Source organism: Amblyraja radiata, chromosome 11 (genome assembly GCF_010909765.2).
Source record: "Amblyraja radiata isolate CabotCenter1 chromosome 11, sAmbRad1.1.pri, whole genome shotgun sequence".
NCBI classification, from domain to species: domain Eukaryota; kingdom Metazoa; phylum Chordata; class Chondrichthyes; order Rajiformes; family Rajidae; genus Amblyraja; species Amblyraja radiata.
In genome coordinates this window covers 50,071,069-50,215,247 of record NC_045966.1, presented here as the reverse complement: position 1 = coordinate 50,215,247, position 144,179 = coordinate 50,071,069, and the positions used below count along the sequence as shown (strand labels likewise).

The window sequence follows — 144,179 nt, the reverse complement described above, 5'->3', positions numbered from 1 at the left end:
TCTAATAAAGGCCTTAAAAGATTCCCATGATAACGAAGCCGAAATACCTGGAGTATCATTTGTCTCAAAAAAGAATTCCATCTGCTGTTTTAAATATTTACAGCAAACTGGGCTAGTTAGTATTTGGGGATTAAACCTCCAGAACATTTTTTTATTGTACATTCCTTCTAGTTTTAGGGAGAAGGTTAGGGGGGTATGATCGGAAATAATACTATTATGATATTTGGGATTTGTTGTAAAAGGTATTAATTTTGTGTCCACCAGTAAATAGTCAACACGTGTATAAGTTTTATGTATGGATGAATAAAAGGAATTTTCTCTTCCGGATGGATTTCCAATCCTCCATACGTCTGTTATATTTGTATTTTTTATATATGTATTTATGAGTTCGCTGGATTTTGATTTTGTGTTATATCTTTTATGTTGTGAGGATTTATCCAAATATTGATCCAAGACACAGTTGAAATCTCCTCCAATTATCAGGTTTTGCTGGTTGGATTCTGAGATTATATTAAATATTTTACTAAAAAATTGTGGATTATCAAAGTTGGGAGAGTGGATTTCACCATAGTAAGTGGGGTAGAATATATCTCCCCGGATACTATGACGTACCTACCCTCTTTATCTGCTATGGTGGCTTTATGTTTAAATGGTATACCTTTACGAATTATAATTGCAGTACCTCTGGCTTTGGAGAGAAAGGTAGAGTGATATATTTGACCAATCTAGTAGGCCTTCAGCCTGTTATGAGCTTGATCTTTGAGGTGCGTCTCCTGTAAAAATATTATGTCAGCATTAATCGATTTTAATTGGGGTAGAACCTTACCCCTTTTAATTGGCTCACTAACGCCCCTAATATTCCAACTACAAAATGTGATTCCTCCAGTTTTCTTCAGAGGGTCGTCTTGCATTAGAGCTTACATGGTTTTTCTTGTTTCAGATGGGGCAACACAATATATAAAATCTACCTTCTGGTTACTGAGTGGGTGATCCATATCGGTGGGGGCGCTGCAATGGCGGCAGCCCTGTCAGCAGCGTGTTAGTTTTTTCAACCTTTTTTTATTTTTTTAGTATGTCTTAAAGTATGTTTTTAGTGTTTCTTTGTGTGTTTTGTGTGGGGGGTGGTGTGGGGGGGTGAGGGGGAAACCATTTTGGCCGCCTCCTCCATGGAGAGGCGACTTTTTTCCAGGTCGCCTCCCCCGTGGCCTAACAATCAGGATCGGCGCGGCCTTTCCCGGAGACGCGCCCGGGGCTTCAGCGGCGGGCGCAGCGTGGACTCTCGCCGTGGAGCGGGTGAGCCCTCGCTGGGGCTCGCCAGAGGGGAGCGTTCCGCTTTGCTGGCCCGCGGCAGCCGGCAGCCTGAAGCCGCTCCAGCTGGTGCGGCGTCTACAGCCCGGGATCTCACGTTGGGGACCCGGGGGGAAGAAGAAGCCATCACTGCCGGCCCGCGGACAACTTCTATCGTGGGTCCGGCATGGACTTACCATCACCCCTGGAGGGGAGCTTCGACCGCCGACCCTGAAGTCTGCGGTGCTACTGGCTGCGGCGCGGTGGGAACTTTAAATCTTTGACCGCCGGCCTGTGGCCTACACCATCCTGAAGCCGCGGTCTCCGGTGGGGAAGAGCCGATCCTGGACTTACCTTGACTTTACTTTGTTCTTTACCATCTGGACACCCGCAGCAATGGCTGCGGAGGTGGAAGTCCCGACCACGGGGGAAAATGGAGGACTGGCCAATTTCTGTGCCTTCCACCACAGTGATGGATGCTGTGGTGGATGTTTGTGTAAATTTTTTATTGTGGTTGTGTGTTCTTTATTATTGTACCGCTGCTGACAAAAAATCTGAATTTCCCTGAGAGGATCAATAAAGTATTTATTATTATTATTATTATTATTATTATTATCCCAATTTCAAAACCCTGCAGGTATATCACAAGAAAAAGTGCCTTGAGAAGAGTGAGTGAAAAAAGTGCTAAATATAGTAAATAATTAAAAAAAACAGCATTTGAAGACACTGTACGTGAAGCCCACCCCCTGGTGGGATATTTCGTGTGAGCTTCCATGGATGTTGATTACATTTAGCTCCGCCCCTTACAGAGTAATATTTTAAAAAAGGGACTAAACAAGATATTATGTAAAAAGAAAAAACGGAAAGTAAACCATAAATAATTTCATCTAAGAGAGTTAAATTCCATCTTATAACTTGCATCTAAGTGGGTATTTACTATTTAAATTGAAAAATAGAGATATAAAAATTCTTAACTTGCTTATTGATATTAGTATGTTAAATGCCCAGCCGGTTAAAAATCGTCAGGCTTGAAGGGGTTAATTAGAACCTCCAGCAGTCTCACATGCAGAACGAGAACTCTTTCTCTCTCTCTCTCTCCCTCCTCCCCTCTCAAACCGCCATCAGCCCCACTGCTTCTATCAGTCTAATACTCTTTCTAACCATCCTCACTTTTTGCTACAACTTGCCCAGTACCCATCTTCACTTGATTGACCCCTCTTCCTCTATTAGATCTACCTTCTAACTTACTCTCTTCTCTAACTGACTTGCTCCACCCAAGTTCCCTTAATAGTCCACACTGAATCCAGCTTCCAATAACCTACTGTGTCCCTGTCTCACATCTCCTTCCTCTACCCCCTGCCCCCCTAAATCTTGATTCCCTTACCCCTCCTCGACCAACTTTCTAACATATTCCCTCTCGCTCTGATCTGCCAACTGCTGGAAGTTCCAACCCCCCCAATCGGATAGTTATTAACCATATTTTAAATATATACTGATTCATTGACCGTTACCTAGATTTAGTAAATCTCATAACTATTAGGTATTAGGTTAAAATAAATGGCTTAGAATGTGATTATCATAGATGTAATTATATAATTTGTTAGTATATTATATAATTACCATATGTTTAAATTGTTTTCAAAGCTGAGTTGTTCAAAAGATCTTGAACAATCTCCTCGTAAACACGGGGACCTTGAACAGTCTCCCCGCAATCATTCCAACTATCTCTGATAAGTAAGTCTAGACTTAACTACCTGTGAACCTGTCGGCTGTCTTATATGCACATTTTTATATATATATTTTTTTAAACACATTATACCAGTCTACCCCTTTTAAATACATATAAAAGGGGTAAATTAAACATACAATATAACAAACAGGTTCAGTGAAGGTTCAGGAAGCCATAGCCCTGCTAGTACTCAGTTCGAATCAATTCATTGTCATACAGAGCTATGCCAAATATTACATAGAAACATAGAAACATAGAAATTAGGTGCAGGAGTAGGCCATTCGGCCCTTCGAGCCTGCACCGCCATTCAATATGATCATGGCTGATCATCCAACTCAGTATCCCGTACCTGCCTTCTCTCCATACCCTCTGATCCCCTTAGCCACAAGGGCCACATCTAACTCCCTCTTAAATATAGCCAATGAACTGGCCTCGACTACCCTCTGTGGCAGGGAGTTCCAGAGATTCACCACTCTCTGTGTGAACATTTTTTTTCTCATCTCGGTTTTAAAGGATTTCCCCCTTATCCTTAAGCTGTGACCCCTTGTCCTGGACTTCCCCAACATCGGGAGCAATCTTCCTGCATCTAGCCTGTCCAACCCCTTAAGAATTTTGTAAATTTCTATAAGATCCCCTCTCAATCTCCTAAATTCTAGAGAGTATAAACCAAGTCTATCCAGTCTTTCTTCATAAGACAGTCCTGACATCCCAGGAATCAGTCTGGTGAACCTTCTCTGCACTCCCTCTATGGCAATAATGTCCTTCCTCAGATTTGGAGACCAAAACTGTACGCAATACTCCAGGTGTGGTCTCACCAAGACCCTATACAACTGCAGTAGAACCTCCCTGCTCCTATACTCAAATCCTTTTGCTATGAAAGCTAACATACCATTCGCTTTCTTCACTGCCTGCTGCACCTGCATGCCCACTTTCAATGACTGGTGTACCATGACACCCAGGTCTCGCTGCATCTCCCCTTTTCCTAGTCGGCCACCATTTAGATAATAGTCTGCTTTCCTGTTTTTGCCACCAAAATGGATAACCTCACATTTATCCACATTATACTGCATCTGCCAAACATTTGCCCACTCACCCAGCCTATCCAAGTCACCTTGCAGTCTCCTAGCATCCTCCTCACAGCTAACACTGCCCCCCAGCTTAGTGTCATCCGCAAACTTGGAGATATTGCCTTCAATTCCCTCATCTAGATCATTAATATATATTGTAAATAGCTGGGGTCCCAGCACTGAGCCTTGCGGTACCCCACTAGTCACTGCCTACCATTGTGAAAAGGACCCGTTTACTCCTACTCTTTGCTTCCTGTTTGCCAGCCAGTTCTCTATCCACATCAATACTGAACCCCCAATGCCGTGTGCTTTAAGTTTGTAAACTAATCTCTTATGTGGGACCTTGTCGAAAGCCTTCTGGAAGTCCAGATACACCACATCCACTGGTTCTCCCCTATCCACGCTACTAGTTACATCCTCGAAAAATTCTATAAGATTCGTCAGACATGATTTACCTTTTGTAAATCCATGCTGACTTTGTCCAATGATTTCACCACTTTCCAAATGTGCTGCTATCCCATCTTTAATAACTGACTCTAGCAGTTTCCCCACTACCGATGTTAGACTAACTGGTCTGTAATTCCCCGTTTTCTCTCTCCCTCCCTTCTTAAAAAGTGGGGTTACGTTTGCTACCCGCCAATCCTCAGGAACTACTCCAGAATCTAAAGAGTTTTGAAAGATTATTACTAATGCATTTCTGGAGCTACTTCCTTAAGTACTCTGGGATGCAGCCTATCTGGCCCTGGGGATTTATCGGCCTTTAATCCATTTAATTTACCCAACACCACTTCCCGGCTAACCTGGATTTCACTCAATTCCTCCAACTCCTTTGACCCGCGGTCCCCTGCTATTTCCGGCAGATTATTTATGTCTTCCTTAGTGAAGACGGAACCAAAGTAGTTATTCAATTGGTCCGCCATATCCTTGTTCCCCATGATCAACTCACCGTTTCTGACTGCAAGGGACCTACATTTGTTTTAACTAATCTCTTTCTTTTCACATATCTATAAAAACTTTTGCAGTCAGTTTTTATGTTCCCTGCCAGTTTTCTTTCATAATCTATTTTTCCTTTCCTAATTAAGCCCTTTGTCCTCCTCTGCTGGTCTCTGAATTTCTCCCAGTCCTCCGGTATGCTGCTTTTTCTGGCTAATTTGTACGCATCATCCTTCGCTTTGATACTATCCCTGATTTCCCTTGTTATCCACGGATGCACTACCTTCCCTGATTTATTCTTTTGCCAAACTGGGATGAACAATTTTTGTAGTTCATCCATGCAGTCTTTAAATGTCTTCCATTGCATATCCACCTTCAACCCTTTTAGAATTAATTGCCAGTCAATCTTGGCCAATTCACGTCTCATACCCTCAAAGTTACCTTTCTTTAAGTTCAGAACCATTGTTTCTGAATTAACAATGTCACTCTCCATCCTAATGAAGAACTCAACCATATGGTCACTCTTGCCCAAGGGGGCACGTACAACAAGACTGCTAACTAACCTTTCCTCATTACTCAATACCCAGTCTAAAATCGCCTGCTCTCTCGTTGGTTCCTCTACATGTTGATTTAGATAACTATCCCGCATACATTCCAAAAAATCCTCTTCCTCAGCACCCCTGCCAATTTGATTCACCCAATCTATATGTAGATTGAAGTCACCCATTATAACGGTTTTGCCTTTGTCGCACGCATTTCTAATTTCCTGTTTGATACCATCTCCAACTTCACTACTACTGTTAGGTGGCCTGTACACAACACCCACCAGCGTTTTCTGCCCCTTAGTGTTTCGCAGCTCTACCCATACCGATTCCACATCCTGTCCTTCCTTTCCATTGCGTTAATCTCCTCTCTAATCAGCAACGCTACCCCACCTCCTTTTCCTTTCTCTCTATCCCTCCTGAATATTGAATATCCCTGGATGTTCAGCTCCCAGCCTTGGTCACCCTGGAGCCATGTCTCCGTGATCCCAACTATATCATAGTCATTAATAGCTATCTGCACATTCAACTCATCCACCTTATTACGAATGCTCCTTGCATTGAGGCACAAAGCCTTCAGGCTTGTTTTTACAACACTCTTACCCCTTATACAATTTTGTTGAAAAGTGGCCCTTTTTGATTTTTGCCCTGGATTTTCCGGCCTGCCACTTTTACTTTTCACCTTGCTACCTATTGCTTCTACCCTCATTTTACACCCCTCTGTCTCTACGCTCACACATTTAAGAAACCCTTTCCCTTTAACTCCATCCTCCACTAGCCCATTCGACACCCCACCCCCCTTATTCAGTTTAAAACCACCCGTGTAGCAGTGGCAAACCTGCCTGCCAGAATGCTGGTCCCACACCTGTTAAGATGCAATCCGTCCCTTTTGTACAGTTCCCCCTTACCCCAAAACAGATCCCAGTGATCTAAGAATCTAAATCCCTGCCCCGTGCACCAGTTCCTCAGCCACACGTTCAGGTCCCGTATCTCCCTGTTCCTGCTCTCGCCAGCACGAGGAACTGGAAGCAAACCGGAGATAACAACCCTGGAGGTCCTGCTTTTCAGCATTTTTCCGAGCTCTCTAAAGTCACGCTGCAGAATATTCATCCCCTTCTTTCCGACATCGTTTGTGCCGACATGCACTACCACTTCCGGATGTTCACCTTCGCCCTTGAGGATTTTCTGCACTCTGTCCGTGACATCCTGGATCCTGGCACCAGGAAGGCAGCACACCATCCTCGCATCCCGTCTGTTGCCGCAGAAACCCCTGTCCGTACCTCTCACAATGGAGTCTCCTACTACAATGGCGTTGCCTGCCTTAGGCCTTTTTGGTTTTGGCTCAACAGCCCTATTCACATCACAAGTCAGTCCGCCGCCCAGTGTAAACACCTCTTCTGTCCCGACAGCTTCTAAGTGGGTGAACCTGTTCACAAGAGGTACAACCCCCGGGGACGTTGGCATTCCATGCTTCCCTCCCGTTCTCACTGTCTCCCACCTTCTCTCTTCCAGTACCTTAGGTGTAACAATCGTACTGTAGGACTTGTCGAGGAACGACTCCGTTTCTCGGACGAACCGGAGGTCATCCACTTGCTTCTCCAGTTCCCCAACACGGTCCTTCAGGAGCTCTACCTGGATGCACTTTTCGCATTTGTAGCAGCCAGAGGCACCAGCGGTGTCCTTGACCTCCCACATACTGCAAGCATCACACTGAATCAGCTTGCCTGACATCTCCTTTCGTCTCTCCCTCTGCAGTGTTTTGCGTAGTCTCCTCTCCTCAGCCTCCTCTCCGAAGACTCTCGAGCCAAAGACTCACACTTTTCTCACAGGGCACTTCACTCACAAGGCCGCTCACTCACTGCCGCTCCCTAAGAGCAGTCTTACTTAAATTGACTGATAAATTGCCTGATTTACCAATTTACAAACCAAATTCCTCAGTTTTCAACTGTTTTCCCAGCACTGACTCACTTCTCTCCTCCCACTTGGGCTAGAGCCAATCAGTCGTATCTCTTGCTAAACTCCTCCTGCTGCTGTTGTTGTTGCTCCCAAAGCTACAGCAGTTCTGAGTCAAGTCTACCTGTCCTTGACCTGTACTTAAACTGTTTTCACTTCTCTCCTCCCACTTGGGCTAGAGCCAATCAGTCGTATCTCTTGCTAAACTCCTCCTGCTGCTGTTGTTGCTCCCAAAGCTACAGCAATTACTTATCTACTTGTCCTGTGTTATGTCCTTTTTTAAACCTTGCGCGTATTTAAATGCATCTTCTGCGTCAATAAAGAAACGCTCCGATTCTCTGTATGTGACCCTTAGTTTGGCAGGATACATTAGTCCATATCTTAAGTCTGGAATGTCTCTGAGGATAGCTCGCGACTTGGTGAAAAGTGCTCGCTTCTTGACAACCTCTGCTGGATAGTCTCTGAAGATTCTTATATTTTCTCCTTCAAACATCAGGTTTCTTGCGCCTGCAACTTTCTTCATGATATCTTCAAGAACTGATGGGTCGTGTAGTTTAAGAATAATTTGTCTTGGTGGAGCTCCAGCTCCTGATCGGGATCTCTGAACTCGATGTACCTGGTCAATTTTAGGTCTCTCAGGCTGTTTAAATAGCTGTTGAAGTAAGTCGGCAGTGAAGACCAGAGAATCTTTTCCCCCTGAACGGCGGGTCTGAGTGGGGGGGGGGGGGGGGGGGTGGTGGCGAGATTTATTTATTACTCTGGGGGGAAATAAGGGGGGTGCGTTCGCACCCTCCGCACCCCCCCTTCAGACGGCCATGCATTTCTCCTCCTACTTATTATCCGATGTATTTTGGTTAAAAATGATCTGATTCTGCCACTCTTTCAGGCAGGACATTCCAGATCACAAAAATTAAATCAAAATAAGCAAGCACATACTGCTGGAGCCAACAGGACTCCAGGGTGAATTATTGCCTCCCTGGGGCTGGGTTGAGATGCATTTGAAATGCTGCAGAACATTCTCAAGGGGAGGGTCTGCATATTGGCACAAATTACATAGGTAGAAAAAGGGATGAGGTCCCACAGAGTGAATATAGGGAGTGAGGCAAAAGGATAAAAAGTAGTGATCAGCGGCGTGTGTTAGTGAGGGTAGGAATAGGAGAATAAAGCAGGTGTGACCGCAGAGATGGTGTAGGAAGCAGGGGTACAGATTATTTCCCCTGACTCTCAGTCCAAAGAAGGGTCTCGACCCGAAACATCACCTGTTCCTTCTCTCGAGAGATTCTGCCTCAACCACTGAGTTACTCCAGATTTCTGCATCTATCTTCAGATATTTCAACCATTGGGATTTCTTCTAGGACCGTGATAACCTGCAGAAGAGGGATGAATGGGCTGCACCTGAACTGAAGGAGGGGAGTCAGGGAGGGGGTTGGATCCAAAGATAGTGAGGTAGTTGAGAGGCTGGATGTTGATACAGAAGTCATTGATAAAATAGGTTGGGGCAAGTGACTGGTGTCAACAGGGAAAGACTTTGGGATTAGTAATCATGCTTCTATTAGTTGTACAAATAGAAACATAGAAAAATAAACAGAAACATAGAAACATAGAAACATAGAAAATAGGTGCAGGAGGAGGCCATTCGGCCCTTCGAGCCAGCACCGCCATTCATTGTGATCATGTCTGATCGTCCCCAATCAATAACCCGTGCCTGCCTTCTCCCCATATCTCTTGATTCCACTAGCCCCTAGAGCTCTATCCAACTCTCTCTTAAGTCCATCCAGTGATTTGGCCTCCACTGCCCTCTGTGGCAGGGAATTCCACAAATTCACAACTCTCTAGGTGAAAACATTTTTTTCTCACCTCAGTCTTAAATGGCCTCCCTTTTATTCTAAGACTGTCGCCCCTGGTTCTGGACTCGCCCAACTTTGGGCACATTTTTCCTGCATCTAGCTTGTACAGTCCTTTTATAATTTTATATGTTTCTATAAGATACCCCCTCATCCTTCTAAACTCCAGTGAATACAAGCCTAGTCTTTTCAACCTTTCCTTATATGACAGTCTCGCCATCCCAGGGATCAATCTCGTGAACCCATACTGCACAGCTTCAGATTTTTCATGTTATGGAAAAGGACAGATCTGGTCCACAAGTTCAAGGTCTGCATGTTACTGTTAGATTGAAGGGCAAGGCTGGCTGCAATATGGAACCCTGGATGACAAGAGATACTGAGTTCTAATCGAAGGAAAGAAGGCCTGGACCAGGTACTAGCAGCTGCGATCAAGTAATTCACTGAAGAAGTATAAGGAAAGCAGAAGTATATCTAAGAAGGAAATCAGGAGGGATGAGTCAAAAAGGGGGCATGAGCTAAAAGGAATATTGCTCATGTGGGAAAATGTGGGAAAAATTTGTGAATTAATTTATATACACACACACACACACTTTCCCACTTTCACGACCTAATTCAAGACCTCTGCCGAGTTTGCCCTTGACTCATACTCGCAGCATGGTCGTCAAAAGGTCATAGGAGGTCATAGGAGGTCGTAGGCAGGTTGTAGCAGGTCGTGATGCTGGTCGTAGGTACTCATGGCATCAAGTAGGTCGGGGCGTTTTTTCCAGCATGATGAAAAATGTCCAGGAGTAAAAAAGGTTGTGATTTAGGTTGTTAAAGTGGGACAGGCCCTTTACTGGTTCCCCACCAAGAGGGTTTGTTGCAGCAAGTTGGGAGCATGGCAACACCCCGGTCCTCCTCTCTCTCTCCCCCCACCCACGGCAACTCCAACCAAACCCGATGGAGGAAGCAGTGACGCGCCCTAACAGACAGCGACTAATGGAAGCGGGAGAAGCAGCCTTACCCGGGTTACTCTAAATGTAAATGTTTAAAAGGCTTTGAAGACTACATCCAAACTAATGATTTCTATTAATAGAGTGCACAAGTCATTCTGTAGTTAGGTGACCGTCAAGTGAAGAAGAAAGTGAGCGTGAATGCGCATCAGCAATTAACACATCTATCCGGACGATTACATCGGTTGGCTGTGCGATCAGTTCAATGTAACAGTATAGATACAGCATTGTACGAGTTGATGCAAAATTGCTCAGGATGTGATTTGATTCCCATGCGTGTTATTTTCAATAGACTTTTGATTTTAGTTTCTCTGCACCCAAATTCCCACATTAATATTTAATATTAACTCCTGACAAACACCATCGACAAACACTGCCTTGACACATTCATCTGCAGCAATATCGCCACTTATACACCACCCTACAATAAACACATGGCCATATGATAGCTTTCAACAGGTTGCCCTGACATAATTTACCCTTTGGCCCAACAAATACAAAGAGGTAATTGGTCCGCGAATAATGGTTCTTTTTCCCCTTTTTCTCCTTCACCAGCACTCACAAGTCCCTTTGCACCTCCGATTTCTGGATTCTCTCCCCATTTAGAAAATAGTCTACACCTTAATTCCTACTACCAAAATGCACGACTCCACACTTTGATACACTATATTCCATCTGCCACTTTTCTGCCCACTCTCCCAACCTGTCCAAGTCATTCTGCAGAGTCCCTGCTTCCTCTGCACTGCCTGCCCCATCACCTATTTTCATATAATCTGCAAACTTGCCCACAAAGCCTTCAATCCCCTCATCCAAATCATTAATATACAACGTGAAGAGTAGCGGCCCCAGCACTGACCCCTGCGGAACTCTGCTAGTCTCTAACAGGCAACCTTTATTGCCACTCTTTGCCTTCTGCCATCTGCCCTTCGATATCGTGGGCTTTCATCTTCCCAAGCAGCCTCATGTGTAGCACCTTATCAAAGGCTTTCTGAAAATCTTAGCAAACAGCATCTACTGACTCTCCTTTGTCTGTCCTGCTACTTACTTCTTCAACCTGAACGAAGCACAAAATGCTGGAGGAACTCAGTGGGTCAGGCAGCATCTGTGGAGGGAATGGACAGATGACGCTTTGGCATAATTTGCCTCTAACCGCTACATTTACTTTGGTTCCACCACATCACATTTATTCCATTCTTCGACCAAGAATAAGCTAACTTATTTTCTCTTTTCGAGTTCCGACAAGGATCATGGACCTGATACGTTAACTCTGCTACCTTCTCCTAGCTAACAATGATCTATTCTACATTTTCTATCATCTCCATCCCCTTTGTCTTGTTTTCACACCTTGTAGTTCCTTATCTCTGTATTTCCCTCTCCCAGTCATCAGTCTGAAGAAGGGTCTCGACCCGAAACATCACCCATTCCTTCCATCCAAAGAAGTTGCCTGTCCCGCTGAGTTACCCCAGCATTTAGTGTCTATCTTCAGTTTAAACCAGCATCTGCATTTCCTTCCTACAACATTAACTCTGCTTCTCCTTCCACAGATGATGCTTGCCCTGCTGAGTGGAGTTAATTATCATGCACCAGGTCTAACATCATGCCCAATATGAGAACTGATTCCCCATTGTAAATGCCAGGGAACCTCAGTGGGATGGAATTCCACTGTTGTGATCCATTGGGAGTACAGTGGCCACTGACTGAACTACATGTGCATGGAAGTCCAAAACATGGTGGCATTTGTCAGCAAAATCCTAGTCATAGAATCACTTAAGTGCAGAAAGAGGACATTTGACCCATTGATTTTATTCCAGGCTTCCATGCAGCAATCCTAATTTTTTCCAAGGCCTTATCCAGGCCCACTTTAAAGCAGCTATTAATCAACTTTTAAACACAGGTAAATGTAGGGTTGCCAACTCTCCCGTATTCCGTATTGGCTTGTTCCGTATTTGACTGCTACTACTCGGGTCGAGGGGACTGTCGGGTCGGAGTGCAGCATCTGCTCCGGTGGCTGTGGCGGCCCGGCGTGGGGCTGGGACGGTGCTCCGGTAGCTGAGGCGGCGTTCTGGCGGCGGCGACCTGAATCCGGGGCTCGGCCGCGGGCCAGTGGACGACATCGTCGGGAGCTCGCAAGTCACAGGCTGGTGCCTGTTTTCCGGAGCTCCCGCAGCAACAGCTGCGTCCGCTGGACTGGAGGGCGGCAGCTTCGACCACCCCGGGCCGCGGAGCTTGAACCGGCCCGTTCGCGGAGCTCGGTGAGCCGCGGGACTGACTTACCATCGCCCGGTGGGGTATCGCCTCAGCGCAGAGGGAGAAGAGGAGGGAAGAGACAGTAACCCTAAGATTTTTGCCTCCATCACAGTGAGGAGGTGCCTGGTGAACTCACTGTGGTGGATGTTAATTTGTGTTTATTGTGTGTTTTGTTGTTTATTATTACATGTATGGCTGCAGGCAACGACATTTCGTTCAGACCAAAAGGTCTGAATGACAAATAAAGGATCTAAGTCTAAGTCTAAGTCTAAATCTAAGTCTAAGTCTGGCCCCGCCTCACCCATCCCGACGTAGTGCAGCCCATGGAGTGCAGCACAGGTCCTCGCCCGTGGCCCTGTTGGTTGGCAGCCCGACCAGTAGTCCGACCTTCAGACCTTCGTTTACGTCGTGCGGCCCGGGTCAAAACTCCTCAGCTGGCCCGCCGGTTGGGCTTTGTGTGCAGTCCAGCACCCGGGTTAACTTATCATTCACCCAGCCAAGGCCGAGTCGGTCAACGAATTGCCGTTGGGAATTTGTCCCTTATTTTGACCTTCTGTCCCTTATTGGGAGTGAGGAAGTTGGCAACCCTTGGTGATAATGTTGGCCATTTTAGTGTCTGACAAAATAGAGGATTTTTGTCTTTGCAAAACCTGATTGGCATCTTTTTGCAAAGGCTGCAAAGACCATGAATTTCATGGCTCCAGAATGTCTGGGTCTAAGGAGGAAGGAAGTACAGGGTGATGTCCAGATGTCCCTTCAATTGTCAATATGTATGAGGGTTTTGCAGAAAGAGCTGAGCCTTGCTGCAAATGCATGATCAGGATTGGTTGGGGAAGGATATGTTATAATACCACTGTTAACTATATTGCATGGTCTTTGCACTGTTGTCTTGTGATTGTTCAAGGCAAGGGGTCTTGCCCGAATTGTTTACATTACCTGGTAAGATGTTGCTTTACTTGGGGGAACTGTCTTCCATTAGAAACTTTATGTAGAAACAATGTAGTGGGGTATTTTGTGATTGAGTTAGGGAATTGTCAATTGGTGTATTGTATGATCTTTATTTATGATTGGTTTGTGGGCGTTGCCCTCCCTATGTATTTCACACCACAGGGCCGATACAGTATATATAAGAGGTGACAGCACATGAGTCTGTGTCAATCTCCTGGGGGAGCACTTGGGACCATGCTGACCTGCTGGAGGTGTCTATTCGCACAAGGCTGAAGGGCTTGGATGAGTAGAGACAAGGATCGAACCCACGGTGTTGGTTAGGTATCGTATGGGGTCGTGTTATTGTGATTGGAAATAAAGTTAGTTGAATCCAGTGCTTGACTCAGTGTTTTACTGAACCAGACTAACGGGGTGAGAATAGGAGCAGAATTACATTGGGGGCTCGTCCGGGATCTCAACGGAGTGCCAAGCATAAATTTGCGATCAGGGAGTTGAGTCGTTCCAGATTGTGAGAGGAAAAATCGGCGCCATGGTGCGGTTTTCGCATCGGTTTTTCCCACTTCATTGATCGGGACGAATTGATCATTCGCGTGCTTGTGTTTGGACTCCCGACGAGATTAGAGAATTAGTAGTCTGGCAAGCAATGAGGGTGAGAGTTCGAGGGTGAGAGTTGCCTAGGTTGTATGGTGGAGGTTAGGCTCACAAGGCTTTTCTCTAATGGGTTCGAGTCCCCACACCTTAGTTAGACACCAGCTGTTGCGGTCAGGTACCATTGAGTTGGCCTGATACCAGAGAAATTTTAGGGGTTGGAGTCCCCAGCTCAGACTGGGATACCAGAATTGGCTGGGGTATCTTAAGAGACAGGGCTGAGTAGGAGACGGTGCTAAGAGAGTAAGTACTGTGTCGGTGCTGAGGGTGTAATTGGAAGGAAACTTTTCATAATCGGCATCGAAAGCCAGCGCAAAGCGGAGACGTGCTGAAGCCCAGGTACTTAGCAGGTTGGAAAGAGGAAGCCTAGCGGTGTTGGAGTCCCCGCCTGCGTGAGTTGCATAAAAACTTTGGATAAGTTAGAAGACTTCGGAACAGTACTGGAAACTCAGTGTTGGAGTATAATTGGCTGAAAATACGTCCAAGTAACACTGAGAGGATTGGAAGACGCGTCTGTTACTTGTACCCAGATATGGGGGAAAGGAAATTGTGTAAAGGTATTTATGGTACTCTAAATTATTCGATCCAAATTTAACCAAATTCAAGGCTTCATATTGAAGGACTGGCTATTGTATAGAGATCCTTTATTGATCTATTCCGGGCTTTCGTATTGAGGGCACTAGCTACTGTATATTAATAAATGTGTATATATTAGATCGTTTGAATTTGAAATTGTGTAAATATTATAGTGTAGTATTTAATATTGCCGTTGCTTTATTGTGTATTGCCATTAATTTTGAGTTTTTTCAGTGTTAGATACCACAGTTGTAATCGTAGTTTGAATCGCGACTGTCTATATTACTGAAAGTCTGATCTTGACCAGTTCCTGTTGTTCTGTATATTGATTTTAGAAAAAACGCTGCCACTTACGGCTGTGATTTTTGGCCATCTTACTCAGAGTCCCCCTCCGCTGCGCAGGACAAGAGGATTTTCCCCATCGATTAAAAATAAAAGATTTATTAGTGTTTAAAAAATGTTGCGATTCTCTCTCCTGAAGGCCACGCCCCTTCCGGAGGGGCTATAAAACCTGGAAATGTTGAGTGCCTCAGTCAGTTTCTGCAAGATGGGGGAGCAAGAGGGTCACGTCTCTCAGTCTGAGCTGTGAATAACACTGAACACATGTCTACTTAACTGTGAGTGGTTATACTGACCTGTCAGTGCCCTTAATGTGGTTTGAAAATATAGTTTGGAAATGCTAAAGTTGTGTTGCCTTTGGTTTGGAAATGCTAAAGCTGTGTTGCCTTTGGTTTGGAAATGCTAAAGCTGTGTTGCCTTTGGTTTGGATATGCTAAAGCTGTGTTGCCTTTGGTTTGGACATGCTAAAGCTGTGTTGCCTTTGGTTTGGAAATGCTAAAGCTGTGTTGCCTAATTAAAGTTGCCTTGCCTAATTAAAGTTGCCTTGCCATCTATATAATTAAAAGTCTAATCTTGGCCACTTCCTGTTTGCGCTTTATGTTGATTTTAGAAGAAAAAAAAACGCTACCACGTATGGCTGTGATTTTTGGCCATCTTACTTAGAGTCCGCCTCCGCTCATCAGGTGCCAAGGATTTTTCCCATCGATGAAAAATAAAAGAGTTATTAGTGTTTTAAAAATGTTGAGATTCTCTCTCATGTCAATCACGCCATGAAGGCCACGCCCCTTCTGGTGGGAGGGGGGAGGGACTATAATAAACAGAAGTGTGGGCATGGCTCAGTCTCTGCAAGACGGAGGAGGGAGAGGTCATGACTCGCTGTCTTTAGTGGCCTTGCACCCTGCTTGATATGAAATTTGAAGGAATAGCCGTGAGTCAACTGCCAGCCCACCAGCCGTGAGTGAGTGAGCTGCCAGCACAACAGGCTTGAGTGACTGAGCTGCCAGCCCAAGAATCCATTCTGCCCACAATGTCCATATTTGCCCTCTGGAAACCAGTCCCTTCATCACACAACACCCATACTAGTGCTCCAGAAAGCAACTCCCCCCCCCCCCGCTGGCCACCAATATTGGAATTGGTGGAGAGGTGTAATATTGCATTGGGGGACCAGCCCTCCCATGTGATGCTGGGACCCAACGGATCCTACTTAGTCTAGTATATTAATATAGTGTGATTGACTATTATTGTAATTGGAGTCCGAATCATGGCTGCACAGTCAAGGGGGCATATCCTTTGGTTCCAGGGACAAGTAACCTGTTAGTGGAAAAGTAACTTGGAAGAGGAAAAAGTACCTGTAAGGGAAGTTTATCTTGGGAGAGGAATGAGTACCTGTTAGCGGAAAAGTACTTTGATAGGAAAAGTGCCAACAAGTGAAAAAGTACAAGTGAAATGAAAGTCCTTTGTACCCGTTGGAGGGGTTTCTTTGATTGACACCAGCACGATTCTGATAATTTAAAAATATTGTGATTTATTTCTGAACTGTGCAGTTAACGAATGTGTTATTAGAAGATTGTTTGTGTTCTATATCGCAATGTGTTTTTGCATGATAGTGATAAGTTGTATAATTTTGTGTTTGAGTACGATTTTGCTTGCGTGTTAGGAGCTCATTTGTCTTTATCTAGATTGAAATGTTTTGAGTGTAGGAGATTTGCTGCTGAATGTTTGATTGTATAGAAGTTATATAAGTTATATAGAATGTATATAGTACTTCTTAATTTTACCTATATGTTTAAAAACATTTAGTAAAGCTCGCAGATGTCAGCTATATTTATGTGATCAGAAGTCAAGGCCCAAAAACATGTTATTGCTTAGTTTATTTTTCTTCAGTTAGAACATCATGGTAACTCAGAGATTGGAGATAAAGGGCAAGGACAGTGAGAGGTTAAAGTTAGTAAAAACATGCATGCTAAGCAGCCAAAGATAAGAACTGAAATTATAATAAAATGCTGCTTGAAATTATGGATCAGAGAACATTTGGAGAGTGGCCGAGATGTACTATCTCTGAATGTTCCAGGCCCAGATTTGTGCAAATTAAAGGCTTCTCGTCTTCTTGAAGAATTCTCCGTGTCTGTGTCATCTTATCTTTAATTTGAGTCTGGTAAACCACGACAATTGTTCTATTGCACCTTAGATTGAAGCACCTTAGATCGGTTGCCGATTTAAGATTGTTTACAGACTTTGAAATTATTTACAGGATTGAAAGCTTGTGTGAATTTTTGTGCGTAAGATTGTGTGAGGAATTTTTGGGGTACCCTGGTTGGAAGGTGAGTTCGATTGTATTGAGAGGTTAGGTTGACTGTGTGCTGATTGTGTGAGAGACTTGCTGGTGAGCTGAAAAGCTTTTGGCCATTGTTTGGGAACGAACTTGTTAAGTCTCAGGAAGTTGCAAGTGAAGTGTGAATTGTTTGAGATATTGTGTGAATCGTTTTGAGATATTGTGTCCAATTAGTATGCAGCGAGTTCCCACAGAAAGCAGAGAGATTAAAGTATTTTTCAGGAGCATTAAATAAGAAATTAGGAGTTGATTTATGGCCCGAAGGAGGGGTTGGAACATTGAAGGGAGTGAAATACCAAGAGAATACACAGAGAAGATTATTCGGCAGTGCAGCAACAGTGATGCAGCAAAGGAACTGATAGGATTATGGAGAAAGTACGATGAAGAAATAAAAGCATGTTAGGAGGCTGCAACCATGGCTAATTGGAAGGATAATAATCCCCCTTGTGATGAGGATGATACATCAGAGGGTGAAGTAGCCTCTGGGGACATTGAGGGAGAAACCGATATAGATAATATTATGAAAGGAGAACAGGTATCCTGTCGTCAATTTCCAGTTAGGGAAATGCCTAATCCACCCTTTGATTCGGCTATTATAGTGGGTGCAAACAATCCCCGAACCATTGATGTATATACCCCATGTAAACCTAATGAGATGATGGCAGTACTGAGTAAAATACCTGACAGAAAGAAATCACCTGCTTCCTTTGTGGATTATCTCCGAACCACTATGCGTGTGTATCACGCTGACTCAAGAGACTTATGGGCTGTAATACAACAGATCATAACTCCTACAGAGCATATCAGATTCTTAGCCACCTTAGGACACCCAACACATGAAGCGAAGCACTGGTTAATGTGATCGCTGATAATAATGCAAGAGAAGATGCAGTTTTAACTGCCCTTGCTAATACTTTACAAAAAACGATATATATTGCTAGGATTCTGGATGTGAGACCAAAGAAAGGAGAGGGAGCAGATGAGTTTTTAGAAAGGTTCTCGGAGTTATATATGGACCAGACAGGAGATCTAAATTTTCGGAATGGGGCAAATTCTCCTAGGTACTGCGCAATATTATTTAACTGCCTACCAACTAATGTGGCCGAAGCAATTAAAACAAACAACATGGACTGGTCCGAAAACAGTTCTAGTCAGATGGCTCATGCCTGCAGTAAAGGCAAAAAAAGAGTACATGGTAAAGGAGGAGGTACCAATGTCGGACTTAGAATTATGGAGTTCTAAAACCAGAGCAAGGCATGGGATGACAGAATGAACAAGGGTACCAGAATATCCAAATCACTATTATGATGACATGCCTGCTTTAGAACCATATTCCCCAAGACCGAGCAGGAGAGGCACTAGAATACTGGGACCAGACCAATGTTACACTTGTGGAGGGTTAGGTCACTGAAGTAGGGCATGCCCAACCAGGGGACGAAATGAAGGAGGAAAAGAGGGCCAGTACAGATTGGTCCAAGATCTAAGATCAGTGAATGCAGTGGTGAAACCGCTCCATGCTCTAGTGCCAAACCCAGCTCACATCTTAGCTCTAATCCCAGCAGAAGCAAGAATCTTTTCAATTGTAGACCTGCAACATCCCTTCTCATTACCTTTACATAAGAACAGCCAATATTTGTTTGCTTTTACGTACAGGGGACAATAATACACTTGGACAAGATTGCCTCAGGGATTCATTAATTCGCCTACCTTGTTTTCCTGATGTCTCCAGGAACAATTAAGTACTTTGAGTTTCAAGAAAATATCTACTTTAATACAATACGTGGATGATTTGTTAGTAGCTAGTACAGATGAACAAAGTAATCGCGAGGACACTGCTCAATTATTTAATTATCTGGCAAATTTAGGATATGTGGTCTCTCAGTCCAAAGCATTGATGACTCAAGCAAGAGTGACATTTTTAGGAGTAATAATTTCAGCTACAGAAAGAAGTTTAGAAAAGAGCAGACTCGAACCAATTTGAGAATTTCCGATTCCTAAAGAAGCAAAACAAATGAGACAGTGGCTCGGTATGGTGAATTGCTGCACACCCTGGATCCCTAATATAGCTCTAGAAACCAAAGAATTAACATCCTATACAGGCCGAGAGGGCGAATTCCAATTGTCCAGAGAAGCTCAGGAGGCTTTTGAAACTCTAAAGAGATCCTTGATGTAAGCCCCAGAATTGGGAAGACCACTCTACGATAAACCCTTTCAACTTTATTGCATCATTTTCTCTGAATGCTCGACTGCAGTCCTCACCCAAAAACATGGGGATAAACATAGACCAGTGGCTTACTATTCATCCAAACTCGACCCAGTAGCAAGGGGACACCCACTATGCTCCCAAATCCTGACAGCGATTTATAATAGGTAGACAATAATGCTGGAGAAACTCAGCGGGTGAGGCAGCATCTATGGAGCGAAGGAAATAGGCAATGTTAGGCCTTCATCAGTCTGAAGAAGGGTTTCGACCCGAAATATTGCCTATTTCTTTAGCTCCATAGATGCTGCCTCACCCGCTGAGTTTCTCCAGCATTTTTGTCTACCTTTGATTTTCCAGCATCTGAAGTTCCTTCATAAACATAAGCGATTTATAATAGTTTACAGTCTGCTGCAAACCTGACCCGACAGCAGGAGATAGTAGTATATAGTTCCCCTTCAGTGGCAGCCTTGTTAGGACAGCTCTAAATTCAGCATCTAACAATGGCTCGTCAAAATAAATATGAAATTTACTTATTGAACAATCCAAAACTCCAATTTAAACATTGTACCACAATCAATCTGGCATATTTCCTTATTTCACCATCAGAGGAACAGCCAGAGGTAGGACATGACTGCTTGTTTATAATTGAGGAGGAAACATCCGTGAGGGAGGATTTGAAAGACGCTCCTATAGAGGACCCTGACATAGCATTGTACTTAGACGGGAGTGCCTCCATTGGGCCCCGGGGAGAGAAATTTCTGGGTATGCTATTATAGATCAAGATGGGATCTACCTTTGAGTCACCTTATTCAGTACAACAGGGTGAATTATTTGCTTTAATTAGGGCTAGTATCATCGGGAAAAATTTAAGGGTGAACAGATTCTAGATATGCATTTGGGGTAGTACATGATTTTGGACAACTATGGAGGAATAAAGAATTCCTAACCTCGGCAGGAACTCAAATATCTCATAAGCAATTGGTGACAGGTTTATTGAAGGCCCTGATGCTACCCAGACAAATATATGTGATGAAGTGTAGTGCACACACAAAAGGACAGACCCCGACAGACATTGGTAATCATTGTGCTGACCAGGCAGCAAAAGAAGTATCCCGGGAACGTACGATGGTGGTGCCAAAAATGATGAGGCAGACTAAAAGTTTAGGTAACAAGTCTTCCTCGGAAAAGCCAATGCCAACCATCCAGGAAATTATTCAGTTGCAGGAGGAAGCCTCTGAAGGGGATGTGAAACTGTGGAAAGAACTAGGATGCACAATGGATTGCATGACGGGGTTATAGACTACTTCAGCAGGGCAGACTTGTATGACAGATCCTTTTGCAGTTTGGGTTGTAGAGTGTGTGCATTTTGCGACTCAATGTGGCGCAAGAACAATTGGAGATGCTCTCTTAGCTATTGGGTGGCATCATGAATACAAACTTTGGCCCTGAAAGTGAGTAGCAGTTGCATTATTTGCCAGAAGTACATTCCTGGAAAGGGAGTAGGTTGTGGAAATGGGAAGACACCTTTGCCCATGGGTCCTTTTGAATCTTTGCAAATGGATTATATAGAGTTGGAGAAATGCCAGGGATACAGATATGTACTCATAATAGCAGATGTATTCAGCAGATGGATCGAGGCCTATCCGACACTTGATAACAAAGCGGCTACTGTTGTCAGGGTGTATATGAGAGAAATTGTCCCGAGATTTGGTATCCCTATTTGACTTAGTTCAGACAACGGTCCACATTTTATTGGGCAAATTAATAAAGAATTCTGCGAACAGCTGGGCATCCAGCAGCAATTACACTGTGCTTATCGACCACAGGCTGCTGGACTTGTAGAAAGGGCAAATCAGACCCTGAAAACTAAATTGGCCAAATTGAAGGCGGAGACAGGAAGTGGTTGGATCAAATTACTTCCCATAGCTTTGTTTCAAATGAGAGTCACGCCTGCAGGGAAATCAAGACTGAGCGTAGCTGAAATTGTTTATGGTAGACCCTTAAAGACACCTTGGAACCAAAGTGCAATGAAAGTTATAAATTTCCATCATATGACTGTGGAGATGACCGACTACATTCTGGATTTGACTCGGGCACTAAGAGATTTACATTATAGGGTGCGAGCAGCATATGGTGAGTTGCCTTTGTTGAACTCTTCTACTAAGCTGAAGCCTGGGGACTGCCTTATAAAGAATTGGGTAATGAAAGGGTTGGAGGTTTGTTGGGAAGGACCTTACAAGGTTCTTCTGACAACTCCAACAGCAGTGAAGGCAGAAAGGAGAAATGCATGGGTACATCCTCACTATGGCAAGAGTATCAGTGAGGCTGCTAACTCATTACATCCAGAAATCTCTTAGGTAACATCATACTCATCGAGAGTCAAGAGCAGATACAACTAACAAAATGAACAAAGAGAATTTACGCCAATGCAAACTCGGGAGCTGAAGATTCATCAGTCGGAAGTCATAGAGCTATGCCCATGCAAACTCGGAAAGTTCTTTGAAGTTCTGATCGGTTACATCATCATCGTGTTAGGTTATCTGGCTGGAACTGTGTCACCTTTGTATTTATGTATTATTAGTTTAGTATGATAAAAGAGGGGAATGATAATGTTGGCCATTTTAGTGTCTGAAAAAATGGAGGATTTCGGTCTTTGTAAAACCAGCTTGGCATCTTTTTGCAAAGGCTGCAAAGACCATGAGGATCATGGCTCCAGGAAGCTAAGTACAGGGTGATGTCCAGATGTCCATTCAATTGTTAATATGTATGAGGGTTTTGCAGAAAGAGCTGAGCATTGCTGCAAATGCATGATCAGGATTGGTTGGGGAAGGGTATGTTATAATACTGCTGTTAACTATGTTGCATGGTCTTTGTACTGTTGTCTTGTGATTGGTCAAGGCAAGGGTCTTGCCCAAATTGTTTATGTTACCTGGTATGATGTTTCTTTACTTGGGGGATCTGTCTTCCATTAGAAACTTTATGTAGAAACAATGTAGTGGGGTATTTTGTGATTGAGTTAGGGAACTGTCAACTTGTGTATTGTATGATCTTTATTTATGATTGGTTTGAGGGGGTTCCCCATCCCATGTATTTCGTGCCAATAGAGTATATAAGAGGGGAGAGCACATGAGTCTGTGTCGATCTTCTGGGGCAGCACTTGGGACCGTGCTGACCTGCTGGAGGTGTCTATTCGCACGAGGCTGATGGGCTTAGATAAGTAGAGACAATGATGTTGGTGTTGGTTAGGTATCGTATAGGGTAGTGTTATTGTGATTGGAAATAAAGTCATTTGAATCCTCAAACTGTGGAGCATCCTGGCCAAAACAGCTCACCCCCCTACATGACACACTGGTCAACCTGAGGTGTACCTTCAGCAACAGACTGGTTTCCCAGTATGTAGGGCAGAACACCACAGGAGATCGACACTATCTAACATTACTACTCCTCCCCTTTCTGTGGTGTGGTTGAGTGAACTTGACTCCCCGCTCTAACCCCCTCCCCAATCTTTGCACATCCCCCAAGCCTTTCCACATCACTTTAATTTCATGTTTTGTGAATTTTGTGTTTTTATGACTGTTGTCAGATCAATTTCCCTCCTGGGATATATAAAGTTCTATCATATCGTATATCCTTCAAGACAAAGGTGAACAATCACGTTACTCTACATTCATTTTGACAATCAACATTTGCTGCTCCACTGGCTCAGGCAGTCACTAAAGATTGCTTTATGTTGTAATGAAGCCATAAAAAATAAAATATGACAAGTAAATAATAAGTAGAAACAATGAACTGCAAATACTGGTTAATACACAAAAAGACACAAAGTCTGAGTAACTCAACATCTCTGAAGAACATGGATTGGTGATGTTTCGGGTTGAGACCTGCTTTCAGACTCATTCCACATACCAACTACTCTTTCCTTAAAAACTGCCTGAAGTCTGAAGAAGCCCAAAACGTCACCTATCCATGTTCTGCAGAGATGCTGCCTGACCTGCTGAGTTACTCCAACACCTTGAGGAAATAATTAGCTTCTACAATAGAATTCTTTCATTGATACATCTAAAGGTTGTTTCCCATTAAAGAATGGGAAGGGCAACTCAAACATGAAGGTATGGGTTGAATTGGGGATGGAGGAGGGTTAAAGGAGATCTAATGGGTATATTATTCATGGAGAGAGTAGTTGGTGTGTGGAATGAACTGCTAGAGGAGATGTTAGAGGCAGAACATTTGAGAGGCATCCTGACAGGAGCTAGAATTACCTGGTAGAACAAAGAATTAATGTCGGCAAGAGGGATTAATATACACAGGCATGATGCTTGACGTGGACATGATTGGCTGAAGAGCCTGTTTCTATCCAACACAACATTATGTCTCTAAGTCTGAGCTTCAAGCATATGAAGGTTTATTTTTAATTCATTCTGAGGATGTGGATGAGCTGATAAGGTCTACAATAATTGCCTGTATCTAATTGCCTTTGAATTATGAGGCTTGTCAATCACAGCAAGCAAGTACACCGAATGGGAAATAGTTTCATGCTCACCATTACCGAATGTAGACTTTATTCAAGGTTTATTTAATTTAATATCACAACTGCTTTGGTGGGATTTGAACTCATGCCTCCCATTCTGCATTCCTAGCTTCTGGATTATTACCCCGATTCTATAACCACTGCTTCCTGTAGATGTTAGCTGATAAACAGTGACTACAAAGAGCAAAGTGAGTGGATTTTATTCCATTGCGAGATAATACAATCAAACAGCAAAACAGGACATTTACCGAGTGTGCAAATAAGTGGCCAACTCTTTGACAGAAAACGTCTTGGAATAAAACCCAGTAGCTTTTTAGGTTCAGATGATTTATTTTATGAACCAGCATCTTCTGTGGTATTTATTGAAGCAAAAACTCGTACTGAATTCCTGTAATTAAAGTCAGCAAGTAGAATCAGATGATGAGAAGCAGGTAGAACATGAGAGAAAAAATAATGAGGATTAAAAAAGATGTTTTAATATTTTGCATTGTGTTATGAATTGCTGCAGCTTTGCACTATTAAGTTTCAAGTATTCAGAGAGCAATATGTGAGGAGTGTTCTATTATTCAAACAGGCAGTGAGGTTCCATACATTAGCTAAATTTAAATGTTTTCATTTCAGGAACTACAGCAGAAATACGAGTTACACGCTAATAATCTTTTTAGATATCTGCAACTCAGAGACTATGTAAAACTACATACGCAAGACTACAGATTTAGGGGTCCAGAAACCCTTGATGAATGTTTGAATAGACATCCCAATACAAATAAATTAATATCTTATATTTATAATATCCTCTTAGATACTGAGGTACCGTCTTCAGAATCATATAGACGAGCATGGGAAGACGAGTTGGCTCAATCCATAATAAAAGACACATGGGATGAAAGTTTACAATATATAAATCACTGTTCGCTAAATGCTAGACACTCCTTGATACAATTCAAAATATTATACAGCCTACATTATTCGAAGGCAAAATTAAAAAGGATTTTTCCAAATATTTTCCCTCTCTGTGTTAGATGTCAATTTCAAGAAGCCAACTTAACGCATACCTTTGTATAAAAATGTTTTTATACAAGTTTGTATAATTTTTTGTTGGAATATGGTCTCCATTTATTGAATATTTGAAAAGGTACATTGGTTCAACACAAAATCAGAGTTGAAACCTGAGTTTGGGGCTGGATGAATAGTTACACTCAACATTTCCTGGATCTATCTCCACAATCTTGTCATTGGTAGTTTCCTTCTGCGTCTCCCTTTTTTTTCCCTCTCTTCTCTCTCTATTACTTTCTCTCATCTTTTTCTCCCTTCATCTTTATTCTTTAAAAAAAAAATTGAAGCTATGTAAGAAATCTGTAATTAAATTGTCGCTTACTATTATTTGTATACATAACCATATAACAATTACAGCACGGAAACAGGCCATCTCGACCCTTCTAGTCCGTGCCGAACACGTATTCTCCCCTAGTCCCATACACCTGCGCTCAGACCATAAACCTCCATTCCTTTCCCGTCCATATAACTATCCAATTTATTTTTAAATGATAAAAACGAACCTGCCTCCACCACCTTCACTGGAAGCTCATTCCACACAGCCACCACTCTCTGAGTAAAGAAGTTCCCCCTCATGTTACCCCTAAACTTCTGTCCCTTAATTCTCAAGTCATGTCCCCTTGTTTGAATCTTCCCTACTCTCAGTGGGAAAAGCTTATCCACGTCAACTCTGTCTATCCCTCTCATCATTTTAAAGACCTCTATCAAGTCCCCCCTTAACCTTCTGCGCTCCAAAGAATAAAGCCCTAACTTGTTCAACCTTTCTCTGTAACTTAGTTGCTGAAACCCAGGCAACATTCTAGTAAATCTCCTCTGTACTCTCTCTATTTTGTTGACATCCTTCCTATAATTAGGCGACCAAAATTGTACACCATACTCCAAAATTGGCCTCACCAATGCCTTGTACAATTTTAACATTACATCCCAACTTCTATACTCATGCTTCTAATAAAAATATTTATAAACATTTAAAAAAAAAAATGTTTTCAACTTTGTGTTACATGCTCTGCTACTCGATAAAGCATGAGAATGATGTAAACATCTCCTAATTTTCACTTGTTAAAATGAATATAAGTTTCTCTTGGTTGAGTGGATATACTGTACATGAGACTATAAACAGTTTAGAACGAGGGAGCACATTCTGGGCACAAGAAACAAGAGACACATGAGGGGATTTTTTTTTGCACTGAGAGCAATTATGAAATCACAGCCTGAAGAGGTGGTATAAACAGAAGCAATCAGTGTTTTCAATGTGTCCTTAATGAGAAATATGTGATTGCTCCACTAGGAACATCGGAGACATCAAGAGCAAAATGATTACGGTACCTTCTGAGCTCATGATTGTATAATTAAATACCTCCAAACTAAATCAATGGAAGAGATCCTTTCCATTATGTGCAGAGATTTACCCGTGATTATGAAATATACTTGCTAGTCCTCAAAAGATCACCGGATAGTTTTTTCTAAATTGCTTCAGTACAACTTTCCTCTCCTCTGCATCCAGCTTGATGTGTTTAATCAGTTTTAACATAGAAACATAGCCTGCTTCAAAAAATCCATCATTGCACCGGTACCAAAAAATGCCTCCCCAGCCTGTCTGAATGACTACCGTCCGGTGGCCCTTACCTCGGTAGTCATGAAATGCTTTGAGAGGCTGGTGAAGAAACACATCTGCGCCTTCCTCCCTCGCAACATGGACCCGTTACAGTTCGCATACCGTCCGAACAGATCCACGGACGATGCGGTCTCCCAGGTTTTGCACACCGCTCTCTCTCATCTTGACAGCCAGAAGGGGGCTACGTGTGGATGCTGTTCATAGACTTCAGCTCAGCCTTCAACACGATAGTCCCCACCAGACTGGCCGAGAAGCTACTGGAATTAGGGCTCAACACCTCCCTATGTGCCTGGGTCCTGGACTTTCTCACCGCCAGGCCCCAGGTAGTCAAGATGGGAGGGAATACATCGAAGTCCCTCACCCTGAGCACAGGATCGCCCCAGGGTTGCGTCCTCAGCCCCCTATTGTACTCCCTGTACACACATGACTGTGTGGCTAGGTTCAGCTCCAACTCAATAATCAAGTTTGCTGATAACACTGTGGTGGTGGGCCTGGTCTCAGACAATGATGAGAAGACCTACCGGGAGGAGGTGGCTGGTCTAGCACTCTGGTGTCAGGACAACAGCCTCCTCTTGAACATCAAAAAAACTAAGGAGCTGATCGTGGACTTTAGGAGGGCACATCATCCAAGGACGTACACTCCATTGAGGATAAATGGGGATACTGTGGATAGGGTGAACTGTTTTAAATATCTGGGAGTCCACATCTCTGAGGATATGACATGGACATCACACGCCGCAGCACTCGTGAGTAAGGCAAGGCAGCGCCTTTACCACCTCAGGCAATTGAGGAAATTCAGAGTGTCTCCGAGGATCCTCCAGTGCTACTACTCAGCGGCTGTGGAAAGCATCTTGTCCGGAAATATTACAATCTGGTTTGGGAATTGCTCTGCCCAGGACAAGAAGGCTCTGTGGGAATTTCACTCGCCCCCCCTGCAGGAACTATACACCAGGAGGTGCAACTCCAGAGCCAATAAAATCATGGGGGACCCCTTCCACCCCTGCAAGGATTGTTCCAGCTGCTACGTTCAGGCAAACGATTCCGTTGCCATGCTGTGAGAACAGAGAGGTTGAGAAGGAGTTTCTTCCCAGAGGCCATTAGGACTGTAAACTCCTATCTCACCAGGGACTAACTTTTACTTTACCACTCTACTGCTTTTTTTAAAGTGCTGTTTTTTTTACCGTTTTTCCTTCCGCCCACAATATTTAATATGTAAAATAATATGTGATTCTGTTCCATTATGTTTGTAGTTTGTTTGGTGTTTGTTTGTTTGTCTTTTGGCACAAAGTCCGCGAGCATTGCCACTTTTCATTTCACTGCACATCTCGTATGTGTAAGTGACGAAACAACTTGACTTGACAGAAAATAGGTGCAGGAGGAGGCCATTCGGCCCTTCGAGCCAGCACCGCCATTCATTGTGATCATGGCTGGTCGTCCCCTATCAATAACCCGTGCCTGCCTTCTCCCCATATCCCTTGACTCCACTAGCCCCTAGAGCTCTATCTAACTCTCTCTTAAATCCATCCAGTGACTTGGCCTCCACTCCCCTCTGTGGCAGGAAATTCCATAAATTCACAACTCTCTGGGTGAAAAAGCTTTTTCTCACCTCAGTCTTAAATGACCTCTTTATTCTAAGACTGTGGCCCCTGGTTCTGGACTCGCCCAACATTGGGAACATTTTTCCTGCATCTAGCTTGTCCAGTCCTTTTATAATTTTATATGTTTCTATAAGATAACCCCTCATCCTTCTAAACTCCAGTGAATACAAGCCTAGTCTTTTCAATCTTTCCTCATAAGGCAGTCGGGCCATCCCAGGGATCAATCTCGAGAACCTAAGCTGCACTGCCTCAATCACAAGGATGTCCTTCCTCAAATTAGGAGACCAAAACTGCACACAATACTCCAGATGTGGTCTCACCAGAGCCCTATACAACTGCAGAAGAACCTCTTTACTCCTATACTGAAATCCTCTTGTTATGAAGGCCAACATTCCATTAGCTTTCTTCACTACGTGCTGTACCTGCATGCCAACTTTCAGTGACCGGTGTACAAGGACACCCAGGTCTCGCTGCACCTCCCCCTTACCTAACCTAACCCCATTGAGATAAAAATTTGCCCCCTTGTTTTTGCCACCAAAGTGGATAACTTCACATTTATCTATATTATACTGCATCTGCCACGCATCTGCCCACTCACTCAACCTGTCCAGGTCACCCTGCAACCTACTACATCCTCTTCACAGTTCACACTGCCACCCAGCTTTATGTCATCTGCAAACTTGCTTGTGTTGCTCCTAATTCCCTCTTCCAAATCATTAATATATATGGTAAACAGTTGCGGCCCCAACTGCCACTGCCTGCCATTCTGAAAAGGACCCGTTCACTCCTACTCTTTTTCCTGTCTGCCAACCAATTCTCTATCCATGTCAACACCCTACCCCCAATACCATGTGCTCTAATTTTAGTCACCAGTCTCCCGTGCAGGACATTATCAAAGGCTTTCTGAAAGTTTAGATACACTACATCCACTGGCACCCCTTCATCAATTTTACTTGTCACATCCTCAAAAAATTCCAGAAGATTAGTCAAGCATGATTTCCCTTTCATAAATCCATGTTGACTTGGACTAATCCTTTTACTGCTATCCAAATGGCTCATTATTACCTCTTTAATAATTAACTCCAGCATCTTTCCCACCACCGGTCAGGCTAACTGGTCTGTAATTCCCCGTTTTCTCTCTCGCTCCTTTCTTGAAAAGTTTTGTCTGATCATGGGCACTCACAAGAGAATCGCTGGTGTATACATTCAAAGAACAGCTTAAATCTAGGCAGACGTGAATCTGAAGATGATCTAAGACTCAGAAATAGCCCCAAATCCATATATCCAGATAGATTACAAATTAAACACAAAATACTTGTGCTATAACTTCAGGTTAAGTGCTCAACTAAGAAAGCCAAGCCCAAAGCCAAAGTATTATCTAACTATCTAACTTAAATACAACAACTTACAATGAATAACTCTGAATGCAAAAAACACTAACTTCTGCCACTGAGATATACTGGACAGAGTCAGTGTTAATGGAATGATGAGCTCAGGTGGACAAGCTACACTTTAGAAGATTTCTGAAATGCAAAGTTGCCACAACTGTATTCAAGCTTTCTGCATATTTAATTTCCAGCAGATAAAAGTTCATGTTGTTTGATCCTAATAAGTTCTTCCATTTCTCAAAGCTCACTAATGATCCTTAGTATGATTGCTAATACGTAACAACAACTTATTTGCCATCCATGTAGAAAAATAAACCAGTTCTCAGTAATAAATGTAGCAAATTAAAGTAACTGCTATCAAGAGATCTGGAATGAATCTGTTATTTGTTATCAACCAAACCTCATAGATTGAAGGATATTTTACAATCTAAAGTAAATCGAATTTTTAACACTCAGACACAACAGCAAAGGTCACATGAGACTTTTGAAATCAAGGGATCGCGCATGTTCTGTGATATACAGAACTTCTACACGAGACCTTTAGAGACCTTTTGGAAGCAGCGTAATTCTACTGTACATGATGGCAATCTAAAATATGAATATTATTAATGGATTGCTATTTTGAGCAAAGCATGGTATACTGAGGAATCTGGCCAATAGATCTTTCATTTACTGTTAGTTTAATTTAGAGGCACAACGTAGAAACAGGTCGTTTGGCCCACCTAGTCCACACTGGCTATCAATCATCCATACACAAGTTCTATGTCATCCCACTTTTGCTTCCTACACATTCGGGGCAATTTACAGAGGCCAATTAACCTCCAAACCTACATGTCTTTGGAATGTGGGAAGAAACTGGAGCACTGGGAGAAAACCCACGTGGTCGCAGGGAGGGAATATGTAAATTCCACACAAACAGCAATTGTAATCAGGATGGAATGCTGGGTCTCTGGCACTATCAGGCAGCAGCTCGACTATTGCACCACAGTGCTGCCAATCTGCACCAGTATAAACATATTGACTGGTCAAACAATTCAGCAATCACAGGGACTTAGAATGTTTTTGTTTACAAATTGACTGCCAAATGTATCTGCATAATGGTGGTGATTAATCCATTAGCTGTAAACAATTCTGGGAGGTTAAGAGGTTTTATGTAAATGCAAAATCAAGCACTTATGTTTTTTTCTTTTTCCATGTTATGTTTTACTTTCAGTGAAAATTACTCCCAGTCAGGTTGGATTAGATAGATTGGATGACAGAAGTTCATCCACAGGAGCAAGTGCAGGATTTTGTGCACTCTGAACTCCATTTCTGAAATCTGTTTTCATCAACTTCAACCACATTTTACTTCGGAGTCACGTGAGGGACTTCGTGAAGAACCCCGCCAGGACACATGCGTGCCATTATCGCCTCACGCTATGCAACGAGTCAGCACGGGAGAGGACGTCTCCCTCAAGCGGCAGTATTTTAAAAGCCGACAACAGCAGGTAAGGGACTCTGCGTTTTTCGACTTATTTTTAGGTGAAAGATGGACAGAGTAACGAGGAGACAGGCTGCGAAGAAGCTGGAGGGGGAGAACCGCGGAGTTGCGGACAGCCAGCAGGAACAGCAGCAGACGACGGCACGGGAATCTTCAGAATTGGAGTCAGCTGTGCCCGACTTCGCTCCCACTACGGCGAAATCCACTTCTCGGCCGGGCGGGAAAGCGAAGAGAAAGACCCCACGAATGCCGGACTCAGATGAGTCGAACTTTGAGGAGCCGCGAGCGGCCAGTGCCCGTGAGCACTGGAGCCAGTTAGAGCGATTGCTCCAGGAGATCCTCCAAAGTGGCAGACTCCGGGAGAGGGAGGCTAGCCACAGTGGGCACCCAATAAGCTCCACAGTGGTACCCCTTGCGGGGCTGCATAGTGTCTCCTCCTCGTCAGAGGAGAACACGGAGGATCTGTTCTGGGTAGACTCTGAACAGGTCACAGAACCACATACCCCCAGTAGCCCTGGGGTGAAAGAAGGCATGCTGGATTTGGTGAACCAATTCTTCCAGCTAGACCTAACCGGGGAAGACCTGGAGCCCAAAATTGCAGCCAGTGTGGACTATTTGTCTAGTAACAAACTACAGACACAGGCTTTGTCTGACGCCATTGCACGGCATTTACCCCCAGGTAACTGCAAGGCATTGCAAGTGCCTAGTGTTAACCAGTGTATCTGGAGACATATGGGGACAGGTATCCGCAATACTGTCATAAATATACTAACTTGTTAATTTGTAGAATCATAAAATAAAGATCAAACTTCAAACTGGTAAGTTCTCGTTTAATCTTACTATTTTAGAAGTGCAGTACAATGCGCAAATGCAAGTTAATAGTAAGATTAAACGAGAACTTACCAGTTTGAAGTTTGATCTGTATTTTATGAGGAGTTACGATGAGGGATTACGTGAAGAAGCCCGCCACGACGCATGCGTGTCATTCTTCAAAGCAGCGGTGTGAAATCACAGATAACTGTAATGACTAAACATAGTAAGATTAGAGAAGAGATACCAGTTAAGTATATGATCAAGGGTGGGAGCGGAGGGCACGTAATCCCTCATCGTAACTCCTCATAAACTACAGATCAAACTTCAAACTGGTAAGTTCTCGTTTAATCTTACTATTTTACTTCGGAGTCATGTGAGTGAATACGTGAAGATTTTAAAGCTCTGTGATTTCATGCCGTGGAAACGAGTCCATGCATCACGTCTGCCTTGATGACTGTAGGAGGAATTGTGTTAACATAATTTGGACATGAATTCGACATTGAAATCATAAAATTTATTAACACAAATTTATAACCCCTTTTTATGGGTTTAAATTAATTTACAGAACTTAAATTTGTTTCTGCAAACGTTCCAGGTTTCATTACTGGTTTATTGTAAAATAATTGGAATGTTTTTCCCCCCAGACCATCCTGCTGCCTTGAGGGTTTGGTCCATTGGTACATCCAACTGTATCGCTGCCGATGTAGCTGCAGCCCTGGTGGAATGAGATTTAAAAATATTAGTATCCACCCCAGCCTGTGTTAGCACCTGTTTCAGCCATCTTGAGATGGTCTGGACCGTCACTCTTTTGTGTGGTTGCTAGTGGCTGACCAAAAAGTGCCTTCTCATTGCCTCTTAGGATTTTCGTTTTCTCCATGTATAACGACAGATGTCTTACTATACACAGATGGTCATCTGTTGGGTATGACCTAAATTGTATATTGAGGCCTGCTGATCCCTGTCTGTTCTGCTTACTAACTCATAGATATGAAACGTAATATTTTCTGTTGAGGAAGTCATGTTGTCCAGTCTTAGTTTATGCAGTGACTGTACCCTCTGTGCCGTGACCAATGCCATTAGCATGACTGTTTTTAATGTCAGTCTGTGTAGGGACAGAGCTGTTGCTGGAGACCAATTCCTGAGCATCTTCAGGATAATACTTACATCCCATATTTGGGAGTACCTGGTTCTTGGGGGATTAGTATTAAAAATTCCCCTCATAAGTTTTGTTACCAGTGGGTGAGTCCCAACAGAGTAACGCTCTGTCCCCTGCCATAGGTAAGTCGATAGGGCACTTCTGGCGCAGTTGATGGCACTGTAACTGAGCCCCTCATCATAGTGGAGGCCTGCCAGATATTCCAGAACAGACGGGATGTTCATGTCTCTGTAGGTGGTGTTGTTTTTATGGCAGTGCATCGCCCACTTCCTGATATAGACCAGATACTGTTTTTTTTTTGTTTTTTTGTTTTTTTTGTTTTTTTTCTTTCTGGTTGACTGTCTTTGGGCCACCGAGATCATGTTCACTGTTCGGTCCGTCAGTCCCAGTTGTAGTAGAGGTGTTTTTAAAACTCTACAAATTAATAAGTTCAAATGTTTATGGCATGGGTGGCTATCTCTTGTGTAGTAATAAATCTGGTCTATGTGGGATGGTGATACATGGTTCTAATACCATGTTTAATACCACTGGGAACCATGGTTGAGTAGGTCAATCGGGTACTACCAATACCAGACGCAGAGTCTTGTTGTATTTTCCTTAATACCCGACTGATGAGGCAGGAAGGAGGGAATGCGTAAATAAACAATTCCCCCCCCCCCCCCCCCCCCCCCAATGCAGCGAAAATGCATCTGTCGCCGCTGCCCCAGGGTCTGGTTCCCATGAAACATAATTTGATAACTGGTGGTTAAGTCTGGATGCGAATAGATCGATATCTGGTGTTCCATATTTTGCTGTAATGTCAGCAAATACTTTTTTATTCAACATCCATCCATTAAATTAGCGTGACCTGGTGTCTGCCACTAAATTTAGTCTTCCTGGTAGGTAAGTGGCTGATATCCAAATATCTCTCTGGATACACCATTGCCAAATTGTATTAGCCAGATTGTCACATGATGTCGATTTGTTTCCACCCATGTGGTTAATGTATGCTACCACGGTGGTATTGTCTATCTGTAGTCTAACATGCTGGTGATATGATCCAGTACAATATGACTTTAGGCCATGGAATGCACCCAACATTTCCAGGTAGTTTATGCCCAGTGTGAGTAATAATGATGCCTCCTGAGCAGTCCATCTACCTCCACAGCTGGTGATGGTATTGGTGGCTCCCCACCCAAGTGCACTGGCATCAGTTTGTAGTACCATGGAAGGGTTACTGACAATGATTGGATTGGAACAAAGCCAGATGTTATCTATCCACCATTTTATTCAATTTTAGCTTGATTGGTAGTTTCATAGGTCTGTCAAAGTGACCTGCATTAATTTAGAGTGCTTGTATTTTTGCTCTCTGTAAGTTTTGGTAATGTAGAGGTCTAAATTGTGTGGCTGGAAAGGCAGCCACCATTTGCCAATTACTTTTGCTACCAATCTGATGGATGGTTTGCTGATGTCAATGAGGTTATGCAAGCCTCTATTGAATCTCTAGCCTTTCCCTTAGGCAGAGTCACCGACATGTGAACTGAAGTCAATGGTGAAACGCCCAAATAGTCCATAGTAGTGGAAGGCGTTAGTTTAGATTTAACTGGATGGATAATAAATCCCAGTTTTTCAAATAACTGTTTTGTGGCTGTTACAGTTTGTTTGGCCAATTCCAAAGTTTTGCCCACAATGAGTATGTCATCTAAATATGCCATGACCATGTGTTTTCGTTTCCGTAGAAACGCTAGGGCTGGTTTCAAAATTTTTGTGAACAGCCTGGGGGCTGATGTTAACCCATTTGGCAGCGCTCTATACTGCCAGTGCTGTCCCATCCAGTTGAATTTTAAGTAACATCTGTGGTCACCTCGTATAGGCACTGAATAGTAAGCATCTTTTAAATCGATGCTAGCCATGAAGTAACCTTTGGAAATCAATTGTTTTGCAGTAACAAAGGTTTCCATTTTAAAATGAATATATTGTACAAATGTATTCAATTTTGTCAGATCTATGGTGTGCGACAACCACCATCTTTTTTGTTTTTGATAAATATATTGGACACGAATTCTAATGGTTCGTGTTGAGTTTTCTCAATTACACCTTTTATGTTCAGCTTGCGCTTTTGATTTTTCTTTATCAGAAGGCACGAACATTCGGTTCGGTATATGTTGAACTGGAGGGCTGTACTTGTGTATAAACTCTATTGTATATCCCTGGATACTGCTTAAGATGTAAGTATCGGTTGTTAACATGCTCCATGCATTCAGAAAAGAGTGTAGTCTCCCCCCAACCTCCATGCTCCCTGTATTTTGTAGGGAACCAGACCCACCTACCTCCATAGTTACCAGTGGCAGGTTTACTTCTTTTTGTAGGTTCTTCGCTGCTGTTGTTGCGCTGGTGTCTGGATTTTCGGTTTGGTTGGCGTTGGAGGTCCCCGCATCTTCCAAGAAGGCCGGCCTGGGCCATGGCCTAAAAAAACTCATGTTTTGAATACCGGGCCTTCGAGCTTTCACCAGTTCTGCTGGTGGGTGCGTAGGGGTGTTGTCTTTGGCTGTAGTGTTTGTTGGAGTCCATTTTATTAGTCCAGTAGGTTCTCTTGTTCCTGCACCCCTTGCACACTTGTTTTTCCTTCTGCGGACCCCTCTTCCAGGTCAGCCCAGAACTGACCTGCAGTGCTCCCCTCTGATGAGGTAGAAGCACTGTGTAGCCCTTCAAGAGGTACTGCTGTGGGTTTATCATAGGGCCCACAGTGACCCGACTCCATCTCCCGGAGTCTGTCACATTGGAGCAAATGCTCCACACACCGCTCCATCCGGCTCCAGCGCTCTCGGTCGCTGGCCGCCCGCGGTTGTTCAAAGTCGGACTCCTCTGAGCCCACGACCTTGTTTGTTTTTGTGTCTAGCCTTTCCGCCCAGCTGCGTGGATCTGGCCGGTGCGGAGGCGACATCGGGCCCAGCTGATCCCACTATCGGTGATCCGAGTGCCGCTGGCTGCTGCTGGCTGCCCGCTGCTCCGCGGTCCTCCCTCACCAGCTTTGTCCTTACTGCCCTGCTGTGGAGTGGATCTGGCCGGTGCGGAGGCGACATCGGGCACAGCTGATCTCATCTAGCCCACCAGCTTTGTCGCAGCCCGTTGGTTTCTCCACCTGTAATTAGCATGGTAAAAACACAAAAAAGACCGCAGCTCTTACCTGCAGGTCCAGGTTAAAATTGTCGCTACGGGGGAACGTCGTTCCACCCCGTCTCCTGCCGTTTTCGACTTGTCCAAAAAGTCGACGGCCCCATTTGAATAGTCTCCCGCCCGGCCGTGGTGTTCTGGCCGGCGCGGGACCAAAAGTCGGCACAGCCGATCCCTTACGGGGCTTGTGCCTTCAGCTGCTGCTGGCTCCCGCAACTTTGCGGTCCTCCCCAGCCAGCTTTACTCGCAGCACTTGTGGACACTATTTTGTCCAGCTTCCCCCCGTGTAAAAACAGCGCGGGGACAAAAACTACTGCAGAGTAAATCACTTACCTGCAGGTCGCGGTTTCAAACTTACCGCTGCGGGGGACGTTCCACCCCGCCTGTCGTTTTGCAAGCGTGAAAGCGATATGACACGCATGCGTCGTGGCGGGGTTCTTCACGTAGTCACTCACGTGACTCCGAAGTAAAATGTCAGTTCAGTGTGTGTGATCCAGAGTGGGTTTCCATCTCTGAACTCTTTGTGGTGCACAGTTTAAAATTCTAACAAACCAAGATAAGATTCCTGACTGTTCTTGATGCTAAGCTAGCACATGCTCAATAAATCTCTATGTCCACACAAACCTGTTCACATTTGTTAATGACAGACAAAATAATCACATGCATGGGTATGCTTTATGTATTTAAACATTCCCTCAAATAATTACAGACATCACCATAAATCCTGCACACTCTTGCAGATATTTGAAACTCGAATACCTTAACTCACTGATGGAGACATATGAGATTGCTGATGCGGAAATCTATTGTAAAGCACAAATTGCTGAAGGAACTCAGCGGGGCAGACAGCATCTGTGGAGGAAAATGAACAGGTTTGTTCGCTCGTGTGTCAGACCATGTAGCTCGCTGTTGGCTTCTGTCGTCGTGCAACACGTTGACAGAATTGTCGCCCGACGCATCACAGAGTGCATCACGTTGTCACTTCCAGGGATTTCCACGAGGAGGCTTCTGTCATGATCCCAAGTGTGATGTTTCGTGTCGGGTCCATTTCTTCCACAGATGCTGCATGACCCATTTAGTTCCTCCAGCACTGTGTTTTGCCTCACTGATACTTTTTATTTAAAGATACAAACAGAAATTCATTCACAGATTTACAAAAGAGGCCTGATCATGGTAGCAACATAATTCTTGATAACAATTTCCCTGGTGTTGGAAATTTAATTATCTTACTCTTGAGATTTCCTAGAATCATGATTCTTCAATGAAGATTTTGGTTCATTGTAAAGAGAGTTGGAAGAAAAAAATGACTTAAGAATGACATACTTAAGGAAAAAAGACATGCTTTATCTGCTGCCTTTCATGAATTCAAGATGTCCCAAAATGCTTTAAACAATTAAGTACTTTTTGAACGGTAGTTGCTATATTATTTTAAAAAGCACCATGAGATAATGACCAAATATAATCAGAAATTTCTTCAGTGATGCTAACTGAGAGACTATACTGGAAATAACACTTCAACTTTTCTATGACATCCACTCAAGAGGCTGGGTCACTTCAAAGTTAACAGCCTGAACTGTACAGCGCTCCCTCAGATCCAGCCTAGGATGTTCTGAAGCATGAAGGCAGTCCTGCTTTCAATCTCCAAAAATAGCTTCTGGAGAATATGTTAATCAAATCTTGAACTGTTGTCTGCATTCTCATAGAATTCACCAGTACTGCCAGTTTACACATTATCCTGGATGACGTATTGATGATGGGGGACAATCAGAAACAGCCTGCCAACCATCACTGAGAGGAAATGTAATTAGATGGGCAATCTTTGCATTTAGTTTTGCAGAATACATTGTGCACTTCTGTAGGAAGTCAGTCTGGTCTGTGCAGAGACTGTGACACAGTGTAAAGTACGTCAGCAAATAGCACACCATGACACAGAGTGAATTTCCTGGCGTAACGTGTGCGTCACACAGCTACTCCAACACACTGCAACTTGTAAATGCGATGTAACTCAATCAGAACCTAATGGGCGTTTTTTTATTTTTTATAATATATTTTTTTATTAAAGGTAATCAATTACAATGCTTCAAACAACTTTATATCAAATTAATTCAATTTGCATTAAGTAAAACACTAGTAATACTTATCTACTGTTTTTTTAGAAATAATGATAGAGAAAGAATAGAGAAAGAATAAATCATTAAGAGAGTGATTAAATAATAATTTGATTATATATAAGAAAGAAAAGAGAAACGAAAAAAAAAAAAAAAAAAAAAAAAAAAACATTTTTAGTAACCACAATATGTATTATTAATAACACTACTACAAGTGATAGTATCAATAAAGACATATATGTAATTCCAATATAAAAATGAATTATTCTCACCAAATCCCGCAGGGTGCACGTCGAGCTGTGTTGCCAAGAACAGCTACTTCTCTAAATACTGTATATATGGAGACCATATCTGTTCAAAAGAATTATACTTGTCCAATAGGACAAATCTAATTCTTTCCAGATGTAACGTCTCCATCATCTCTGTTGCCCACATTTTGGTTGTGGGGGATAATGTTCCCTTCCAAAATTTCAATATGATTTTTTTTCCAATTATTAAACAGTAATCAAAGAAATTTCTTTGATTTACTGTAAGTGATAGATGTAAATCCGGAATTCCAAATATTATTAGCTTTGGGTTAGGGTCCAATTTAACTTTGATGACTTCAGAAATAACTTTAAAGATTTCTGTCCAGTAATAATTCAATTTAGGACATGTAACGAAACTATGTATTAAATTTGCCTCTGCTTTCTTGCACTTATCACAAATAGCGGAGAGATTCGGAAAAATACTATTTAATTTAGTTTTCGAATAATGTAACCTATATAATACTTTAAATTGTATCAGTATATGTCTGGCGTAAAAAATAAAAAAATAAAAAAAGAACCTAATGGCCGTAATTGAAACTGATTATTATTCATTGATTTTGACTCCAACCTTTATTCTCCAAAGGCAGCAAAACGGAAAATTATTCTTCACAAACTTTTCAGCTTTGCGACAGAATTTAAAAATCCCAGAGCAATCTGACATAGCCACCATTCTGTGCATCCACCACACAGAGTCATAGAGATAAAGGACAAACACAGGCCACTTCAGCTCACCGAGTCAGTGGCGAACCTTATGCCCATCGACACTGATGCCATTTACCTACACTAGGCTTGTATCCTGCTAAGTGTGTAGGAAGGAACTGCAGATGCTGGTTTAAATCGAAGATAGACACAAAATACTGGATTAACTTAGCAGGACAGGCAGCATCTCTGGTGAGAAGGAATGGGTGACGTTTCGGGTCAAGACCCTTTTTCAGAATGGGGGTCTCGACCCGAAACGTCACCCATTTCTTCTCTCAAGAGATGCTGCCTGTCCCACTGAGTTACTCCAGCAATTTGTGTCCATCTTCAGTTTAAAACAGCAACTATAGTTCCTTCCTACAAAGTTATCTCTGCTTCTCCTTCCACAGATGATGCTTGACCTGTTGAGTGTTTCCATTTATTTCTTACTTTTCCTGCTAAGCCTTGCCCATTTCAGTGCTTGTCTCAAAGCCTCTTAAACATAATGATTGTAGCTGATTCTATCACCCCCTTCGACAGTGCTTTCCAAATATATCAACCACTCTCTGCGTGAAATAAAATCCCTTTAAATCCCCTTTTAAACCCCTTTCTTCCATCTTAAACCTAACACCTATTTTTTTTGATGCCCCCACCAGAACAAAAAAGACTCTGATGATTATACCTCTATCAGTTTATCACTCAGTCTACTTTGCTCCAGGGAATATAAATGCAGCCTATCCACTCTCTCCCCACAATTATTGTCCGTCAGCACCAGTATTATCCTGATGAATCTCCTCTGCATCCTCTCCAGTACAAGCAAATCCTTTCTAAAGTGTGGTGATCAGAACTGCACACAATACTCCGAGCGCAGTCTAACCAATTCTTGGTAAAGTTGCAACATAACATCTCAATATTTATATTCAGTTCAGTTCAGTTTAGTTTATTGTACCGATATACAATGAAAAGCTTTTTGATGCGTGCTAACCAATCAACAGCAAGACAAGAAGATAGACACAAAAATCTCGAATAACTCAGCGGGACAGGCAGCATCTCTGAAGAGAAGGAATGGGTGCTTTTCGGGGTCTCGACCCAACTGAGTTACTCCAGCTTTTTGTACTCCAACTTTCTTCAGTTTAAACCGGCATCTGCAGTTCCTTCCTACAGCAGAAAAACAATACATGATTACACTCAATCCATGAATAGTGTATAGATACATGATAAGGGAATAACGTTTAGTGCAAGGTAAAGCCAGCAAAGTCCAGTCAAGGATAGTGTGAGGGATTTCCAAGTTCAGCACTGCTCTCTGGTGGTTATTCAAAATGCAGTCTACAAAGTCAACCTGCCATATGTCTCTTTCACCACCTTGTCTGCTTGTGTTGCCACTTTCAGAAAACTATGGACTTGAACCTCAAGGTCTCGTTGTTCATCAACATCCCACATATTTTCTAGTTCCAAGAATATGGACTTTTACCGAGAGATAAAGAGTTGATCCGACAGCGATATTTCTAATAGTGAAAATTGATAGAGAGTGAATAATTGCCTCTCCTGTAAAAGATTTCAGAACAATCGGACCTTATTATAAAATGAGGACTAAGTTAGTTAAAACAGAAAAGTGAGAAAGGATGCATCACATATAACAATACTGTAATGTGAAGCACCCTGTACCAGAAGGTCTTAGATTCAAGATCAACGAAACTATTTAAAGATGAATTGCTTATTGGGGAATGAAAGGTATTTTGGGATTTGATAGCACACCAGAGGAATGGTATTACAATGATACAATAATACAATTATACCATTTATTTGTTGTCATTTGAACCTCATCGAGGTTCAAACAAAATTTGGTTTCTGCAGTCATACAACCAAGTAGATGAACCAAGATTTATTAGAAGATAAAAGCTTTATCAATCAAAATGATGGAATAAATACAATGGTATGAATACCATGTTTCTGTTACTTAAATGCAAAGAAGCATTTTTTCACGTTTATATTTCTGAAGGTCATGTTATTGATTAATATTTATAGTTTAGCCTTGCTTTTGATGGTGGCTCTGCCGAGTTTTAAGCCAATTTTATTGCATTGGCCACATTAATGTCACACGTTTCATATACTTCACAACTGAAGAAGGGTCCCAATGTAAAATGTCACCCATCCATATTGAATTGAAGGAGAGTCCCGACCTAAAACATCGCCCATCCATGTCCTCCAGAGATGCAGCATGATGCTCGCTGAGTGACTCTAACACCTTGTGTTCTTCACATACTGAAATATAACCTTCCCACCCAAACCACCCCCTCTCCAGGCACTTTGCCTTGCAACCACAAAAAATGCTACACTTGTTGGTTTACCTGCCCCCTTGACCATTCAAGGACCCAAGCAGTCTTTCCAGGTGTGGCTGAGGTTCACCTGCACCTCCTCCAACTTCATCTATTGCATCCGCTGCTCTAGATGTCAGCTGCTCTACATCGGTGACACCAAGCATAGGCTTGGCGATTGCTTCGCAGAACACCTCCGCTCAGTTCGCATTAACCAACATGATCTCCCAGTGGCTCAGCAATTCAACTCCCCCTCCCATTCCGAATCTGACCTTTCTGTCCTGGGCCTCCTCCATGACCAGAGTGAGGACCACCGTAAATTGGAGGAGCAGCACATCATATTTCGCTTGGGCAGTTTGTGCCCCAGTGGTATGAACATTGACTTCTCCAATTTCAGATACAATGGCTTGCAAAAGTATTCATACCCCTTGAACTTTTCCACATTTTGTCACGTTACAACCACAAACGTAAATGTATTTTATTGAGATTTTATGTGATAGACCAACACAAAGTGGTGCATATTTGTGAAGTGGAAGGAAAATGATACATGGTTTTCAAATTTTTTTACAAATAAAAAACTGAAAAGTGTGGCGTGCAAAAGTATTCAGCCCCCTTTACTCTGATACCTCCAAATAAAATCCAGTGCAACCAATTGCCTTCAGAAGTCACCTAATTAGTAAATAGAGTCCACTTGTGTGTAATCTAATCTCAGTATAAATACAGCTGTTCTGTGAAGGCCTCAGAGGTTTGTAACGAGAACATTAGTGAACAAACAGCATCATGAAGCCCAAGGAACACACCAGACAGGTCAGGGATAAAGTTGTGGAGAAGTTTAAAGCAGGGTTAGGTTATAAAAAAATATCCCAAGCTTTGAACATCTCACGGAGCACTGTTCAATCCATCATCCAAAAATGGAAAGAGTATGGCACAACTGCAAACCTACCAAGACATGGCCGTCCACCTAAACTGGGCAAGGAGAGCATTGATCAGAGAAGCAGCCAAGAGGCCCATGGTAACTCTGGAGGAGCTGCAGAGATCCACAGCTCAGGTGGGAGAATCTGTCCACAGGACAATTATTAGTCGTGCACTCCACAAATCGGGCCTTTATGGAAGAGTGGCAAGAAGAAAGCCATTGTTGAAAAAAAGCCATAAGAAGTCCCGTTTGCAGTTTGCCACAAGCCATGTGGGGGACACAGCAAACATGTGGAGGAAGGTGCTCTGGTCAGATGAGACCAAAATTGAAGTTTTTGGCCTAAATGCAAAACGCTATGTGTGGCGGAAAACTAACACTGCACTTCACCCTGAACACACCATTCCCACTGTGAAACATGGTGGTTGCAGCATCATGCTGTGGGGATGTTTTTCTTCAGCAGGGACAGGGAAGCTGGTCAGAATTGATGGGAAGATGGATGGAGCCAAATACAGGGCAATCTTAGAAGAAAACCTGTTAGAGTCTGCAAAAGACTTGAGACTGGGGCGGAGGTTCACCTTCCAGCAGGATAACGACCCTAAACATACAGCCAGAGCTACAATGGAATGGTTTAGATCAAAGCATATTCATGTGTTAGAATGGCCCAGTCAAAGTCCAGACCTAAATTCAATTGAGAATCTCTGGCAAGACATGAAAATTGCTGTTCACAGACGCTCTCCATCCAATCAGACTGAGCTTGAGCTATTTTGCAAAGAAGAATGGGCAAAAATTTCAGTCTCTAGATGTGCAAAGCTGGTAGACATACCCCAAAAGACTTGCAGCTGTAATTGCAGCGAAAGGTGGTTCTACAAAGTATTGACTCAGGGGGGCTGAATACTTTTGCACGCCACACTTTTCAGTTTTTTATTTGTAAAAAAATTTGAAAATCATGTATCATTTTCCTTCCACTTCACAATTATGCACCACTTTGTGTTGGTCTATCACATAAAATCCCAATAAAATACATTTACATTTGTGGTTGTAACGTGACAAAGTTCAAGGGGCATGAATACTTTTGCAAGCCACTGTAGTCCCTACTTTCTCCTCCTCTTCGCAACTCTCCCTGAGCCCACAAAGGAACCAAATATGCTGGAATCCTGCACAAAATACAAAGTGCTGGAATATGACAACAGATCAGACAGCATCTCATGACACTTTGTATAACACATCTACAAAGGTTGGAGAGAATCTTTGTGGACATGGAGAATCTTCTCATATGCCTGTTGTGCATACTTGATGACTACATATGTGTGAAGGGATGAGGCTAGGTTGCTGGTGATATGGATGCCTATGAACTTGAAGCTGTCAAACATCTCTTGCAGCTGATGAGGGCAGGGTTGTGCTTACACCCCGCTTCCTTAGATCAACGATCAACTCATTTGTATTGACCAGACACAAGGACATCATGACAAATGTTCCCAATCTATTAGAGACACAAAATGCTGGAGTAACTCAACGGGCCATGCAGCATCTCTGGACAGAAGGAATTGGCGACGTTTCGGGTCGAGACCCTTCTTCAGACCCCCTATACTTCATCTCATCGTTGGTGATCCAGCTGAGAACAGGAGTATCATCGGCAAACTTAAATATCGAGTTGGTGCTATACTTGGCCACACGGACAGGGAGCAAAGCAGGAGACTGAGCACACAACCTTGAGGAGAATCAGTGTTGACGGTCAGAGTGGAGGAAATGTTGTGATCAGTTCTAACCATCTTAGGTCAGGTGGGCAGGAGGTCAAGGAATCAGTGCAGTTGGAGGCCGCAAGGCCAAGATCCAGGAGGTCAGAGCTTGGACATCCTTCATTCTCATATTTTAAGAGCACAAAACCAAAAAAAATGGCAAAGCTTACCTCAAAGCAAAGATGTACAGTCACATCTCAGTGATTATTCTAACAAGCGGCTATTCTAAAATTAGCATTGAGCATTGAATGACACCAAACTGCTTCGTATTTATTTTCTTCTCGCAGTCATGTCAGATTTTAAATCATGTGTTTTTAAGAGCATTTAATGAAACTGACAAATGGATGTTTTTTTAAATATTTTGCAGGATCAAAGCTTTTTGTCAACTAAACTGTGCAGTTGTAATTGAGAGTACTTTAAATGTCCTGATTAGTTAAAACACGCAGCTGACGGACAACCTAATTCGCCACATCATTAGTGCAGGTCTTCATGCTCAGGGGGAGCTTCCTCTCTCGTATAATTAGCCCCATTAAACACATTTTCCAATATTTTTATCCTACGTGTGACTGAGCAACACAGATTACAATTTGGCTTGTGACCACTAATTTGTGTTCTGAAAGTTGATAGACAGAGGGACAGCGTCTGCATCATAAGTACCAAATGCAGTTGAGAATGTTGGAACAGGTGCAGAGTGAACCTTAGCCTTATCTGGAAAGACTATTTTGGTCCCTGGGTAGTGGTGAGGGGACAACATCTCACATTCCATTTGGGTCGTTAGTGGTTTAATCATTAAAGTTACCAAGTGGGAGGAAACTGAAGATCTCGGAGAAAACCTACGTGGTCATGGGGAGAACGTACAAACTCCATACTGACAGCACCCGTAGTCAGGATTGAACCCAGGTCTCCGACCCTGCACGTGTTGTAAGACTGCAACTTTACTGCTGCACCACTGTGCTGCATTGCTGCATGCATTGCCCTGATCTAACATTTGTGCCCTTATTATTTGATCTTCCTGCAAACTCAGTGAGGCAATTGCATTGTGTAGGAAGGAACTGCAGATGCTAGTTTAAACCAGAGATAGACACAAAATACTGGAGTAACTCAGCAGGACTGGCAGCATCTCTGGAGAGAAGGAATGGATGACATTTTGGGTCAATACCCTTCTTCAGACTTCAGTCTGAAGAAGGATCTCGACCTGAAATGGCACCCATTCTTTCTCTCCAGAGGTTGCTTGTTCCGCTGAGTTACTCAAGCATTTTGAGGCAATTGCATTCAAAGGGATTGTAACCAATGCTAACTTTTTGTAAACATGCTCTGAGAAAATTTAAATAAGTAATTAACTTATTTGCAAGTATTACCAGTGTCATTCCATATGTAGCATTCCGTGAATTCAAGTGCTTTTCAGAGTATCATAACTTCACATGCTGCTGGCTCTGATCAATTCCATTGATCTGTGTGCAACATGATTAACATCTTTCTTTGTATCTTGTTTTCTTTTCCTGTCAATACCACATTTTCTCTTGAGCTTTTTCCTACTATCCTTCTTAACCCTCTCAGCTTTATTTTAAAGACAGTCAATTAGCCAGAGTGTAAAGAGAACAAAGAGGTACATAATCTAGAAGGGCTGCGAGAGACATGTCAAAAGAGATTTTAAGTGGGTTTAGCAGTTTGGAGATAACAGAAAATGATAGATGAGTTCACAATGCCAGGATTAGAAGAGAAGATCATTTAAGAAAAATGAAGGAAGGGTGAGGTGGAAATTGTGGAATATGTGCCGGAAATGACAATTCAGAGTAAGAGGAAAATAAAGGACTGAGAATCATGTGTAATGATTGACCAAGACTACTTGGAGAGAGGCCCGAAACGTTGCCTATTTCCTTCGCTCCATAGATGTTGCCGCACCCACTGAGTTTCTCCAGCACTTTTGTTTACCTTCGATTTTCCAGCATCTGCAGTTCCTTCTTAAACTACTTGGGAGCATGACAATTTTGTGGCAAGGCTTTGCAGTCGTAGGCTGTTGATCTATTTAATGGCTCGCTCTATCTGTACTTGCGTTTTCATCAAGTTGTATATTTGAACCCCAGCCTTTCGTTAAGTGTGCAGAACCTATTCCTTGCTTTAGCATTTTGAAGTGCAGACATTGTAGTCTGCATCAATTTATTTCTGTATTTGAAACCCTTTCTCTGCAAAATCAAGTGCAAAGGTTTGTAATGCTTTCTGAGTACGTCTATTAGTTTGACTAGTAAGGTCAGATGTAGGTCACTTTCACATACAGTATAGTTCACATTAGAGGAATAAGGAAAAATACAGGAATTAAACAATGAGGTGCCTCTGTCTTCATGGAAATAAAACCTGAAAGAGATACCAGAGAATCAAAAGTCAAGAACGAATGAGACTGCAAGAAATAAGTATCCATTATGATGGATGTTCGTGAGATTAAAAGCCATCAATGTACTAAAGACTGATGATTTCACCTAATATTTTGAAAAGGGTGTCTACTATGATGGTGAATGCTTGGGTAATCTAAGGATTGATGCATTCTGGTATCATTGCTATGGATTGCAGGGATAGCAAACATAATCCCACAAATTAAGAAAGAGATTGGGAATTATTAAACTGATTCCCTAAAGTCACTGCTTGGGAAATTGCTGGAATCTCCAATAGATGTAATAACTAAATGTCATAAAGAGTAATAGACCTAACAGTCAATGTGAATTCATGAAAGGAAAATAATCTATCGGAGAACTTGTGAGGATGTAATTAGAACAGATAAGGGGATATATCTGGAATTTGTATAGATTTAATGAAATCCTTTTCAAGATTGACCAAAATGGTCAGAGCATGCTGAGCTGAGGGTGATTACTGACATGGATTGATAAATTGTTATTGGACATAAATCCGTAAATCCATGCTTGTGTTAAATGGGATGCCATTGAGACTGATGCTCGATTCTTAGCTATTGATGATTTGGCTCAGGGGAACAAATGTTGTGTTTTCACGTCAAGAATATTGTGAGTACAGATGAGATGTGTGTCCAGCCAGAGGGCAGAGTAGCAGCAGGAAGCTTTGAAAGTGTTGTTTGATTAGCTCATTGAGAGGCACAATAGCCAATGTAAAGTGAAGAAATACCAGAAATGGTGGGCACCAATGTCTTGAGTGGGAGATTTGATTGTGCTACTTGGGAAGATTTAAAGTAGATTGTCAGGGGGGAGGATCCGAGCACAGAAATGAAGCAGATACATTGGGGCCAAATACTGGTGTCAAATAGAACAAAATTGGCACATAAGACAAGTAGGTGTAAGGCAAAGAGAGATGAAAATCGTAAGTTTAATCCACATTCATTTCAACGCTGAAGGATTCACAGGTAAATTGGACAATCTCAGGGTGTGTATTGGCCCAGACTGGGATATGATGGCCATAACTGTAACATGGCTGAAAGACAGGCAGCATTGGCAACTCGATATTCTAGTGTATGAATGCTACATGCATGATAGAGATGCGGGTAAGAGAGGGCGGTGGATTGCCTCTTTGATCTAAGAGAATATAACTTCAGTGCCTTGAGGGGATACTCTTGGGGAATCACCCAGTGAGGCTAAATGGGTAGAACTTAAAAACAGGAAGGGAATAATCATTTTGATGGCACCGTATTATAGACCGCAACTAGTCAGCGGGAATAGAGAAGCTGAAGCGTAGGGAAATTGCAGATAGCTGTAAAAATAATAGGGTAATAGTGGGAGATTTTAACTTCTCAATGACTGGGTCTCCTAGAGTTGGGCTTGCATGGGATGGAATTTGTTAAATGGGTCCAAGAAGGGTTCGGTAATCAATATATGGAGGGTCCTAACAGAGAGGGCACAACACTGGACGTTCTCCTGGGGAACGGGGTAGAGCAAGTAACTGAAGTGTCAGTAGGGGAACACTTTGGGACCAGTGACCTTAATTTTTAGTTTTAATCTTGATATGGAAAAGGATATGACTGGTCCACAAGTTAATGTCTTAAATGGAGGCCAGGCTGATCTTTGGAGGTATAAGGCATGAACATAGAGGTCAATTGGAAGAGTCTGTTTGGAGGTAATAGCTCGGCTCGCAAGTGGGAGGCTATCAAAAGTGAAATAACTAGAATATCGAACAATGTTCTTGTTAGGGTGTAGGTGTAAGGTTGAGGAGATTAAAGAACCTTGGTTGACGAGAAATGTTGAGGGTCTGGTTAGGAAAAAGATGGAGGCATGTATCAGATTTGGGCAGTTGGGACCAAACAAATCCCTCTGCAGGTATAAAAAGTTTGGGAATAGAGTGCAATCAATAGGGCAAAAGGAGGACATGAAAAAAATCTGGCTGCCAATGTAATGGGAAATCCTGAGGTTCTGCAGGCCTATTAAAAGTAAAAGGATGGCGGGGTAGAGAATGGGTCCCCTTAAAGATCCACAGGAGATGGGGTGGTATTAAATGATTACTTCACATCCATTTTATACTTGGAAGATCATAGAAGCTAAGAAATTAAGGCATATAAATTGTGAAACCTGGTACAAATATGAATTACCTAAGAGGAGATATTGATAATTTATTGTCCATTAGGGTGGATAAATTCCCAGGACCTGACCAAGAGCATCCTCAGATCTTGTGGAAAGTGAGGGAAAAAATTGTGGAGGCAATTACAGTGATATTTACATGACTATTAGCAACAGGCGATGTTCTGAAAGACTGGAAGGTAATTAATGTTGTATTGTTATTTTGGAAGGGCAGCAAGGAGAAACCAGAGAACTACAAGCCAGCGAGCCTAACATCAGTCGTAGGGAAGTTGTTGGAGGGGATTCGTATGGAAAGGATCTTCCAGCATTTGAATAAGAATGGACTGATGGGGATAGTCAGCATTGCTTCGTTTGCCAGAAATTATCTCACAAATCTGAGTTATTTGAAGAGATAACCAAAAGGGTTGATGTGGGTAGTGACGTTGTCTTTGTGGACTTCAGTAAGGCCTTTGACAAGGTCCTGTATGCTGGGCTAGTCTGGAAGCTAATGCCCCTCTCCCACTTAGGAAACCTGAACGGAAACCTCTGGCGACCTTGCCCGCGACCCAAGGTTTCCATGAGGTCGTCGGAGGTTTTGGTCACTCGCCTGGAAAGCCTCGACCTGGACCGACCGAACCGTGAGCTGCATCTACTGACCAAACATCCTATAGGAACTTTGCTACCGACCGCACACACAAACACATCGCGAAGGTGGGGGCCATGGAGAGCGGAGGAGCGCTATCTGCGCGATGAAGAGAAAGGTAAACGGCTGCCACAGAGCACGGTAAGTCCTTTAGAGAGCGCTGGAGTGGGGGGGAGAAGGGGAGAGAGAAGGGGAGAGAGAAGGGGAGAGAGAAGGGGAGAGAGAAGGGGGGAGAAGGGGAGGTGAAGGGGAGAGAAGGGAGGGAGACAGTTTTAAGAAGTTTAATAAAGTTTAGCGGGCATTTTACCTTCTGATGGGTCTTCTAAGTTGTGAAACTCCAATAAGCCAATCAAAATGGCCGGTCAGCGAAGGAGATGGCCTTCGACTGCCTGTAAGTAAATAGCAACCCCACTCCACTGGCTTCGACCAAACGGCAACCTATTTTTAATCGAGGCCGGTTTTGATTATGTTGAAATAATCGAAGCAACCTAGAAGAAGTCTCGACCACGCGGAAACCACTTCCGACCATTAGGGAGAGTGAGCAAAACCTCCGGCGACCTCATGGGAACCTTGGGTCGCAGGCAAGGTCACCAGAGGTTTCCGTTCAGGTTTCCTAAGTGGGACAGGGGCATTAGATCATGTGGAATTGAAGGTGAGCTAGCCTATTCGATTCAAATCTGTCTTGGAGGAAATAGTCAAAGGGTCATTGTGGATAGTTATTTTTCTGATTGGAGCCATGTGGAGTGCCATAGTAGTCAATGTTGTTTATTATCTCAGTTCACAATTTGGATGACAATGTAGTTAACATTGTTAGTAAATTTGCAGATGACACCAAAATTGGTGGTAATGGGATCTGGGTAATGGGATTTCAATGGTGCAGAGGACTTTGCCTGTGTGTACCCTACAGAATCCACCATCATCTGCAGCCCATTGCCGTACCAGGGACTTCTTTTTCTTTCTAATTGTAATTCCTCCATGGAAATGTGCATCAATCCATTGACTTTGAGAAATCCCAGGGTGGCAATGGAGAATTTGGAAGCATCACGATCCACCGATCCATGCAATAGGAACAAGTGGAAGACCAGTGGGGAAGGAGGGCACCATCCCACCCACGCCACCAGGAGCCTTCTGCCTCATCTGTGGTAGAGTTCGTAGGTCCCACAGTGGCTTCATCGGTCTTTTCAGGACTCACAGAACGGGGGCAAGTCATTCTCAATCCTGAAGGGCTGTCTAAGATTACATTAATTTGCACAATGGATCCACTATCATTGGCTTTTTCAAAGGTATTTTCAGTACGTTCATTTATTTTTCTGGGTGTTTTTACTTGGCATGAAGTTGGTTTTAAAATTAGCAATGGATGACACCATTTTGCGTCATATTGCCTTTCTTGTTTGTAGATCCGTTGAATTTTTAATCATTTGGAATTAAAAATACTTAATCAGGCAAACAGAAACAAAATGGATTTTTTTATATTGATGAAAGCTTCTCAGAAATAGAACATTTATGTGCTTGCAATTAACAGATAGTAATTAAGAACAAAAAAAATATCAAGAAGAAGACAAATCAAGTTTCAGGTTGATCATTTTAATTTTGTTTAGTTTAGAGATACAGCACGGAAACAGGTCCTTTGGCCCACCGAGTTTGCACCGACCAGCAATCCATGCACATTAACACTATCCTACACACACTAGGGACAATTTACAATTATACCAAGCCAATTAACCTACAAACCTGTACGTCTTTGGAATGTGGGAGGAAACCGAAAATCTCGGAGAAAGCCCACGCGGTCACGAGGAGAACGTACAAACTCCGTACAGGCAGCATCTGTAGTCGGGACCGAACTCGGGTCTACTGGCACAATAAGGCAGCAACTCTACCTTTGTGCCACCGTATCACCTATTTCTGAAGGGCTTTCTATGTAAGAAAGTGCATCAGCTTCATCTATAGAAATTAGGGCAAACCTAGTGATTAATCAGACTTTTTACTCAATTATGTTCCTTTCCATTTGAATTATTTGGCATGTTAGCAGAAAAAAGAAGGTTCCTCTGAACTAAAAGGACATAAGCAAATGTCAGGAGATTGAAACTAATTTTCAAGTGTCACATTTCTGCACCTGAGAATCTCTTAACATAAAAAAACATTTTTGGAAGAAAGAAGGCAATTAATTTGTCATTTCAAATGCATTTGATTAATGTATCAAATAGATCAGGACAATCAGTATCTTAAACTATTAAAGGGCCTGTCCCACTGTACGAGGTAATTCAAGAGCTCTCCCGAGTTAAAAAAAAAAATCAAACACGTGGTAAGCAAGTAGAATTATGTAGCGGGTACGTCGGAGCTCGGGACGTCTCTTAGCGGCTCGTAACGCTAACGGCAGGTACTCGGGAAACGCGGTAAGCTCGTGAAGATTTTTCAACATGTTGAAAAATGTCCACGAGAGCCCCGAGTACCTACGAGTGGCTATCACCGTAATTCCCCGAGTTCGAATCAGGGGAAACTCAGGAGAACTCTTGAATTAGCTCGTACAATGGGACAGCCCCATAACAAAGCGGCAGAGTCTGAAATATTGCTCTAACCTTATATTGGGAAATGGAAGATGAATGTGGGTAGTGACGTTGTCTTTATGGACTTCAGTAAGGCCTTTGACAAGGTCCTATATGCTGGGCTAGTCTGGAAGCCTAGATCATGTGGAATTGAAGGTGAGCTAGCCTATTCGATTCAAAGTTGGCTTGGAGGAAATAGTCAAAGGGTCATTGTGGATAGTTATTTTTCTGATTGGAGCCCTGTGGAATGGCATAGTAGTCAGTGTTGTTTATTATCTCAGTTAACAATTTGGGTGACAATATAATAAACATTGTTAGTAAATTTGCAGATGACACCAAAATTGGTGGTAATGGGAACTAGGTAATGGGATTTCAATGGTGGAGAGGGCTTTGCTTGTGTGTACCCGACTGAATCCACCATCATCTGCAGCCCATTGCCCAACCAGGGACTTTTTTTTCTTTCTAATTGTAATTCCTCCATGGAAATGTGCATCAATCCATTGACTTTGAGAGAACTCAGGGTGGCAATGGAGAATTTGGAAGCATCATGATCCACTGGTCCATGCATCAGGAACACTTGGAAGACCAGTGGGGAAGGAGGGCACCATCCCACCCACGCCATCAGGAGCCTTCTGCCTCATCTGTGGTAGAGTTCGTAGGTCCCACAGTGGCTTCATCGGTCTTTTCAGAACTCACAGAACGGGGCAAGTCATTCTCAATCCTGAAGGACTGGTTAAGATTACATTAAAGGGCCTGTCCCACTTACGTGACTTTTTAGGCGACTGCCGGAACGCGTCATAGGTCGCTGAAAATTTTCAACGTGTTGAAAATTCAGCGGCGACCAGAAAGACTACTCATGACCATACAGGCGACACCCTGGCGACACCCAAAGAGTCATACCTTGTTCTGGTTGACGCTGGATTTTCAACATGTTGAAAATTTTCGGCGACCTGTAACGAGCTATGGCGGGTGCCGGCAGTCACCGCAAAAGTCGCGTAAGTGGGACAGGCCCTTAATTTGCACAATGGATCCACTATCACTCATGGCTTTTTCAGAGGTATTTTCAGTATGTGAATTTATTTTTCTGGGTGTTTTTACTTGGCATGAAGTTGCTTTAAAATTAGCAATGGATGACACCATTTTGCGTCATATTGCCTTTCTTGTTTGAAGATCCTTTGAATTTTTAATCATTTGGAATTAAAAATACTTAATCAGGCAAACAGAAACAAAATGGATTTTTTATATTGATGAAAGCTTCTCAGAAATAGAACATTTATGTGCTTGCAATTAACGAGTAGTAATTAAGAATAAAAAAAATATCGAGAGAAGGCAAATCAAGTTTCAGGTTGATTATTTTAATTTAGTGTTACTTTAGTGTTACTGCGCGGAAACTTTGGCCCACCGAGTCCGCACCGACCAGCAACCCATGCACATTAACACTATCCTACACACACTAGGGACAATTTACAATTATACCAAGCCCATTAGCCTACAAACCTGTACGTCTTTGGAATGTGGGAGGAAACCGAAAATCTCGGAGAAAGCCCACTCGGTCACGAGGAGAACGTATAAACACCGTACAGACAGCACCCGTTGACGGGATCGAACCCGGATCTACTGGTGCTAGATCAGGACAATCAGTATCTTAAAGTATTAACAAGATGGTAGAGTCTGAAGTATTGCTCTCAACTTATAATGGGAAATGGAGTTGTCATTTGTTTTTAATGTTCAGGCTACAATTGGTCAAATTTACATTGAATCACATTCAGTTTTCAAATTAAGCAGACTTTTGTCCCAATCCCATGTGTACGTGGCACAATTGGTATCTTTGCCTATTTGTGTTCTCTTCCCCTCTTCTCTTTAACATGCCTCCTCTGTTGTAATTTTCCACAACTCGTTTTCCATCATCTTAATACAAAGTCACTAGGTAGCATTGGCAGAGGTTTCTCATGGTGCATCCTTACTTCCCACGAATCAGTTAATAAATTATGAGGCAGCAGCTGCATAATTGTACAGATCACGTTTAAATGTTTCTTATAGGGAAGAAATTAGGATTATGGGAGGTCACAATTACTTAAGGATTTTAGATGGCACACCACTTGGCACTTGGGCAAACCATAACATTCAAAAATAGCAGATCATAAATCGGTGACATCAAACCACTAAGCATAATTTAGTTTAGTTTAGAGACACAACACGGAACCATGCCCTTCGGCCCACTGAGTCCACGCTGACCAGCGATCCCCTAACACTAACGTACATTACACATGAGGGACAATTTACAATTTTTACCGAAGCCAATTAACCTACATCTTTGGAGCGTGGGAGAAAACTGGAGCTCCTGGGAAAACCCATGCGGTCACGGGGAGAATGTATAAACTCCATACAGACATCACTTGTAGTCAGGCTCAAACAATGGGTGTACACAAAAATGCTGGAGAAACTCAGCGGGTGCAGCAGCATCTATGGAGCGAAGGAGATAGGCAACGTTTCGGGCCGAAACCCTTCTTCAGACAGTTCCTTCTCAAACAATGGGTCTCTGGTACTGTCATGCCCCTGTCCCACTTAGAAAACCTGAACGGAAACCTCTGGAGACTTTGTGCCCCACCCAAGGTTTCCATGCGGTTCCCGGAGGTTTTTGTCAGTCTCCCTACCTGCTTCCACTACCTGCAACCTCCGGCAACCACCTGCAACCTCCGGGAACCGCACGTAAACCTTAGGTGGGGCGCAAAGTCTCCAGAGGTTTCCGTTCAGGTTTCCCTGCAGTACACGACTGTCATGGGTTTCTCCAGTTGATCAGGATACCTGGTGTAACAGCATTAAGGGCCTGTCCCACTTTCACGACCTTTTTTACTCGTGGACATTTTTCATCAGGCTAGAAAAACGCCCCGACCTACTTGATGCCACGAGTACCTATGACTAGCATCACAACCTACCTACAACCTACCTACGACCTCCTACGACCTTGTGACGGCCATGCTGCGATTATGAGTAAAGGGCATACTTGGCAGAGGTCGTGAATTAGGTCATGGAAGTGGGACAGGCTCTTTAGGCATCTCAGAATCCTCTATTCTCCTGGGTTTCAATCAATGTACTTGAATGCTGCAGAAGCAGACCCAGCACAGATTATAAGATGAAGTTGCTATGGAAATTTAGACTTAATTTTAACCAGCAGGAAGGGGAGATTTATTATTTCCGAGAAGTATGTTCTCGCTCATCTTGCCTTCATAAATATACTGCTGGAGCAGAAAACTCAAGCAATTCTGTTAGCCGGTGCATGCATTTAAAATTTGTTATTCTGAAACTAATCCAGTTTGTTTTGAAATGGAAATCAGTGACCTCGTACAGAACACAGTTGGAGGTAAAATGTTAGCATGAATGGAAAATTGCCATGTATAGTAAGCAGTTGTGGTCTCAGCACTGATCTGCGTTCAGCCCTGTATGTAATGTTCAAACGTGCACATGAACCCTATACATATACACATATATATATATATATATATATATATATATATATATATATATATATATATATATATATATATACACACACACACACACACATATGTATGTATGTTTGCATGTATGTATGTATGTATGTATGTATGTATGTATATATAATATATATACATATAATATCAGCCATGATCATATTGAATGGCGGTGCAGGCTCGAAGGGCCGAATGGCCTACTCCTGCACCTAATTTCTATGTTTCTATGTTTCTATATATGTGTGTGTGTATATATATATATATATATGTATAAATATGTGTATATAAATGTGTATATAAATATATATATATATATATATATATATGTGTGTGTATATATATATATATATATATATATATGTATACATATGTGTGTGTATATATATATACATATATACACACATATACATATATATATACATACACACACATATATGTGTATATGTGTATATATACACATATATATATACATATGTATACACATCTATATACATATACACACACACACACACACACACACACACACACACACACACACACACACACATATAAATAAATAAATAGATAAATAGATAAATAAATAGATAAATAAAAAAATTAATGGATAGATAAATAAAAAAATAATATATATATAATTGGAGCCAAATATAATTGGGCCAAATTGGAGAGACCAGGACACTAAAATTGAGTAAAGGCTTCTGGGCTGCTAGGCCATTTGGTCAATTTAAATCACATGTGGTTAAAAATCACGTGGTTAAAGTGTACATTGTCAGATTTTAATAAAGGCCATTTTTATACATTTTGGTTTCATCATGTAGAAATTACAGTAGTGTTTATACATACTTTCTAGACCTCCCATCACTTAATGAGGAGGAATGAGAAGAATTAGGTGCTGAGATTACAATAAAAGATATTGAAGAGACTATTAAATCACTGAATTTCGCCAAGTCCAGATGGGTTTAGTAATGAATTCTATAAAAAATGCAATGATTTAATTTCCCCACGCCTACGAGCCCTTTATTTACATGCTTTTAAAGAACAGACCTTATCACAAACCCCTGTCGAATCAACCATTACATTGATACCTAAAAAAGATAAATCTTGAAGAGCCTGGATCATAGAGAGCAATAGCTCTTCTAAATACAGATGAGAAAATATTAGCTAAGTATTTGGCAAGAAGACTAAGTTTGTACATTAGTAAATTAATACATCCAGACCAAACTGGGTTCATACCCAAGCGTCATTCGTTTCATAATTTGAGACGCATGTTTAATATAATGTATTCACACAGAACGATAAATGAAGACTTAACAATTATTTCTTTAGATGCAGAAAAAGCATTTGACTAAGTAGAATGGGCCTATCTTTTTACAGTTGGAAAAATTCCAACTAGGAGAAACTTTTATTTCATGGATAAAGCTGTTATATAACAATCAGACTGCCAGAATATTGACTAATCAAATTCTATCACCTACATTTCAATTATCCAGGGGTAATAGACAAGGATGTGCCCTTTCACCAATGTTATTTGGCTTAGCCATAGAACCCTTAGCAGAAACATAAGAGTACATCTGGGAATTCACGGATACAATACTAAACATACCAATAACAAGATTTCGTTATATGCAGACGATGTACTTTTATACATCACCAATTCTCAAGTCAGTATCCCAAATATATTAAACCTTATAGAACAATTTGGTTCCTTCTCAGGGAATAGAATAAACTGGAATAAAAGTGAAATTATGCCAATAAAAGCTCAAGACCCTTTACATCTACAAAAATTCCCTTTTAGAATTGTTACTGATAAATGTAGATACCTTGGAGTCTATGTGACTAGAAAATACACCTCACTATTTCAAACAAATTTCCCACCATTAATTATTAAATTAAATGCCCTCATTCAATTTTGGAAAACACTCCCTATTTCCCTTATAGGTAGAGTAAATACCATAAAGATGATTTTCCTTCCACAACTCCTATACCTATTTCAATCAATACCGATTTATCTCCCTAAAAGTTTTTTTAAAAAACTTGACTGTAATCATAAATTTCATTTGGGACTATAAAACCCATAGAATACACAAACGACATTTATGTAAATCTAAAGAAAATGGAGGATCAGCACTCCCCAATTTCCTTTTCTATTACTGGGTGACTAATATTATAAACTTAATCTACTGCATAGATGATACATGTGAACAGGTAAACTGGTTAAAAATGGAGAGGGAAGAATGTTTGCCTTTTAATATATGCCCAATTCTTCTTTCTCCAACACATCTGAGTAAATCAACGTATGAGCAAAATCCGATAATACATAGTACCCCACGCATTTGGAAACAGTTGAAATCAAGCCTCAAACTGAGAAATTTATTTCTCCTTTTACCAATCGCTAACAATCCCTCGTTTAAACCGTCCACTTTTGATAAGGCGTTTGCACAATGGAAAAAGTCAGGAATTAAAACAGTGGGAGATCTTTACGAGAAGGGGATTTTCCTCTCGTTTCAAGAATTACAGGAGAAGTATCATTTGAAAGCAAGTAATTTATTTAGATATCTTCAAATCGAGACTATGTGAAAACATATACACAAGACTGTCGCTTTATGGGTCCAGATATACCAGATGAATGCATGAATAGACAGCCTGATACAAGCATGTTAATATCCTACATTTACAATACTCTTTTAATTGCACACATCCCATCTTCTGAGATGCATAGGCGAGCATGGGAAGACGAACTGGGTTTATTAATTTCAAAAGATAGCTGGGAGGAAAGCCTTCTATACATACACTACAGCTCTCTCAATGTCAGGCACTCCCTGATACATATATAAAATACTGCATAGACTCTACTATTCAAAGACCAAATTAAACAAGGTCTTCCCAAATGACTCTCGTATTTGTGATAAATGTCTCCTCCAAGAAGCGACTATAACCCATTCCTTCGCTTCCTGTATAAAGTTACAAAACTTCTGGAGGGGAATATTTGATATCTTCTCCAAAATACTTAAAATTGAATTGGAACCAGATATAAAACTGATCACAATAGGTATAGCAGAGGCCTGCTCTAAGCTAACGATATTTCAAAGACGTTTCCTCAATTACGGCAAAAAAATTAACACTTACATTTTGGAAACAGACAACAGTCCCTACAGTGAAGATGAAGGGGGTATTGCTCCATCTTTTCTTTTCTTATTTCTTTTCTATTCTCTTGCACTTCTTTGGTAGCTTAGGGGTGTTTTAATTGCTTTCTTACTTTACCTCTTTCTTCATTCTCTTCTTTTTTTCTCTTTTTTTCCTTTTTCTTCTCTTTTTTTTTAAATTTAGTTTTTAATGTTAAAAATGAAGCTGTACAATATTGTATAACTCTTATGTCGATCGCCTTATCCCTGTACAATTGCTTCTCATAAAATTAATTCAAAATAATAAATAAATAAATAAATTGAAAAAAGTGAAGATGCATATTACTTTCTCACAAGAAACCCATTTATCGTGACAAGAGTACGAGAAGCTGAAAAGATTTGGATATAAAAACACATATTATAGCTCACATCCAGGTCATAAAAGAGGAGTGGAAATCTTGATATCAAACTCAGTTGAATTAGAAATGTTTAAAGAAATAAAAGACAAAGAAGGGAGGTATATCCAGTGCCGGATTTAGATGAAGAGAGGCCCTAGGCTATTCCACTTGTGAGGCCTCTCCCAATCCCCCACTCCCACGACTAGAGGAAGATGGAAGAGTCCACCAAATTGACACCGATGTGCAGCCAAGCGAGGCCAATGAGACAAGGGCTGGAAAGCTGCGCTTTTTTATTTATTGCCAGTGCTGGTGTCGAGTTATCGGCTTAAAACACTATTATTCTGAAATGGAGGGTAAGGAAAATTACTGAAGTGTTGTTTAGAGACTACAGTGCGTTGTGACAGCATACGTAAGAAAGGCCTATGACAGTGTCAAATATATTATGCACCAGGCCCGTACGAAGCTTTTCAAAAAGGGGCAGATTTACAAAAATGTTATGTGAAATAAGTGCATGCAGCGCATATCACAAAATACGAAGCTCAAAGTCCCTTGCGACCGGGGTCCAGGGCCCGCTTAAGGCCCCTGGAAGCTCTGGGGTTTTACATGCTCTCTGGTGCATCCTGAGCCTTATTTTGGAGCATTTTTGCACCAAATTTATGACTAATATTTCAGAAATAATTTTGGTTGAGTCAAGAGTAATGAGTGGGTGGAATGGGATGATTGAGGTCATTGTTGTATACATTCTTTAAAATCAAGAATTAAAGTTGTCCTTGTTTTAATAATCAAGGTGTACTATAAAATGTTATGTAAAATGTTATAAAGGAGCATGCAAACACTGCAAATCTATATTACTAAAAGTAAGATCTTGACCGCTTTTGACTCACTGCGATGTGATTTCCGAACGGACGCCGCCACTTACTGCCGTCATTTTTGGCCATCTCGCTCAGAGCCCCCCTCCGCCGGACTGAACAGGAGGATTTTTCTCATCGATGAAAAATCAGAGATATATTAATGTTTTTTTTAATTTCGCCATTCTCTCTGCTGCCCCTGCTGGTGGGAGGGGGATGGACTATAAAACCTGGAAGTGGTGTGCCTCACTCTGTCTCTGCAAGATGGAGGAAGAAAGAGGGTCACGTCTCTCTGAGCTCTGAATAACACTGAACACATGTCTACTCAACTGTAAGTGCCCTAAATGTGGTTTGAAAATGAAAATATGGTTGGTTTGAAGTAAAAAGGCACTGCAAATGGTTGTTAGGGGGTTTTGGGTTGAAGAAAAAAGGCACTGCAAATGGTTGTTTGCGGGTTTTGGGTTGAAGTAAAAGGCACTGCAAATGGTTGTTTGTCTAAACTTGACAACTTCCTGTTTGCACTATATTGATTTTAGGTAAAATGCTACCACTTACAGCTGTGATTTTTGGCCATCTTACTCAGTCCCCCTCCGCTCATCAGGTGCAGAGGATTCTTCCCATCAATTAAAAATAAAAGTGTTATTAGTGTTTTAAAAATGTTGAGAATCTCTCTCCTGTCAATCACACTATCAAGGCCACACCTTTTCTTGTGGGAGGGGGAGGGATTATAAAACCCAGAAGGGTGGGTGTGGCTCAGTCTCTGCATGATGGGGGAGGGAGAGGTCACGACTCTGTCTGAGCTGTGAATCAACTGAACACACTGAATGTCTACTGAACTGTGAGTGTGGTGTTTTGTGTGGTTTTATGGTGATTTCACCCAGCTTGAAATGGTATCAAACTGCATTTGAATGTGGTGGCCTTGCACCCTGCATGAAATGATATGAAACTGCATTTGAATGTGGTGTCGTTGCACCCTGCATGAAGTGGTATGAAACTGCATTTAAATTTTGTGGCCTTGCACCCTGCTCGAAGAGGTAAGAAACTGCACTTGAATTTGGTGGCCTTGCACCCTGCTTGAAATGGTAGGATAATGGATTTGAATTTGGTGGCCTTGCACTCAACTTGAAATGGAATTTCAAGGAATAGCCGCGAGTCAACTGCCAGCCCACCAGCCCTGAGTGAGCTGCCAGCACATCAGGCTTGAGGGATAGAGCTGCCACCCCAAGAATCCATTTGGCCCACAATGTCCATACTAGCCCTCTGGAGACCAGTAGACTCTGCAGCCAACAACACCCATACCAGCGCTCCAGAAAGCCCGCCCCCACCCCCCCACCACCACTGGCCACCAATATAGGAATTGGTGGAGAGGTGGAATATTGCGTCGGGGGACCCAACGGGTCCCACTTAGTCTAATAAAATACTGTAAGTTTTTGCATTAAATAATTGTTTGACATTATTCATATTCATAATTGCTCTAAAACCTACCTTAATTTTGCACACTGAAGATAATCCCTTTCCCTCTCCCCCCACCTCCTTCCCCCCCTCCATCTCCCTCCACCTCTTTCCCTCCCCATCTCTCTCTCCCCCTTCCCCTCTCTCTCTATCCCCCTCCCCCCTCACATCCCCCCCCTCTCTCTCCCTCCCCCTCTCTCTCCCTTCCACGCAGCGAGGCTCCGACTCCACACCGCAGCCCCCCCCCCCCCTCGGCCCGGAGAAATGGGCACTCCCGCAACGCAATATTCCACTACTTACCTGGAGTAGACATGAGGCATCGAGGTGATTGTGTGGAATGCAAATGGAGATCTAAACCCGCCCGGGCCCACTGCGCGGAGAGACAGCGTCATTTTGCGTAGTTACGTCACCGGCTTCTCCCAACTGCGCAGGCACGCATGGTTGCAATTTTTTTACCCCAAAACTTCCAGCGGGCCGGAACCAGAATTTCGGGTAATTTCCATCAAAGTGGAAACACTGATTGCGCTCCAATTTTTTTTTTCTCAGGATTTCTTTTTACTCTGGGAAAAAAACACCTTGGCCGGAGGCCCCCTAGATTTTGAGGCCCTAGGCTTCAACCTACGAAGCCTATAGGTAAATCCGGCTCTGGGTATATCATAGTAAAGGGCAAAGTTGATAATAATATTCCGACACTGGTGAATATTTATGCTCCCCCAGATAATGATTTAAAAAAATTCAAATCCCTATTTGATATTATTGCAATGGAAGCAGAAGGAATTTGTATATGTGGGGGGGGGGGGATCTGAATGTTGTACTGAATCATCGGTTTTATACGACAAGTAAAAAGATATAGAAAGATGGTCCACCGACCCAATGGATTTTAGTAGTAAGAGAAATGTGGTGAAAATGAATATTTTGCCAAGGCTATTGTACTTGTTTCAATCTCTGCCAATAGAGGTACCATTAAAACAATTCACGGAATGGGATAAATTAATATCAAGATTTATTTGGGGAGGAAAGAAGGCCAGAATTCGATACACTACACTCCAGTTGCCAAAGGACAACGGTGGCATGGCACTTCCAAATTTTAGGATATACTAGTCTAAGTGGGACCCGTTGGGTCCCATGTTCACACGGGAGGGCTGGTCCCCCAACGCAATATTCCACCTCTCCGCCAATTCCAATATTGGTGGCAAGTGGGGAGGGGGCTTTCTGGATCGCTAGTATGGGGATTGTGGGCTGAAGGGACTGGTTTCCAGAAGGCTAATATGGACATTGTGGGACAAATGGATTCTTGGGGTGACAGCTCAGTCACTCAAGCCTGATGTGCTGGAAGCTCACTCATGGCTGGTGGGCGAGCAGTTGACACGGCTATTCTATGAAATTCCATTTCAAGCAGGGTGCAAGGCCACCAAATTCAAATGGAGTTTCTTACCACTTCAAGCAGGGTGCAAGGCCACCAAATTCAATTGAAGTTTCATACCACTTCAAGCAGGATGCAATGCCACCAGATTCAGGTGCAGTTTCCGACCACTTCAAGCAGGGTGCAAGGCCACCGAATTCAAGTGCAGTTTCATACCACTTCAAGCAGGGTGCAAGGCCACCAAATGCTAGTGCTGTTTAATGCCATTTCAAGCAGGGTGCAAGGCCACCAAATGCTAGTGCTGTTTAATGCCATTTCAAGCAGGGTGCAAGGCCACCAAATTCAAGTGCAGTTTCATACCACTTCAAGCAGGGTGCAAGACAACCAAATTCAAGTGCGGTTTCATACCATTTCAAGCAGCGTGCAAGGCCACCAAATTCAAGTGCAGTTTCATACCATTTCATGCAGGGTGCAAGGCCACCAAATTCAAATGCAGTTTCATACCATTTCATGCAGGGTGCGAGGCCACCACATTCAAATGCAGTTTCATACCATTTTAAGCAGGGTGAAACCACCATAAAACCAAACAAAACACCACATGAACACCACGCTCACAGTTCAGTAGACATTCAGTGTGTTCAGTTGATTCACAGCTCAGAGTCATGGCCTCTCCCTCCCCCATCTTGCAGAGACTGAGCCACACCCACACTTCCAGGTTTTATAATCCCTCCCACCAGAGTGGCATGGCTTTCATGGAGTGATTGGCAGGAGAGAGATTCTCAACATTTTTTTAAACACTAATAATACTATTATTTTTCATTGATGGGAAGAATCCTCTGCACCTGATGAGCGGAGGGGGACTGAGTGAGATGGCCAAAAATCACAGCCGTAAGTGGTAGCGTTTTATCTAAAATCAATACACAGTGCAAACAGGAAGTTGTCAAGTTACCACCACCAACAACCATTTGTAGTGCAGCATTTCAAAGCCGTTACCACCACCAACAACCATTTGCAGTGCAGCATTTCAAAGCCGTTACTACCACCAACAACCATTTGCAGTACAGCATTTCAAAGCCGTCACCATCACCAACAACCATTTGCAGTGCAGCATTTCAAAGCAGTTACCACCACCAACAACCTTTTGCAGTGCAGCATTTCAAAGCAGTTACCACCACCAACAACCATTTGCAGTGCAGCATTTCATAGGAACCACATTTTCATTTTCAATCCACATTAAGGGCACTCACAGTTGAGTAGACATGTGTTCAGTGTTATTCACAGCTCAGAGAGACATGACCCTCTCGCTTCCACCATCTTGCAGAGACTGAGTGAGGCACAACACTTCTGTGTTTCATAGTTCCACCCCCCTCTCATCAGCAGGGGCAGCAGAGAGAATGTCAACATTTTTAAAACATTAATAACTCTTTTATTTTTCATCGATGGGAAAAATCCTCTTGTCCTGCGCAGCCGAGGGGGACTGAGTAAGATGGCCAAAATTCACAGCCGTAAGTGACAGAGGTTTTTCAAAAATCATGAAACAGAAAAACCGGAAGTGGTCAAGATCTTACTTTTGGTAATATACATTTCTATGCAGCCCAACTTCGACCACTAATTAATTGGTGTGAGGATAGCTATATAGCTAGGTGGAAAGAGATTGAGACATATATCCCTGACATCCACATCCCAACACTTGGGAGAAAAAGCTCTTCCTCGATATATCAGGAGTATAATCGATCCAATAACGATATTTACTTTAGAAACCTGGTTCACTCTTACCAGACAACTTAAACTGAATAAAGGACAAAAAGTATTAAGATGGATTTTTGGATAGTGAATTTATACCAGGGATGTATGACTCAACATTTAAAGAGTGGATGGAAAAAGGAATTACTTCATTTTGTACTGTTACTGAAAATGGAGACCTAAGAAGTTTTCAAGATTTGAAGGATAGATTTGCACTTCGGAACCAAGACTTGTTTAGATACCTCCAACTGAGAGATTATTACAATAAAAAAGTAAAAAGGGAGGCACTAGAAAAAAATAACCCAGTGGTAGAAACGATAGTTAATGTATATCATCAAAAAACATCAAGGATTAGTTCTAAACGTTACCATAGTTTAATGGAAATTCAAGCTAAAACTACATTTTTTGAAAAATTTAAAGCCCCTGTCCCACTTTCACGACCTAATTGGCGACCTCTGCCGAGTTTGCCTTTGACTCATACTCGCAGCATAGTCGCCACGAGGTCGTAGGTCTTCGTAACTCTTCCTCATGCTCGTGAGTGGTCTCCGCGTACTCATGGCCTCAAGTAGGTCGCGGCGTTTTATCAGTCCGATAAAAAATGTCCATGAGTAAAAAAATGGTCAGCAAGGAATAAATTGACACTTTTTACTCGTAGGTAGGTCGTAGTAGGTCGTGATGGTAGTCATAGATAGTCGTAGGTAGTCATAGGTCAGTAACTTGCCAGAGAAAAAATGCAAACATGACGTCATTTTATCATGTGATCATTTTCCACTCGTAGCTAGTCGTAGTTGGCCTTAGGTGTGGAAGACTGAGGTCGAGGGGGGTCATAGGAGGTCGTAGACATAGTCGTAGGAGGTTGTAGACATAGTCGTGGGAGGTCGTAGACATAGTCGTAGGAGGTCGTAGGCATAGTCGTAGGAGGTCGTAGACATAGTCGTAGGAGGTCGTAGACATAGTCGTAGGAGGTCGTAGGCATAGTCGTGGGAGGTCGTAGACATAGTAGTAGGAGGTCGTAGGCATAGTCGTAGGAGGTCGTAGGCATAGTCGTAGGAGGTCGTAGACATAGTCGTAGGAGGTCGTAGACATAGTCGTAGGAGGTCGTAGGCATAGTCGTGGGAAGTCGTAGACATAGTCGTAGGAGGTCGTAGGCATAGTCGTAGGAGGTCGTAGACATAGTCGTAGGAGGTCTTTTACTTTGGCGAGTCAACACGACCTTGATATTTTTTTCAACTTGTCTAGGATCTTCTAAACTCGTGGATTAGGTCGTCCAAGTGGGACAGGCCCTTGTGGGAAAAGGAATTGAACATCACAATCTCAGAAGCATGGCATCATATGTGTGTAACACTACAGACATCCACTAATTCACAAAAATGGAGAGAATTTAATTGGAAAAATTTAATTAGTTTCTTTATTACGCTTAACATAAAAAGCAAGCAAATTCTAAGGCAGCAAACTTGCTGGAGGCAATGTGGCCAAACAGATGCAAATCATGCATATATCTTCTGGAGTTGCCCAAAAATAGAACCATTTTAGGACAGAGTGAATTCAGTATTAAAGGAGGTATTAGGATATATAGTCTCCAAGAAGCATTCCATTTTATACCTGGGTAAATAACTACAGTGGTGCTGAAGGAAGATCATTACTTGGTTAAACTCCTACTCACGGCTGGCAGAAAGGCCATCACAAGAAGGTGGCTTGCAGTGGACACACCCAGACTTAGACAATGGCTAGACATAGTACAGGAAATATTTGTGATGGGGAAAATGACATATTCTCCAAGAGTGAAAGAAGACGAGTTTAACAGAAAATGGGAAAAATGGATTAGGTATAGAAATAAAGACATCAACACTGTATAATTTTATTGACAATAATGTAAGTTATTGGAAAATATTTTAATAAAAAAAGTTGTTTACTGCATAATTAATTGTAAACTGAACCCTCTGCTGCACTGTTGTACGTTTCACTGCATTGTTGTATGTTTCATTGTTATATTTGTGTTTTATTTGTGTATGCATAAAAGCAATAAAGACTAAAGTGAAAAAAAAAGAAAGGACAAATGTTGAAACAGATTTATTCGACGAAGGGGAGGAGAAAGTAAGGACTACCTGAAATTAGAGAAGTCGATGTTCATACCGCTGGGGTGCAAACTGGGGTGCTGCTCCTCCAATTTACAGTGGTCCTCACTCTGGCCATGGCTGAGGACAGAAAGGTAGGATTCGGAATGGGAGGGAGAGTTAAAGTGCTGAGCCACCGGGAGATCAGGTTGGTTATTGCGAACCGAGCGGAGGTGTTCGGCGAAGCGATCGCCAAGCCTACACTTGGTCTCACTGATGTAGAGCAGCTGGCATCTAGAGCAGCGGATGCAATAGATGAGGTTGGAGGAGGTGCAGGTGAACCTCTGCCGCACCTGGCAAGACTGCTTGGGTCCTTGAATGGAGTTAAGGGGGGAGATAAACCGATAGGTGTAGTATTTCTTGCGGTTGCACCGGAAAATGCCCGGAGAGGGGGTGGTTCGGGTGGGAAGGGACGAATTGACCAGGGAGTTACGGAGGGAGCGGTCTCTGCGGAAAGCAGACAGGGGAGGAGATGGGAAGATGTGGCAAGTGGTGGGGTCACGTTGGAGGTGGCGAAAATGACGGAGGATTATTTGTTGTACGTGACGGCTGGTAGGGTGGAAGGTGAGGCCAAGTACATCTAAAGTACTTTGCATTTTATGGTTCCTTTTGTTTAATGAAAGGAATATTACTGGTGGGAATTGAAAGATGCACTAGAATAATCTGTTTTGGAGATTATTTTGTGAGGAATGGTTAAAAACAATGGGTTAGCATTCACCAAAGTTTAGAAAAACAAAAGGCAATCTTATGGAAATATAAGACTCCAAAGGAACATATCTAAGGAAATTTCTATGAGAATGACTCCACTCTTGGGAAAGTCTTGGAGCAGGAGGCATAAGATGTTACCTACTTAAAAATGTACGGGAAGAATTTCAAAGAATTGCAAGTCTGAGGAAATCCTTGCCACTGAAAGCTTGAGGATGAATCCTTGCGCATTTCTTAAATCTGAGAGATTTGTAATTTGTAAGGAAATTCAAAGTTATGGGGGTACATTAGGTTATGGGTAAATGATCAGGATATTGGAAGCCTTTATGCTTTAGATGTTCCGTAGCTTGCAGAACACTTCAAGGTGATTCAGATTAGTGGAGCTTATTGTCAAAGTAGTCTGAATTTCCAAGATGATAAAGGCCATTAATACAATTGAAATCTAAGGGGTTAAAGAATCAATGACAATGTTATTACACAGTTAAGGAATAGAAAGTAGAGAACAAAGAAAAAGAAGGGTCTTGACCCGAAACATCACCCATTCCTTCTCTCCATGCTGCCTGTCCCACTGAGTTTTGCATTTTGTGTCCACCAAAGGATAAGCGACTGTTCTTTCAACTAAAGGAAAACACGACACAATGCTGCCGTAACTCAGCTGGTCAGATATTATCTCTGGAAAACGGGGAATAGATCATGTTTTCTCACAGAGCCTTTTGCCCAGTGTCGGGGAATCGAAAACTAAAGGACATAGGTTTAGGATGAAGGGGTAAAGGTTTAATAGGAACCTGAGAAGTACCCTTTTCATATAAAGGGTGGTGGGTGTATGGAACGAACTGCCGGAATGGTGCTGAGGCAGGTACTATTAGAATGTTTAAGAAACATTTACACAGGTACAAGGATAAGACAGGTTTAGCAGGATATGGGTCAAATGCAGGCAGGTGGGACGAGTAGATGGGACACGTTGGCCATTGTGGGCAAGTTGAGCCGAAGGGCCTGTTCCTACTCCATAAGACTCTATGACTATGACAAAAGGATTGAAGGGCTGTAAATTGTGAAGATAGTGGAAGGAATGTTAGGTACAAGGTGAGTGGGAGGGGATGCTAGTCCGGTGGGGCACGGAGGGGGTGGGGGGGATCCAGTATGCCTTTGTGAACCGAGTGTTCCGCAAAACGGTTGTCGAGTCTATACTTGGTCTCGCCGATGTACAGGAGGCCACATTAGGAGCACTGGATGTGGTAGATGAGGTTAGAGAAGGTGCAGGTGAACCTGTTTCAACTGGGAGGACTGTTGAGGTTCCTGGATGGTGGTGAGGGAAGAAGTATAGGGATAGGTGTCACATCCCCTGCAGTTGCACAAGAAAGTACCCGAAGAGGGGGTGTTTAGAGTGGAAAGGGATGAGTGAATCAAGGATAGACACAAAAAGCTGGAGTAACTTAGCGGGACAAGCAGCATCTCTGGAGAGAAGGAATGGGTGATGTTTCGGATCAAGATCCTTTTTCAGACCTGTGAAGGGAGTGGCCTGTGTGGAAGACAGAAAGGTGCGGGAATGGGAAGATAAGATAGGTGGTGGGATTTCGTGGGAGGTGACGGAAATGGCGTAGAATAAAGTAGTTGGGGAGAGCATTTCCCTTTTCATTCCCACATCATTTTCCTCCCCTCAAACGGAACATGGATAGAGAGTCCTCACCTTTCATCCCACGAGCATCTGCATGGTGGGAAACTGCAGGAAGCAGGCACTCTGGCAATGGATCCCCATGAATAGAACTAGAACCTAATTCTGAAGCACAGTAAGAACATTTCTGGGTGCATCTGGGAAGATGTTTCGCAGTTTCATATTCATGAATGCTGGTCCAGGAGTCTCAAGCATTCCCATGTATGGAGGAAGGTACTAGCAGCTCAATGCAGAACATGGAACGGCTGACATTCTCATAAATATTCTGTCTATTGGAGTTGCATTTGCAACAATAAGACTAATTCCTGCACCAAATGGGTTTGAAGATTATGCTTCTGGCATTTATTATTTCCTAACTGCTTTCTTCATCCAAGTATAAACCATTATGCTGCGTATTTTCATTCTTCACACTTTATTCTATTAATATTTATTCATATTGCTATTGGTGAGTTTAAGTCTTGATGCAGCATTTGCTGGAATCACAGGCATAACACTTACATCCTCAAAAGAATAGGTTCAAAAGTAACAGTAATTTCAAGGATAATACAAATGGTTCCTTTGTGTACTGTAAGATTCTGATTCCAAGAACTGAGACAATAATTAAGACAGAACAGTCCAAATACTGAATGTCTTTTTAATTAGCATAAGATAACAAGCTTTACTTTACACATGAATAAAAATCAGGACAACATAGATTGCTGCCAGTAACTGTATAACTAGAGATTGCCTGGAATTCACCATAGCATAGGTCTCAGCAGTTGTATATTACCCTGAGGAGGTTCTAGTAAGATACACTATGAACTGCAGTTCTCAAAACAAATACACCCCAACATATGAACTAAAAGGATGGAGATATGAGAGAGAAGAGAATAAAACATTTCTACATTTTGCTTGACCGTAAATATCTTTCATTCTCTCCAAACCACTCCATCACACAGTAATTTATTAATATAAAAAACAGTTGACATTTGTACAAATAAAATAAATGCACTGGCATTAAATTAATTATAAAGTAACAGGTCAATACTATGGATTGCACGAACCTGACCTGCAATTCTGTTGTGGCAAGGTATACATTCATTATTTTCAGAATTATTCACTTGAGTCAGTCTGTACTGTATCAAGCTAGATACATTTTATAAACAATTGCACTAATTTGTGTTGAGTTGTGGCTAAAGCCACAATCTCTACTATTATATATTCTTTACATCATGCAACATTAATAACTCAGCAGACAATTTTTTATAGTCTTCTACAATTATTTTTCAAATAATACACCTGAAGTGCCTTGGGGCGATTTATATTAAAAAGCTGCTCTGTAAATGCAAACAGTTTTTTGAGTTTACACGTATTTTGGAAAAGGTTACTTGAATGATGGGCAAAAAACATAATTTACTTACAGTAGATTTAAAATTAACACTGCTCAACGTCAGTCTAAGATGCCGATGACTGGTTTGTGTGCTCCAGCTTCTCAATCCAGGCATTATTAATTTACTTTTCCTATCCTCAATTACACCATCAAAAAAGGCTTTCCATCTTTTGTGTAAACATTAATATTGCACCATGAAGGTAATTGTTTTAACTGGCATTATCCACTTTCCCTTTTACACAAATAACTATTTAGCCCTTGCTTTGAAATCTAGATTTTTTTTAACATAATGGAATACATTTCCCAAACATGAGCCTGATATCTTCAATATTTCATTTTTGTTTACCCATTTCAGCTCTGTGAAATTAACTTAAGCTATGTGCTCAATGTTCAAATATTATATTATCAATCAAAATGGTTCACAAAAACACTCCTACACAGAGTGGGTAAATTCAAACAGAGAGACCGTCCTCAGAAGGAACTGGCAGAATACAATCCAGATCGATTCATGAGTTTTTTGGATTTGAATCTAAATTTTGAAATCCTGAAAACTAGCCACAGTTAATCTATTAACTGCTCAAAAATAAAAATAACTGCAAACAATTGGTCAACTTGATTCTGTTGTAGTTGAGGGAAGCAGTTGCTAGTTTGCAACCAGCTCATGTTAAACTTTAAAATGCTCATATCTGTTTTCTGCCATGCCTCCTGCCAGGGATTTGGGAAAAGGGTATACTCCATCTGAATCCAATTTGCAATTGTGATTTACAGAACATGATTTGTCAGAATTAGTAAAATCAGGGAATAAGAGCCCAACAATGATCCTTCTGATATTTAGCTACAGTTTAACTGTCATAATTGACAGGTTTGTCAAGACAGTCTTCTCCTGCACCACATTAAAAACATTCAAATTCTTATTTGCCGTTTGAAATCTGTTTTTACAGTAAAGACTGCAATAGATACAGAGCAATAGTGTAAAACAGTTTCCGTTCACACCAAAACGAAAGCAGAAATATACAATATTAAGATACACATAATCATTTTCTTGCTTAAAATTCTTGCATGCAAAAAACAATCCACTTCTCCCCAGCTTAAAAATGTGCAAATGCTCCATATATGTTATAACTTGGCTGCTCATCGAGCGAATAACTGCAATGATTTCATTTCCTGCCCTATGGTTTACCCAATCTGAAGGTTTCACCCCAAATTATGAGCAAGAACATTTCCATCTGCAACTGTTGAAAATTAAAATCAGGAAAATAAAACTACATACACCCCCCCCCCCCCCTCCATTGTTACTTATTAATCTGCACAGAACTTACAGTAAAGTGCTTCAGAAAAATAAAAACTTGAAAACAAATCCAAATGATGTAGCACACAAAGCAATGGATTAAAACTGAACTAACTCTGGAGAAAATCAGTAACATTGGTCACAGTTATTGTTTTAGAGAGTAGTTGTTCAACTGACACAATAGTTCCCATTAGAAATCCCAAAAAGCCCACCATGCTGATCAAGATGTTTTTGGCAATGATCCATCGACTCATACCTTCGCTTTGGAAAGTGACTATCTCAAGAAGTGGAGGGATGATTAATGCCAGAGTGCTGCTGCTAACTGACCCAACCAGTGAGATTACAATTTCCAAATGGGGTATCGAGATTGCCAAGAGACCTAGAAAATCAAAAAAAAGATTCAGTTTAGTTTATTATTACGAAAAAAGCTTTTGTTTGCATGCTATCCAGTCAAAGGAATACAATACATGAATACAATCGAGTGCTAGATACATTTAATGCAAGATATAACATTGAAGTCCAATAAAAGATAGTTCAAAAGTCTCATTGGAGACGGCAGATGGGAGGGCAGTACTACACTCCAGCTGATTAGAGGACAGTTCAGTTGCCCGATAACAGCTGGGTTGAAACTGTCCCTTAATCTTGAGGTATGATTTTTCAAACTTCGGTACCGCTTGCCTGATGGGTGAGGGGAGAAAAGGGAGTGCGATACTGGGTGAGCCTGATCCTCGATTATGCTGGCGGCCTTTTTAAAAAAAGTTATATTCATTGAGCTATATAGCATGGAAATAGGCCCTTCAACACAATTTCCCATTGGCCGCCATTTGATCCATGTCCCTCAAAACCTTTACTATCTATACACCTTTCTAAATTACTTTTAAAAACTGTTCTTGTATCTGCCTTAAGAGTGGCAGCTTTTTTTGATTATGCATTAACATTTTAATATTGCATTGATCATCACCTCCTATGTTGTGGCCAAGTCAAAGTAGTGGAGCTGTAGATTGTGGAGTTGCTGAAGACAAAAGCAATACCGCTGAGCTGACCCAACTTCAGTAAAAAATACTCAAAATTATCAGTTTAAGTTACTTTTAAAGTTAAGTAATATTTAATTTACTGGAATTGAGGTTAGCAATGAGCCAAATATCATATGTAGTGAATAATGGTGTGCTAAAAAAAATGAAACTGAGTGAAGTTGATATTGAAAAACAAATGCCATTAAGCTAAAGCCTTTCTTGGTTAAATGGCCCCATTTTATGGCTTTTCATTTTGTACAAAAGGTATCGGAGTGCAGAAATATGGTAATATTTGAGATGATTGCCAAAATATGCCCGCAGAGTTTGGGTGACATCCAATCACTGGTGAAGAAATTAAGAATCAGAAGGTTGCAACTAATGTAGTTGAAGATCAAGTCCAGATTTGTACCTGACCTCAAATCACAACAAATTGTGGATGTCTCAATTTTAAACACCCACTAGAAGTTGCCACTCAAATAGCACTTATTTATGTTACATCTCATACCAGGCAGAAAAATATGATCGTTAGATTTAGACAGAAGACATGAAAGCTGCAGTAAATGTCAATGTAGAGTCACCAGGAACTGAAGAAGTTGGAATCTTGAGTAAAAAAATACTGGAGGAACTCAGCAGGTCAGGCAACAGTTGTGGAGGAAATATAGACAGGCGATGTTTTGTGATGGGACCCTTCTTCAGACAGATAACAGCATGGGGGAGAAAGCAGAAAAAGAGAGATAGAGGCAGGACAACACCTGGCAAGTGATAGGTGGATGCAGGTTAAGGGGGTTCCACTCTCTACCAATCAAAACCCCCCTCACCCGTATCCACCTATCACTTGCCAGACTTTGTCCCGTCCTTCACTCTTTTCCAGCTTTCTCCCTCCTACCACTCAGTCTGAAGAAAGGTCCTGAACTGTAACATCACTATTCATTTCCTCCACAGATGTTGCCTGACCCACTGAGTTGCTCCAGTACTATAAATTTCAATATCACTGCTAGTATAATAATCCATCTCAAATGAATGAATTACAACTATTCAAAGACTTAGATTACGAATGAGAAACTAATAGCATATAATAGGCCAACACGTTCCAATTCCGCACTGATATTTGGAATGCACTTGGGATCAAATATCATTGAGTCTTCCTAGTATGTTTTTGGAATCAGTACTGACTCCTGGGTTAATGCTTAGTTAATCCGAGGGAAATGCTTGGAATACAAAATTACTGGACCCTCGGTCTTACGCCCGCCATGGCTGGCCAATCTGTTGCACAGATGGAGACGATAAGTGAAAATAAGTTGTGCTGAACTTTCTTCTCTTTCATATTTGAATGATCTCTCATTTATTAAACATTTAAATTTAATGAATTTAATTTTAATTAATCTTTTCAGATTTCTAGCTTCTACATCTTTTTGGTGTTCAACTAAGATATTCCAGCCTGTCAATTACATTGATTGGTGAAATTAAACATGGAATCAATTAATTATGAGTTAACAGATTATGCACACAGGCAAAATTGTAGGCAAATGAGACAAGAAATCTGCTTTGGAGACAAGAAAAGGATTTACAACAAAAGGTGAAAATGTAGTGGTGAAGTTAAAAAAAAAATCAGGGGCATAACCCATGCAAGTGCTAAAATAGTATGCACAATGCCTTATTCAATCTTTGTTTATCTCTGGAACTAACAGCGACTCCAAGCGTACAGCCCACTCATGCTGAACTGATGGACTGGAATACACCACCTCTGCATCAGCCATTGCTGACATACCTAGTGCAAACTGGACTGAAATGTGTCTCACTGTAATTAATGCAATCACCATATTAGCATCCATTTGAGACATTTGGAGATAGCTGAAAAGAACTTTTACGACAGCAGACAGGTGGCAGCGCTTCAACTACCACCGCAAGAAGCCTAGTCACCACTTGTTATCCACGGTAGGCTCCAGTTCAATTGGAAAGCCAAGCGGCAAAGGATCAGTGCAGCTGCAAAGAGCAAACCCATGGTGTGGACCATATTGAATACAAGCTGGCCCACTAATTTTTGTGATAATTAAATATTCGGTCCATATGTTAATGTGATGCTAGTCAAGAAACAAAATCAGCCGAGGCTTGAAATCTGATAAAAGCCAGAAAATCCTGGAAATATTGAACTGGTTTGTCTAACCTGTTCAATATTTCCAGCATTATTTTTTTTTTTTTTTAATGGAATGCACGTTTTTGCATTTTGAGGAAGAAAAACAAGGAGATGAAGTTACAGTTGTGCAAAGAGGTTGGGGGGGGGGGGGGGGGAAAAGGCAGAATTAATTAGGGAGGTCACACCAGTTGATTAGAGTAGTTTGTCGGCAAAAGGGTGTCCAGAAAATGGGATGATTTTAAAAGTGTGACGGTGAGAGTTGAAGATTTGCACATTTCTGTTAGTGAAGGGCAAGGCAAATGGGAGAAAGGAACCAAGGTTGAAGAGAGAAATTGAGGCTCTGGTCAAGAAAACAATGGTATCTGTCAGGTACTTGATTTCTATTGAATGTGTGAACACTGGAGTCCAAATTCATAAAGGTTCAAGTCAGTCAGACATTGGTTATTTTTTGTTTGTTCATGCATCCATCTTCTTGGATCTTGGCAAGGCCAGCATTTATTGTCCATTCCAAAATGCCCTTGTGAAGATGGCAGCAAAAGGCTTCTTGAAATACTGCTGTCCTTCTGCTGAATTTACTCCTATACTGCTGCTTAGCAGGGAGTTCCAGGAGTACCCGGCAATAAAGGACTTGATTTCATTACGAAATCAGGATTGAGACTTGTAAGTTGTGTTTCCATGTGTCTGCTACTTTTGTAGTGGAAGTGGCAAGTTTGAAAGGTGTTGGTGAAGGTCTGGATGAGCAATTTGCAGATTGTACACTGCAGCCATTGTGCACTGGTGGTGGAGAGAATGGGTGTTTAGGGCATTGGGTGCAGGGCTAAATCAATTCTGCTGCTTTATTCTGGATGGCAAGTGAATACACCTTACATCTCATAGATGGTGGGGGCTTGGGGTGTCTGGAGGCAAGTCTAAATTTTAACTGCAGTTGAGTACTGGATCAGTGGCAGGGGAACTCAACTATGGTATTGTAATTCACATCAAGTGTAATCTCTTCCTCATTGGTGATGATAACCATCTGGAGATTTGTGATATGAACATTTCTTGCCATTCACCACCCCATACTTAAGTGCCACATTGTTTCATGGAAGGCTGGGGTGCTTGCTTAAGGGGCTGTCCCACTGTCGCGACTTTACAGTGACTGTCTTCGACCTTCAAGCTCGAGGGCACTTGCCTGGAAAACCTTGAGCTGGATCGACTGTCAGCGATGAAACCATGAGCCGGATCTACCGTCTGCACACACACACACACACATCGCAAAGGCGGGTTGCCAGGGAAAGCGGGTGAACGCTGTCTGAAATTCACACCCGCGATGAACAGGAAGGTAAAAGACAGCTGGCACAGTTCGGTGAGTCTTTTAGAGAGCGCGGGGGGGGGGGGGGGGGGGTAAGGGAAGGGGAGAGATGGGGAAAGAAGCGGTGAGAAGGAGTGGAGACACTTTTAAGAAGCCAGACAATGTTTAATAAAGTTTAGCGGGCATTCTTATCTTTTTTTTCTAAACAAGCTTTACCTTCGACTGCCTCCGATTGACTTTGACTACCTACAAATAGCATTATGACCTACCATGACCTACCTCGACTAAACCCACGAGTAAAAAAACATTGATTTTTTCCATGGCGACCATTTGTTAACTTGCGGGCATTTTTCAACATGTTGAAAAATATGCCGCGACCTAGCTGAGGCCTCGAGTACACGGGGACTACTCTCGAGCATGAAGGAGAGTTACAAAGACCTCCTAGGACCTCGTGTCGACCATGCTGCGAGTATGAGTCGAGGGCAAACTCGTCTGAACTCACAAATTAGGTCGCCGCAATGGGACAGCCCCTTTAATGTTTATAGACTTTATTTTAAAGTGATTTGTTGCCAACTCAAAGGGATCCACCTCAAAGATTTCAGCTCTATACCTCTGAAGAGCTGCAATTCAAGAGGTGAAATGGAATAGATGGTAAGCACTCCCATTTTCTCACCAAACATAACAGATCTTTGTATTGCACCATTTGCAGGTGTGGTGAAGATTCTATGTAGTTTCCAGGAGTGAGCTGGACAAGTTCTTGACTGATAAGAGGTTGTAACAAATCGAAAACATAAAAATTTGGTATGAAGATGTAAAAATCCACGGCAGATTCAAAATCTACAACTAGCAACCATCTGAACAAGTCTTCTTCTTCTTCTTGCTTATGGCGTGCACAGCCTAAGGTTGTAAGACAACTTGTTCTGTTTGATCTCCTGTTTGTGCACGCCAGGTTCATTGCATTCGTTGAAACAGGGTGATCCACGTGAAGGTTGCAATCATCCACCCCAGCAAGTCTTCAAGACTAAAGCTATCCATAGAGGAGGGGACAAGCACTGTAGAGAGGGATGTAGGTGGTGGTGCGAATCTGCCAGTCAGGGAGAAGAATGGTGGGCTGAAACAGAGTTAAATGACCTGGGACAAGTGAAAGGAAGGAATGGGGAACTTAATATAGATTTGGTAAAGGTGCTAGAGTCTGAAAGGACAGTGGAAAACAATTTAGATAAGATGGGAGAGTATATTTATTAATATGGTGTGGACAGGTTTGGTGTTATTGAGAAAAGGGTGCAGGCTCTACAGGTGGTTAGATCTAGACGAGAGAGAGAAAACAAGAGATTAGTGAAGGAGAGGAGACAGTTGAGAAGTAGTGGAGAAAGTCTACAGTTAATGAGAGAGAGAGAGAATTACTGTTTTGCAAGAAGTTAAGAAATCAGTTAGCAATATTGTGGAGGACAGAACACCTTAGAGGGAAGAGAAAGAAGAAGGAGCGAGTCAGGTCAGCATTTTATTGGGATCCATTTACATTTGCTAAAAGAATGTTTAGTCAAGAAAAAAGTGGAAAACTCAATACTTCAAAGGAAGAGAGAGGAATATTTAAAAAGGACATACTCGGATCCAGAAAAGAAAGGGGGAATGGGTTTCCCCCCAGATATACAACCCTTCAGAGAGATAGTTAGATGTTTTGCCACCACCAAAGTGGAAGCCGTAATAAGGCATGCAAAGGCTTCTTCGGCCCCAGGGCCGAATTAGTCCTTTACCGGGTATATAAAAAAGTACCCGATGTGCTTAGATTCTTGTGGAGGCTCTTGCATATAGTTTGGGAGAAGCAGGTTATAGTTTGGCGTAGAGCAGGGGGAATGTTCATTGCCAAGGAGAAAGAGTCTTCAGAGTTAAGTCAGTTTAGGCAGGGCTGCCAACTCTCACGCTTTGAGCGTGAGACTCACGCCCTCAAGCAAACTCTCAAGCCCTCACGCTCATCAGAAATTTCTCACGCTCAGTGGTGAGAAATTTTGAGATCAACGAAAATTTCAAAACTCGGATAAACTGCATGGTCCGTGGGTGTTGGAGAGCAGGGGTTGCGGGAGGGATGGGAGCAGAACCAGCGACGGAAACAGATGCGGGGAGCCGGGACTTGCGAGTGTTTGCGGTGCTGCGAGTCGCTCGCTGCAGCTCTGGCCATGGAGCACTCCGGACAGTGCGAGTGTCCCGGGCCGCGGAGCCGTCGGAAGCGTTGCCGCTGCCGCGAGAGTCTCTGTGCCGAACGGACAGACTCTCAAAGGGAGGTGGAGAGAGAGAGAGGGGAAGGAGACAGGGAGACAGTGGGGGAGAGAGAGAGGGGGGTGAGAGGAGAGAGAGGGGAGAGACAGAGGGGGCGTGAATGGAGAGAGAGAAGAGGGAGAGGGGGGGAGAGAGAGGGGGAGTGTGAGGTGGGAGAGGGGGGGAAGAGAGAGAGGGGTGAGAGGGAGGAGAGTGTAGGAGAGAATGGGAGAGAGGGGTGGTAAAAGAGAGAGGGAGAGAGGGGGAAAGAGAGAGAGATGGGGGGGCAAAGAGAAAGAGGAGATAGAGGAGATAGAGAGAGGGGAGAGAGAGCCAGGGGGAGAGTGAGGTGGGAGGGAGAAATTGGGGAGAGAGGGAGAGAGAGATGAGAGGAAGAGAGAGGTGAGAGACAAAGAGAGAGGGGAGAGTGTGTAGAGGGATAGAGAGGGAGGGAGGGAGAAAGAGAGAGAGGGGGGAGAGAGGGGGAAGAGAGGGAGAGAGAGAAGAGGGGGAGAGGGAGAAGAAGGAGGGGGGGAGAGGGGGGGGGGGGGGGAGAGAGTTAGGGGAAAGAGAAGGGAGAGAGAGGGAGAGAGGGGAGAGGGGAGAGAGAGGAGAGAGGGGCCGAGAGAGAGGGTGAGAGTGGTGGTAGGGAGAGAGGGGGAAGAGAGTGAGAGAGGGGGGGGAGAGGGGAAGAGAGGAGAGAGGGGAAGAGAGGAGAGAGGGGGGGGAGAGAGAGAGGGGGGAGAGAGAGTTAGGGGAAAGAGAGGGGAGAGAGAGTTAGGGGAAAGAGAGGGGAGAGGGGGGGAGAGAGAGGAGAGAGGGGACGAGAGAGGGGGAGAGTGAGGTGGGAGGGGAGAGGGGGAAGAGAGAGAAAGGGAGAGAGGGGAGAGAGAGGGGGAGAGAGAGGGGAGAGAGAGGGGAAGAGAGGAGAGAGAGGGGGGGGAGAGAGTGGGGGGAGAGAGAGAGGGGGGGGAAGAGTGGGGGGAGAGAGAGAGGGGGAGAGAGAAGAGAGAGGGAAGTGGAGAGTGAGAGGGGTGAGACAGGGGAGAGAGGAGGGAGAGAGAGGGGTGAGACAGGGGAGAGAGGAGGGAGAGAGAGGGGGGGAGGGGAGAGAGAGGGGGAGAGAGCGGGGTTGAGAGGAGAGAGCGGAAGAGAGGGGAGAGAGAGGGGGACGAGAGTGAGGTGGGAGGGAGAGAGAGAGGGAAAAGAAAGAGAGGTGGAGAGAGAGAGGGGAAGAGGGAGAGGGGGATAGAGAGGCAGGGCTGCCAACTCCCATGCATTGAGTGTGAGAATCATGCATTTCATCAAATTCTCACGCTGATCACAAATTTCTCTCGCTCTGTTGTGAGAAATTCTGTGATCAACGAAAATTTCAAAACCCATATCAACTGCATGGGCCGCGGGTGTTGGAAGCGGAAACAGCGGCGGGGACAGGGGCTTGAGTGTTTTCCGGGCTGGCGAGTCGCTCACTGCAGCTCCGGCCATGGAGCAGCCTCAGTGCAAGAGTCCCGGGCCGTCGGAGGCGTCGAAGCGTTACGCCGCTGCCGTGAGAGTCTCTGTGCCGAATTCGCCCAGGTGACCGGCATGGATCAGGCTGCAGCTCGGTGCATCCTGGAGGACAACCAGTGGCTGCTGGAAGTAAGTACCAAGCACTGGGTAGATACGGTGGAAGATAGTGGACTTCAAATGGGGGTGGTTGGTGAAAGCATCCTGCTTGCCTGCTAGATTTTCACTTACTGTAACTGCAGGAAAAATGTTTCCGATGTTGGGAGCGCTCAGAACCAGGGGTCACAGTTTAAGAATAATGGGGGGACCAGTTAGGACTGAGATGAGAACAAACTTTCTTCACGCAAAGAGTTGTGAATCTGTGGAATTCTCTGCCACAGAAGGCAGTGCAGGCCAATTCACTGGATCTTTTCAAGAGAGAGTTACATTTAGTTCCTGGGGCTAACGACATCAAGGGATATGCGGGAAAAACAGGAAAGAGGTACTGATTTTAGATGAATAGCGTTGATCATATTGAATGGCAGTGTTGGCTCGAAGGGCCGATGGCCTATTCCTGCACCTATTTTCTATGTTTCTATGCTTGAGTATATGGCAAGAAAACTCGATCACTTGATTTTGAAGCATTCATGCATGGTGGAGGTATAATGTAGTCATAGAGTGATACAGTGTGAAAACAGGCCCTTCGGTGCAACTTGCCCACACCCGCCAACATGTCCCAGCTACGCCACCTGCTTTTGGTCCATACCTCCAAACCTGTCCTATCCATGTATCAGTCTAACTTTTTCTTAAATGTTGGGATGGTCCCTGCCTCAACTTCCTCCTCTGGCAGCTTGTTCCATACACCCATCACCCTTTGTGTGGATAAAGTTACCCCTTAAAAAGTTACCTCTTAAAAATACTTCATACAAAAAACATTGAAATCATACTTCTACAGTGCACTAAAACATGATTTTAATACATCAAATTTCAAAAAGTCCCTACCCTGGGAGCTACCATAGCGCACTCTTTTGTTTTTTGTACAAAAATCCAAAAATTCTGGCATGGAATATTTGATATTTTCAAAATTAATTAAAATAAAACTGGTACCAAAACCAGAATGGATCATTTTTGGGATATCGGAAGGTATCCCTGAATTAAACGTGTATCAGAAGAATTTACTCAATTACGGGCTAATAATGGGAAAAAAGCTCATACTTAAATTCTGGAAAAATGCGCCCACACCAACAATAAAAATGTGGACATCAAATATGTTTGAAACATTACATCTGGAAGAGATGAGATTCCTCTTAGCAGGTAAAGCAAACCAATTCCAAAAGACGTGGTCTACGTTTATGGACCTATTACAAGCATGAGGTGCAATAGTAATTTTAAAAATAAATAAATAAATAAATGGTATCAGGACCTGGCATTGGGAGATAAAACAACAAAAACAGACTTGGTTGGTAGTCTTTCTGCGGAGTTTAATGTTATAATAGAGCGATTGTCCTTACTTTCTTTTTCTTTCTTTTCTAGGGTCTACTTTCTTACTTTACTTCCTTCTCTAACTTCTTTTCTAAGGGGCTTTCTTTTCCCAACACTCTCTTGCACTTCACAACTCTTGCGCACCTTCTTTACTTTCCTTACTTCTATCTTTTTCTTAAAGCTTTAAAAAAAAAAAAATGAAGCGGTACAAAAAATGTATTAAGATATATGTGTTGTGTGTTATTGTAATTTACCGTACTTCTAATAAAAAATAAATAAATAAATAAATTTTAAAAAATTTCAAAAAGTTCCTACCCTGGGAGGGGGAACACCCTTCTTCCACACCCTCTCCCCACTCGGTTGCTCCACTCCCTCACCGGGTACCCCAAGGCCAGTGATCACACAGCCACCCCCCTTTCAAAAACGCTCCAATCCAATTCAAAGCATATATATTGCATTCAAGTGTAAGTTAAAAGACTCGCTACAGTATGCACCATATTGCACAATTTCAAGCTGAAAAATGCAAATGCTCCGTACCAATGGGAGGGAAACACTCTCCTCCCCACCCCCCCCCCCCCCCCTCCCCCGGTCGCTATACTCCCTCGGGCTTGGTCTCTCGCAATTTCTCACTCCCAACGCTCACCAAATGTTGGCAGCCCTGGTTTAGGCCTATATGTCTCCTAAATGTAGAAGGCAAGATTTCCTTTAGCATAGTGGTGCAGAGGCTGACAGGTTATTTGGAAAGAAACAGGTAAATAGATACCACAGTGCAGAAAGCAGGAATCCCAGGTTTCGCAGGTTGCTTAGAACACATTAGTGTAATATGACACCAGATTCAGACAGCCAAGCTTGAGAGAAGAGATTTGCATGTAGTGTATTTGCACCTGGCAAAGGCGTTTGGATCTATGTCACATAGTCTTATTTGGAGTGCTTTTGATTTCTTTAGAGTTCCAGGATCAATAGTAAATTTAGTGAAAGCATATTTCCAAGATGTCCAAATGTGTTTTAGTACAGGAGACTTCACGATTGCATGGCAAGAACTAGAGATTGGCATTATCGCAGGGTGTACTATTTCCCTGTTAGCGTTTACAATGGCGATGGAGCTAGTGATTAGAGCATCACGGAGGGTCGTGGGCGTGGAGAGATGGCAGGTTGGACTGCACCTCCCTCCAATCAGGACCTATATGGATGATATGACCTTGGTGACCACAACAGTAGCTTATACAAGAAGGTTGTTAAATAAGTTAAATTACAATCTTAAATGGGCTAGATTGAAAAATTAAGCCTAGAAGTCATGGGGTATATCTTTGGCAAGAGGTAGTAAGTGGAGAAAAGGTTCTGTGTAGATGAAGTCCCAACTACAATGGTGAAACCAGTTATAAGTTTGTATAGGTGGTATAACAGTAAGTTGGATGACACTAAACAGGTTCAGCAACTTAGAAAGGATGTTACTGAGGGGTTAGAAAGGATAGAGAAGTCAGGGCTTCCAGGCAAGTTGAAGTTGCGGTGTTTGCAGTTTGGGCTATTCCCTAGGTTGATGTGGCCATTGACAGTATATGAGGTGCCAATTTCTAAGGTGGAATGTTTAGAGAGATTGGTTAGTTCATAAATTAGGAACTGGTTAGGAGTTCCACTGCATCTTAGTAATGTGGCTTTATATGGGAAAGTTATTCTCCATTTACCATTGTCTGGCCTAACAGAGGAGTTTAAGTGTGCTAAGGTGAGGTTAGAGTTGCAATTATCAGGGAGTAAGGATACCTTAGTTAGTAATCTGGTGCCAAGTGTAACTAGAGGGAGGAAGTGGAACTCAAAGAAGGCAGTAGAAGAAGCACAAGTGGCTCTGAGGCATTGTTGGCCGGGTGCAGCAAGGGAAAGGAGGCTTAGGGCTCAGCACAGGGAAACTAGTGTGGAGTAAGGCAGGTCCAACAGAGAAGAGGAAATTGGTTGTAGAGCAGGTACGTCGTCAGGAGAAAGCAGTGAAATGTGTAAGGGCAGTAGGTCAGGTTAAGCAGGGACAGTGGATGAACTAGGAAAGTGTAGAAAAGAGGAGGTTGAGCTGGAGGCAGGTCACGCAAGTTTCCTTATATGGCTATTTATGATGTTCTGCCATCACGGCAGAACCTCAAACAATGGGTAGGTGGGGCCCCGGCATGTCCCTTGTGTTCAGAGGGGGCAACTTTGAGGCATATTTTGTCAGGGTCAGTATACTTGGCAGCATAACCAGGTATTGAAATGGTTAGCTGCAGCAATTGAGAGGAAGTGTACGGGTGAATTCAGTAAGCATCAGGACTGGGAGGGTAGCAATTCATTTTGACTGTGAGGGAGAAAAAGGTAGAGGAAGGAAGTTTGCTGACAGGCATGAGTCAGGCCAGTTACGGGGAGCCAATGATTGGGAGTCACAGGTAGATTTAGGAGGAAACATATTGTTCCACAGGAAATAATTACTACTAGTTTGAGGCTTGATATAATGTTACAGTTAATCAGTGTATTTTATAGAACTGACAGTGCCTTGGGAGAACTTAGTACACGAGGCTTATGAAAGGAAAAGGCTTAGATACGTAGAGTTGGCAGCAGATGTTGAGCAGCGAGGATGGAGAGCAAGAGTACACCGGTAGAGGTGGGTTGTAGAGGTTTCATAGCAAGACTAACCTCGTCGCTACTTGGAGAGCTAGGAAATCGCAGACACAGTTTGCGTCAGGCTGTAAAGCAGATGTCAGAGGCAGCATAGCAAGGCAGGATTTGGTGAAGAAGAAATAGAGTCAGTTGGGGGCAGAAAGGAAATGTATGACATACAGTATGTGTATTTTTTTGCGATTGTAGTCCGTGTAAGTGTATCCCGGTCTTATGCCAGGTCAAGGCACTTTTCTCTTTTCTCTTCAAATCCACACTCAAAGAATGCTCTTGACCTCAGCCTGCAACACCATTGACTCACTATCTCAAACCAGTCGCTGGTCCAAAGTTTCACTATATTCTTTTCAATAGACAACATTTCTACTTTTTGTCAATTGCCAAACGCCATAGATTGAGAGAAAACCTGGCAAATGAAGTGAGAGGTCATGCAGTACAACAATCAGATTATTTATATGCAGAGAGACTGCCGATGCATGAAATTCAGAAGGATTTAGGTGTTCATACCGAAAGAAGCGTTTACGATCCTCCTTTATATTCTTGGCTAGCTTACCTTCGTATCTCATCTTTTCTCCCCGTATTGCCTTTTTAGTTATCTTCTACTGCTCTTTAAAAGTTACCCAATCCTCTGGCTTCCCATTCATCTTTGCTATGTTATACTTCTTGTCTTTTATTTTTATACTGTCCTGACTTCCCTCGTCAGCCACGGTCGTCCCTTACTCCCCTTGGAATCTTTCTTCCTCTTTGGAATGAACTGATCCTGCACCTTCTGTGTAATTCCCAGAAATACCTGCCATTGTTGTTCCACTGTCATCTCAGCTAGGATATCTTTCCAGTCAACTTTGGCCAGCTCCTCCCTCAAGGCTCCATATTCCCCTTTGTTCAACTGTAATAATGACATCTCTGATTTACCCTTCTCCCTCTCAAATTGTAGATTAAAACTTATCATATTATGGTCACTACCTCCTAATGGCTCCTTTACCTCGAGTTCCCTTATCAAATCAGGTTCATTACACAAAACTAAATCCAGAATTGCCTTCTCCCTGGTAGGCTCCATTACAAGCTGCTCTAAGAATCCATCACGGAGGCACTGCACAAACTCCCTTTCTTGGGGTGCAGTACCAACCTGATTTTCCCTGTCTACCTGCATGTTGAAATCTCCCATAACAACCGTAGCATTACCTTTATGACATGCCAATTTTAACTCTTGATTCAACTTGCACCCTATATCCAGGCTACTGTTTGGGGGCCTGTAGATAACTCCCATTACGGTCTTTTTACCCTCATAATTCCTGAGTTCTATCCATACTGTCTCCTGATTCTATGTCACCCCTCGCAAGGGCTGAATTTCATTCCTCAACAATAGAGCTACCCCCACCCCCTCTGCCCACCTGTCTGTCTTTTCGATAGGATGTATTCCCTTGAATATTCAGTTCCCAGCCCTGGTCCTCTTGCTGCCATGTCTCTGTAATTCCCACAACATCATACTTGCCAATTTCTAACTGAGCCTCAAGCTCATCCACTTTATTTCTTATACTTTGCGCATTCATATACAACAGTTTAACTTCGGTATTCACCTCCCCTCTCACACCGGTCACTATTGGCCCTGACCTTACTCTCATATCCCTTCTCGAACTTTCCTTCCCATTAATTCGGGAGTCTTTTGTAACTTTTCCTGTACTCACTTCCCCTTTATCTCCATCTTTTTGTACTCACAATTTGTCAATCCCTCCCCCCACGATTTAGTTTAAACCCACACGTGTAGCATTAGCAAACATGCCTGCCAGAACATTGGTTCCCCCTCCAGTTAAGGTGTAACCCGTCCCTTTTGTACAGGTCACCCCTATCCCAGAAAAGATTCCAGTGGTCTTTAAATATAAATCCCTGCTCCCTGCACCAGCCCTCCAGCCACACACTCAGATCCCCTACATCCCTGTTCCTGCCCTCACTAGCATGAGCTACTGGAAGCAATCCAGAGATAACCACCCTAGAAATCCTGCTTTTCCGTTTTCTTCCTAACTCTCTAAACTTGCGTTGCAGAACTTCCTTCCTCTTCTTCCCTACGTCGTTTGTGCCCACGTGCACAACTACTGCCGGCTGTTCACCTTCTCTCTCCGTATGTTCTGAAGTCGGTTCGTGATATCTTGAACTCTGGCACCAGGGAGGCAACAGACCATCCTCGAGTCTCGCCTGCTGCCACCGAATCTCCTGTCCGCACCTCGGACAATGGAGTCACCCACTACTATAGCTCTGCCCGACGTCAGTCTCGCCAGTCGAGTCTCATCGCTAGGATTGGAGCCACCGACCTGTTCGCCAAGTATATAGTAACATTTTATACAGTCCAAAGGAGATTCATACGGATACTTCCTGGAATGAGAGGGGTATCCCATGTATTCCATGAAGTTTTGAAGGAACTGCTGGTGTGCTATTCTTTCCAATACATTACTTCATCAAGCCATATATTGTTGTTTGATCTTCTTGAATCTTTATTATCAGACATTGCAAAATGTTCATGAGAAAAGCTACGCCATCTATTTTATTATCCAGTGGACCACTGAGTAAAAATGCAAACATAACATACCATTGATGAACCAGTGTACATAACATTCTGAATGATCAAGAAATGACCTCTTTGTAGGACTCAAATGTAATATTCTGATCATGTTTCAAGATGTGTTAGTGGTTATTCTCCAATTCAATTTTGCATATTTGAGAACTCACTGTTTGCCTTCTGCACAGGATGCAGGGTATCAGATTATAGAGGGATTTAACTGAAGTTTTAGGCCTATATGGCCCGAACAGCATTAAAGCAATTCCACAAGCCATATTTAGTTGCAAATTGTTGTATTTGCCCATGTATCTATCCATCCCATCTATTCTTCGTGATCTCAAAACTTCTATACTAATGATGATGACTGTGGAAAACTGTACTTATGATGGAATGGTTAATTAAAGTCAACTAACATTGTGTTTCAGAAAGTGAAAGCTGGGAAATAGGGAGAAAAACAAAAGCTATATATTTGTGGCTACACTGTGAGAAGGATATCAAGTGGCTTCAATGTTTCATACAAACTGGGCAAGTGGGCAAAAACATAGCAGATGAGATTTAACAGATAAATTAAGTTTTGCACTTTTATTTTTAAAAAACAATTTGATTTGGAGATGGCTTTGGAAATAGGAAGCTGTGATTAGATCCTTGGATACCAAGTGCTGAAACTGAAAGGTTAATAATCAACTATGATCATATTGAATGGCACAGCTGTACCAAAGGGCCAAATAGTCCACTCCTCCAACTTAGTTTAGTTTATTATTGTCACATTTACTGAGGTACAGTGAAAAGCTTTTGTTTGCATGCTATCCAGGTAAAGACATGAATACAATCAAGCCATCCACAGTGCATAGTTAAAGAATAAAGGGTATAACATTTAGTGCAAGGTAACAGTCTGATAAAGTCTAATTAAAGATAGTTCAAAGGTCTCCAATGAGGTAAATGAGAGGTCAGGACCACATTTGCTAACAGCTGGGAAAAAGCTGTTTCCAAATCTGGAGTTATGTGTATTCAAACTTCTGTACCACTTACGTGATGGGAGAGAAGAGAAGAGGGAGTGACCAGGGTGAGGCTGGTACTTGATTATGCTGGCGAGGCAGTGTGAAGTGTAGATGGAGTCCATGGAAGGTGAGGTTGGTTTGTGTGATTGTCTAGGCAACGTCAATCCCAACCCTCAAGAGAAATGTACTTACATGTGAATGTGACAAGAGCAGCTCGAACCGCCAGGTTGACGGCCAACTTCCAATGTTCAGGGACCCTGATTACTGCAAGTGGAACAAGTATCTCTGCTGCAACGAAAAACTGGACAGCATAGGTAATGAAGATGCCGAAAGAATACAAAATCTTCACCGACTGGTACAACCTAGCAAAAAGCAAAATAGATAATTAACAACTGAAGATTATATTTAAATTTTCTCCTGCCCATTGCTCTTCCCCCTCCCTCATGACGGTCCCCTCACACCGGGTCCTCCTTTGTTCCTTCCCTCAGCAGCGTTCTCACATCGCCCCTGAATGACTAGCAATATAGTTAATGGCTCAGTACAATTGTCAATTGTATGGATTATAGTTGCATCATCGGTTGACAGTATAGGGTTGTGACAAGTTGAATGTTGCATTTTTAAAATAATTCCATACGTGCAATTTAAATAATCTTGACGCTTCCTAGTCCCTTTGTACTGTAAAACCAAATGAATATCAGATTAGATGACACTCGTTTCCACTAACCCGCCATCCACTCTTCATACAGTTTAAAGATGGGTACAGAGGTGCTGTCAACCCATTTTTCTTTTAGTGGCTTTTTTTTTTAAATGTCAGAATTTTGATGTATAAAGATTACATTCAATCCATTTAATCCCAGCACTTAAAATCTTAGGTCTTCAAAATGTAACTGCATTAAACATGCACAAGGGGCAAATACCAAATTATCACGTCATGTTTTCACACAGGCCAGTTATTTCAGAATCTGAATCAGAATCAGATTTTATTCACCAAATATGTTTTGCAACATACGAGGAATTTCACTGGCCAGGTCAGCCATAAAATTAAAAGCAACAGACTCAAAAACACATTTTAACATGAACATCCACCACAGTGACTCCTACACATTCCTCACTGTGATGGAAGGCGAAATAAAGTTCAAGTCCTTCCTTTTGTTCCTCCTCGGTCTGGGGCCTCCATTAACGGGACGATCTTTACTCCCGTAGCCGGCGGCGTTCGGGCCCTCTGCGTCGAGGCGTTTAGCTCCTGCATCGGGCAGTTGTCAGCTCCCCGCGCCGGGCGATCGAACCTCGCATCGGGGCTGGTCGAAACTTCTGCGGCGTTGGAGCTCCCGACTAGCCTCTCCCGAGTCTGCGAGCCCTTGACGGTAAGTCCACAGGCTGCGGTGGGAGCGATCCCAGGCAAGGGATCCGCTCCAATGTTAGGTCCGTGGGGCTCACAACAGTCCGAGGCGGCCTCCAGCTCCAGCAGCGGGCCGCAGAGCCCGGAGAATGTGATCCAAAAATTGATCACATCTCCGGGAAGGTAGGAACTTTCAAAAAAGTTTCTCCTGATCCCCTCCCCCCATATAAAACAAACCAAAGTACATTAAAACAAACTTTTAACAAACGCTAAATATAACAAAATGATGAAAAAACGAACAGACTGCCGGCAGGGCTGCCATCTCACCGGCGCCCCTGGTGGTCTTTATAAGTCATTGAATGAGCCCTTGAATTGAGATTTTCCACAAGGTCATTTCATGCAAGGCCATAGTTACATAAAACTCAGTGGAAAATACAGTTTTCATCCATCCAGTTCATTATGACAATTCGGTAGTTTCACAACCACTGTTAGGCAATTATTTTAATGTTATAGTTTAAGTAAAATCGCAAGTTTTTTTGCTATTATAGTGCAATTTAAATTTGTGTCTTGACTTGTAGTTCAGGCCTATAATATTACAGATATTGGATATGGTAACACAATGGTTACCTTAAAAAAACATCATAAATTATAAGTAGTGTAACCACATGATAACTATGTAAAGATAGTGATAACATTTCAGACCACTACAGCTCTTTATAAAAATAATCAACTTCAAAGGGCTCTTTGCTGGTATATTCATTGAGCTTTCAGAAAACAAATGATGTTATGTAAACATGATAATTCTATGATTTATGAAATAAGTAAATTTGTTTACTCTGGAGCGCAAGAGGCTGAGGTGAGACCTGAAGGAAGTTTATAAATTTTGAGAAACATAATAACGGGAGACCATCAAAACAATTTTCTCCAGGATGAAATTGTCAAACAATAGAGGACATTTTCAGCATGAATGGGAATATTCAAGAAATATGCAAAGCGAGTTCTGTTTTCACACAGTGGTAGGTGCCTAGAATATACTGGGAAAGTGGTGGAATTAGATATAATGGTGATGTTTAAGATGCGGTTAGACAGGCAAAAACTTTCACAAGTCACAGTGAAAATTCTTTGCTTGCATATCCAAGGTATGCAAATAGTCACCGATGACAAAGTTACAAAGTATACACAGTATCCACGCCAGGTCCCTCTTTGTTTTCGTTCTCTCTCTTCCCTCACAGCGGACCCCCATGCCGGGTCCACTGTTCTCCCCCCCCCCCCTCTTTGGTGGCAGTTCCCCCACGTCGGATCCTCCATTGTTCTTCCCTTGTGCCCCCCCCCCCCCCAAGCTGTGTCCTCCATTGCCCATTGCTCTTCCCCGTCCCTCACGACGGTCCCCCCACGCCGGGTCCTTTGTTCCTTCCCTCAGCAGCGTTCTCACATCGCCCATTGCAACGACCTCTCCACCCAGCGCCGACCCAGGCCCCAGCCACATGGATAAGTCGACTCGCGGCGTGTGGGTTCAGATCTCGGCCGCGAGCTCCACCGACATTTTGGCATCATGGTCAGTACAGTCATTGTAGGCCAAAAGTCCTGTCCCAGCACTATAATAATCTAGATTATATGTTATTTTTCAGAGTGAGCATGAACTTGTTAAATTACCCAATGCTTCATAATACTACACCACTTCAATTCAACTGGCATCATACCAATGAGCGAGCTATCAAAAACAGTTAAGTGATAAAAAACCGTACATGACAACTTTACGGAAGGGACTATTTTCTCAAATCTAGTCTTTTCAAAAGAAAGCCATCTAGTTTATTTCAAACCAACAAAAAATTTTGAACAGTTCACCTTCATGCCCTCTGAAAAATAAATAATCTAGAGGTCTTGGTTTGAAAACTGTCAAAGAAGTGTAATTTCGGGATGGACAAGTTCCATCTCTGGTTGTTAAAACTTGAACATAGTTTCGCTTGTTGGAAAATTCTATCAAATACTGAAAATTTGACCTTTTAGACTAAAAAAACAGCTCAAAATAATTGATCATCAAGTCAAAGATTGGCAATGCTCATGAACACTTACCAACAGGGAGGCAAATTTAGTGTGACGCTTCCTTTAATTTCTTCACCAAAGCAAGTGTATCCCAAAACTCCTATGCTTACATACAATATTGTAACAATTGCGATGGCAGAATACAGAATTGCTGGAAATTGGTGTGGTTTTTGCATCTTGTTTTCAAGTGGAAGTACCTTAAACAAAAAAAAAGTAACAAAGACACATCTTAGATAAGATGAAGAAGGGTCTCGACCCGAAACGTTGCCTATTTCCTTCGCTCTATAAATGCTGCCTCACTCGCTGAGTTTCTCCAGCATTTTTGTCTATCTTAGATTAGTTCAGTATGTAGTCACTTCCAGTGAAGCAAAAGTTTAGCTACAGCATAGAAACAGGACTAGTCGTGGTCTGATCAACCACGGCTGGGTCGCCTGGGTGAGGGTGTCTGATGTTGAAAGACCCGAAACACCCAATGACCCCAGGTTACATCACTGGAGCATCAATAGATGTTTTTTTTTTTCAATCAGCTCAATGAGTCCATGCTGACCATGGATCACCAGATCACACTAGTTCCATATTACCCAATTTTCTCATCCACTCTCTACACACTGAAGGCCAATTTACAGAAGCCAATTAACCCAAAATCCACACATCTTTGAGATGTCAGAGGAAACCAGAGCACCCAGAGGAAACCCACATGATCATGGGGAGAATGGACAAACTCCACGCAAGTTAGGATTGAACCCCAGGTCTCTAGCACAGTGGGGCAGCAGCTCTACTAGTGCACCATTGCGCTGCCCTTCTATAATTTTAGTGGGGATGGAGTAAATGAAAATTTGATGGATCATTAATGGTGGGAAATCTTAAACTTTGGACCTGGTTTGTCAATTGCCACATTGTTGGGAAAATGTTTCAATGCACACATTGCATTTCCTGCATAGCAACAGTGGCCATGTTTTGAAAGATGCCCACCGGCTTTTTAGTCCATCATACCTGAAACTTCAGGACAGCCCAATATGTGCTACTTTGGTCAAACAAATACAAATAGGCTTGTTATTAGTATTTTTCCACTGAAATCATAACCACAAATTTAGGAAACGTTGTACACAACTTTAGTGAACCCATGGTTACTTGAGCAGTAGCAGTTTTGTTAACTGCAGGGTCAATTACAGAAATAGAATGAAATTGCAGTTAATGAAGAGGATGAACAATACAACCATTGCTATCTCTGGTAACATTGGTACAATTATCTTTCACTCACCACACCAATGCCTTCAAATGCGAATATTGCTGTTCCAAAAAACATGGCAAAAGATTTCCAATCACCCACTTTTGGCAGATCACTGGAATGCGAAATATGCTGCACAATTAAGAATTACATATTAGATTTAATGCTTATGAAAGTATAATTTTCACCACATTCAAAAATGCCAGGCAATTCATATTCAAGATTAAATTAAAAAAATATTGATATACAAATATGAAGAGGATGGTTAAGATACATATAAGGCCATTAGAGAACAAGGTTGGTGAATTAATAACTGCATATGACAGAAGATAGATATGTTGAATATTTTTTTCCAATGGTCTTTACATGAAAGACATTGCTAACACACCCACAATATCAGAGCGCTAATTCTAAAAAATATGAGCACTTGCAAAAATCCCAGTTACAAGGGACAAAGTTTTGGAGAAACAGGAGACTAAAGGTTGACAAATTGACAGGATTTGAAAGGACCCATCTGTTAAATGTTTTCACATTTGCTAAAGGTTTAAGAGGATATATGATACGTATATAGCCAACTAGATGCCCAAAAAGTCAGTGTGGAAACGGGCCCTTCAGCTCAACTTGCCCACATCGGGCAACATATCCCAGCTACACTAGTCCCACCTGCCCGCATTTGGTCCATATCCCTCCAAACCTGTCCTATATTTGCCTAACTGTTTCTTGAATGTTGGGATGGACCCAGCCTCAACTATGTCATCTGGCAGCTTGTTCCATACACTGACCATCCACAGTGTGAAAAGGTTACCCCTCAGATTCCTATTAAATCTTTTCCCCTTCACCTTAAACCCATGCCCTCTGGTCCTCGATTCACCATCTCTGGAGAAAAGACTCTGTGCATCTACCTGATCTATTCCTCTCATGATTTTATACACCTCTATAAGATCTCCCCTAATCCTCTTGCACTCCAAGGAATAGAGTCCCAGTCTACTCAACCTCTCGCTATAGCTCAGACCCTCTAGTCTTGGCAACATCCTCGTATATCTTCTCTGTACCCGTTCCAGCTTGACATTTCCTATAACATGATGTCCAGAATGAAGATAATACTCTAAATGCAGCCTCGCCAATATCTTATACAACTGCAACATGACTTCCCAACTTCTATACTCAATACTCTGTGCCCTTGTTCATAAAAGAAAGGCAGGAAGCAGGGAACTATAAATCAGATAGTTTAACAGCTACTATTCCTAACTTGGAATCAATAATTAGAGGAAATAACTAGTCATGTAGGAAAGTTGAAAATAATTAAACTAAGTCAATGGTTTATTGAAAAGTTAATATATTTGACAAATTTGATCCAATTTTTTGAAGATGTAACGGCGAGTTAATGTAGGGAACCTGTAGATGCAGTTGTTTAGATTACAAGTCATTTAACAAGGTGTCACACAAGAGCCGGGTGTATTAATTAAAAGCCCCATAGAATTAGAGGAAGTGTTTGAATGGAATGAAAAGTGAAACTGAAATATGAAACAGGTTTGGCATAAACTGATCCTTTTCAAACTGGATAGAGGAACCAGTGGTGTACTGCAAGGAACAGTTGTCAGCAGTCTGATTGATGATTCATTATTTACATGAATGACCTGAAGGAAGAATATGTAAAGTTTCTAAATTTGCTGATGATATGGAAATAGGTGAAAGGGCAAGTTGCAATAAGGATAATGTAAATTTGCAAAGTGATGAGATAGATTGGGGCAAGAGAATGCCAAATGGAATTTAATGTGGGAATGTGTGAAATTATACACCAAGCAGATATTAGTTTATAATTGGCACATATAACGAGATAGTGAAAAATACTGTTTTGCATGTTATTCAGGCAAAGCACACCAAGTACGACAAAAATGGAAAGTATGCAAAATATATTAGAGTTGCCAAGAAAGTGCAAATTAAAACATTTGTAAGTGTCACAATGATGTAAAGTGGACGATTGGGAATTCATCGTTAGTTTATGTGACAATAGTCTGATAATAGCAGGGGAAAAGCCATTCTTGAATCTGGTGGTTGTGCTATCATGTCTACCCGTATCTTCTACCCAATGGGTGAGGGGGGTGGGTGAAGGGGAGAGAATGACTTGAGGTGCAAGTGGTCATTGATTATGTTGCTGCTTTCTGAGGCAGTGTGCAGTCTAGATAATCGTTGGGGAATGGTTGGTGCGTGGTTATTAGTCTGATAACAGTAGGATATGTGGTGTTCTTGAATCTGATGGTACATGCTTTCTGGATTCTGCCTAATATGACAGAGGTGAGAGGAGAGCATGTCAATATGTCAAATTATTCAAATCAGTCAATCAATCAATCGGATTTATTCATCACTTACTCAATAAAGTGCGGTGAAATGAACTTGCCAGCAGCGGTACAATCAAAAAAGAACACACAATAAACAATAAAAATTCAACACAAACATCCACCACAGCATTCTTCATTGCAGTGGAAGGCACAAAGTATAGTCAGTCCTCCTCCATTGTTCCCCCGTGGTCGGGGCCATAACCTCCGTAGTCGCCACTGCGGGCAGCCAGATGTACAGGCCCTCTCGTCTGAAAGGTAAGTCCTGAATCAGTGCTTCCCTACCGGAGACCACGACTTCAAGATGACGTAGACCGCAGGCTGGCGGTCGGAGCTCTTCTCCAGGGATCCCCGGTGAGGGATCCCACTCCGGACTGTAAGTCCCCGCCCGCGGCTAGAAGCTCCGCAGTCCGCGGCTTCAAGGTGTTGATGGCCGTGGGCTGGAGGGTCAGAACTCTTCTCTTCCGGGGATCCCCAACGAGGGATCCCAGGCTCCGGACGCCGCGCCCACGGCTGGAAGCTCCGCAGTTTGCGGCTTCAAGATGTTGAAGGCCAGGGGCCGGCGGGTCGGAGCTCTTCTCCTCCGGGGATCCCCAACGAGGGATCCCAGGCTTCGGACGCCACACCCGCGGCTAGAAGCTCCACAGCACGCTGCATCAGGCTGAACAGTCCGCGGGCCCGACTCCGGGAAGGGCCGCACCAATCCTTGGTGTTAGGCCGCGAGGGAGGCGACATGGAAAAAGTCGCCTCTCCATGGAGGAGGTGACCGAAAGTGGTTTCCCCCTTACCCCACCTCACCATCCCCACACAAGACACACCGAGAGACATTAAAACACACATTTGGACATACTAAAAAAACAAAAAGAGTAGAAATGACTAACACGCTGCAGGCAGGGCAGCTGTCTCGCAGCGCCCCCACCGACCAATGGAAATTGCAAATGAGTGATCTAAAGGAAATGAGGCTCTTTACTGCACAAATCCTAAAAGCTACCAGGCAGGTCCAACTAGTTAAAAATAAATGAATTTTTGTACTTCATTGCAATACTTACTCAAGTATACAAGGGTCTTGACGTTGGGACTTTTTTTTACTACTGGGAGAGAGTTTATAGCAGAGGGACATAGTTACAAGATAAGGTGCTGTTCATTTAACACAAAGGTACATGGACATTTCTTTTCACAGAGGGTGGTGATTTTCTGCCCTAACAGGTGGGCCATTGGAGAACAAGGTTGGTGAATAAATACAGCATATGACAGGAAAGTAAGATATGTTGAATAATTTTTTTCCAACAGTCTTTACATGGAAGACATTGCTAACACACCCACACTATCTCACTCTTGTCAGTGTTAAATTCCATTTGCCACTACTTGGCCCACCTTCTCAACAGATTCAAATCCTGTCATAAGTGTGGATATCTTTCCTCACAATCAACCTCACCACTAATTTTGGTGCCATCTGCAAATTTACTAACACTTTTAACTACTTTGTTATGTGTAGGAAGGAACTGCAGATGCTGGTTTAAATTAAAGTTAAGTACATTAACAATTTGAATGGTAAATATTGGATCCAGCAATGGCCCCATGGCATCTCACTGGTCGTAAGGCCTGGTATCAGAAAAACAATGCTTGACAACTACCCCTTGACTCCTTCCTCCAAGACAATTTTGAATCAAATTGGCCGGTCATCTTGCAGTCCATGTGATCTAACCTTCCAAACCAACCTATCTTGAAGGGTATGCAGAAAATAGATGAGTGCAAGCACTGGAACTGGTTCTTTTAGCCCAGTATGTTCATGCTGATCTTGATGCCGTTAAATTAATATCCTTTGTATGTGATCCAGATACCTCCATTCCCTATATATCCATGTGTCTAACTAAAAGCTTAAATGCCACTATCATATCTGCCTTCACCACTACTTCTGGCAGCATATTCCATACACCCACCACACTGTAATGAACTTGCCACACAAATCGCCTTTAAACTTTTCATTTCAGGCTATTAAACTCAACTGAAACAAATCTCTGAACATTAATAATAATAATAATAATAAATTTTATTTATGGGCGCCTTTCAAGAGTCTCAAGGACACCGTACAAACATTTTGCAGGTAGAGGAAAAACATGTAAGGGGAATGAAATAAATAGTAGAGACATGACTGGTACACAAAGTAAAGACAGAATTCAATACAAACACAATAATAAGACAATTAATGCACAGATGAAAAGGGAGGGGGACGTGGGGCTAAGGATAGGCAGAGGTGAAGAGATGGGTCTTGAGGCGGGACTGGAAGATGGTGAGGGACACGGAATTGCGGATCAGTTGGGGGAGGGAGTTCCAGAGCCTGGGAGCTGCCCTGGAGAAGGCTCTGTCCCCTGCGGAGGTTGGACTTGTGGATGGAGAGGAGACCGGCTGATGTGGATCTGAGGGACCGTGAGGGTTGGTAGGGGGAGAGGAGGTCAGTGAGATATGGGGGGGCCAGATGGTGGAGGGCTTTGTAGGTGAGGATCAGGATTTTGTAGGTGATCCGGTGGGAGATGGGAAGCCAGTGAAGTTGTTTGAGGACTGGAGTGATGTGATGCCAGGGTTTGGTGTGGGTGATGAGTCGGGCGGCTGCGTTCTGGACCAGTTGGAGTCGGTTGATGTAGGTGGAGCTGATGCCAAGGAGAAGTGAGTTGCAATAGTCCAGTCGGGAGGAGATGAAGGCATGGATGAGTCTTTCAGCAGCGGGCGGTGTGAGAGAGGGTCTGAGTTTGGCGATGTTGCGGAGATGAAAGAAGGAGGTTTTAATGACATGGCGGATGTGAGGCTCAAGGGAGAGGGTGGAATCAAAGATCACGCCAAGGTTGCGGGCCTGGGGAGATGGGGAGACAGTGGTGCCGTCGATGGTGAGAGTGAGGTTATTGATTTTGCTTTGGAGCCTATGAGGAGGAATTCTGTCTTATCGCTGTTGAGTTTGAGGAAATTATGTTGCATCCAGGTTTTTATAGCTGGCAAACAGGAGTTGATATGGGAGAGTTGTGGGGGGATTTGGTGCCAAGGTAGATATGGGTGTCATCAGCGTAACAGTGGAAGTCCAGGTTGAAGTGGCGGAGTATCTGACCAAGGGGGAGGATGTAGATGATGAAGAGGAGGGGGCCGAGTACGGAGCCTTGGGGAACGCCTTGAGTGACTGTGGCTGTAGCAGAGGTGTGGTTGTGGAGAGAGATGAAGTGGGATCTGTTGGAAAGGTAGGAACGGAGCCAGCTGAGTGCAGAGCCTTCAATGCCGAGGTCTTTGAGTCTGGTGAGCAGGATGTTATGGTTCACTGTATAGAAGGCTGCGCTCAGGTCGAGGAGGATGAGGATGTTGCGGACTCAGCAGAGGTGAGGAGGTCGTTGAGGACTTTGAGGAGAGCAGTTTCTGTGCTATGGAGGATCTGTTTATTTGCACTTTATCTGCTTATTAATTGATGTGTGTATATATTTATATAATGGTATATGGACACAATGATACGTTCTGTAATCATGCCTACTATATTCTGTTGTGCTGAAGCAAAGCAAGAATTTCATTGTCCTATCTGGGACACATGACAATAAACTCTTGACTCTTGACTTGACTCTTCTAGTCCTTGACATTTCCATTCTGTAAAAAAAATATTCTGATTGTCTACCGTCTCTCTATGCCTCTCATGATTTGATATAATTTTATCAACTCTCCCCTCAACCTCTGACTTTCCCGAAAAAACAATCCAAATTTGTCTAACCTCTCCTTATAGCTAATGCCCTCCAATCGACACAGCATACTGGTAAACCACTTCTCCATTCTCTCCAAAACCTTCACACCCATCCTGTAATGCGGTGACTAAAACTGCACACAATATTACAAATGTTGCCTAACCAAACTCCTATAAAGTAGCAACATGACTTCCTGACTACTGAATGCCCCGACGGATGAAGAATGCCATACGCCTTCTGTAGTTGCGACTATCAGGGAGCTATGTACGTGGACCCCAGGATCCTTCCATAGATCAATGGCATTAAGGATCTTGCCATTAACTGTATAGTTTCCCTTACATTTGACCTCCAAAAGTGTAACACATCACACTTGCTCAGATTAAACTCCATCCGCCATTTCTCCACTCATTTAGTTTAGTTTAGAAATACAGCGTGGAAACAGGCCCTTCGTCCCACCGAGACACCGACCAGCAATCCCCGCACATTAATACTATCCTGCACGCACTAGGGCCAATTTACACTTATACCAAGTCAATTTATCTACATGTACTAGGTATGTTGCAAAGCCTACCTGAAGCGTCGCTGAAAATCTGTCGCTGCGGGTGTGAGCGATTTTGGCGCCGTTTAGAGGGGGGCGGGTTTAAAACGCGATTTTCTCTAGGCTGTTCAAATCGAAGATGTTCAGCCTAGTTAATTATTAACGAAAAATCACTGGTAGACCCCGTCGCAAAAGCTATTATTAGTTTTAAAGGCCTTGTATAATAGTTATAGTAGTTTAAAAATCAATCTCTAAACCCGCGAACAACGGCAGCTGTCAGGGTCTCATAGAGCAAACAACTGAAGGCGGGCTGCATATTTTTACATTAAAAAGGGCTTCTTAAGATCCCTTTATACAAAGTTTAATATTGCGAGTAGCTCATTTTGGGCCCATTATATCCTGCAGTATTTTTCTGGGCATTTGAGGCACAAATCTAGCGCAATGTGAACGTTCTAAACCAGCGCGTTCCACAGGGACCCACTAGAAAGCTGATTTAAATGGGCATTTATTTACAGCAATTGAACACTAAATTCCTTCCATTTGGCCTATAAATTAATGTAAATGAGATTTAAAAATCATGTTTTATTGTGAATTATTTATGAATATTATTTGTACACTTAGGCTATTTAAAAATGTTAATCATTTATTAAGAAATGGATAGATGTTTAGATCTAGTAATTGAAGTTTGAAATTAGCTACACTTGGGTAACTAACTAATTATATGCTTTAATTTCAGGTCATCCAAGTAAGATTATTTTATATTTGTTTCAGAATGGTTCAATCTACGATAACTGAAAATTTCATTCAGTTCTCTTAATTTTTAAGAAAGTTATGGGCTTTTGACCACACGATCACAGCTTTTTTGTTATGTCCATAGAAAATCAATAGGGAACAAGATGCTAATTTCCGAGTATGAAAATGGCCATAACTTTTTAAATACTTGAGATATGAAAGTGAATTAGGTGTCAAATTAAACTTCTTTTTATGCTTTATCTGATGGGATAAATTACAGACTTGATTTTTTAAATCTCAAAATTTTGTAACATTGCTACATGTTTGGATTGTTGGAGGAAACCGAAGATTTTGGAGAAAACCCACGCAGTCATGAGGAGAACGCACAAACACCATACAGACAGCACCCATGGTTGGGATCAAACCCGAGTCTCTGGCGCTGCAAGGCAGCAACTCTATTGCTGTGCCACCCCAACTCCCCGTGTACCACCCCTCATATATTGTTGACCCAAAGTTTCAATGCCTGACTGTTCACTCAATACAGCTGAAATAAATTGCACTTCTGAGAAATTAACTATACAAGATAAACTCTACAGAAATAAAGTAGATCATGAAATTCCTCCTCATTTGTTGCAATACATACTTGGCTAATAAAGTATTACTATATTGTATTGAATCAACAAAACATGTAATTTAACAATGAAAGCCAACTATTCAAAGCTTGCATCTTTGGCCAAAGTAATTTATATTGAAGTGCACTCAAATCCAAAATGTAAAATGGTGCAGTTGATACACAATGGATCAGTAAGATGGCCTTTGGTCATGGTCTCAATTTCAAGGGACAAACAATGAAAATTAAAAAAAGATTTGTACAAATACAAGGTAAACCTACCATAGCAATTTTATAAAACACTAAAATTTCATGTGAAATTTGATAATCAGATGCTTGTGATTTTTACCACCTAGTATTAGAAAGTAATTTTTGGACACAAACTGGGTTATTTTAAAAGCAAGTCAAAATTAAGTCACATGTGGTAAAAATAATTCAGATTACTTACAGCAAAGAGGTGGGTGAAAATCAAAATAAGGCTCACAAGCATAGCTAAATTGGCAAGCATTGACAAAGGAGTCAGGTACTTCAGGTTTTGAATGAAGACCAACGGAATGATGAATGGCAGAAAGATAAGTATGTATAGACGGCTGTCCATACTTCCATGTACAACAGTTGAGATGTTCTGACTGCAGTCATTATTTGTAATATTTGCTGCATCCACAACCTAGAGTACAAAAAAAAGTTAGACTTTATAATCAGGCAAACATTCAATGGATATTTGTTTCACACATCTCCAGAGTAGAGAAGAGATATTTGTCATGGTAATGTGAATCTTGTGGCCAAGATTCAGGACCACTGAGTTCCCGCATAAGGGGCAAAGAGCACATTACCTTACTCTACCCACCCAGTCCACTTGCAGGCACCTCCTGCCCCATCTTCAGAAGAGTCTACATTTCCCATTCTTCCGATATTAGCGAGTTCCGAACTCAAAACCAGAAGGCAACCAAATTATCCCAAATCCAAAGGGACATCCCAAGGAAGCTTCAACTATAATACATCTTTGCTATTGTAATCTAATTCTCTCAATGAAAGCCAAGTAGTTTTCGCCTCATTGTTCACTCCACCAGCACGTTACCTCTCAGTGATGTGATCTCAAGGAAATCCAAACCCGTTTGATCATTAACATCAGCATCTAAAATAAGACACGAAGTGCTGGAATAACTCAGCGGGTCAGTCAGCATCCCAGGAGAAGATGCCCCACGTTTTCCAGGAAAGCTGCCTGAGCCACCGAGTTACTCCAGCACTGTCTTTTCACGTAAACCAGCATCTGTTGTTCCTTGTTTCTACATTCAGTATCCAAAATTAAAATTATCTCTTAATCTCCCCCCCCCCCCCCCCTCAAGCATTTCAATCTTGGGACTACTACTCTTGCAACTCCCTGTTCTGCCCTTTCATCCTCAGCAATTGCTAGCCTTGTTATGGCACTTTCCCCATGAAAATTCAGAACTTGCAACATCTGTCCTCCCACCTTTTCCCTTCCTAGAGTCGTTCCTCGACAAGTCTTACAGCACGATTGTTACACCTAAGGTACTGGAAGAGAGAAGGTGGGAGACAGTGAGAACGGGAGGGAAGCATGGAATGCCAACGTCCCCGGGGGTTGTACCTCTTGTGAACAGGTTCACCCACTTAGAAGCTGTCGGGACAGAAGAGGTGTTTAGACTGGGCGGCGGACTGGCTTGTGATGCGAATAGGGCTGTTGAGCCAAAACCAAAAAGGCCTAAGGCAGGCAACGCCATTGTAGTGAGAGACTCCATTGTGAGAGGTACGGACAGGGGTTTCTGCGGCAACAGACGGGATGCGAGGATGGTGTGCTGCCTTCCTGGTACCAGGATCCAGGATGTCACGGACAGAGTGCAGAAAATCCTCAAGGGCGAAGGTGAACATCCGGAAGTGGTAGTGCATGTCGGCACAAACGATGTCGGAAAGAAGGGGATGAATATTCTGCAGCGTGACTTTAGAGAGCTCGGAAAAATACTGAAAAGCAGGACCTCCAGGGTTGTTATCTCCGGTTTGCTTCCAGTTCCTCGTGCTGGCGAGAGCAGGAACAGGGAGATACGGGACCTGAACGTGTGGCTGAGGAACTGATGCACGGGGCAGGGATTTAGATTCTTAGATCACTGGGATCTGTTTTGGGGTAAGGGGGAACTGTACAAAAGGGACGGATTGCATCTTAACAGGTGTGGGACCAGCATTCTGGCAGGCAGGTTTGCCACTGCTACACGGGTGGTTTTAAACTGAATAAGGGGGGTGGGGTGTCGAATGGGCTAGTGGAGGATGGAGTTAAAGGGAAAGGGTTTCTTAAATGTGTGAGCGTAGAGACAGAGGGGTGTAAAATGAGGGTAGAAGCAATAGGTAGCAAGGTGAAAAGTAAAAGTGGCAGGCCGGAAAATCCAGGGCAAAAATCAAAAAGGGCCACTTTTCAACAAAATTGTATAAGGGGTAAGAGTGTTGTAAAAACAAGCCTGAAGGCTTTGTGTCTCAATGCAAGGAGCATTCGTAATAAGGTGGATGAGTTGAATGTGCAGATAGCTATTAATGACTATGATATAGTTGGGATCACGGAGACATGGCTCCAGGGTGACCAAGGCTGGGAGCTGAACATCCAGGGATATTCAATATTCAGGAGGGATAGAGAGAAAGGAAAAGGAGGTGGGGTAGCGTTGCTGATTAGAGAGGAGATTAACGCAATGGAAAGGAAGGACATTAGTTTGCAGGATGTGGAATCGGTATGGGTAGAGCTGCGAAACACTAAGGGGCAGAAAACGCTGGTGGGTGTTGTGTACAGGCCACCTAACAGTAGTAGTGAAGTTGGAGATGGTATCAAACAGGAAATTAGAAATGCGTGCGACAAAGGCAAAACCGTTATAATGGGTGACTTCAATCTACATATAGATTGGGTGAATCAAATTGGCAGGGGTGCTGAGGAAGAGGATTTTTTGGAATGTATGCGGGATAGTTATCTAAATCAACATGTAGAGGAACCAACGAGAGAGCAGGCTATTTTAGACTGGGTATTGAGTAATGAGGAAGGGTTAGTTAGCAGTCTTGTTGTACGTGCCCCCTTGGGCAAGAGTGACCATAATATGGTTGAGTTCTTCATTAGGATGGAGAGTGACATTGTTAATTCAGAAACAATGGTTCTGAACTTAAAGAAAGGTAACTTTGAGGGTATGAGACGTGAATTGGCCAAGATTGACTGGCAATTAATTCTAAAAGGGTTGACGGTGGATATGCAATGGAAGACATTTAAAGACTGCATGGATGAACTACAAAAATTGTTCATCCCAGTTTGGCAAAAGAATAAATCAGGGAAGGTAGTGCATCCGTGGATAACAAGGGAAATCAGGGATAGTATCAAAGCGAAGGATGATGCGTACAAATTAGCCAGAAAAAGCAGCATACCGGAGGACTGGGAGAAATTCAGAGACCAGCAGAGGAGGACAAAGGGCTTAATTAGGAAAGGAAAAATAGATTATGAAAGAAAACTGGCAGGGAACATAAAAACTGACTGCAAAAGTTTTTATAGATATGTGAAAAGAAAGAGATTAGTTAAAACAAATGTAGGTCCCTTGCAGTCAGAAACGGGTGAGTTGATCATGGGGAACAAGGATATGGCGGACCAATTGAATAATTACTTTGGTTCCGTCTTCACTAAGGAAGACATAAATAATCTGCCGAAAATAGCAGGGGACCGCGGGTCAAAGGAGTTGGAGGAATTGAGTGAAATCCAGGTTAGCCGGGAAGTGGTGTTGGGTAAATTAAATGGATTAAAGGCCGATAAATCCCCAGGGCCAGATAGGCTGCATCCCAGAGTACTTAAGGAAGTAGCTCCAGAAATAGTGGATGCATTAGTAATAATCTTTCAAAACTCTTTAGATTCTGGAGTAGTTCCTGAGGATTGGCGGGTAGCAAACGTAACCCCACTTTTTAAGAAGGGAGGGAGAGAGAAAACGGGGAATTACAGACCAGTTAGTCTAACATCGGTAGTGGGGAAACTGCTAGAGTCAGTTATTAAAGATGGGATAGCAGCACATTTGGAAAGTGGTGAAATCATTGGACAAAGTCAGCATGGATTTACAAAAGGTAAATCATGTCTGACGAATCTTATAGAATTTTTCGAGGATGTAACTAGTAGCGTGGATAGGGGAGAACCAGTGGATGTGGTGTATCTGGACTTCCAGAAGGCTTTCGACAAGGTCCCACATAAGAGATTAGTTTACAAACTTAAAGCACACGGCATTGGGGGTTCAGTATTGATGTGGATAGAGAACTGGCTGGCAAACAGGAAGCAAAGAGTAGGAGTAAACGGGTCCTTTTCACAATGGCAGGCAGTGACTAGTGGGGTACCGCAAGGCTCAGTGCTGGGACCCCAGCTATTTACAATATATATTAATGATCTGGATGAGGGAATTGAAGGCAATATCTCCAAGTTTGCGGATGACACTAAGCTGGGGGGCAGTGTTAGCTGTGAGGAGGATGCTAGGAGACTGCAAGGTGACTTGGATAGGCTGGGTGAGTGGGCAAATGTTTGGCAGATGCAGTATAATGTGGATAAATGTGAGGTTATCCATTTTGGTGGCAAAAACAGGAAAGCAGACTATTATCTAAATGGTGGCCGACTAGGAAAAGGGGAGATGCAGCGAGACCTGGGTGTCATGGTACACCAGTCATTGAAAGTGGGCATGCAGGTGCAGCAGGCAGTGAAGAAAGCGAATGGTATGTTAGCTTTCATAGCAAAAGGATTTGAGTATAGGAGCAGGGAGGTTCTACTGCAGTTGTACAGGGTCTTGGTGAGACCACACCTGGAGTATTGCGTACAGTTTTGGTCTCCAAATCTGAGGAAGGACATTATTGCCATAGAGGGAGTGCAGAGAAGGTTCACCAGACTGATTCCTGGGATGTCAGGACTGTCTTATGAAGAAAGACTGGATAGACTTGGTTTATACTCTCTAGAATTTAGGAGATTGAGAGGGGATCTTATAGAAACATACAAAATTCTTAAGGGGTTGGACAGGCTAGATGCAGGAAGATTGCTCCCGATGTTGGGGAAGTCCAGGACAAGGGGTCACAGCTTAAGGATAAGGGGGAAATCCTTTAAAACCGAGATGAGAAGAACATTTTTTCACACAGAGAGTGGTGAATCTCTGGAACTCCCTGCCACAGAGGGTAGTCAAGGCCAGTTCATTGGCTATATTTAAGAGGGAGTTAGATGTGGCCCTTGTGGCTAAGGGGATCAGAGGGTATGGAGAGAAGGCAGGTACGGGATACTGAGTTGGATGATCAGCCATGATCATATTGAATGGCGGTGCAGGCTCGAAGGGCCGAATGGCCTACTCCTGCACCTAATTTCTATGTTTCTATGTTTCTAGCATTCAGAAACTCAAATAGAGCTTCCAGATGAAGCAGCAGTTCACTTGCACAACTTCCAATCTTGTGCACTACATTCAATCCTCACAATAACGGTCACCTCTACATTGAAGAAACTAAACCCCGATTGGGTGACCACTTTCAGCCTGCACAACTGCCTTCTAAAAATCCACATATACTACATCCACTGGTTGGCCTCATCTAGTCTGCAGGTCACAGAGATGGCACGAGTACAGAACCAGGAATCACCATGTAAACAGCAAGGAGTACCAGGAGTTGCTCTTTTCATAGCTATGAAAGTGAAGTGATTTCATAAAACAAAATCACAACTTGAAGACCCCTAACTGTATTTGAGAAGATTAAATGTTAACAGGTAACATTCAACCTCTTAAATGTTAACACATTGGTGATCTGTTAACATGCAAGCTAACAGTTCACCAACTTAAACAATCAGCAATTCAAAAGACAAAAATGCAGCAAGCTGAGATATGCAATGCAATAGTAACCCATACAATGGATTTAGAAAATATCTTTAAATAGATGCACAAATGCAGGGTGATTATACTGACGGAAAGCATCGATACTGCTCAACAGTTTTTGTGCTATGGTAAATGTGACTTACTGCAATATTCTTAGTTTTTAAAGTGACACCTACCTGTTTAATGTTGTCAGCCAGAAAGACAAAGTAAACACAGCAAAAGCCAAGCTGAGTTAGAATCAAAAAGAACTCCACGAAGCACCTGCCAGGCAATACAAACAATAATAACATTCAACTGCTTTGGCATTTTGCGTTCAGTGAAAATGCACACAAAACGCTACAATAGAGACAACCTAGTTCCCACCTCTTCCCACCTCTAGCCCATACAAATGCGTGTTAGTAACTCGGTCTCCAACTATTTGGTAGCTTGGGAAATTGAAAAAAGATAGCAGTGGAGATTAAATGCTTTCAGGGGGAGGCGGGAAAGCAAGCGGAAAAAATAGTATTCAAGGAGTAGAGGATTAAATAATGCAAGAGCATTTTTAAGCAATAAGCAGAAAACTTGAGGCTTAGAAATACAAGCAAATTTGCACCAAATTGTACTTCAAAGTTCCAGGGACTTATAGCGGGGCTGCCAACTCTCAGGCTTTGAGCGTGAGAATCACACATTTGAACAAATTCTCACGCTCTCACGCTGATCACAAATTTCTCACGCTCTGTCGAACAAATTTCAAAACACAGATACACTGCATGGGCCGCGGGTGTTGGAGAGCCGGGGCTGAGGGAGGGATGGAAGCAGAACCGGCGGCGGGGACAGATGCGGGGAGCCGGGGCTGGCGAGTGTTTGCGGGCTGGCGAGTGTTTGCCGGGCTGGTGAGTGTTTATGGGGCTGGCGAGTCGTTCGCAGCAGCTCCGGCCATGGAGCAGTGCAAGAGTCCCGGGCTGTCGGAGGCGTCGGAAGCGTTGCGCCGCTGCCGTGAGCGTCTCTGTGCCAAAGGAAGGAGAGGAAAGAGACAGGGAGTCAGGGGGGAGAGAGAGAGGGGGAGGAGTGGAAAGATAGGGGAGAGACAGAGGAGGAGAGAATGGAGAGAGAGAAGAGGGAGAGGGAGAAGGGGGGAGGGAGAGAGAGAGGGGGAGGGGAGGGTGAGAGAGGGGAGGGAGAGAGAGGGGAGAGAATGAGGTGGGAGAGAGAGAGGGGGTGAGAGGGAGGGGGAGGGAGAGAGGAGGAGGGAGAGAGTGGGAAGAGAGGGGGAAAGAGGAAGAGAGAGAGAGGGAAGAGAGAGAGGGGGAAGAGAGGAGGTGGAGAGGGAGGAGAGAGGGTAGGAGAGAATTGGAGGGAGAGGGGGAAGAGAGAGGGATGGTAAAAGAGAGAGGGGGAAGAGAGAGAGGGGGGAAGAGGGAGAGAGGGTGAAAGAGAGGGGGGCAAAGAGAGGGGGGGCAAAGAGAAAGAGGAGTTAGAGACAGACGAGAAAGGGAGACTGGAGAGAGAGCAAGGGGAGAGTGAGGTGGGAGGGAGAAATGGGGGAGGGGGGAGAGGGGAGAGAGGGAGAGAGAGGATGAGAGAGAGGAGAGAGAGGAGAGAGAGAGGGGGGAGAGAGAAGTGAGGGAGAGAGAGAGAGGAGAGAGAGAGGGAGAGATAGAGGGAAGAGAGTGTGTGGAGAGAGAGAGAGAGGGGGGAGAGAGAGTGGGGTGATGGGGGGAGAGAGAGGGGTGAGAGAGATGGGGAGAGAGAGGGGGGAGAGAGGGGGGAGAGAGAGGGGGACAGAGACAGAGAGAGGGGGAGAGGGAGAGAGAGAGGGGGAGAGGGGGGAGAGATAGGGGGGGCGAGAGGAGAGAGAGCGGAAGAGATGGGGAGAGAGAGAGGAGAGAAAGAGGGAGGAGAGTGAGGTGGGAGGGAGAGAGGGGAGAGAAAGAGAGGTGGAGAGAGAGGAGAGGGAGAGAGGGGGGGAGAGAGGAGAGAGGAGAGAGGCGGACAGAGAGGACAGAGAGGAGAGAGAGGGGGAGAGAGTGAGGGGGAGAGAGAGAGGGGAGGGGGAGAGAGAGAGGGGAGGGGGAGAGATGGGGGAGAGAGAGAAATAGAGAGGCAGGGCTGCCAACTCCCATGCATTGAGCGTGAGAATCACGCATTTCACCAAATTCTCACGCTGATCACAAATTTCTTACGCTCTGTCATGAGCAATTCTGTGATCAACAAAAATTTCAAAACTCATAACAACTGCATGGGCCGTGGGTGTTGGAAGCAGAAGCAGCGGCGGGGACAGATGCGGACGGGGAGCGGGGCTGGGAAGTGTTTGCCGGGCTAGCGAGTCACTCACTGCCCACGGAGCAGCCTCATTGCAAGAGTCCCGGGCCATCGGAGGCGTCAGACGCGTTGCGCCGCTAGTGAGAGAGTGTCTGTGCCAAATTTGCCCAGGTGACCGGCATGGATCAGGCTGCGGCTCGGTGCATCCTGGAGGACAACCAGTGGCTGCTGGAAGTAAGTACCAAGCACTGGGTAGAAACGGTGGAAGATAGTGGACTTCAAATGGGGGTGGTTGGAGAAAGCATCCTGCTTGCCTGCTAGATTTTCACTTACTGTAACTGCAGGAAAAATGTTCCCGGTGTTGGGGGAAGTTCAGAACCAGGGGTCACAGTTTAAGAATAAAGGGTAGACCAGTTAGGACTGAGATGAAGACAAACTTTCTTCACGCAGAGAATTGTGAATCTGTGAAATTCTCTGCCACAGAAGGCAGTGCAGGCTAATTCACTGGATGTTTTCAAGAGAGAGTTACATTTAGTTCTTGGGGCTAACAAAATCAAGGGATATGGGGAAAAAACAGGAAAGAGGTACTAATTTTAGATGAATAGCCATGATCATATTGAAGGGCAGTGCTGGCTCGAAGGGCCGATGGCACCTATTTTCTATGTTTCTATGCTTGAGTATATGGTAATGAAACCCGATCACTTGTTTTTGAAGCATTCATGCATGGTGGAGGTATAATGTAGTCATAGAGTGATACAGTGTGAAAACAGGCCCTTGGCGCAACTTGCCCACACCCGCCAACATGTCCCAGCTACGCCACCTGCTTTTGGTCCATACCTCCAAACTTGTCCTATCCATATATCAGTCTAACTGTTTCTTAAATGTGGGGATGGTCCCTGCCTCAACTACCTCCTCTGGCAGCTTGTTCCATACACCCATCACCCTTTGTGTGGATAAATTTACCCCTTAAAAAGTTACCTCTTAAAAATACTTCATACAAAAAACATTGAAATCATACTTCTACAGTGCACTAAAACATGATTTGAATACATCAAATTTCAAAAAGTCCCTACCCTGGGAGGGGGGACACCCTTCTTCCACACCCTCTCCCCACTCGGTTGCTCCACTCCCTCACCGGTTAACCCCAAGGCCAGTGATCAATGATCGCTCAGCCTCACCACTTTCAAAAACGCTCCGCTGCCCCTGGTTCAGACGGAGAACACTGCCAGATGTGAGCGAGGAACTGAGGCCAGTTGTCCGTGATGTCTGGATCCCAATGATCAGCATGTTTCGGAGTTGGCTAATGTTATTGATTTGGAATTAGCCTGATTTGTAATTAGTTGACAAAACCTTAATTTATTAATCTGGAATATCTAGGGGGATGGGATAAGTGTAATATTAAAATTACAAGGTGTCAGGCTGTCTGTCACAACATACAGCCCTGATAACCCATTATTTCCTTCAGTTAAATATTGGGAAGGGAGCACTTTTGTCATTTGCCACTCAATTACTATGTTTGTTTACCTCCCTGAGTATTTCTAACCCCCCCCCCCCCCACCATATTCCTTTGACAGGTTGAATAGAAATGTCCCCAATCTCTTTTTTTTTAATTAATTGAACACGTAGATGAACATCCTCAAGGAGTGTAATCAGATGGAAACTGATTCAGATGCGATATTTAAGAGAAGGGGCATATTTTAAAGGAGTGACAGAGATACTTGCAGGGGAATGTGTGAGGAGATTATTATTTGTCTTTAGTTTTAGCTTGAACCAGGACACCTGAAGATTCAAAGTTTAATATAGTAATTGTGCTGATACTGACCCCAATCAACCACGTAATGAATATCATCCATTCCGGAGGTTTTACTTTTATGATGCCATTTAAACTTCACTTGGATTTCAATCACTTCAATGTAAAAGTAATTGGGAATGGGGAGCATTGGAACAAAAATTTGCCCTCGGTACATATTAACTGTGTTGTAATGTATGCATGTTGGTGCAATCAAAACAAATATCTTTTTATCATTGTTGTGTTATGCATACCACAGAAAATATTATTTACTCTCAAGATCACATTTAATAGAATAATATTGCTTAAATATATCATTATTGGACTTTGCATTTCGGAAAAGTCCCAGCTGAGAGGAAGACAGCAAAATACTTAAAATATTGGGGGTGAAAATGACTTCAGGACAGTTTGTTACGAAAATGAAAGAAATGGTACCAGAATACTTATCCAGCTGAGTATAATCTTATGGATGAGAAATTGTGTTCAACCAATTAATGACTTCTTTGACAAAGTAACTTGCATGTTAGATAACAAGCCAATGAATGTAGCAAATTTTGTTATCCATAATTTGGTCTGTGAAGTGCCCCAGAAAGGATTACTGCATTAGATAAGCACCTGTGGACTTGAACGTAATAGGTTAAGTCCAGTGGGTCAGATATGGGGCGTTATGTGTGGGCCAGATATATTGTCAGTGCAAAGGGGCTAGGAGCAAGGCCAAGTGTGCATCCAGAGTCAAGGTCTGGAATAGCACTAGGTGTGCAGTCAAAGCTGGGACCAGGGGAGTGTTCAGCACTGGGAACCCAAGCAGGTAAGCAGCTATGATCAGGGTAGAATAGGGGGCCAGGTGTAAGGCTGAACTCAGGGACAGGAATGAGAGAAGGTATGCAACTGGAGTCAGGGCCAGGAGTAGTAGCAGGTGTGCAGTGAGACCCAGGTTGGTCAACATGGGCCAAGTGTTTTATTATAACCTGATTTTCATACATGAATACACTAAGATCATTCATGTGCTGCACGTGTTGATCAGAGCCTGGGCTCTACTGTGGAATGTAATTAGGAATGTAATTTAGTCTAACCTTATTCATAGCTAATCCAATTTAAAGCATATATATTGCATTCAAGGGTAAGTTAAAAGACTCACTACAGTATGCACCATATTGCACAATTTCAAGCTGAAAAATGCAAACGTTTCGTACCAACGGGAGGGCGGACACCCTCCTCCCACACCTACACCCCCCCCCCCCCCCCCGTTATGCTCCCTCGAGCTTGGTCTCTCGCAATTTCTCACTCCCAACTCTCACCCAATGTTGGCAGCCCTGCTTATAGACAATAGGTGCAGTAGTAGTGCATTTGACTCTTCGAGCCAGCACCGCCATTCACTGTGATCATGGCTGATCATCCACAATCAGTACCCGGTTCCTGCCTTCTGACTCTGCTATCTTTACAAACTCACTCTTGAAAGCATCCAGAGAATTGGCCTCCACTGCCTTCTCTGAGGCAGAGAATACCACTGATTTACAACTCTCTGGGTGAAAACGTTTTTCCTCATCTCCGTCCTAAATGGCCTACCCCTTTCTTAAACAGGGCTTCTTAACCCTTTCTTAACCCTAACGCTCACATTCTTAAACTGTGGCCCCTGGTTCTGGACTCCCCCAACATTGGGAACATGTTTCCTGCCTCTAGCATGTCTAATCCCTTAATAATCTTATATGTTTCAATAAGATTCCCTCTCATCCTAAATTCCAGTGTATACAAGCCCAGTCGCTCCATTCTATCAACATATGACAGTCCCGCCATGCCGGGAATTAACCTCGTGAACCTACGCTGCACTCCCTCAATAGCAAGAATGTCCTTCCTCAAATTTAGAAACCAAAACTGCACACAATCCTCCAGGTGTGGTCTCACTTGGGCCCTGTACAACTGCAGAAGGATTTCTTTGATCCTATACTCAGCTCTAGTTGTTATGAAGGCCAACATGCCACTCGCATTCTTCACTGCCTGCTGTACATGCATGCTTACTTTCAGTGACTGCTGAATAAGGACTCCCAGATCTTGTTGTACTTCCCCTTTTACCAACGTGACACCATTCAGATAATAATCTGCCTTCCTGTTTTTGCCACCAAAGTGGATAACCTCACATCTATCCATATTAAACTGCATCTGCCATGCATCTGCCCACTCACCCAACCTGTCCAAGTCACCCTGCATCCTCATAGCATCCTCCTCACACTTCACACTGCCACCCAGCTTTGTGTCATCTGCAAATTTGCTAATGTTACTTTTAGTCCCTTCATCTAAATCATCAATGTATATTGTAAATAGCTGCGGTCCCAGCACCGAGCCTTGTGGTATCCCACCAGTCACTGCCTGCCATTCTGAAAGGGACCCGTTAATCCCTACTCTTTGTTTCCTGTCTGCCAACCAATTTTCTATCCATGTCAGTACCCTACCCCCAATACCATGTGCTCTAATTTTGCCAACTAATCTCCTATGTGGGACCTTATCAAATGCTTTCTGACACTCCAGGTACACTACATCCACTAACTCTCCCTTGTCTATTTTCCTAGTTACATCTTCAAAAAATTCCAGAAGATTACTCAAGCATGATTTCCCCTTTGTAAATCCATGCTGACTCGGACTGCTGTTACTGCTATCCAAATGTGCCGCTATTGCATCTTTTATAATTGACTCCAGCATCTTCCCCACCACCGGTCTCAGACTAACTGGTATATAATTCCCAGTTTTCTCTCTCCTGCCTTTCTTAAAAAGTGGGATAATATTAGCTACCCTCCAATCCACAGGAACTATATAGAATCTATAGAACATTGGAAAATGATCACCAATGCGTCCACGATTTCTAGAGCCACTTCCTTAAATACCCTGGGATGCAGACCATCGGGCCCTGGGGATTTATCAGCCTTCAGTCCCATCAGTCTACCCAACACCATTTTCTGCCTAATGTGAATTTCCTTCAGTTACCCCGTAACCCCAGGTCCTCTGGCCACTAGTACATCTGGAAGATTGTTTGTGTCTTCCCTAGTGAAGACAGATACAAAGTACCTGTTCAACTCATCTGCCATTTCGTTGTTCCCCATAATAAATTCACCATTTTCTGTCTTCATGGTTCCAACTTTGGTCTTAACTATTTTGCAGCACCTATCCTGTGGAACAGCATCCCTCTTCTCATCAGAACTGCCCCCTCCATCGACTCCTTTAAGTCTAGATTTAAAAGTTATTTCTACTCACAAACGTTTCTTGAGGTCCTCTGAGGGAGCGCTGTATGTATGTATTAATGTATGTATTGTTAAATCTATGTACCACTGTATGTATCACGTTAGTACCTGCACTGATGTAAAGCACTGGTCAACAAGAGTTGTTTTTAAATGTGCTATAGAAATAAAATTGACTTGACTTGACTTTTTCCTCTTCACATACCTAAAGATGCTTTTACTATCCTCCTTTAGATTCTTGGCTAGCTTACCTTCGCACCTCATCTTTTCTCCTCGTATTGCCTTTTTAGTTATCTTCTGTTGCTCTTTAAAAGTTTCCCAATCCTCTGGCTTCCCGTGTGCGGCGTGGCACCGATGGACGAGAAGCCGAAGCAAAGAAGTGGAAGCCAAATAACCGAATGGAAACAAAGCCGAAACGCCAAATAACCGAATGGAAACGAAGCCAAAAAGCCAACTAACCGAAAGGGTGGGACGCCTAAATGGAAACTAACCTAAAGGGCGGGACGCCTTAAAGCCAACTAACCGAAAGGCTGCGTCGCCTAAAAGGAAACTCACCGAATGGCCGCTCTGCCGAAACGCCACCTACCCGAGAGGTGGCGTCACCTACAAGCCAACAAACCAAATGCCGCTCAACAGAAAAGTCAAATAACGGACATGACGCTGCCAGGGGGCGGGACTTGTCAACGATTGGTCCAGACCCCCACGTCCATCACATCACTGTGGAGGGATGAACATTGTCCCACACCTTCGCTCCACCCGACCCACAGCCCGCAGAGGATGGATGTGGGAGAGTGGGGGCTGTCCCGAGGGATGCGCACCTTCGGCCGCTTACAACTTGGTGCTTGGGTTCAGATTGCCCAGTCACCTATGGCTTGTGTGGGGAAATGACCCCCCCCTCCCCCTTCTCTCTCCCCTCTTCTCTCTCTCCCCCCTCCCCTCTCTCCCCCTTCGCTCTCTCCTCCTCTCTCCCCCTCCTCTCTCTCCCTTCTCTCTCTCCTCCGTGCGCGTGCGTGTTTATCTTCTCGAAAAAAAGACGCGCTAATGGTTACATTTTTACATATTCCGGTAGATTTTCCCCTGGAGTCCAAAATCGCCTTATCTGAAAAACTCATGCTTTATTTCTTAAGTTATTAATGAAAAATTTCAAAAATCCAATAAAACTTAGAAAAACAAACGCCTGTCTTTCACTGTGGACGTCACAATGGCTCGGCGTGCCGCTCATCCTCGCGCTGCGAGTGACGTCACCCCCTCCCCTCCCTCCTCCCCCCCGTTATTCAGAAGTCGGGCTGTGGACTGAAGACCAAAGATCAAAGCTGAAGTCTGCGGCGGCCCAACTCGCAGTCCTTTGTTCGACGCTCACCCCTTGGCTCGGCTCCGGTCCTCGACTCGGCCAGGGCCTCCCCCCCTCGTTCTCTGTGTCTGCCCCCTCTTTCTCTCTCTCTCTCTTCTTAGACGCGCCTGCAAGTTGGGGGCTATGCGTGGTGGATAGGGTGGGGATGAGGTAAAAGGAGCAAATTAATAATATGGTGTGTGTGTGTGTGTGTGTGTGTGTGTGTGTGTGTGTGTGTGTGTGTGTGTGTGTGTGTGTGTGTGTGTGTGTGTGTGTGTGTGTGTGTGTGTGTGCGCGCCCCCAACGGGTCCCACTTGGTCTAGTCTATCTATATCTATCTATACCATTACTAAAACTCTCATCTTGTCCTCTTCCGCTTTGCGTTGTTTTTAAATTTGCGCAAAAATGGTGCCCAATACCGCTAGGATTTTTTCGCCACCTTACTCACCGTTCTCCTCTGCTCCTTTGCCTGTGTTCGCGGGCGGGGGCTGGCTGTGTTCGTGGGCGGGGGCGGGCTGTGTTCGTAGGCGGGGGGCTGGCTGTGTTCACGGGCGGGGGCTGGCTGTGTTCGCGGGCGGGAGCGGGCTGTGTTCGCAGGTGGGAGCTATGAGCGCGACAGGCGCTGGGGACAGGTGCCACCGAGTGAGTCCGGAGCCGGGTCCTGCAGCCGGTGAGTGTGGTCGGAGCCGGGGCCAGGAACCGATGAGCCCACACACCCCTCCCCCACACGGCCCCCACCAGCCCCCGACATGCCCCGCCTGAAGCAGTCACCCTCCTCTGGCTGCAGGACACTCCCCGCCTGAAGTCGTCCCCCGGCTACAGAACTTTACCGCCATTGCTTTGGAGGAACAGGTGAGTGGTGGAATATTGCATTGGGGAATGGGTTGCGTTGGGGGACTAGTCCTCCCGTGACTAGTCCTCCCGTGAGACTGGGTCCCACTTAGTCAAGTAACTATTAAAAGTCTAATCGTGTGGGTGTGTGCGCGTGTATAATCACATCTTTTCGAAAAAACGACATGCTAACGGTAAATTTTTTCCTATTCTGGTAGAGATTTCCCCCATGGAGAATTCCCCCCCTCTCTCTCTCCATCTCTGCCCCTCTCTGTCCCTCTCTCTCTGCACCTCTCTTTTCCACTTTCTCTCTGCCCTTCTCTCTCTCCCTGTCTGCCCCTCTCTCTCCCCTCTCTTCCTGCCCTCTGCCCTCATTCTACCGCTCTCTCTGCCCCTTTCTATCTCTCTTCCCCTCTCTCTCTCTCTCCCCCCCTCTCTCTCTCTGCCATTCTCTCTCCCTCTCTCTGCCCCTTTCTCTCTTTCTCCCTGCCCCCTCTCCCTCTCAGCCCCTCACTCTCTCTGCCCCTCTCTCTTTCTGCCCCTCTGCCCTCTCTTCCCCCTCTCTCTATCTCTGCCCCTCTCTCTCTCTCTGCCCCCCCCTCTCTGACCCCCTCTCTCTATTTGCCCCCCCCCCTCTCTCTCTCTCTGCCCCCCTCTCTCTTTCTGCCCTCTCTCTCGGCCCCCTCTCTCTCTGCCCCCTCTACCCCCGTCCCTCTCCCTCTCTAGCTGTGCCTGTGAGTTGGGGGCTATGCGTGAGTGGATAGGGCGGGTATGGGGTAAAAGGAGCAAATGAATAATATTAATATAATATCAAGGGGGGTGGTTAGTGTGTGTGTGTGGGGGGTGGTTAGTGTGTGTGAGAGACGCCGCAGGCCGCTCTCCCCCGCCCCCCCCCCAAACAACCATGCGTTGAGGGGACGGGACCCAACGTGTCCCACTTGGTCTCGTAACTATTTAAAGTCCGATCTTGTTTGTGGATGTGTGTGTGTGTGAGTGTTTGTGTATAATCACATCTTTGGGAAAAAACAACGCGGTAACAGTAAAATGTTTACATATTCTCTCTTGCTGTCTCTCTGCCCTCTCTCTGCCTCTTTCTCTCTGCCCCTCACTTTCTTTCTGCCCCTCTGCCCTCTCTCTGCTCTCTCTCTTCCCCCTCTCTGCTCTCTCTTCCCCCTCTCTCTCTCTGCCCCCCCCCCTCTCTGCGTTCCCTCTCTCCCTCTGCTCCTCGCTCTCTTTGCCCCTCTCTCTCTCTCACTCTGCCCCCCTCTTTCTTTCGGCCCTCTCTGCCTCTACCCTCTCTCTCTCTGCCCACTCTTTCTCTCTGCCCCCTTTCTCTCTGCCCTCTCTCTCTCTCTCTCAGCCCTCTCTAACCCCGTTCCTCTCCCTCTCCAGCCGTGCCTGCGAGTTGGGGGCTATGCGTGAGTGGATAGGGCGGGTATGGGGTAAAAGGAGCAAATGAATAATATTAATATAATATCAAGGGGGGTGGTTAGTGTGTGTGTGTGGGGGGTGGTTAGTGTGTGTGGGGGGTGGTTAGTGTGTGTGACGCCCCCCCCCCCCCCACAACCGCGTGTTGAAGGGACGGGACCCAACGTGTCCCACTTGGTCACGTAACTATTAAAAGTCCTCTCTCTCTACCCCCTCTAACTCTCCCTCTCTAGATGCACCTGCGAGTTGGGAGCTTGCAGAAAAAAGGACGTACTAACTGTAAGATGTTTATATATCCCGGTAGAGATTTTCCCCCTGGAGTCCAAAATGTTATGTGAAAAATTCATGCTTTGTTTCGCGTGTTATTAATGAAAATGTTCAAAAATTGGGGGAAAAAATGGGGAAAAAACCTGCTGTCTTCTTGCTGGCGCTGCGCGTGACGTCACCCCCCCCTCCTACCATCCCCCCCCCCCCCCCCCCCCCCCACGTACGGGAGCCGCCAGCCGGGAGCTAGGGAATCGGGAATCAGCCCTCCCATGTGGCAACACCCTCCCCCCTCCGCTCAAACTCTACCCCCTTCCTCCCCCCCCCCTCCCCCCCCCCCGCTCCCTCTCTGCCCCCCTCCCACTCCCTCTCTGTCCCCCATGCCTCCCGTGGGGGCTACGGGTAGGGGACGGGTGCGTTGGGGGAGCAGATCCAACAAGTCTGCACTTGGTCTGGTAACTATTAAAAGGCGATAACGATACCATTTTTACATATTCCGGTAGACATTTTCCCCGTGGATTGCAAAATCGCCTTCTCTGAAAATTTCATGCTTTATTTCTCGAGTTATTAATGAAAATGTTCAAAAATCAGACATAACTTTGAAATAAAAACGACTGCCTTTCGCTGACAATGGGTCTGCGCCGTCTTGCTCGCGCTGCGAGTGACGTCCACCCCCCGACCTCTCCCTCCTCCCCCCGTTATTCAAAAGACGCAGAAAGAACGAGCAAGTCGCCATGCTCCCCGTTCCCCCCCCCCTCCTCCTCCTCTCCCCCTCCTTCCCTCCAAAGCCCCTCCTCTCCCCGCATCTCCCCCCCACTCCTCTCTTCCCCCTCCTCTCTTCCCCCCCTCCTCTCTTCCCCCTCCTCTCTTCCCCCTCCTCTCTTCCCCCCCTCCTCTCTTCCCCCCCTCCTCTCTTCCCCCCTCCTCTCTTCCCCCCCTCCCCTCTTCCCCCCCTCTTCTCCCCCTCTCTCCCCCCTCCTCTCTCCCCCCCTCCTCCCCCTCCCCTCCCCTCCCCCTCCTCTCTCCCCCTCCTCTCCTCTCCCTCCCCTCCTCTCCCTCCCTCTCCGCCCCCCCCCTCTCCCATTCCCCCCTCACCCACACTTCTCCCCCCCCCCCAACCATTCCCCCTCCCCCATCCACAAACATGTATGACTGTGTAAATATCATATAGTGATATTTAAAACTGAATAATTGTATTTGAATATTATACATTATGTGGCTTTATTTTTCAAACAAATCTCAATGATCTTTTGATAAGGTGCAAATACCTTCCAAAAGGTGAATTCTTCCGGAGCCACAGGATGGGGGACTCTTCCAAACTGCACTGCACAACATTCCCATAATCCAGAAATGGTTTGTGTAATCTAAATACATTGATGAACAATACATGGAAAAAAGTCAGTTTCCAAATACACATTCCTCATACAATTGCAACAGAAAACATTTTTCACTTAATACAACCTAGAAAAAGGCACCTCCAATAAATATGCTTTTCACATGCCCAAACTGCAAGCAATTTACATCAATGTAAAAAGAGAATTTATGCAACTATACCAGGACTTTTTAAATATAAAGTCATTCGGTAAAACAAACCATTCCAAACAATTGCCCAGGTAGCAATTAAAAAAAATTATGAGCAGGCAGTGCCCTCCATAATGTTTGGGACAAAGACCCATCATTTCTTTATTTGCCCCTGTACTCCATAATTTGAGATTTGTAATAGAAAAAAAATCACATGTGGTTAAAGTGCATATTGTCAGATTTTAATAAAGGCCATTTTTATACATTTTGGCTTCACCGTGTAGAAATGACAGCAGTGTTTATCCATAGTCCCCCCATTTCAGGGCACCACAATGTTTGGGACATAGCAATGTCATGTAAATGAAAGTAATCATGTTTAGTATTTTGTTGCATATCCTTTGCATGCAATGACTGCTTGAAGTCTGCGATTCATGGACATCACCAGTTGCTGGGTGTCTCCTCTGGTGATGCTGTGCCAGGCCTGTATTGCAGCAATCTTTAGCTTATGCTTGTTTTGGGGGCTAGTCCCCTTCAGTTTTCTATTCAGCATACAAAAGGCATGCTCAATTGGGTTCAGATCGGGTGATTGACTTGACCATTTTTTAGCTTTGAAAAACTCCTTTCTTGCTTTCGCAGTACGTTTAGGATCATTGTCTTGCTGTATAATGAACCGCCGGCCAATGAGTTTTGAGGCATTTGTTTGAACTTGAGTAGATAGGATGTGTCTATAAACTTTGGAATTCATTATGCTACTACCATCAGCAGTTGTACCATCAATGAAGATAAGTGAGCCAGTATCTTCAGCAGCCATACATGCCCAGGCCATAATACCCCCACCTCCATGTTTCACAGATGAGGTGGTATGCTTTGGATCTGGGGCAGTTCCTTCTCTCCTCCATACTTTGCTCTTGCCATCACTCTGATATAAGTTAATCTTCGTCTCATCTGCCAACAAGACCTTTTCCAGAACTGTAGTTGCTCTTTTAAGTACTTCTTTGCAAACTGTAACCGGGCCATCCTATTTTTGCAGCTAACCAGTGGTTTGCATCTTGCAGCACAGCCTCTGTATTTCTGTTCATGAAGTCTTCAGGGGACAGTGGTCATTGACAAATCCACACCTGACTCCTGAATAGTGTTTCTGATCTGTCGGACAGGTGTTTGGGGATTATTTTTTTTTACACAGAGAATTCTTCTAGCATCAGCTGTGGTCTTCCTTGGCCTGCCATTCCTTTGCAATTAGTAAGCTTACCAGTGCTCTCTTTCTTCTTAATGGTCCAAACAGTTGATTTTGGTAAGCCTAATGTTTGGCTGATGTCTCTAACAGTTTTATTCTTGTTTCTCAAAATGGCTTTGTTGACTTTCATTGGCACAACTTTGGTCCTCATGTTGATAAACAGCAATAAAAGTTTCCAAAGGTGATGGAAAGACTGGAGGAAAGACAAAGTGCTGAGAGCTCTCTTATACCTGCTCTCTTGTATCTGCACACCTGAGCAATTACAAACGCCTGTGAAGCCTTGTGTCCCAAACATTATGGTGCCCTGAAATGGGGGGGACTATGTATAAACTTAGCTGTCATTTCTACATGAAACCAAAATGTATAAAAAATACCCCTTAATAAAATCTGACAATGTGCACTTTAACCATGTGATTTTTTCTATTACATATCTCAAATTGTGGAGTACAGAGGCAAATAAATAAATGATGGGTCTTTGTCCCAAACATTATGGAGGGCACTGTGGCAATTTAAAAAAAAATTATTAGCAGGATGCCTTCGTAAAGACCACCTTCAAATGAACTTTAGAAAAACTATACATGACTTGAAATGATGGTCACACATGAGAACAATGACTAAGAATAAAGGTGTTTGGCATCTCATATTAGTGATTGTGAAATTTAACATTGTCTTAAGTTGGAATACATCTTACTGAATCATGCAAGATATGAAATTAGAAGAAATATGAAATTACATTATTTTTCCTAAATCGGGAGGAATCCAGAAATTGGAGGTGGAAAGGGACTTAGGAGCGCTGGTGCAGGATTCCCAAAAGGTTAATTTGCAAGTCAAATAGATTGTAAAGAAGGCAAACGCAATGCTAGCATTTATTTCAAGAGGGCTATTATACAAAAAACAGGGATATAATACTGAGGCTCCATAAGGCGCTGGTCAGGCCACATCTGGAGTATTGTGAGCAATTTTTGGCACAATATGTGAGGAAGGATGTGCTGGCCCTTTGGGGAGTTCAGAGTAGGTTTACAAGAATTATCCCAGGAACTCTGACTCTATAAGGCCGTAACTCTAGCGCTAGGCCTCTGTGGGGCAAAAAAGTCCTGTATACCCTATTTGTGCCTCTCATACCATTACATAATTCTATCAGGTCCCCCTCAATCTCCCGCAAAAAGAATCCAAGTTCAATCTCACCTGATAGCTAAACCCCCTTAATCCAGGCAGCATTATGGCAAGCCTCCGCTGCACACTCTCCAAAGCCTCCACATCATACCTGTAATGGGGCAACGAGAACCACACACTATACTCCAAATGTGGCCCAGCTTTTAAAGCTGTGTCAAGACTTCCTGACTCCAATACTCAATGCCCCGACAATGAAGACAAGCCTATCATGCAGTTTCTTTACCACACTTTATACCTATATTGCCACTTTTAAATGTTGTCTCTTGCCCGCGAGACCTACATCTCATGAAAGAAAACAGGCGGTGGGCAATTATCTAAAGGAGTTGAAACATCTCCATATTACTTAACAGGATTAATATCACCAGACCAGCAGAGAAAGAATCAGGGGAAGTCTAGGTTTGCCATTCATCTAGATCAGTGGCTATGTATTCAGCTGCAAGTGACTCGCCTTACCTCCGATCTACAAGACAAACATGTGGCACTCTATTTAAAAATGAACTCAGTTCATTTGTAATTATTAACTCGCCAAAATCATGTTTCAATTAAATTAAGGTAGTCCTTTTATGGATCTCCAATTCAAAAGCATTACAATTCAGAAACATTCTCACTACAGGAGAACCGTAATATAAAATGACAAACTTACTTAATACATAGATAGTGACTGCATTTGACCAGCATTTGCATACAATGCACAGCCACCACTCCCATTACAACCATGCTGATTGGACCAAGCTGTGGACCAACAGAGAAGGGAATTAAAACAAATTACACACCAGTCTGCTTGCTTATGCCATGAGAAGTACAATGTTGTTACAGATACATCTCCTTAAACCTTCAGGCAAATAACTTTTGTTTTCACGTAACAAAGGGGCAACATAATTGACCATCAACAGACTTACAGTAGGACCTATACATCGGGCTTGGACTGACACAGGGATGGCAGTGCTAAAGTGCCAGTCACTATCATTTCCTGCAAGCCTTGAATAACACCATTCCATCCTTTACAATTCAAGTGAGTTTGTTATGGATCTTCATTCACCTGGATGGATTCAGTGCAACAATAAAAACGCTAAAACATACATTGGTAAAATACCAATTGTAAATAACGAGGAGGTTTGTCTTTTGAATTATATTAAGTGATCAGCTAGAAAGTTGCCAGATGTAATGCAGATAGTATTTAATCCTAACAACCACAAAGTAATATATTTGAAGGTCCATCAAGAGTAGGACATACACCATGAATTGTAGGGTTCTCGGGGGTGCAAATGGCCATAGGGACCTTGGGGTAATATTTCAAAGATTCTGGAAAATGGCAGCACATGTAGATAAGGTGAAGACAGCATAAAGTGTTTAAGAAGGAACTGCAGATGCTGGAAGCGTTTCGGCCCGAAACGTTGCCTATTTCCTTCGCTCCATAGATGTTGCCGCACCCGCTGAGTTTCTCCATCACCTTTGTCTACCTACAGAATGCTTGGCATCATTGTTCACATAGAATATAATAAGAGCAGGGACATCACACTGCAATTTTATTTGCTTAGGACAGAGCTGCAGTATTGTATGCAGTTCCTGTTGCCACAACACTGGAAGGATATAATTGTGCTTGATGAGATGCAAAGGACATTCACAGGGATGTAAGGCCGAGGCTCTATAAGGCGCTGGTAATGCTGCATTTGGAATACTGTGAGCAGTTTTGGGCACCATATCCGAGGAAGGACGTGCTGGCTCTGGAGAGGGTCCATAGGAGGTTTATACGAATGATCCCAGGAATTAGTAGGTTAACTTATGATGAGCGTTTGTCGACACTGGGCCTGTACTCACTGGAGTTTGGAAGAATGAGGGGGGACCTCATTGAAACATACAGAATATTGAAACGCTTGGATAGAGTGGATGTGGAGATGTTTCCACCAGTGGGAGAGTCTAGGACTAGAGGTCATCGCCTCAGAATTAAAGGATGGTCTTTTTGGAAGGATATGAGGAGAAATTTATTTAGTCGGAGGGTGGTGAATCTGTGGAATTCTTTGCTACACAAGGCTGTGGAGGCCATCAGTGGATATTTTATAGGCAGAGATAGATAGATTTTTGATTAGTACAGGTGTCAGAGGTTATGGGGAGAAGGCAGGAGAATGGGGTTAGGAGGGAGAGATAGATCAGCCATGATTGAATGGAGGAGTAGACTTGATGGGCCAAATGGCCTAATTCTACTCCTATCACTTATGACCTTATGACTCCGTTCTTGTCCGAATTAGACCATTTACTTATTATTAATAATAATAATAATAATAATAAATACTTTATTGATCCCCTCAGGGAAATTCAGATGTCCAGAACCCAACAACTCTACACATTCAGAATGAAAGTAGACAAAAAATATACAAAATACAATATGGACAATACCCGAAAGCAATAAATACTTAAAAAGACCTAATAATCTGTATATATTACTAAAAGTCTGATCTTGACCGCTTTTGGCCCACTTTGCTGCGATTTCCGAGAGAATGCCGCCACCTACGGCCGTCATTTTTGGCCACCTCACTCAGAGCCCCCCTCCGCCTTCCGGGACCGGAGGATTTTTCCCATCGATGTAAAACCAGAGAGATATTAATGTTTTTTTTTAATTTGCCATTCGCTCTGCTGCCCCCGCAGGGGGGAGGGACTATAAAACCTGGAAGTGTAGTCCCTCACTCAGTCTCAGCCAGACCCAGGAAGCGAGAGGGTCATGGCTCTCTGAGCTGCGAATAACACTGAACGCACGTCTACTCCACGGTGAGTCCCCTCGATGCGGCTGTAAAGTGGCTGCTGCCCAATTGTTTGCCTCGCCTTTTTAAAAAGTTTGTGTTCACAAAATGAATTTTGGTTGTCAGGTGGCTGCAGCCCAATTGTTTGCCTCGCCTTTTTAACAAGTTTATGTTCACAAAATGAATTTTGGCTGACAGGTGGCTGCAGCCCAATTGTTTGCCTCGTCTTTTTAACAAGTTTGTGTTCACAAAATGAATTTTGGTTGTCAGGTGGCTGCAGCCCAATTGTTTGCCTTGGCTTGGCTTTTAAAATCGTTGCAACAGTTAGATGCCAGCCCAAGAATCCATTCGGCCCACAATGTCTATATTAGCCCGCTGGAAACCAGTACCTTCGGCCCACATTTTGTTGGTGACCAGCCCTCCCGTGTGATGTTGGGACCCAACGGGTCCCACTTAGTCCAGTTAATTAATAAAAATGCAAAGCATTCCCATACAGCCTAGCGGTCAGTATTATAAAATCTAATGGCTGCAGGGGTGAAAGATCTCCTGAAATGCTCCATTGTACAGCGCAGGGAGAGGAGCCGGTTGTTGTTCAGTGTGCTCTTTTGACCCTCCAGAATTTCATGGAGGGGGTACCCGGAGTTAGAAGGGACTGGATAGGTTGGGTTTGTTTTCCCTGAAGTAAAGGCTGACGGGTAATTTGATGAATGTAAGCAGGATAGATTTTGTTAATAGCAAGAATCTTTATCCCTGGGTGGAGGTGTCTAAAACAGGAGGGCATAGATTTAAGGTAAGAGGTAGAACACTTAGAGGGTTTCCTCCTCCCCATAAACAGTGTGGTTGGAATCGGGAATGTACTGTCTGAGGTGATGGTGGTAGATAGTCTCATAATATTTAAGTAACATCAAGTCAAGCACATGAATTACCCAGGGAAAGGCTAGAAAGCTTTTGACGGAGTGATTGATCATTTACTTTTTCTTGTGATAGGTGATTCGATCAGAGCGCAGGAACTGTTCCGCAACTGAAAAACAAATACAAGATGGCCACAAACTAATCACTTAGGGAACAGTGGTCAGACTTTAGAACATAAGCAGGAGCTGGAGTAGACCATTTGGCTACTGATACTGCTCTGCTATTCAATGGCTGATCCAAAACTTTTTGTTTTTAAATACATATCAACTCTCTTGTTGATCCAATATCTGGAAATCTCTGCTTTCAATATATCTAATGACTCCATACGTTTTATGGTTGTTTTGAACAGGGATAAGTTCAAGTTCGTGTTTATTGTCACTTAACCGACTATGGTACAGTGAAATTTGAGTTACCATACAGTCATACTAAGTGAAAAGCAACAATACCATTTAATACAATTTAACATAAACATCCACCACAGTGCAATCCACATTCCTCACTGTGATGGAAGGCTATAAAGTTCAGTCATCTTCCTCCTTTGTTCACCCGTGGTGGTCAGGGCCTTTGATCCCTCAGCAGTCGCCGCTTCCGACGGTTCAATGTCCAAAGCCCTCGTGTCGGGAAGATGGAAACTCCGGCGTCGGGATGATGGAAACTCCGGCGTCGGAACGCATTGGAACACTCAGCGGCATGGAGCTCCCGTGTCGACCTCTTCTTACCGGAGATCGTGGCTTCACGGTGTCAGAAAGTCCACAGGACTCGCGGTTGGAGTGCTTTTGCTGGATCCCTCCACATAAAACATACCAAGAAACACCAAAACATACCCTTAAGACACACTCAAAATAACAAAAACAGGAAAGGGACGGGACAGGCTGTTGGCGAGGCGGCCACTACAAAGTCTGGACCTGGGGGGATGGAACCAAGTTGGAGTAAGGCATATTACAATGTTATTAGGTAGGAGCTAGAGAATAAATTGGGTGCAGGTGTTATTAGATAAATCGGCATCAGTCATGCAGGAGTCATTTAAAGGCCAGTTAATCAAAGTTCAGAACTGGCATGTTCCAGTAGGAGGGATGAGGATGGCAAATTAAGGGAACCCACAATGACCAAAGCATTCATAAATTTGGTCAAAAAGAAAAAGGAAATATATATAAGGTTGAAGAAGATTAAATCAGACTAGGCCTTTGTGGACTATAAAGCAAGAAATAACTCGTGGGCAGTTTAGAAGGGCCAATAGGGCCACGATATGGCTTTGGTAAACCAGATTATATAAAATCCCAATGCTTTTTATATGTACATTAAAAACAAAAGGGTATCCAGGCAGAAGGTAGGACCACTGATGGACAAAGGAGGGAATTTGTGCTTGGATTCAGAGGATTTAGGCGAGGAACTAAACGAGTAATTTGCATCTGTAGCTCCCCAGGAGAGAATTAAGGTGGATAAATCTTAGGGTCGCTTGGGATCGCTGGTCAGGTTATAAAGGCATGAAATGAGATTGCAGGAACTTGAAATAAGTAGAATCCAGCAACAAACTGGCTGAATTACATTGCTAAGGAAATGAAAACAAATTATCACGGAGTGCTTTGTTCTTTAATAAGTTGAACTGCCATCTTAAAAGTTGGAGGGGATATTCCTGTCACCAATCCATTTTCCTATAGTATATTTTTGTCTTCAAAATTGTGAAGAACTAAAGACACTTGGAACTAAAATAAGACTCAATTAGAACAAGTAGTGGGCTTAAACAAGGTGGCACAGTGCCACAGCAGTAGAGTTGCTGCCTTACAGCGGCAGAGGCCCAGTTATATTCTGACTATGGGTGCTGACTGTACGGAATTTGTACATTCTCCCCATGACCTGCATGTTTTTTCTCCGGGTGCTCCAGTTTCCTCCCACACTGCAAATACGTATAGGCATGTAAGTTAATTGGCTTTGGTATAATTGTAAAAAATGTGTTTAGGATAGTGTGTGGGGATCGCTGGTCAGCGCAGACTTGGTGGGCCGAAGGGCCTGTTCCCGCGCTGTATCTCTAAACTAAGCCAAAAAACTAAACAATGCAAGAATTAAGTGAAAACAAAATTATGTTGTTTCTTCACCTCACCCCTCCCCCAAAGCAAGGTGTGGTGATGCAGAAAATCAAAACAGATGTCAACATTGCTTTAAATTCTGTATTAAATACACACCCGCACTCAGTGACAAATATTCACTAAAATGAACCACTCTTCTCCAACCAATTAAACAATGCAAATACAATGATAAAGAAATTCAATGTTTTCACTTGGTTTTCCAAAGGTAAATGATGGAACCAAAGAAGAATTTCTGTCCAGCTAACGTGGCATTCAATGTTGGGCATGTAAACTTATTTGGTGATTGATAAAACATTGGCCATTTTAATGTACACTAGCAACTCTTGTTTTGCAAGTGAACTGAGACAGTAAAATGATTTCAGAAATTGTTCAGATTATGTGTACGCGTGTGCTTTTTGTACTTCAGCTGTCTTTAGTTCTGCTATTTACATATTCAGTGAATGACATGCTTGGAGAACCAAATTGGTGATCCCATTTCCCATAATGCAAATTTGAAATTATATTCCATTCTGCATTGGAAGTCATAACCTTGCTGCAAGTAACAGCTTCAGTAAACGGGGGCATTCAGAAGTAGGGAAATTCACCATACAGCACTGGGCAGAGAGTGAAGCAAAAGCCAATTAGGGCAAAGCCCATTAAAGTTGAAGCATCTCACCACAATACCCGCATTTTTCACTGCAAGAGGAAGGATAAGCAGCCCTGTTCCTATGTTGCCTTTTAACAAGTGAATTAATGCCTCTGGCCAGCTGAAAAGATAAAAACAAATTAAAACCTTTTATTTCCATACTAATTATCTAACCCCATACCACAGCTCCAACTGAAGCCTCAAAGTGAAACCAACAGTTAAGAATCAAAACTGCAGTTGTTTCGCTTTATCCAAATGTCATTACTTTACAATGTCAGAAAAGATTTCAAACGACTGTTTCAAAATAAAGTTTGCGTTCCTGCTTCAAAGGATTCATATTCACATTCATACAGCTCTAATAGCCTTGTCAGACTTTATTTTCATGCACTGTCACCCCAATTTCTAAGCAGCTAACCATTCATCTGTCTAGGCCCAAAACACACTTTTCCAAATATTACAATTTTTCAATCAAACCGAACATATTTTCAGTTGAAAAAAAATGTACTGCTACCTAAAAATCAATACACAATGAGATTATTTGAGATTAAAAAAATATAGGAGTTTTGTTTCAAAAGTTTACAACACTTACTTTATGCCATTCTTTTCATTTAGACGCTGGTAATTTCCCAAAGCAGGTGGTGATCCTGAGATATCAGTTGAAGAGTACACGCTGTCATTGTCTGGGCTGTTTTCTGTCGAGCTATAATCATTGTAATCTTCATTTTTTAGCCTTCTGGTCGACATGGTGGTAGCCTTTCAGCAAATGCTGAAAACTAAAGATATTGAAAGTAATTGTAGAACGCGTGCCTAATTTATTAGCCGTAAACATAGCACTTTGCTCCCCAACTGAACAGTACTGCATTTTTCAGTACTGCATTTTTATTCCACAAGACAATGATGGGCATTTAGCCAACCGACTCTGCCATTCAAGAGCAATGTCATTTTTCCATCTCCTTCTGAAACAAATGGGAGGGGGGGGGGTGGGGAAGGGAGTGCAGATAAAGAGGAATAAATACAAATTCATAGAGGGATACAGTCATGATAATGTTACTCCACCATTTCAGAAGACTGGCAATAATTTGTTTACAAATCCTTATCACAAGTGAACAATGTATATTGAAAAATTCCAACTGTTCTCGCGCGATTCTACATTGTTTATAGCACTGATTCCCAACCTCCTGCCACTGCCTAAAGTTATCTCTGCGATCAATTGAAACTGGGCTGTGAGATCCAAATTTTTTTAAAGTATAAATTATAGAAAATTCCAGCAAATATTGTTCAAACGTTTGAGGTACAAACTTTCAGCTGTCGTCCAAGCTTCAGAACGCAAAGGGATAGTGGTAGGAACATTTAAAGCCGTCACAATATCCATTATGCGTTTTTTTACTTCATCCTTTAATTTTGTTTGCAATTATTAATTATGTTTTATTTCATATTTTAATTTTGTGATCAATATGCTGCAATACCAAAATAAAATGTTTTGAACAATCAAATCATTTTGACAGAATTAACAATTCATTAATCATACCATCTTGAAATATGAGCCGCAAGTCCAAATGTTTGATCAATTTTCTGCCATGGATGAAAAAGGTTGGGAGGCACTGGTTTACAGCATTCATTTAAATGAGACATGGCATTCTATTTCCTATTTTCCTTCATTATCCTCATAATTAACCATCATTCTTCCAAACTCACCATACTTCTTTTTCACAGATTCCTGCATCGATATTTGTGTCCTGTACAGAACAGTAGATTTCAGTGCTGCCAGTTCTATCAACTTCCTACTTTAACATGATTAGAAATGTACGCACATTTGCTAACTCTACCATTTTTTAAAACAAACTAATTTTAGCATTGTTGATATTCGCATTTCTGCCAATGAAGTACCTTGTAATCTTATCTATGCCACTTGTCTGCACTTCTCCGTTCAAAGGTCTATGGACAAACACTTCAATGCAGAATTCTTCTTTTCTATTTTCCTATTTTTCCTATTTTCCTAGTTTCCTATTTTTGTACAAATAGTAGAGACAATGAACTGCAGATGCTAGTGACATTTCAAATCAGGACCCTTCATCAGACTGATGGTGGGGTAAGTGGGGAGAGGGAGGGAGATGGGGCAGGACAAAGCCTGGCAAGTAATAGGTTGAAGATAAACACAAAATGCTGGAGTAACTCAGCGGGACGGACAGCATCTATGGAGAGAAGGAATGGGTGACATTTCAGGTCATAGAAACATAGAAACATAGAAAATAGGTGCAGGAGTAGGCCATTCGGCCCTTCGAGCCTGCACCGCCATTCAATATGATCATGGCTGATCATCCAACTCAGTATCCCATCCCTGCCTTCTCTCCATACCCCCTGATCCCTATAGCCACAAGGGCCACATCTAACTCCCTCTTAAATATAGCCAATGAACTGGCCTCCACTACCTTCTGTGGCAGAGAATTCCACAGATTCACCACTCTCTGTGTAAAAAATGATTTTCTCATCTCGGTCCTAAAAGACTTCCCTCTTATCCTTAAACTATGACCCCTAGTTCTGGACTTCCCCAACATCGGGAATAATCTTCCTGCATCTAGCCTGTACAACCCCTTAAGAATTTTGTAAGTTTCTATAAGATTCCCCCCTCAATCTTCTAAATTCTAGCGTGTACAAGCCGAGTCTATCCAGTCTTTCTTCATATGAAAGTCCTGCCATGCCAGGAATCAGTCTGGTGAACCTTCTCTGTACTCTATGGCAAGAATGTCTTTCCTCAGATTAGGAGACCAAAACTGCACGCAATACTCCAGGTGTGGTCTCACCAAGACCCTGTACAACTGCAGTAGAACCTCCCTGTTCTTATACTCAAATCGCATTGAGCATCGAGACCCTTCTTCAGACTGATGTCAGGGAGTGGACGGTGCATAGGTAACAAAGTCTGTAAATAAAGAAGTGTAAGGTGTGAAAACAGGACAAAGGGAATGGAGATAAAGGAAAATGTAGAATAGATCATTGTTAGTTGGGAGAAGGTAACAACAAAGCAAACAGAGATAAAATAGTCGGAGACAGTAAAGGGCCTGTCCTACGTACGTGGCCTTGGCATGCAAATTACGCGACCTCATGGTCGCGTTGAGGCGCACGGGCATCATATGGTCGCGCTCCAGACGGCTGTGCTTAAGCATTTAATCGCGCCCAACCTACGCGGGACCATCGCGACCACAAGGTCGCGTAATTTGCGTGCCAAGGACACGCAAGTGGGACAGGCCCTTAAGACTGGTCGGAGAACTGGGAAGGGGGAGGGGATGGGATGGAGAGAGGGGGAAAGCAAGGGTTACTTGAAGTTACAGAAGTTAATGTTCATACTGCTGGGGTGTAAGCTGCCCAAGCGAAATATAAGGTGCAGTTTCTCCAATTTTCGCTGGGCCTCACTCTGACAATGGAAGAGGCCCACGACAGATAAGTCATTGTGGGAATGGGAGGGAGAGTTAAAGTAATAGGTTGATACAGGTGAGGTAGGTTTTGATAGGCAGATGGGTGGATAAAGGGTAAAACTGTCCCATATTCTGCAGAGATGCTGCTGGACCCGCTGAGTTACTCCAGCATTTTGCGTTTAGTTAGCTCTTCCATTTACACACTAGAAAGCAAGTTTCAAAATATAATTTATATCACTGAAGCAATTTCAAAATTTAATAAATTGCGAGCACAAGTCACATTCTGCCATTCAATTTTCTACGTGTTAATTCTAATGTTTCCTGCCAGCATCAATTTCCTGAGTGAGTCAATAAATTGCTTGTAATTCCGCAAGCTTCAACTTAAGGCATCCCAGAGGGGTTTTCAGATGCCCTCTACAAGTCCAAATATATTTCAACCACAATGATGGAAACAAGAGACTGCAGATGCTGGAATTTGGTGCACAAAAACAAATGGATAGAAGAACTCAGTGGATCAGGCAGCATCTGTGGAGGCAAAGGGAGGGTTGATGTTTTGGGTTGTGACTCTGCATCAAGACTGAGGGCAGAGGGGAGATAACCAATATGTAGGTGCAAGGGGGTGAGTTGATACAGGCTGATAGGGGATACGCAGAAACAATACAAAAAAGGGAAGAGTTAAACGTAGAAACAGAGGCACCCCTTTCCCAACACTTCCTTGGCTCTACCAACAATTGCATTACTGCTGTTGCTACCACGTGAGGCAGACAATTACGTACACATCCTACAAACAAGCCTATTGCATTCAGTCTTCGTAATGTTGCTTCCCCAACAGTGACCAAGCGTTGACTAGGTGACCATTTTGTAAAGCACCTGCAGTCTGTCACAAAGGCCACCTTGAACTTCCAGTTGTAAGTTATTTCATCTCCCCCTCTCATACTAACCTCCATCCTCAGCCCTTTTCACTGCCAAGGCGAGGACAAATGCAGACTAGAAGACAAGCACCTAATATTCAATGTGTGCATTGCCCACAGCCCAATGTTTTGGGGTTGCATTTTCAACAAGGCTCTCTGGTCTAAAATTTCCTGGTTTATCTCTACTTCCCTTCATCAACAAAGGAACAGCATTGGCTACTGTTCAGTCCTATGGGACCTTATGTTTGTCTAGAGAGGAAACAACAATATTTCTCTAACTCACTGCAATCTCTGGCTAACTCTCTCAAATTCCCAGCTTTCTTTCTTTCCCATTCCCACCAATTCTCCCTTCGCTCAACTTTCCCAGCCCTCCATCCCTTGTTAGTTAGACTCATTACCCTCCCATCTGCTTCCATCAGCTCATCACCCGCATTCTAATCTACCTGGGCTACTTCTCCCTTGGTTTACCTTTCGTACCCCTCCCTCAGATGATCCCATTTGCTCATCATCTGTGCCTTATCTGGGTCTACCTATGTGCCTCTATTAATCTGCATTGAGCTAGAGCAGGGGTCAGCAACCTACAGCCCCCGGGCCGAATGCGGCCCGTAACCCGAAATCATCTGGCCTGCAGGCGGATTTTTTTCCCGTAATCATCCGGCCCGCCAAGCGCTCACTGTACCGCATCCTGCGCAAAGCTGCCGACACGGCTGCGCACCTACTGTGAACACGTTTAAAAAAGAACTGCAGATGCTGAAAAAATGAAGATAGACAGAAGTTTATTAATTGAATAGGGAACCTATTTCACGGGCAAAGTTTATAAATTAAATACAACCTCTTGCTCAGGGGTCGGCAACCTTGTTCTGCTTACAGGCCAGGACGCATGTCTGTGAGTGGATGGCGGGCCACATCTATCACGTGTACACGTGGATCCCGCCCCGGATGGCAGGCATCAAATCACGTGTTCACAGAAGGTAGACAAAAATGCTGGAAATACTCAGCGAGTGAGACATGCAAGGATTGCAGCATGAGGCTGCCTCACCCACTGAGTTTCTCCAGCATTTTTGTCTACCTTCTGTGAACACATGATTTGATGCCTGCCATCCGGGGCGGGATCCACGTGTACACGTGATAGATGTGGCACGCCATCCACTCACAGACATATATACATACATACACACACACACACACACATACATATACACACATATATACGCACACACACACACACACATATATATATATATATGCAGAACAAGGTTGCCGACCCCTGAGCAAGAGCTTGTATTTAATTTATAAACTTTGCCCGTGAAATAGGTTCCCTATTCAATTAATAAACCTCTGCTCTGCTAGATTTGAACAGAATCAACTTTAAAAATGTCTACACTTGTTATGCAAGTTAGTTTTTTAATACACGTCCAAGCTTGATTCTTGGCTTAAAGAATGTTTAGAATAATTTAAAAATGGAAGATTATTTAAGTAATACCATGCAATATTCAATTTACCCTCTTAAGCAAATGTATTCTCCTCTCATGGTGTACAACATCTAGACAAAAGCTTAATAGCGAGAGATCATTTACTACTATAGTACCTGATTGTCACATGGTATTTCTTACAAAATCTTTCATTTTTAAATTGTTCCAAATAGATTTAATGAACCAAGGATCAAAATGAGATTGTGGTTCAAATGAGCAGGAACAAGGAAATGATAAATCAAAACCAGAAGTTACATCAACGAATACAGTACAAAATTCATTCTCACAGTAGCTCAAGTAAATTTAGATGAGAGCTTCAGATAGGCTTTTAAGCAGCACATTACTGCCAAACAAACAAATTTAGACCTCTGAACATAGAAAGGGAACAGTAACATAAAATATTTTATACGTTAAGAGAAGAAATGAGCAATTCACAACCTGTAAAACAAGAATTTTAGATGGTAAATTGAGAAAACTTGAATAAACAAAGAAAAGCAATTATATTTCAAAACGAGTGAAGGAATTAAATTTCACTCTCGCATTAGGTCATTTCAGCGTGAAAGGTTTTTGGCTGCAAGACTTAGTGCGCCATAGGAGGAATACTCATGAATAGCCAATAGCTTTCAAACTAGTTTGTCGAATTTACTCTGTTCTAGCCATATCTTTTACGTTTTTTAAAATGGTAGTTGCTCTCCAAGTGCATTTAGCCATTGGAAATTCTATTCACATTTCACAAAATAATTAATGTCTCAGACTCAATTTATAAAAGGATGCAGCAAACGTAATAAATTGCAGCATTAACTAATCAGATCATTTCTGTCAGAAGGTAGGAAAGGTTATATTCCTGCTTTCACAATTGTAATACCCAAGGTATTTCAAATCATTTGAAATTCTGCAATTATTTTAATAATGCAAGAAAAGCACCTGTTGATTTGTGATGCTCAAATAATTAGCAATCAGGTAATTTAGTTTAACACGGGGTCTTAGTCATGGCCACCAAACCAACGATAACTCTGCTGATCTTGTTCAAAATAATCTCCAGGGTTCATCTGAAGGGGCAACTAGATTTTTAGTTGAACATGATATCTGACAGAAAGAACCTCCAACAATGGACTTGGATGCATCATACATTTGGTGCCCAAATGTCTCCAGACAGCTCCTCAGCAACCACCCTCAGGGACGCTACCTGATCTGCATTTTGGGTCTTTCCTTGGTGAACCTGCCTCTGCAGTTCCTTGTTTCTACTTAAAATGATCATTTTCCCCCTTAATTTATTCATCACAGAACTTTGCTGCTAATTTCTGACAACTTTCACTGATATTGTACCAATAACAATTTTAACAGTATTCACAAATTGAGTATGTGAGACCTGGCTACACAAAATACAAATGTTAGAATAGCAGTGGAGGGAGCAGGCAGAGTTTTCAGCAACAGCTGAAAGGAACAGAGCAAGTTTAGATGCAATTCCAGTGTTTGCACTGGAGTAACTCAGAAGATCAGGCAGCGTCACTGGAGGACACAGATAGGCGACGTTTCCATGTCTTCCAGGGAGGCTGCCTGGCACGCTGGGCTACTCCAGCACTTTGGCTCCGTTGTTTTGCAAAGCAGCATTTACAATTCTTAGCGTCTCCAGTGTTTATACAGTACGTAGCCAAATGATATCCGCATGACTTGAATGGGTTGAAACAAGAAGGAAATGAGAGAGGCGAGACTAGGAAAATATTTAAATTGTAACGGGGGGGAGTGTGAAGTTTAAAACAATGCCGCTCGGCGGGGCAGAAGGGAGAAAGGGTTAAAAGGGCGACGACAGCAGCAGGAGAAGGCCTGTGGAGAAGGAGGATGTGTTGGGGGCCGCGACCGCTCACCTATGTCCTCATTTCAATCGGCCCGTCGTTGTCGTCAAAGATCTTTGGTTGTCGGCGTTGTCTCCGGACGCGGCGCCGGCCGGCGGCAGGTCACGTGCGGCGCATTGTCACGTGCTGGGTCAGCTGACCGGACCCGCTGTCAGTGGAGGGTCCAGGGCGGGATGCGGGGGGCGGGGTTTTACTGCTGTCAATCACCCAGGAGGCACGTGACCTGGCGGATATGGCGATGAAGACGGGGCGGGGTGACGCGATCTTCAGGCCGGGCGGGACCGGCGGTTGCCCTGGCAACCAAAGATTATAGCAAGATAGACCACGCCTCCGAAATCCAATGGGCTGACGTGTTGTACGCGACGGAACGTCACGGCCACCATTTGTTTATGTCTCCCGCTGTGCACTCCGCTCTATCGTCTGGTGTCATCAGCAAAGATACTAGAGGTTGGTCATCAGTGTTGTAGGGAACAGGGTTTGATTTAGCGCATCTATTACATCACATATTTTAGTTCATTTTATTGTAAATGTTTTCCCCCTGTTCCCCCATTTCCATCCCATCTTTCCTCCCCAGCAACCACCTTTGCGTAGTTTCCCTTGCATTGTATTGTGCAGTTTCCCTTCTATTGCTTTAACACACACTGTCACTGTGCACAAAATTAAATTTAACACATATATATTTATATGAATGTGTGTGCCTGTGTGTGAGAGGAAAGTTAAGGGCCTGTCCCACCAGCATGCGATTGCATGCGTCTAGCGCGACCAAACGTGGTCGCTTGAAAAACCTTTCACTGTCCGAACACCCCGCGCGACAACGGCCTGTCGGCCCGCAGGCGCATTGAGGGCGTACGCAGCGTCTCGACGGGCGTACGCAGCGTCTTGATGGCGTACGCCTAACGCGTGGCGTTGTGCGAGAGTTGTGTTTTAAATGTGCTATATAAATAAAAGTGACTTGACGACATATTTCTCTAGTTTCTTTCTTCAGATTTCCTATAAATTATTTAGCAACCTTTTTCTTTCAATCTCTGTGTGTGTATATATATATGTTTCTTTTCAATCTGTGTGTGTATGTGTATATATATATATATATATATATACACACACATATACATACATATATATCACAATATATGTGTATATTGTGATATATATGTATGTATATGTGTGTGTATATATATATATATATATATCCACGAGGACAGTCAAGGTCTGGCCTGAGGGGGCTGTCTCTGTTTTACAGCAGCAGTTTCAGCAGACAGACTGGAGTCTGTTTGCTACCCAGTCCACCTTCAATTCACAAGTGGACATCAACTCATACACCTCAACAGTTATGGACTATATAAAATTCTGCACCGATAATGTCACTACACACAAAGAAATAAAGACCTTCCCTAACCAGAAGCCGTGGATGAGCAGGGAGGTCAGACTCCTACTGAAGGCTCGCGATGCCGCTTTCAGATCTGGCGACGCTGAGGGATACAGCTCATCTAGGGCCAAGCTGAAAATGGGAATTAGGAATGCCAAACTCAATCACAAACGGCGGATTGAGGAGCACTTCCAAAACAATTCTGACCCCAGGCGCATGTGGCAAGGAATCAAATCCCTTGCCGATTACCAGAAAGTTAACACCCCTCCCCCAGACAACGCCACCCTTCCTGACGAGCTAAACAATTTCTATGCTCGCTTTGACCGTGATAACAAAACCCCAGCCATCAAAATTGCTCCACCCCCAAATGAACAACCCCTCAGTCTCTCCACCTCTGCTGTACAAGATGCACTGAGCAAGGTGAATGAGCGCAAAGCTGCCGGCCCCGATGGCATCCCTGGCCGGGTGCTTAAGGCATGTGCTGGACAACTATCCCAAGTCTTCACCGACATTTTCAATCTGTCACTGGCCCAGGGTGTTGTCCCCACTTGCCTCAAGACATCAACCATCGTGCCAGTGCCCAAACAGTCAGCCACAGGGAGCCTCAACGATTTCCGCCCAGTGGCACTCACCCCTGTCATTGCTAAGTGCTTTGAGCGGCTGATCTTGGCTCACCTCAAAGCCAGCCTCCCCCCCACACTGGACCCCCATCAGTTTGCCTACCGGGCCAACAGGTCTACAGAGGATGCCATAGCGGCGGCCCTACACTCTGCCCTGACCCACCTGGACAACAACAACTCCTACATCAGGTTGCTGTTCATTGATTTCAGCTCCGCTTTCAACACTGTCATCCCCGCCAGCTTGATCACCAAACTCAGCGGGCTTGGCATCTCCACCTCCCTCTGCAACTGGACACTGGATTTCCTCACCAACAGACCACAGTCTGTTAGGGTCAACAACCTCAACTCCACCACTATAACACTGAACACCGGCGTGCCACAGGGCTGTGTGCTCAGCCCTCTCCTCTACTCCCTCTTCACCCACGACTGCATCCCTAAGTACGGATCCAACGCCATCATTAAGTTCGCTGACGACACCACGGTGGTAGGACTGATCAGTGACAACGATGAGTCAGCCTACCGAGAGGAGGTCCAGCACCTGACAACCTGGTGTGCCAATAATAACCTCGTCCTCAACTCCAAGAAGACGAAGGAACTTATTGTCGACTTCAGGAAGGTCAGAGGGGGCAGACATACCCCCATCCACATAAACGGGACTGAGGTGGAGCGCGTCTCCAGCTACAAATTCCTCGGGGTGCACATCTCGGAGGATTTGTCCTGGTCCCTCAACACCTCCAAGCTGGTCAAAAAGGCACAGCAACGCCTTTACTTCCTGAGGAGGCTCAAGAAAGCCCACCTGTCCCCCCAGATCCTGACCAACTTCTACAGGTGTACCATCGAGAGCATCCTGACCGCCTGCTTCACGGTATGGTACAGCAGCTGCACTGTTGCGGACAGGAAGGCACTACAACGGGTGGTGAAAACCGCGCAGCACATCATCGGCGCCCCGCTCCCTGCCATGGATGCCCTCCACCGAAAACGGTGTCTGAAACGAGCTGGGAAGATCATTAAAGACCCCTCCCACCCCAATCATGGACTGTTTGCCCTCCTCCCATCAGGGAGGCGGTACAGGAGCCTCAGGTCTCGTACCAGTAGGATGAGGAACAGCTTCTACAATCATACCATCGCATTGCTGAACTCGGAGTCCCGCCGATAGATTCCTCCGGTCCCTCCGTCCCCATTGTTTAATTATTTTGCATTTTCTATTGTTCTGTATCCTCTTTTAAAAAAATTTCTATATTGCACTACTACGGACTGACGCAAAACTGCATTTCGTTGTACCCATACTCAGTATTTGTGCAATGACATTAAAGTTGAATTGAATTGAATATATATCACAATATATGTGTATATACATATACATACATATTTGTATGCACACACATATATACACACACATCTATCTATATTACTAAATCTCTGTTCTTGACCGTTTTTGGCTTTCTGTGCTGCGATTTCCGAGAGAACGCCGCCACCTACGGCCGTCATTTTTGGCCACCTCGCTCAGAGCCCCCCTCCGCCGCATGTGTGCCGAGGATTTTTCCCGTCAATGAAATATGACAGAGATATTAATGTTTTTACAAAATTCCCCATTCTCTCTGCTGCCCCTGCTTGGAGGGAGGGGGAGGGACTAAAAAATCAGGAAGTGGTGTGCCTCAATCAGTCTCTGCAAGTGGTGTGCCTCAATCAGTCTCTGCAAGTGGTGTGCCTCAATCAGAGCTCTGAATGACACTGAACAAATGTCTCCACAGCTGTGAGTACCCATAATGTGGTTTGAAAATGAATATATGGTTAGTTGGAAGTAAAAAAACATTGCCTGCAAATGGTTGTTTGGGTTTGGGTTGAAGTAAAAAGGTACTCTCTCTCTCTCTCCCCTCCTCTCTCTCCCCTCCTCTCTCTCCCCTCCTCTCTCTCCCCTCCTCTCTCTCCCCACCTCTCTCTTTCTCTCTCTCTCCCTCCTGTCCCTCTCCCTTTCTCTCTCACTCTCTCCCCCCCCCCCTTTCCTCTCCTCTCCTCTCCCCCCCTCTTCTCCCCCACTCTTCCCCCCCCCCTCTCCCCTCCCCCCTCTCCCCCCTCTCCTCTCCCCCCCTCTCCTCTTCTCCCCCCCCTCCTTTTCCCCCTCCTCTCCTCTCCCCCCTCTCCTCTCCCCCTCTCCTCTCCCCCTCTCCTCTCCTCTCCCCCTCCCCTCTTTTTCTCCCCTCCATCCCCTCCCCCACCGTCACTCCCCTAAACCCCCCTCCCCTCCCTTCCACACACCCCTACCCCCTTCCCTTCACCCTCCCTGCTCCCCACCTCACCCCCCTCTCAGCACACCCTCTCTCTCCCCCTCCCCTCCTCCCCCTCTCCCCCTCTCTCTCCCCTCCTCCCCTCCATCCCCTCCCCTAAACCCCCTCCCCTCCACACCCCCTACCCTCTTCCCTCCACCCTCCTTCACTGCTCCCCACCTCTCCCCCTCATCCCCCTCTCAGCACCCCCTCTCTCTCCCCTTCACTCTCACCCTCTCTCTCTCCTCCCCTCCTCCCCCACTCACCCACCCTCCCTCTTCTCCTCCTCCCCACCCCCCTAATCCTCTTGCCCCTCTCTCTGTGTGTCTCTCTCTCTCTGTCTCTGCCCCTTCTCTCTCTGCCCTCACCGCCCCCCCCCCCTCTCTAGATGTGACTGCAAGTTGGGGGCTATGCGTCAGTAGATAGGGTGGTTATAGGGTAAAAGGAGCAAATTAATAATATTAATATAATATCAAGGGGGGTAATTAGCGCAAGTGCGGGGGGGGGGGGATAGTTAGTGTGTTTGACGCTGCATGCCGCCTCCCCCCCCCCCCCACAACCGCACGTTGAGGGAACACTTTGTCTAGTATAGTATACTAAAAGTCTGATCTTGACCGCTTTTGGCCCACTGTGCTGCGATTTCCAAGAGAACACCGCCACCTTCAGCCGTCATATTTGGCCACCTCGCTCAGAGCCCCCCTCCGCCTTCCGGGGCCGGAGGATTTTTCCCATCGATGAAAAGTCAGAGGGATAGGAAAAGTCAGAAAATTCCCCATTTTCTCTGCTGCCCCCGCTGGCGACAGGGGGGAGGGACTATAAAACCCAGAAGTGTAGTCCCTCACTCAGTCTCTGCCAGACCCAGGAAGCGAGAGGGTCACGGCTCTCTGAGCTGCGAATAACACTGAACGCACGTCTACTCACCGGTGAGTCCCCTCGATGCGGCTGTAAAGTGGCTGCTGCCCAATTGTTTGCCTCGCCTTTTTAAAAAGTTTGGGTTCACAAAATGAATTTTGGTTGTCAGGTGGATGCAGCCCAATTGTTTGCCTCGCCTTTTTAACAAGTTTGTGTTCACAAAATGAATTTTGGTTGTCCGTTGGCTGCTGCCAAATTGTTTGCCTCGCCTTTTTAACAAGTTTGTGTTCACAAAATGAATTTTGGTTGTCAGGTGGCTGCAGCCCAATTGTTTGCCTCGCCTTTTTTTAAAATTTGTGTTCACAAAATGAATTTTGGTTGTCAGGTGGCTGCAGCCCAATTGTTTGCCTCGCCTTTTTAGACTTAGACTTAGACTTAGATCCTTTATTTGTCATTCAGACCTTTCGGTCTGAACGAAATGTCGTTGCCTGCAGCCATACATGTAATAATAAACAACAAAACACACTATAAACACAAATTAACATCCACCACAGTGAGTTCACCAGGCACCTCCTCACTGTGATGGAGGCAAAAATCTTAGGGTTACTGTTTCTTCCCTCCTCTTTTCCCTCTGCGCTGAGGCGATACCCTACCGGGCGATGGTAAGTCAGTCCCGCGGCTCACCGAGCTCCGCGAACGGGCCGGTTCAAGCTCCGCAGCCCGGGGTGGTCGAAGCTGCCGCCCTCCAGTCCAGCGGATGCAGCTATTGCCGTGGGAGCTCCGGAAAACAGGCACCAGCCTGTGACCTGCGAGCTCCCGACGATGTCGCCTACGGGCCCACGGCCGAGCCCTGGATTCAGGTCGCCGCCGCCAGAACGCCGCCTCAGCTATCAGAGCACCGTCTCAGCACCGCGCCGGGCCGCCCTCACGGGAGCGCCGTCCCAGCCCCGAGCCGGGCCGCCCTCACGGGAGCGCCGTCTCAGCCCCGCGCCGGGCCTCCAAAGCCACCGGAGCTCCGTCCCAGCCTCGAGCCGGGCCGCCCTCACGGGAGCGCCGTCCCAGCCCCGAGCCGGGCCGCCCTCACCGGAGCGCTGTCCCAGCCTCGAGTCGTGCCGCTGCCACCAGAGCGTCTCAGCCCCGCGCTGGGCCGCCCTCACTGGAACGCCGAGTCGTGCCGCTGCCACTGGAGCGTCTCAGCCAGCACCGTCCCAGCCCCGCACCGGGCCGCCCTCACCGGAGCGCCGAGTCGTGCCGCTGCCACTGGAGCGCCCGAACGCCGCCACAGCTCGAAGACGGCCAGCCTCGCGTTGGTGAGTCCTGGCTGGCTCTACCTCCGAGGTCGGTCGCAGGATGGAGGCTGCCAGCTCCGCCATTAGGCCTCAGCGCAAACGGAGGCAGAGAAGGGGGATACGACAAGAAAAAGTCGCATTCCCCCAAAGGGAGAGACGGAAAGCCCTGTTTCAGCCACCCCCCCCCCCCACACATAACACAACACACAACCTAATAACCAAAAATGTAACTAAACAACACACAAAAAACAACACAAAAAAGTAAAAACAGACGGACTGCAGGCGAGCTGCAGCCGTTCGACAGTGCCGCCACTTCCGGAAAAGTTTAACAAGTTTGTGTTCACAAAATGAATTTTGGTTGTCCGATGCTGCAGCCCAATTGTTTGCCTCGCCTTTTTAACAAGTTTGTGTTCACAACATGAATTTTGGTTGTCGGGTGGTTGCAGCCCAATTGTTTGCCTCGCCTTTTTAACAAGTTTGTGTTCACAAAATGAATTTTGGTTGTCAGGTGGCTGCAGCCCAATTGTTTGCCTTGGCTTGGCTTTTAAAATTGTTGCAACAGTTGGATGCCAGCCCAAGAATCCATTCGGCCCACAATGTCTATAGTAGCCCTCTGGAAACCAGTACCTTCAGACCGCAACACCAATACTAGCTCAACAGACAGCCTCCCTCTCCCCCCCCCCCCCCCCCACTGGCGAGCAATATTGGAATTGGTGGAGAGGTGGAATATTGCGTTGGTGACCAGCCCTCCCGTGGGTAGACCAAGTGCAGACCCGTTGGGTCTGTTCCCCCAATGTGCGGTTGTGGGGGGGAGGCGGCATGCAGCGTCACACACACTAACTATCCCCCCCCCCCCCCCCGCACTCACGCTAATTACCCCCCTTGATATTATATTAATATTATTAATATGCTCATTTTACCCCATAACCACCCTATCTACTGATGCATAGCCCCCAACTTGCAGTCACAGAGAGAGGGGAAGGGGGGGGGGCGGGGATAGAGAGTGAGGGCAGAGAGAGAAGGGGCAGAGACAGGGAGAGAGAGAGACACAGAGAGAGGGGCAAGAGGGATAGGGAGGTGGGGAGGAGGAGAAGAGGGAGGGTGGGTGAGGGGGGGAAAGGTGGGGGAGGAGGAGAGGAAGAGAGGGTGAGAGTGAAGGGGAGAGAGAGGGCGTGCTGAGAGGGGGGTGAGGTGGGGAGCAGGGAGGGGGAGGGAGGGTGCGGGAGGGAGAAAAGAGGGGAGAGAGGGAGAGGAGAGGGAGGGGGGCGGGAGAGGGTGAGGGAGAGGAGAGGAGAGGGGGAGAGGAGAGGGGGGGGAGTGGAGAGGGGCGGACGAGTGGAGAGGGGGGGGAGAGAGGAGAGGGGAGGGTGGAGAGAGAGGAGAGGGAGGTGGAGAGAGGAGAGGGAGGTGGTGGAGAGAGAGGAGAGGGAGGGGGGAGAGAGGAGGGGGGTGGGAGAGGGGGGAGAGGGGAGAGAGAGGAGGGAGGGGGGGGAGAGAGGAGTTGGGAGAGAGAGAGGGGGGGAGAGAGGAGAGGGGGGAGAGAGAGGAGAGGGGAGAGAGAGGAGAGGGGAGGGAGAGAGAGGAGAGGAGGGGGAGAGGACGAGGGTGGGGGAGAGGAGAGGAGGGGGAGAGGAGGGGGGAAGAGGAGAGGGGAGAGGAGAGGAGAGGGGGGGAGAGGAGAGCGATGTGAGGAGAGGGGGGAGGGAGGAGGGGGGAGAAGAGGAGGGGGGGGAGAGGGAGGGGGGAGAGAGGAGGGGGGAGAGAGAGGAGGGGGAGAGAGAGGCGGGGGGAGGAGGGGGGGAGAAAGGAGGGGAGAGAGAGAGAAAGGGAGAGAGACAGGGGGGAGAGAGAGAAAGAGAGAGGGATAGGGAGAGAGAGGGGGGGGGGGAGAGAGAGAGAGTGCCTTTTTACTTCAACCCAAACCCAAACAACCATTTGCAGGCAGTGCTTTTTTACTTCCAACTAACCATATATTCATTTTCAAACCACATTATGGGTACTCACAGTGCTGTAGACATTTGTTCAGTGTCATTCAGAGCTCTGATTGAGGCACACCACTTGCAGAGACTGATTGAGGCACACCACTTGCAGAGACTGATTGAGGCACACCACTTCCTGGTTTTATAGTCCCTCCATCTCCCTCCAGCAGGGGCAGCAGAGAGAATGGGGAATTTTGTAAAAGCATTAATATCTCTGTCATATTTCATCGATGGGAAAAATCCTCGGCACACATGCGGCGGAGGGGGGCTCTGAGCAAGGTGGCCAAAAATGACGGCCGTAGGTGGCGGCGTTCTCTCGGAAATCGCAGCACAGATCGCCAAAACCGGTCAAGAACAGAGTTTTAGTAATATAGATATATAATATATATGAAATCCTAATATTGTGAATAAAACATCCATGAACACAATGTCGAGATATTTTTCCATTTTATATTAGCGTAACACAATGTAGTGCATACATACCTACATATTTCAATTCAGTCGATAAGTTGGTCAAATAAAATGGGGATCTTCTTGCTTTTTTTTGAGGCATGGATTTTTTAAATGTGAATGTCTCATAATGACACATTTGTGGGTCAGCCGTATATTGCACCAACCCCCACAATTTCAAATATTGAACTTTATAAACAAGGAAAACACTTTTTATTTCCGTCATTTATTGTAATATTTACATAATTCACGTCATTTTGTGCACGACATATACAGGGGGTTGCAGTGTTTTGAAAGTGATGTAAAATTCAACATATTTCAGACAATGATAGCCCCACCCCTTGCTTACCCCAAA

The 144,179-nt window shown here is 43.8% G+C and overlaps 1 protein-coding gene across 2 annotated transcripts; it reads right to left on the bottom strand.

Annotated features, from left to right (window-relative positions):
• Positions 1 to 69,705: 69,705 nt before the first annotated feature.
• Positions 69,706 to 135,051, bottom strand: LOC116978623 (proton-coupled amino acid transporter 1-like). Of its 2 annotated transcripts, XM_033029908.1 has the most exons (11): positions 135,017 to 135,051; positions 127,948 to 128,131; positions 127,389 to 127,479; positions 121,646 to 121,734; positions 118,343 to 118,438; positions 106,141 to 106,225; positions 100,564 to 100,782; positions 92,223 to 92,321; positions 90,992 to 91,158; positions 87,772 to 87,941; positions 69,706 to 72,123 (listed from the first exon to the last, which is right to left on the bottom strand). In XM_033029908.1, exons 2-11 carry the CDS (start codon positions 128,100 to 128,102, stop codon positions 71,855 to 71,857), a joined length of 1,440 nt encoding a protein of 479 aa, XP_032885799.1. In that variant the 5' UTR covers positions 128,103 to 128,131; positions 135,017 to 135,051; the 3' UTR covers positions 69,706 to 71,854. The 2 variants fall into 2 exon arrangements, with proteins under 2 accessions (XP_032885799.1, XP_032885800.1); XM_033029909.1 differs by lacking the exons at positions 127,389 to 127,479; positions 135,017 to 135,051 and having other exon boundaries at positions 127,948 to 128,070.
• Positions 135,052 to 144,179: the final 9,128 nt, after the last annotated feature.

Bases quoted from the DNA above. Each gene is read 5' to 3' on its own strand.
- LOC116978623 (XM_033029908.1), bottom strand. From the start codon at position 128,102: ATGTCGACCAGAAGGCTAAAAAATGAAGATTACAATGATTATAGCTCG. The intron at 121,735-127,388 runs GTGAGATGCTTC...GTTGGTCCACAG, and splicing joins TGAAAAATGCGGGTATTGTG to CTTGGTCCAATCAGCATGGT. The intron at 91,159-92,222 runs GTGAGTGAAAGA...TTTTTGTTTAAG, and splicing joins CATTTGAAGGCATTGGTGTG to GTACTTCCACTTGAAAACAA.